General features: G+C 40.6%; 4 protein-coding genes across 6 annotated transcripts; 1 reads left to right on the top strand and 3 right to left on the bottom strand.

The window, feature by feature from the left end:
- Positions 1-14464: 14464 nt before the first annotated feature.
- ephb2a (eph receptor B2a) lies at positions 14465-72332 on the bottom strand. Of its 2 annotated transcripts, XM_041946163.1 has the most exons (16): positions 72257-72332; positions 51857-51921; positions 42800-43484; positions 34634-34789; positions 33488-33823; positions 33178-33302; positions 32791-32953; positions 32537-32645; positions 26770-26834; positions 26460-26582; positions 20469-20716; positions 17872-18087; positions 16698-16847; positions 15888-16081; positions 15624-15779; positions 14465-14573 (listed from the first exon to the last, which is right to left on the bottom strand). In XM_041946163.1, exons 1-16 carry the CDS (start codon positions 72327-72329, stop codon positions 14465-14467), a joined length of 2973 nt encoding a protein of 990 aa, XP_041802097.1. In that variant the 5' UTR covers positions 72330-72332. The 2 variants fall into 2 exon arrangements, with proteins under 2 accessions (XP_041802097.1, XP_041802096.1); XM_041946162.1 differs by lacking the exon at positions 72257-72332 and having other exon boundaries at positions 32537-32629; positions 32766-32946; positions 33165-33302; positions 51857-51913.
- Positions 72333-81545: 9213 nt separating this feature from the next.
- On the top strand, positions 81546-87419 carry lactbl1a (lactamase, beta-like 1a). Its single transcript, XM_041946645.1, has 6 exons — positions 81546-81651; positions 83496-83599; positions 83692-83849; positions 84288-84508; positions 86171-86276; positions 86441-87419. The coding sequence occupies exons 1-6, from the start codon at positions 81546-81548 to the stop codon at positions 87417-87419; spliced, it is 1674 nt and encodes a 557-aa protein (XP_041802579.1).
- A 6051-nt stretch (positions 87420-93470) lies between these two features.
- Positions 93471-99715, bottom strand: trappc6b (trafficking protein particle complex subunit 6B). The gene is made up of 6 exons (XM_041946604.1): positions 99449-99715; positions 99279-99346; positions 97878-97995; positions 97177-97260; positions 95072-95165; positions 93471-93619 (listed from the first exon to the last, which is right to left on the bottom strand). Exons 1-6 carry the CDS (start codon positions 99527-99529, stop codon positions 93588-93590), a joined length of 477 nt encoding a protein of 158 aa, XP_041802538.1. The 5' UTR covers positions 99530-99715; the 3' UTR covers positions 93471-93587.
- A 1226-nt stretch (positions 99716-100941) lies between these two features.
- On the bottom strand, positions 100942-127292 carry foxp3b (forkhead box P3b). Of its 2 annotated transcripts, none has more exons than XM_041945892.1 (12): positions 127242-127292; positions 113921-114069; positions 112759-112849; positions 112236-112413; positions 110595-110687; positions 109026-109113; positions 105663-105737; positions 105364-105517; positions 103526-103602; positions 102853-102954; positions 101729-101850; positions 100942-101221 (listed from the first exon to the last, which is right to left on the bottom strand). In XM_041945892.1, exons 2-12 carry the CDS (start codon positions 114065-114067, stop codon positions 101164-101166), a joined length of 1185 nt encoding a protein of 394 aa, XP_041801826.1. In that variant the 5' UTR covers positions 114068-114069; positions 127242-127292; the 3' UTR covers positions 100942-101163. The 2 variants fall into 2 exon arrangements, with proteins under 2 accessions (XP_041801826.1, XP_041801827.1); XM_041945893.1 differs by having other exon boundaries at positions 105364-105469.
- Positions 127293-130023: the final 2731 nt, after the last annotated feature.

Genomic DNA, 130023 nt, shown 5'->3' with positions numbered 1-130023 from the left:
GTAGCAAGCGTTGTATTCCAGGCGATCATGTAACAAGCAGCCTGGATCAAATGGCAGCCTGCTGGCTTTGAGGGAAGAGAGGGGAGGAGCAAAAGAGAGAGCATGCAAGAGATGGGGGGGGGGGGGGGGGGGGGGGGGGGATGTGAAAGGGGAGAGGATTAACACAGACGAAAGTAGAGGCTAACGAACCACAGGCGGGGGGGTTGTGGAGTAAGCCACGAGACATGTGTTTGTGTGCATGTGTGTGTATCTACGTGGACTAGCAGGGACAGCCCTCCATGCCTCATTAGTCAACTACTGAGGTAAACCAACTGCCCCCGTCATCAGTTGGATTATCTGAACCACAGTCCTCACTGACTAAAATCCTGTCAGTGTGGTTTGATGTAAATTCTCCTTCTTCGTACAGACAGACCCAATGTTAAGATGAGGATGCCATCATCATGTGCAACTCACATGTGATGCTGTGAAATATATGAAGCCAACAGCAGCATCCCACATAGTCTCCTGGATTCACAGCTGTTTCCCCCTTCCTACCTCCTTTAGTCCCTTTTTCCCTTTCTCAGACAGACATAGTGGCTCAGTCTGTCACCATGGCATTGGTTTGAAACATTTACCAGGAGCAGTGCAATCAGTGTAGAATCAATGTATTACTAATCCTAAATCCCTCAATCTTCTGTTTGCCGGTGACATCAAGTCAGCAAAAAAGGAAATATTAAAATCTCACTAAAAAGCTGTGCTCTGAGCAAAAGATGACAGCAGAAATTAATGCAACCCCAACAGACAAACAAAAATGCTCCTGTTCTTATCTCTACCATTGTAGAAAGGAAAGTAGGTCACATCAAGTGCCATATTAGGAAGAGGCAAGGAAGCACAGCATAGTCATGATGGATCAAGCTGACCAAAACTGAAGTCAGTCCAATAATAATGTCATTTAATAGCTTAGCTCAAGCAAGCTCAAAGCTTTTGTTTCATCCAATCCCACCCCTTACCTAAAGGGAAACTTAGATTTTGCAGTGTAGTTCCTCCCAGTCTCCATGTTGTACTAGAAGTAGTTGCTCCATAAAATTTGAGAAACAGTAGGAACTAATTTAAATCAGTTATTGAAGCAAGCAGTTATTAGATGACAGTTTTCCTGCAGAAGCCACAAAGGAGCCAGAAGTTCTGGTTTTATCCAGAGCAGTTCCTCTTCACGTGTCTCAGTAAGCCAACTTCTCAGTTCTTGATTGCTAGTATTGTTGTATGTTAGCAACAAAGTTATTTCAATGTAAAGCTCATTCTGACATTTTTCTATGGTATGTGAATAGTGGTTCAAGGGAAATTTAATGCTTAAGGCTTCATAGTAATATTCACTGTGTTACTAAAAGACAGAAAAAAGAGAATTTCTTCTAATGTGGTGTTCTTAATCATTCACTCCTCATGTTGCTAGACACGATTAAGTAATTTGTTGAACAGTATTTTTCAGTTGCTTCAGGATTTCATAGGCTTTGTGAAGGATTGTTGATAAAATGCCTGATTTCATGGCACATTTTCAGATTCAGTTTTTTTTTAGGTGTCAACTAGAGTAGGTTTACATGCTTTAATGCTTAGAAACATATTATTTTTCTCATACTGTCCATTGCTGCAGCACTGCATTTCAGCTTACTGCAATTTAATTCAGTCACAGTCTCAGCTGGTACAGACCAAACTTTTTATCTACAGAGACCAAACAATCCCCTCATGAGCAAGCACTTGGCAACAGTGGTGAGGAAAAACTTCCTTCGAACAGGCAGAAACTTGTAAGCTTTATCACATTTGTATGAGTCGTTCCTCTGGTACTTGTGGTCAGTGCTGTGAGTGGGGCTACAATTGTTGCCAACTGGTGTGGCAACATTCAGTACCAGCCAACCAATCCTAATAAGCGCTGTACCTATCAAGGGTAGTTCTGCATAACTTCCAACTTTTAGACACATTTCTCCATGTCCCATGTAACCCAGGTAGTGGAGTGTCAATCAGCCTTCTGGATCCTACCCAGGACCAGTGATAAGTGTTGCACATGCTCAATCCCTGTGTTGCTGAAGGTCACCATGTCATCAAGGTAAGATGAACACTAGTGTTCAGAATGCCATGTATGATCAGCACAACTTCTCCAGTGGGACCTACCAGTATCCCTTACACAGATCAAGGCAGCTCCAATCTTTTCCTGTAAGTCATCGATTCTTGGCATGGGGTAGGCATCTGAGATGAAATTGAGCTTGAGCCATCCTTATAAAAGACGATGATCATGGGACTGCCACACTCTGGATTAGAAAGCTCAATCACTCCAAGCTTCCACATCTCCTCTAGTTCTTGCTGCAGCTTTCCACCAACTGTTGTGGTTGGTCATCCATCCTTTAGTTGCATGACCAGGGGCACCTACTCCCCTTGGTCTGATGCACGATGTTCCAGCAGGTTCCAGGGATCGGCAACCTTTACCACTCAAAGAGCCATTTGGACTCGTTTCCCACAGTAGAGAAAACACTGGGAGCCACAAAACCCATTTGACATTTAGAGTGAAATAACACTGAATTTAGCAGTTTTTTTTAATGTTTTGTTTTTGTTTATACATAGCATAAAGGCAAAAACAAACTATAGTGTGTTGCATTTATGAAATCAATGAAAGAATGCAGAGAAAACAAAATTACATTTCTGCATGGAACAAAAACATTTTGAACTCTGAGTATTTTACTTGAAAGTAACCTTCAACCCAACGTCTTTTTTTCAGTGTCTATTTGAGTCCTTATTGTATTTATGAAAAAACGCAGAACTTAAATTATCTACTGCCAGCAAACCAAAAATGCTGCCAAAATGAATGAACTAAAATAAAATACATTTTAATTAAATGCTCATTACTTATTTTCAAAAGACACAGAGGGATGAAAGAGCCCATGAAAGAGCTCCAGAGCCGCAGGTTGCCGACCCCTGATCTATCCCATTCATATCATCATATCACCTTCTCCTGCCAATTGCCTCACTTGCCAGTTGACTCTCAGTGAAGCATGTTTATGTGATGTGTACATATCCTTTGAATAATATATAAATAAAAGTGCTGAATTTATATGCCCTTTTGTGTCTTGATTTATATAATGCAGAGATGCTATTGACTTTCAATCTAATTCTGACCACCTAACTGTTGTCACTTAATGTAAAATTCTACCAAGGAGTCGTAAATTGAGAGTCTTTTAAGAAAATTCTCAGAGCAACTCTGAGAAAGAAAGAGACTGAAACTTAGTGAGGAGGTGTATTTGACCCCATTGGGCAGGGCGCATACTTTTCAAAGGTGTGACTGATTGATAAAAATACATGACGCTCTTTGTGATAATGGACAGTGAAATTGATAGGACTAATAACACAATTTAGACTCCATTCAGACATGGTGTAATTATGAATACTATTTTGTGTCATGAACAGCTCTATTGCATAAATTATAAGCCATCCTTTAAAAATAGCATAAAAAGTGTTTGAAAACACAGGCCTATGCAGTAACATATGAACATGCTGATAGTTGTCATATTTATTTGCTTGCATTTTTACCATGCTGGCAATTTTATTATGAGATCTGCTTGATAGGCCAGCTTATGTAAGTTGCTGTGAATCAAACCTGCTAAAAAACAGGTTCAGCTTATTTGCAAATTCCCAGTCTCCAGACTCTGGGCCCTGCAGTTGTCATTGCTGTGGCCTGAGATGGTTTTCAGGCCCTTCCAAACCTCTCTGGCGTTGTTCCCCTGCAGATGCTCTTCCAGCTTCCTCCTGTAGCTCTCCTTGTCTTTCCTGATCTCCCTTTTTAGCTCCCTCTGCACCCTCTTCAACTCAGTTCTATCCCCAGACTTAAAAACCCTTTTCTTCTCGTTCAGTAGTGTTTTCAGTTCAGGGGACACCCAGGGTTTGTTGTTAGGGAAACACCGCACCTTTATGGTCCGCACAGTGTTGTCCACACAAAAGTTAATGTAATCTGTGATGCATGTTGGACTGCACAACACCTTCCAGTTGGTGGTGTCAAAACAGTCCCTCACTGGACTCCTCTGACCATGACTTCACATACCTAATGGTTGGTTGTTGTTCAAAGGTATGTAAGTAGGTTGCTGAGGGTGTTGTAGGGTGTTGAAGAGTGTCCTTTGCGTTTGCACACAGTAAATCCAGTGATTTATTGTCTCTGGTGTGGCATTTGACATACTGGGTGAAGGTGGGGAGAGCTGAAGACAGGGAAGCGTGCTGGATTACACCATCTCTTGTTCACAAACATCGCTATGCCTCCACCCTTCCTCTTACCGCACTCTGTCGCTCGCCTGTCCACTCTCAGCAGATGAAAGATGCTCAGTCTACCCCAGAATGTCCCATGGATTTAGCCTCACTGTGGGTATTATCTGTGTCGGGCACAGCCTGAAGTCGCCCTGGTGCTGTGGGGATAAAAAAAAAAATGTAACTGTGAATTGTGTGAAAACATGCGGCAGAAAATCGAATACATAATGCATGCATTGTTATGCACTACACATGTGCTTGGACAGTAATTAATTCTATGGGCTTCATAAAAGTTGTTACACAGTAACAAGAGCTGATAGAACGGAGAAATCTTACTCAACAGTCTTACTCAATATATTACAGTGAACTAACGGCCAAAAATAAATCCTGAAAACAGTCGGTATCCTTTGTGTCCAGATGAAACTGCTGCTTTGATAAGGCTATAGCTTCTGAAGCAGTACTTCTAACTTCAGGGTTTTGCCTTGGCAGACTTCCCTCTTGTGTCCAAACTTTGCATCACAGTGTGACCACAATGTGTGTGTAGTGTTGACTGGAAAATTAGTGACATGTTATCTACAGATGTTTTTGAATTGCACTGCTGTAAAAACGATATATGGTGTAGAATGGAACATGCCATCTTGTGTTGTTGTGTATTAAAGAAGGTATCAAAGATTGATCACTGTTGGTACGTCTTTAGAGAACTCATTGAAACCAGTTCATGTCAAAGAATTAAATGATTCGTATTCTGCATGTCATCATTGTTTTTTTTTTTATTAAAGACAGTTGCTACAAAACTGAATTTGTTGTGTTTCTTTCTTTACTCTTCATTTTCTTGTTTTTTACAAAATAAACCAACAGTATTACAAATAATTCAAATTGATACATCGTTCACAGGTATACTGTCAACTTTACATTTATACAGAAAAACATAAAATAGAAAAACAAAAGTCCAAGTGAGATCACAGTGGTAAGGACTGAGAAGAGAGGCATGTTTGGCTGTGGGTTACTCAGCTAGAATCTAGCATTAACCCCTGTGTCCAATGTGATTTGGACCAAAAAAGTTCCAAGAAATATCTTTAAACCTCCGGTCTACACAGAGTAGAAATGCTTTCAGGGTCAGGCCCTGGTCAGGCAAAACATAAAATTGCACGGTAAAGGGAACAGGTTTTACAAACAGCTGAAATACTGCAGTTCTAATTTTTGGTTACATTTTTCAGGGAATTTGATTATTGGCAAAGGGTTAATGTAGCTTTAAAAATAACCCTGTAAAACAACTGCTCTGTACTGTACATGGGGTTGTCAAAGCAGGCAATTTGATTTCAGTTTAGTTATTCGGTAAAGCATTACATTACCCTCCAAATTAATGTGTTTTTTTAATCTACCACTGGGGGTGCCATAATTGTAAATTTTCAAATTATAGAACAGTTCAACATGTTGACAACATAGCTTAATTTCCTTCTTTCAGAGAGTGGGATGAGAAGATGGACATCAGTTGGTCAGATATAATACACACCGACTACCTCTAAACATCATTTATCAACATGGTGTATCCTGTTTGTTGAATCTTGATGCAGACGAAAATTTAAACATTTCAGGGTTAATTGCTGAAACTATTTCTTGGTGAACAACAGCCAGACGCGCTTTGTGTAGCTGTCAGCAGTCGTATTGTCACATTGGGGTTGCCAGGTTCAGTAATAGAAACCAGATAATGCAGAACAAACTATGTAATGTGGACAACATATGTACCACCACTGACATATCTGTCACAGTTAATTTATTGGTTGGGCTTTCTGTTGTACCATCATGCCTAGACCAAAACCATGCACTAATCGACTATGTCTGGAAACCTGGACTCTACTCGAGAAACTGTGCAGATTAACTGGACTATTGGTTAACTACTCATCAAGAAACTGTTTCAGCACGTTGCTCCCTCTTCGTTTTCTGTTTGTGTGAACAAATGAGATACAGTGTGTTGAACTTTAGAGGTGTTGGTGTGTTTTTGGACATTTTGACAGAAAACAGCGCCAAACTAGATGTTTCCCCGTCTGGTCTTTTTCAGTTTGATATAGGCACAGCTTATGAATTTCACCAAAATATTCCCATTTCATTAAATGTTTCATTACGGGTTTTAATCGTGTTCCTGTGTGTGTTTTGGAGTCTGTGTGAGTGGATCTGTTCAGCGTGATGATGTGTGCCCCTGGTCAAAGCCTGATATAGCCAAAGGTAAGTTATTGTGGAGTCACACTCTGCTGAAATATGTTTATAAAAGTTGTTATGATTTGTGATTTGAATATGACCAAACTACTGTGTCTTCTTCTGTGTAATATATGACTCGTCCTGTGTGGGTCCTGCAAAGATTTGAATTTGCTGATTTAAGTTTCTAATGAGTTTTGTCTTGTGGATAAAAGGCTAACTGACTCCAGCTCTGTGCTTAACACACAGACATATGATTGATATCCATCTAAACATCTCCTTCCAGTAGAGAAAACAAAAAAGCAAATTTTCCATGATTTTCCTTTAGAGCCACTATGTGCAGAATGTGAACATTTCCAACTTGTCTACAGGACAAGGAAACCTACAGCCCAAACCAGGCATATTTCAGCTTATGCAAGTACTGAGAAGCTGTCACAGTGTAGTTCAAACATGGGACAGCACATGGACAGAGCACAGTGCACACACACCGAAACAACTGCAAAAAACCCTCCCTGAAGATTCTCTTTAAATTACATAGATCATATTCAAGTGAGGTCATTTCTATTCACAGTGTTTGTAAATGACCACATGTAGAGATGAAACACCCAGTGCTAATAACAGTGCTGTAGTTCAGCTCTAAGATCACACAGTCCAGTAAATAAAAATAAATAAATAAATAAAATTTACAGCAGGTTGATGGAATATAACACTGTTCTGGATGAATGTGTCAGTGTCAGATTCCGTAGGTATTTCTGTTGTCATAGAGTTGCTCTGCACAGAATAATCGTTTAGTGTGAAAATTTGATATTGCAATGTCTTCCACATAAAATAAACTTTAAACAAAAAAAACTTTAAACATTCACATTACTTTCTTGATTGTTACAAAATAAATATGTCATTTTGGAATTAAATCTTCAATGTGTGTGATGTTATTGCAGCCCAGTTAAGCCCATGCTGATGATAGACATTCATCCAGGCTGAAATGAGGATCACGTACGACAAACAGGGAGGGAAGGGCCCCACTCACACATCGATTGATTGACATTTTTCTTTCTTCATCTCTTCGTCTCACAATAAGAGAAGGTTTAGGGTCAAGCTTTAGGGTGCAATCGTTCGCAGCTGGACCTCGTCAGTTTGTCTAAGAAGACGTTTCGCCTCTCATCCGAGCAGGCTTCATCAGTTCATGCTCAACCAGACTAGATAGAACAGCTCTAGTCCAATGCAATGGTGTTAGGTTCAAGTATTTATCCTCTGAGTGAGGCCAACCCCCAAAACCAAGGATGGTATCACTCTATTGTGAGGCAAACGATCCCCCATTAAGGTGGGGTAGGGTGCAACCCTTGGGTGTCAACGACAGTTGTTTGCCTCGTTACTGTCCCATTGTTGTCATTGGGGGGCTCCTTGAGCCATGTGTGAATGGCTTTGTTGTTTATTTTCAGAGGCTAAATCTTTGAATCTCTTTGGGAGAGATGAAAGGACAGCATTGTATGTGGGAGATAGGTAGTGTCTCAGACCTCCCCCTCTGTTCAGAGATGGTTTTTCAACCTTGACATTTAGGGTCAAGGCTGTTTCTAATATTTTTTTCTAATATTTTTTTCGGTCATGACCACTAAGCTATCATGGTTACATGATTACTCACATTTGTAAGACAGGCTTTGAATAATTAAACAACAAAAGAATTGGAGGTACTCTGCTTTTCTCTCAAAGGGAGCAATTTAAAGAACTACTTTTCCCAACAAAAACACATCAAACAAAGCCAGTTTGAATAGTAGCAGCTATTACAGAGCGAACGTGCTGCCTGGGTCCAACATGTCAAAACACTGAAATGTGCATACTGTGCATATGTACAGTACAGTGTCTTTGTGCATCTTTAAAATATATAGGAATAATGCTACACATACTGTAGTATGACAAAATAGTGCAGACTGGTATTGAAAAATCTAACTGAACAACATTTATTAAATATCAAAGATGAAAGGAGGATGTCAAAAAAAATGTTGGAAGCAATAGAAAATGAGAGATGTGGAAGCACCTTTTTTTAGACTTGCAGTCATTAAAAATTGCTAACAAGTTGTGTGACTCCAGGAAGTTTGACATGGAGCACAGGGCACAGCCACATTGTGCTGTTTGTGTAATGTGCTATTGAGAATAGCTAGATACTAGTATACAGTCTATTAAAATAGATGATATGTTCTAACATAAATATGTGCCAGTAAATATTGTACAACTAAAGCAGTTCAGTGCATTTCTTCAAACTCCAGCTTATGATCTCACTGTGCACCTGTATGTAGTAATCAGACGAGGGAGGTAAAAGTGCAGGGCTGGAATACCCAGCTGCTAATCCAGCCTTGTGAGTGTGAGATTCACATGAACAATAACACACATTCGAACCTGCACTGCATTTCAAGCAAGAGTTTGTTTTTTGTTGTGGTACCTCAGAAACTGTGATTTTAGCAAGAAGCTCATACGGAGGAGTTAACCCCCCATAAATGGAATGAAGGGATGTATTACCTTTAGATGTTGAAATCGCATTGTGATTTCAAAACGTCACCTGCCAGTTGGGAGGACATTTGATGGATTTGGAGGTGCTTTTGGGTGTTATCACAAACTCAGTTGTCCTTCACAGAACTTGAGGACATTCTGACCATTTACAAACAAGATTAAGTTCAATGGGTTTTGAGGTAAGGACTCAGTATAATAACAATGAGTGGGTAAACCTGTGTTTTGTGCTAGTACAATAGAAGGAATTAGATTTAACATGCTAAATTACCCAATACCAAAAAGAATCACTCAGACATCACATGACCCAAGGTGAGAATTCACTTTTCTGTACTTTTGAAGTATAAATTATTGTCATCACCGCATAACATTTATAAAAAGCACACTTTAAAAAAAAATCGAAATCACTTTTATCACATTTTTAAAAAACAACAAAATAGAGGTCTGAGAATGTACTGTTTCAGTATTCTCTAAAAATCATGTTCCCTTTCGAATCTCCACCCTGAGGGGTTTCTGAAACCACCTGTTGGTACAACAATCAGCATCTGACCTCAGCTAGATCATTTAAAACCATAAAGGGATTGTGCACATGGAGAGATAATCAGGACAGAGTCGAAGGGTCCATATTTCATGTTGTCAATGTGGAGGACAGAGCCCACATCCTCTACAGAAAACCTGAGAGGATTAACACTCATTTTGAAAGAGGTAATGATGCCTTCTTTATTGCAAAGACTCACAAGAAGAATGACAATATTACCTGTTTCCAAATGAATAATTCGGCGTGTGTTGAAGTTCTAATGGCCGTGTTAATTATGACTCTTGTCTGTCAGAAGCAAAGGCAGAAGTAGCTAAACACTGTTATGGTGCTAAAACCCTAACCCAAACCAAAACCATACCACAATCTTTCCCTAATCCTAACCAAGAAGTTACAGCTGCCCAAACTTAGTCATACTTTAACCATAGAAATTGACAGTCATATGAATTTTGTTACAGCAATTTGTAATGGTTTTAGAGCTACTGACGGGGAAAGTTGTCCTGCCAATCATGGCATCAGATTCTAAAACACTCATTTCGGTTTTTTGGAAGGCAATTACAAATGACATTTTTGTCGTTCAGTTTCTAGTAATATTGAGGCTCTTCCCTAAAGTTCTACGGAGGACTTTTTGCAATTTTGTAATTTCTTTACACATAAACTCTACCCCCATGCCATTGGGCCCCTTCACTGGGCTTGGGCTTCATCCATTAATATATATACAGCAGAAGTCAACACAAACAGTACATTTCACTGACATCATTTGTCATTTGCTCTTAACATGGCCTGTCAGTGAACAAAAAAGTGTGAAGCTAAAAATATGTACAGTATGCACATACATACACACACACACACACACATGCGACATATATACACAGTATATATATTTGTGTATGTGTGTGTATGCGTGTGTGTGTGTGCTGCTGAGTATCACAAATTTGCAGTGAGTGATTCGACAGAGAGATATCTGTCCTCCTATTCTTGTGTTTAATCAGCATCAGCTGACAACATACACATCAGACACAAGGGCGTTAGGTGGCATGCAGATCTTGTATTTCTGAGATATTTTATCTGAGGGGAATGAAAAACAACTTGTGTCAAGTTCTAAAGCACAGGTACAATTGAGTGGGGAGTCAGCTTTGGAATTTGGGGTACTATTGCTTATTTCTTAAAATCAGGTAGTAAATAAACTAATAAAGATTTTGAATCACTCAAACAAAGATTGCATATCAGTGGTGGAGTGGTAACTACACTCTGTTAATGACCATCCAGCTTTCTGTTGGTGCGCATGCCAAAATAAGGCAGAGTATATTGTTATGAACAAGATGATGACTGTAATACTTATTTCTCTTGAACAACTGATAACTCACAGCCCATAAAACATGAAGCACAGTATTTTTACCTTCGTGCAGCACTAACAAAGCTTTGATTGCATCAGATTGTTTCCTCAACCAAACCCTGACCCAGACTTTAAAGTAACCCAACACTGCTTCATAGTAAATGGGACAGTGAAATCACAATGAATGAGGGACAGTACATTTATATCAGGTCCATTTCATGTGACAGAAGTGTATTACAGAGTCATGTCATTTAATGGTATTTTTAGGTAAACAGCTCACATAAGGTTCATTAAGGAGGACATTTTTAAAGTCTGTGGGTTGACAGTTGCTAGGTGGTTCTTTCATTCGTCACAGGTGTCCATTCATTCAGTCATTTTAAAGACACCCTTTAAATCTTCACTTCATTCCAGTCTAGGAGCCAATAAATACAATGGGCAAAAGCCAACACAACCTCCATTGAGGAATAGTAATACAGTGCTAACAGGAGCCAAACTGAGTGCAGCTGGAGAGCCAATGTGCTAAAACTTGACCAGTGCTCGCAACATTAGCTTGCATTTTCGTTGGTAGAGTGCAAAGATTGTTATCTAATATTAACCTCAAAACCCAAATCAGGTGCTTTCAGAGTAACCGCTTACTCCTGCTGCCTCCAACAGCAGCCTTGTCACCATAAACACAGGCCAGAGGACAGAGTACAGTGCTGCAGCTACGTTTGCACATGAATACTTGCCGTTGCCACTTTCATACACCTTTTTGACATAATGTGCTTTTGTTGTGTTGTGTATTATTTGGCCACCACCATTAATCTTTGTGTGTTTAAATTATTTTCTGACATTATAACATTTTATATTTTTAGTTTGTCTTCTTTGTGTCACTCCCCAACGGCAGATTCATGAGTTGTGTGCAACAGACAGTCTGACAAGCACACTCACTCATTGGCCAGGTATGTGCAAATGTGAATGTAGTCCAATAAACCGTGGATCTGATGGTGAATTCATTTAGTGAAAGCTATGATCATTAATATTTCAGTTCAGGTTGATTTGGCGGGATCTGTGGTTACTACTGGTAAGGGCAAGTAAGTTTTAAAACAGATCCGAGAGTTCTAGTACAAATTGCATGTCCATCCGCTCCTGACAGCAGCAAACTAATGGAGTCAAAGCGGTCTCAATATTAATGAATGCACAAAGAAGGATTCCCAAATGTATTTTGCATTCAAATACAAATGACTCTTTCCACAAAACAGAATTGGAAACCGAATATTGTGAATATTGTGAATATTGTGTGTAATATCTCTCATCTGACTGGCTGTAGATAATTTACTGTTGAAAAAAATGAACTTGTGAATTGAGCTACATCAGGGAAGTCTCAAAAAACTAAGGTTGTACTGAATGTAATTTTTCAGTTAGATCTTCTGGTGAGGAATGAAGCTTCAGCTGCCTGTTGATATATTTAATGCATAGACTGTATAAAATAATGCACATAGTCTTTGCAACAATAGGTTTCTGAAGAGTCATTGTGAAGCTCAGTGACAGTGGCTCCAGCTGTCACCATCTTGGTTGTGCCTCACTCTGCCTGATTTTTGGACTAGCCAGGTTTGGCAAAGAGGTGGAGTGTGAGTTGAGGCGGGGTGAATGAAGCCTGAAGCCTAGCAGCTAGCTGTCACTCAAAATGGCCATGCCCATAATTATGCATAACTTTAAGCCTGTACCATCCTTTATTTCTGATGTAAAGTTGGGCATTTTAACACGGAAATCTGTGGGAACTGACTTGCTTTTGGGGCCAGCCTCAAGTGGACATTTGAGGAACTGCAGTTTTTGGCACTTGCAGTTTGGCTTCATTACAGCTCTGCAGATTGCTGCTTGATTTTATCAGCCACCTCCCACCCCACCCCTATTTGCCAAACTGCCAGAATACTGTACATTAGCCGTAAGCTAGTGAGCAACGGTAGGCAGCAAGGATGTGTGTTTGTTTGTGTTTTGTTTTTTTTTTTCAGTTCAGCCTCTGACTAAACTCGCACGTACCAGACTCCAGACCAGTTTTTTCAGTTATGTCCTTCCAGTCTCTTTTCTTTTCCCTATCTTGTCTCTGTAGGTTCATGAAGTAAAGTACATTTCCCTTCAGGTAAGCTGTCAACAAAGAGCAACTAATTACAATTCAGGTCAGCACCTCCATAGCTCACTGCTGCAAGCAGGTTGAAGTGAAGATAACTACTTTTTAATCCTAGAAGTTTAAAAAATAAACTCTGAGCTTTCCTCCAGATCAGAGTAGAATCTGGTTCTCTCCTCCAGATTTCTGAGCAACTGTCTGTTGGCGTCTCTCCCTCCGCTCTGCCCAGTCCTTGACACACAACGCTCTGCAAAGCCATGCGACATGCATTCAAATGTTGATTTAGAATTTGAATGTCATCATGAATGAAGCTTTGACGCTTCAAACTATTTGGAACAGCCCTTCAAAAAACACACCACACACAAATGCAATAAAGCATCACAATCAGTTTGTAAAAGCAGTCTCAGCAGGTTGCATAGCAGGTTGCATAACAACATCCAATGTTTCTGGTAGAAATTGCAAATACTTAAATACATGTAATTGTGGATTTCTACGTTTATTTAGAAGATGAAATGTGTTTGTGCATTAGAAATACATTTGTGAATTTTTTATATGTGGATTTTGTAAACACTTACAAAAAACAATAAATATTTTTGTGTTTACTGAAAAATATTCATTTGGGAAGAGTCATTTATATATAAATCCCGAAATACACTTATGAATCCTGTGTGCATTCATTAAAACTGAGGTTGATCTGACTCCATACAAACTCACCTTCAGCAGTGCAACAGAGAAATGCAAAAGAAGAACAGCTGGTGGATCTGTTTACAGTGCAGCCAAACAAACCTTGTGCATGGACACACTTTTTGAAGCCTGTGTGGACCAGTAACACTGAAAACTAATATATAGAGCATATACATTTAATGTCTATTGCTGTACAACTGCCTGCCATTAATAGTAGCAAAAATGGGGTTTGTAACAATGAAAATGTTGCTGAGAACTGAAACAACCGTGGCACCAGCATTGTGCCCTGTTGCCTCTTACTCAAAATTTTTAAGACCAACATCACTGTGTTAGAGGTAGCAGTGAGAGCCTGCTATCAGGAAGCACCTAAAGGTGAAACAAAAAGTACTTCCACCATTAAGCTAATAAATAAGCTTGCATTTTGCAGTAGACATGTAGTTGAATTCTACTGTGCTGTTTTCCTTTTCATTTTCAACAGTGAGTCTAGTACAAAAAAATAAAGTGCAAGTCCAATTTTGGAAACAGATTTCTTACTGAATGTTTTAACTTGTTGATAAGTGAGGATCCAAATATGGTGTGTTGTCATTTAATATAACAAATAAAAAAAAACAGGGTGTCCCGCTAAATATGTGGACATACAGTGGCTTTCAGAAAAGTACCCAAAATCTGTGCTGTGCTGCAGAATGCTGGAACCTTGTAAATGTGAGGGTGAGGCTGAGGTTTGATTGCAGTCACAGTCTGTGTGTATGTCATCACTCTTCCTCAGAGGTTCCAAGAGAATGCAGGGTTGGGGGCTACTTGCTCACTTGGCACACAGACTCCATTTCATACAGTAAACAGAGCCTGTGTGCTCCTAGTATCACACTTCCACTGAAGTGATCTGGTTCATCTGGGCCCTCATGGACTGGACGCTGTTGAGGATCTTTTTCTGGTGCCCGGCCAGCGTCACTCCCACTCTGAGGATGTCCCTGAAGAAAAACCATTTGTCAGTTCTATCGCAGTGTACTACCACTAGACTAAGATTTGAAATCCTTTTAGACATATTGTTTCCTGGATGAGGAAGTCCAAGTCTGAACGACAGTCTGTGTGTTTTACATGTTGTTAGTTACAAAGAAGCAGTGAGTGGAGATGGAGTTTGGAGTCTGAAAGGAAAACATTCAGACTCTACTCAGAGTCACACTGTCAAAAGTCATCTGCATGTTTTGAGAAAAAAAACTTAATCTATGTTTTGACAGTTAAGATGTCAGTATTGTACCTCAGTCAAAGGTAAGACAGTAAAGGGCAGTACTCTTTGTTGTAAAGATGTAAAAACAACCTCTTCTTAATTATCAATCTCCAATCTCCAATTCATTTAAACATGATTTTAAGAAGCTTTAGCGCACTTTTTTCAAGTATCTGCTCACAGTTTAGTTACAGAAGGTGAAATAAAAAATATATTTTCCAAGTTCTGATACTGTATTACTTTTTGTTGGTATATGACAACTGCATGTCAAAAAAGAATATTTGTGGATATTTTCATATTAATATCCATCTCTTTTCTCTTCCCATCCATCAGATAAAACTACTCTTGACAATTAGCTTGTGAGTCTTAGTAGTTAATTTCTCCCTCATTGTCTAAATGATTTAACAATGGGGGTAAGGAAGGTGTGAGTGGAGGTCCGCAGTCCTCAATGCCTCCATATTACTCCCTATCCACAACAACAGGGCCATGTTTTGAGCAATCCAATCAAATCTAAAGGATTTGAATCTGTCGAACATTAAATTTTGGAACACATCACATTACTGAAGATAAAGATGCCTTTGCTGATATTTCACTGGGCCTAGTCCAAAGTCACTCCATAATTTGAAGATAGATAGTAGATATTTGTTTTATATTACAAACAAAACGTCAACTCTGCCTGATTTTTAACTATTCAGTCAACTAACTAACAATGATCAGGATGATCAGTATGACCACATCTCTCTTTGTGTTATCGTTCTTCATAACAGCGTGGGTATAGCAAAAGTAGTTAACATACTCCATGGTCATTTGAGAAACCACATCAAAGCTGGTGAAGCCTTCGTTGGCAAAGTTCTCCTTGTACTGGCCCATCTTAATGGCATCCAGCCACTCATCCACTGTGCTGAAAGAGGAGAAGTCTGGAGTGCTGCGATCAAGCAGAGGTAAGTGAACACTGGTGGACAGAGAGAAGACAAAAGAAGAACATAACAGCCTGTGAGTTCATTTCTGAGGGGTGGAAATCATTCACAGAGTGAAGTGATGGAGGTCTTTTCTTCCATACCTTGATGACAGTGGTGTCATGGCCTTGAGGGTGTTGGGGTTGCGGATCATCTTGTCTAGGGTGCTGACAATCTGGCTGAACTTGGGCCGGTTGTTGCGGTCTTTCTGCCAGCAGTCCAGCATCAGCTGATGCAGTGCACTAGGACAATCCATAGGTGGTGGCAACCTGTAGTCCTGCTCTATGGCATTGATAACCTGCAAGAATTTGATTTAGAGTCTCAGAACACTGAACTACACTAAACAGATAAAACACACAACAAAAACAACAATTCAAAGGAAACCAATGTTTGATTGTTGGCATTTGAGATAAACAACATTATAGCTTGCCCCAAATGGTGACTTTAATATCAGACAAAGCTGCTATTTTGGCAAATATGCTTGTTATCTTCAGCAAGATTGGGAAGATTGAGATAGGACAGGAAAAACTAGACTTGTTGGAAGGTGTTATTTCAGGCAAATCAGACAAAAAAAAGCATTTTTAAATAAGTCTGAGGATGATACAATACAATTTATTATTGATAATATTATTGATAATATGCTCATACTTTAACTTTTTAAAACAACATTTTTATTTTGTTGTATCTAATATTTTATTAATGAAAATAAATTGATGAGATGAAATGAACATTTTATAAATAAGTATAAATAGAATCACATACAATTCTACACAGGGGCTAAAAAATGTTTGAATTTTGAATTAGGCTCCAAGAGCAACTCATTAAAACATAAGGTTATAACCTACTGTGACAGCTCCAATATGTCAAAATAATAAAAATATAAATTCCTGCCTTTTCTATAGGGCTTTACTCACATCTTGATTGCTCATGTCCCAGTAGGGCCTTTCTCCATATGACATCACCTCCCACATGACTATGCCATAGCTCCAGCAATCACTGGAGGAAGTGAACTTCCTGTACTGAATGGCCTCGGGGGCAGTCCACCGGATGGGAATCTTTCCTCCCTGGAAAAAACAAGCATTGGGGTCAGCAGTGGCACCAAGGACAAGACAGAAAGACAGGTATGATTAAACTGCTGATACTTTTTTCAGAAACCTTTTGATCTATTGAACAAAAAGCCAAATTAGTCAGAAACCCAGTGACAGTTCATTCAAACCTTAGTATCTGAGAGTTGGCACTGAAACTGCAGCTCAGAGAAAAGGAATTTTCCTAGTGAATCATCATTACTGAATTAACTCTTGATATTTTGGATCACTGGCACAGTAAATATGAGCATAAGTGGCAAAATTGGTGAATATTTATATATACAGGTCTCTACTAATTTAAACTCTTAAAGAAAGCTTGCATTGCTGTAATTAATGATCAGCTTTAATTTTTGGCTGACAAGGGCTGACAAGGGCAAACGCAATGCAAAAGCCCAAAACGTTTCCATTGGCAGAAATGTGCTGCACCTTCAGAAATGATGCCAATTCGAAAACACATACGGAAATCCAACACAAATACAACAATGGAAACATGCTGCAAATAAAAGAAACATGCCGCAGAATGCCAAAACAAATACATTAAAAGCAACCATACTGCAAATACAGAAACGATGCAAACTCCCAAAAAAATGCAAGAGACAAACACTGCATTTCCAGACAACACAACGGAAGCGCTCCAGGCCTCTAGGGGGGAGCTCTGAGTGGAGGTCTGTCTGGAGGCTGAAACAGACAGTCAGTGAGAAATACACATTCACTGAGACTTACCACATCAGAGTTTTTCTAAATATATATATATATATATATATATATATATATATATATATATATATATATATATATATATATATATAAATTTATTTGTATTTATATTATTTATGTATTTATATATGCCACCCCATATGTTTCTCTAGATCTGCCCCTGCTCTCAGCAGCTTTGTGAAAAGCTCTTAAAAGGAAATTCTTCTACAGGAAATTTCAGAACTTTCAAGTGGTAAAATAAGAGACTTTGTGAATATGGCCCCTGTAGTCTATGATGAAGACTCACCAGAGCGCTGGTATAGGTGGGGTCTGAAGTATCGTCCTCAAGGAAGCGTGACAGGCCGAAGTCAGACACTTTGCACACCAGGTTGCTGTTGACCAGGATGTTCCTAGCTGCCAAGTCTCGATGGACGTAGTTCATGTCACACAGGTACTTCATTCCTGCTGCTATGCCACGCAGCATTCCCACCAGCTGGATCACTGTGAACTGCCCGTCATTTTGCTTTAAGGACCCCCCCCCCCACCAAAGGAAATTAGTGTTTGCTTTTTGAGATCAATGAATGATGAACACTGTGCTGAATAACAGGATTGTTGAGATCAACTACATATATCCTTTGGATCAGATCTCCACAAAGGTTCTTGTCTAATCTGTAGTCTGCATCATTGCTCATCAATTAATTTGACAGGATTCGACAGCTACTCTGTAATGGATAGTTCCATTGAAATCGACCCTTACATTTTAATTTCACAAACTTTATTTGTTTTCAAAGAGTACAACGTTTCAGTTGTACGAGTAATGGGTAGACCAGGGGTCAGCAACCCGCGGCTCTGCCTATTATTTTGCATATATTCATATTTTTTCATTGTTCAGTGGAATAGTCCTTTTATTATTCAGGTTGACTTGACAGCTGACTTCATGCCAGTAAAAGGATGATGGCACACAGAGGCATTTTTGGTTTGCTGCCGGCGGATAACTTAAGTACAGCATTTTTTTCATAAATACAATAGACATTTGACATTTATTTTACGTGACGTCTTTTTTTTCAGGATTCAAAATGTTTTTGTTGCAAGCAGAAATGTCAAGAAATTTGTTTTCTCTGCAGTCGTTCATTGATTTCACAAATGCAACACATTATAGTTTGTTTATACATAGCATAAAGGCAAAGAAAATGCTACATTAAATTAAAATTCATTTTAAATGTCAAAGGGGTTTTGTGGCTCCTCGTGTTTTCTTTACTGTGGCTCTTTGAGTGGTAAAGGTTGCCGACCCCTGGGGTAGACTGTCAGGAAATTTATGAAGTAGATTTATGCAACCATTTCCAATTTGGATCTCAATGACCCATTTGCCTGGACCACAATTATGTCACTCTCTACTCTGACAAAATGTACTGTATAAAAATTTTAACACTAGATTGGCATGTAATTTGCTGATTTAATCTGCAGTCTTACTCTAAAGTGAGTGTTCAGAGTTTGCTATTAAACATTGTCAACTGAGATGTGAATAAATCTTCATTGACTAAAGAAATGCGTGAGTAAGGAGTGGCAGATGGGAATGGTTGCAGGTTGATGGCTGTGGTGTGGGGAAGGCTTTGGGTAGGATCAGCCATGGTTTTTGGGCTCAGCAGACCCCTAAAAGTCATTGCACATGTCTTTAAAGTCTGAGCAGATTGATTTTATTGAAGGGATCTGTAACTTGATTGGCAGTTGACATGGTGGAGGGAGTGAAATAAAATTAAATAAATTTGTAGACACATGGTGAGAACCCTTCAGGGTACAAGATTGACCAAGGTCAGGGGAGGTTGCTTGGCAATATATAAGTGATATGCCAAAAGCACAAATTCAATTTGAACCAAAACCTGAAAGTCAAATTTTTTACAGGTTTACAGCAATACCATGAAGTTACTGAAGAGATGCTAGAATAGTAAAATGAGTAACTGGCAACCGAGTGCTGTGCAAGGAGATGTCAAGAAGTTACTGAAGACAGGCCAGGATATCTGAAAGAATAACCGGCAATCCGGTGCCCATGATGGAAACAGAGAGAGGTTGCTGGAATGAGAAGTATGACTGGTAACCCAGTGCCTCTAATGCAAACAGTGGCAGTAACGGATGGAAGTCACTGTAGTGAGGTCAAAATACATTAATTGAGTTAGCCGAAAGATTATTTGACAATTCTGTGTCTCACAGAAACAATGAAAATGGAGGATGGAAAAATCAGAACCTGGCATTCCAGGTTTTACCAGAAATAGGGTTGTTGGGGTGAATGAGGGATAGTGCAAACATGGACACCTGTTGCTGTCCTTTGTGTAGAGTGAGAATCTCAAGGCTTACAAGAGAATTTATAGCGAGGATCTGTTGGGAGAAAGTACTGCAGACTGCATTAAGAAGTCTGATACCTAACCAGTGCAGGGATAACTGTGCTGAATGCAGTGTGTTATGTAGTTGAGTGAGTGGAAATTCAGGAGGAATTACTTGTATTTGATTATATGTTAATGTAGGCTCTCTTCCTTGAGTGGATCCTCTGAGATTGTAACTGAATGGTAGCAGATCCCTCTCTGATGTTACCCATGGCTCACAGAGGTTGTGGCTTTGAAGTTTTTGCCATTGATTGCTGAAGTTGTAGAGTATTGGTGAAGTGAGAATCTACTGGACCCAGGCTGAAAAGATTCTCATAAAACTGGACTGGGGGATAGCAGTTACACCACGGGACTGTCGGTGAAAGAAGGCAAGTTGAACTGTCCCTGGTGTAATATAGCCCTAAGGCCCATTAGCTGGGCTTCACTCATATTCAAAACTCACTTTTTAGGCTCTGCTTTGGAATGAATGAGCAGATCATGATCAGTGGCTGGGTGGCAACTATGTCACTAATAAGTGTATCTCATTTACCCTGAGGAAGGAGTCGAGGGATCCATTCTCCATAAACTCTGTGATGATCATCACAGGGCTGCTCTTGGTCACTACCCCCTCCAGATGGATGATGTTGGGGTGGTCAAACTGGCCCATGATGGATGCCTCACTCAGGAAGTCTCGTCTCTGGCGTTCAGTGTAGCCTACCTTCAGTGTCTTAATAGCCACCAGGGTCTCTCTCTTCCCTGGCTGCCGGAGGTTTCCACTACACACCTCTCCAAACTCTCCTGTTAGGAAGACAAGAGCAGTCAGTGGAAGGTAACTGACATTAAAAAAAACACACTCAAATCACATCTTAACCTAACTCAACCATTGTTCACTTTTTAGACTTCTATTGTTTACTTACCTTTCATATATTGCTTTTTTCACTGATCCTTCTTACTTTGCGGCAGTTAAATTGCAAATTGCCACACTATGGGGTTGATAAAGGATTATAATAGGTGAGAAATGAGAAATTTCATTGTTTTAGAAAATTCTATCCTCATTTAGAATTTGATGCCAGCAACACGGCAAATAAGTTTGGACCAGGTCATGTTTACCACTCTGTTGCATCATCTTTTCTTTTAACAACACTTTGTAAGTGTTTGGGAAATTGGGAGACCAATTGCTGTCATTTTGAAAGTGAAATGTTTTCCCATTCTTGCTTGATGTACGATTTCATCTGGTCAACAGTTTGGGTCTCTGTAGTCGGTTGTGGCATCACTGCATGGGCTCTGTCTGTGAGCACAGTTTGTTGAAACATTACCATGTAAAACTGTATATAAAACAGAAATGCTGCCTTCTCTGTCATGCCCTCCACCTCTGGCACCATCTAGTGGCAGTACCTCTCCCTCCCTTCTTTCCCTGGCAGTGTGAGCATGACTGGCACGCTGGTGGAGGGCAGGTGCAGCTCATCCCAATCAGAGGATTGTTTCCAGCCGCGGCGGGGAGTGGTCACCTCATTGAAGCATTCTCCAGCCTGTATAAAGATTCCTGCAGACCACTACTCGACGCCAGTCCATAAACAACCTCCAGTCAGTGCACCCTGGCTCTGTTGGTAACTTTGACTCGCATTCCGAAAATCCTGTTTGTTAACCCTGCTTTCTCTCTGCCTAGTTCCGACCCTCTCTGCCGCCTGAAGATCCCTCCTGCCACACTCATCTGCCTCTGGTTGACCTGCCTGGAAACTGCCTTCACCCACCTTCTATTACAAGCCAGCAACAGCCACACTGCCACGCCACCCAGCCCTGGGTGTACTCCCTCTCATTCCCCGTATCTGTCTGTCAGTAAGCTCTGATCTCTTGTTGATTGTTTCAGTTCAGCCTTTATAGGATCCTTAGTTTATTAGCCTTGTTAACCTGTTCAGTTCTCCATTCTAGTTTTGTGTTCTGGTAGTTTTTTCGCCAAGTTGCTAGTGAGCACAGGTAGCTTTGTTTTGTAGTTTTGACCACCACTCCCTGTGTTACATTTGTGATTGTAAATAAATATTTTCATTTGGACGCAACGGTCTGCTGTGTCTTTGTCCGCGTTTGGGCCTCTGAACCTGATCCGTGACAGTACGGACTGGCCATGATGAGCTCAGCGGACAATTGGACCAGCGCTGATGGCGCGTCCACTAATGAGGTGGTTCAGAATATTATGGATAGTCATGGAGCCTTACTAGGTCAGCACGATGATTTGATTAAAAACCTCATCACGACTACTAACACACTGATAAATCAAGTCTCACAATTAACAGGTAAATTGTCCACCTTAACGCCCTCAGCTTCTCCATTTAATCCCCCCGCTACCGCTAGTAGCTCTGGCGTAGCAGCTGCCGATGCCCCACAGGCCTCAGTTCAGCTACTCCGTGAACCCTTTGTTCCAGTCCCTGAACGTTACGCAGGAGATTTAGGCTCCTGCCAGGCCTTTTTAACACAGGTCTCTCTGGTTTTTGAGCTTCAGCCTTTATCGTATGCCACCGAAAAAGCAAAAATAGCTTATTTAATTGGGCTACTGAAAGGATCTGCAAGAGATTGGGGCACTGCTGTGTGGGAAAGACAAGGTGACGTTTGTGCTTCCTATCCTCAGTTCATCTCAGAGATGAAGAAGGTTTTTGACCACCCAATTCGCGGACGTGAGGCAGGGAATCGTCTGACCTCTCTGAAACAGGGAGCACGGAGTGTGGCGGAGTATTCCGTGGAGTTCCGGACCCTGGCGGCGGAGAGTGGGTGGAACGACAAAGCCCTCCAAGGAACGTTCTACAGAGGGTTAACAGAAAGTTTAAAAGATGAACTCGCCACACGTGATGAGGTAAAGGATCTGGATGAACTGATCTCCCTAGCTATTCGTCTGGATAATCGTCTGAGGGAGAGACGACGGGAGCGCATCCAGCGAACAGATCCAGTCCCAGTTCGGCATCCCAGTCCCACCTCTTTGCATCCCCAGGTCCTGCAACCACCCGAGTCCACCCCTGAACCCATGGAGATCGGCAGAGCACGGCTTACGCAGCAGGAGAGAGACCAGAGGAGAGCAACAAATTCCTGTCTCTACTGCGGAGCAGCGGGACATTACATCTCTTCCTGCCCCAAGAAGACAGCAAAAGACCCGGCTTTTTAGACTGCAAGCTTGCCAGACAACTTCAGATACCCTCTGTTCCCCTGGAGACACCTCTGGAGGCACGGTCTCTGAACGGTTTGTCCCTAGCCATGGTTCGGAGGAAGACGGTTCCAGTTAATCTTTTAATGGCAGGTAATCACCAAGAGACACTTTCTTTTCATTTGCTTGAAAATACACATCCTCTAGTAGTTGTGGGTTATCCTTGGCTAGTTAAGCACAACCCCTCTATTGACTGGTGCAAAGCAGAGGTTAAATCCTGGAGTCCATTTTGTCATGCTAACTGCCTCCGTTCTGCACTAACTCCAGCCTCTGAAAACCCAAAACCTCCTCCCCAGCCAATTGACCTGACTAATGTTCCGAAGGTTTATCATGATCTTGCTGCTGTGTTCAGCAAAGAGGATGCCTTATCCTTGCCCCCCCATCGACCTTATGATTGTGCAATAGAATTATTACCAGGAGCTACTCTGCCAAGTAGTAGACTGTATAATCTGTCAAAACCTGAACAGGCCGCCATGGAAACCTACATCAAAGACTCTCTAGCAGCAGGAATTGTCCGTCCATCCTCATCACCTGTTGGAGCCGGTTTCTTTTTTGTAGACAAGAAGGATAAGACTCTTCGGCCATGTATTGACTTCCGGGGACTGAACGACATAGCGGTAAAGAACACTTATCCACTTCCTCTCATAAACTCTGCTTTCACATCTTTGCACGGTGCCACCATCTTTTCCAAATTGGACCTAAGAAATGCCTACCACCTCATTCGGATCAAAGAGGGAGATGAGTGGAAAACTGCTTTTAATACCCCACTTGGACATTTTGAATATCTGGTCATGCCGTTTGGACTCACGAATGCCCCTGCTGTTTTTCAGAGCCTAATCAACGATGTACTCCGAGACATGATAAACCGCTTCGTGTTTGTGTACTTGGATGATATCCTGATCTATTCCAGGAATCAAGAGGAGCATGTTCAACATGTCCATCTGGTTTTGGAACGCCTACTTAAGAACCGCCTTTTTGTGAAGGCTGAGAAATGTGAGTTTCATGCATCCACTGTGTCTTTCCTAGGATTCATCATTTCTCAGGGGCAAATCAAGATGGATCCTGCTAAGCTGTCAGCCGTCTCTGAATGGCCTCAGCCCGAGACACGGAAACAGCTGCAGCGGTTCTTGGGCTTCGCTAACTTTTATCGCCGGTTCATCAGAGACTACAGTAAGGTCGCAGCTCCCCTCACAGCCTTGACTTCCACATCCTGTCCCTTTCTATGGACCCCTGAAGCTAACCAGGCCTTTCTCTCCCTTAAGGGGCGGTTCACCACGGCCCCCATCCTGATTCAGCCAGATCCCCATCTTCAGTTTGTGGTTGAGGTAGACGCTTCTGACACAGGAGTAGGAGCAGTACTCTCGCAGAAATCCCCCAAAGACAATAAGCTTCATCCCTGCGCTTTCTTTTCCCGCCGCCTATCACCGGCTGAACGAAATTATGATGTGGGAAACCGAGAATTATTAGCTGTGAAACTAGCTTTAGAGGAATGGCGTCACTGGCTTGAGGGGGCAGAGCAACCATTCATTGTATGGACAGATCATAAAAATCTAGAATATGTTCGCTCTGCCAAGAGACTGAATTCTAGACAGGCCCGGTGGACTTTGTTGTTTGGAAGGTTCAGATTCACACTAACATACCGCCCGGGTTCACGTAATATTAAACCTGATGCTCTTTCTCGCCAGTTCTCTAGTGGCGAACTCTCCAGAGACCCAGAACCCATCCTGCCCCCAACCTGTCTGGTTGCCTCCCTAACATGGGAGATAGAGAACAAGGTTCGCCAAGCCCAAGACCAACACCCTGATCCTGGTAATGGTCCTAATAATGCTCTGTTTGTTCCAGATTCTGTCCGTTCCCAGGTCCTCCAATGGGCCCATGCCTCCCGTCTCACCTGCCATCCAGGTGCCTCCCGGACCCTGGATGTTCTGAAACAAAGATTCTGGTGCCCCACGTTGGAGCAAGACACTCGGGAGTTCGTAGCTGCATGCCCCACCTGTGCCCGGAACAAAACCTCTAGCCAACCTAGTGCTGGTTTTTTGTAGCCCTTGCCAGTTCCCTCACGGCCCTGGTCCCACATCGCTGTGGATTTCATCACTGGACTCCCAGCCTCTAAAGGTAAAACCACCATCTTAACCATTGTGGATCGTTTCTCTAAGGCTGCCCACTTCGTTGCCCTGCCGAAGCTCCCATCAGCCAAAGAGACTGCAGACCTGTTGATCCATCATGTGTTCAGGCTGCATGGAATTCCCTCAGATGTTGTCTCTGACAGAGGACCTCAGTTCACCTCTCAGGTGTGGAAATCCTTCTGTTCAGCTATGGGAGCTACTGTGAGTCTAACATCTGGTTTTCATCCCCAGTCTAATGGTCAAACTGAGCGCGCTAACCAGTCTCTTGAAACTTTCCTCAGGTGCCTAGTCTCTGAAAACCCCTCAGTCTGGAGTGACCAATTATCCTGGGTGGAATATGCACATAACTCGTTGGTTAATTCTTCTTCTGGTCTATCCCCCTTCCAATGTTCCCTGGGTTATCAACCCCCACTGTTTCCCTCACAGGAGCAAGACATCTCTGTCCCCTCTGTGGAAGCCTTCATCAGGCAAAGCAAAAGAACCTGGGCTAAGGCTCGAGCAGCACTACTTCGCTCCAACCAGAGGATGGAGCACCAGGCCAACCGTCGCCGTGCCCCTGCTCCTGTTTACTCTGTGGGACAAGAGGTTTGGTTAAAGACTAAAGATCTTCCTCTTAAGGTTGAATCTAGGAAGCTGGCTCCTCGATTTGTGGGTCCTTTTTCTATAGAAAAGATTGTGAACCCTAGTGCGGTTCGGTTGAAACTCCCTTCCACCATGAAAATTCACCCGACCTTTCATGTCTCACAGGTCAAGCCTGTTAAGAACTCTGCTCTTGTGATTGTAAATAAATATTTTCATTTGGACGCAACGGTCTGCTGTGTCTTTGTCCGCGTTTGGGCCTCTGAACCTGATCCGTGACATTCTCCTCTGGTCCTGAGCTCATTTAAGATGGACTGAGGCGAAGAAGAGGTGGTAAACATGACCTGGTCTGAACTTTTTTGAAATGTGTTGCTGGTATCAAATTCTAAATGAGAATTTATTTTTCAAAAACAATGACATTTCTCAATCGAGATCGAGATGTTGTCTTTGTGCTACTTTCAATTAAATATGAGGTTTCAGTGTTTTGCAAATTATCACACTGGACATGGAGTTGTACTAAGCATTGGATATTTTCAGAGCTCTTATGAAGTGATCCAATATTTCTAGTAATGGGCAACTTTGTGAAATCCTCACTGTCTTTCTCGGATTACTGGAATAATTTCCTTCATCATGCAATGTTGTCCTTTACCTGCACCAATAACTTGTTCAATCTTGACACAAGAAATGTCAATCTCCTTGGCAAACTCTCTGACTGCTTCATTAGGGTCTTCATATGTGAAGGGGTCAATGTAGATCTTCATTCCTGGTGACACTTCAACAAAGAGATAACAGAGGCAGCAACAGCTTTACACACAAAAAATAATAATAATAATAAACAGAGCAAATAGATCCCACATTGTTTACATACTCAGCCAAACCAAACTAAGCTAAATGAAACATCACTGTTATTGGCTGTCGGTCTTCCAACAACATACTTAGTGCAGTAAAATGTTACTTACTGTGACCACTGGTGTAATGGTGGAGTTTGTCTGTATAGTCTGATTCTGGTCTGTCTGAGCTTCTCCTGCTGGGGATAAACACACAGAGGTTTGCACGTCAACATATCCATCTTCATGAAATGAGCAATTCCATGCGCTGATGAAGCTCTGGAAAAATGCCTTGTGTATATATATATATATAGTCTGTGTTTCCCTTTCTCCTGTGCCAGTTCGTCTTGTCTCGTGAAGTCTGAGCCTACGCCAGCCCATGCCACATTCGGTGAGTCTGGAGAATGCCGACCTTTCATTGTTAACTGTGAAATGCATTACAAACACTTGCCATCAGCCTTTCCTACAGAACAGTCCAAAGTGGCATTTATTTCTCATCTCACTGGGAGGGCAAGAGTGGTCCCGTGATTCATCGATTTGTGGATCCCTCGATGAATTCAAACAGGCTCTGAGGAGGGCTTTTGATCCTCTCTGGTCCGACCGAAAGAAAGCACATGAGTTGAGTAATATCAAACAAGCTATGGACTGTTTGTTCCGCTTTTGCACCTTAGCGACAGACAGCGGATGGAATGCCACGGCCCTTAATGATGTCTTTCTTAAGGGACTCTCTGACCAGATTCAAGGCTTGTTAGTGCCCCTTGATCTGCCATCGGACCTTGACTCTTTGCCAGTTGTAATAGCTAGGGTTATCAATCGTGTACAGGAGCATCAACAAACTTTATCGGCTGGTCACCGCTGGGGTCACACTGCAGCTACTACTCCCAGTCGGCGGAGTTCCTCGCGCTTCCCATCACCGGTTCCATGGAGGTAGGTGTCCTCCGAGGAGGAAGAGGAGCCCATGCAACTGGGACGTGCCAAATTGTTCACAGAGGAGTGCTGTTGCCGGCTGCAGGAAGGCAGGTGTTTCTCCAAGGTCATCTCCTCGCAGCGTGTCCAGCAAAAGAGCAGGCTTGCCAGTAGACAGGAGGGTACTCGTGAGCCGTTTCTCCTCCGCTGAATTCTCTACCCGAGCATTAACACAGTTTCTCATAAGGTACTCATTGATTCAGGGGCTGATGAGAGTCTCATGGACTGGGAGTTTGCCATGAAACTTAAATTGAAAGCAGAACAATTAGCCCAGCCAATAGAGGCCAGTGCTCTTGATGGGAGATTGCTATTCAAGGTGACTCACAAGACTGAACCACTGACAGGAATCATCGATGACCACCATGTATCACAAGCGCTCAAGCACAAGGTTCTGGACTCAAATGCACGACTCAAACACCTGGGTAAGAAAAAGGGCTCAAGGCCGGTTTTAATAATAAAAAGACTCTCAAAGTACAAAAGGGAACAAAAGGTATGTAATAGTCAAAAATACAACAAAAGACGCTAAGGACAATTCTCTATTCTCAAAATACTCAGAAACAAAGGACTCTCTAGGGTAATCAAGGTTTTCAAGGTAACAAAGCTGGACTGACAAGGATCACATTGTTCATAAGAGAATCTGGCACAGGACAAAGGGAGACTATATATACATGAGGTAACAAGGAACAGGTGGAAACAATCAGGGCGGGGCAGACAATCAGACAGGCGGGAAGGACACCAGGAAGTCAATGGTCTGAAACGAGAGGAGAGCAAGATTTCACAATAAAGCAGCACGTGCACAACAAAACATGACGCCAGTGAAACAAACAACTCCACAGACACGACGGGACATAGCACCATGAACTCATGTGTTTTCATTTGTATAGCTCTACCCAGTACTCTCTTATTCTGGGGTTTCCTTGGTTAAAGGAACATAACCCACACATTGACTGGAGTACTGGGAGGGTTTTGAGCTGGGCTGAGAGTTGTACAGACAAGTGTTTAATGTCATGTCATGATTTGAATGTGAAGACTGTATTTAATGCTGCCTCTATTAATTTTGACACAGACACTGAGACTCCTGACCTGACTTTAGTCCTGAGGTGTTACCATGATCTGGGTGAGTTTTAGCAAAAGTAAGGCTACTTCTCTTCCTCCTCACAGATCATATGATTGTCCCATTGACTTGATCACAGGGGCCCCAGTTCCCAAGGGTAGATTGTATTCTATCTCTGAGAAGAATCCCTGAGAAGAAGGCCATGACTGAATATATTGAGTCCTCTTTAAAGGCTGGCCTTATTTGTCCCTCTTCATCTCCAGCTGGGGCAGGGTTCTTTTTTGTGGGGAAAAAAGATGGGTCTCTCCGGCTATGCATCGGCCACTAGATAAGATTCATCAGAGCCTCTGGAAAGATGCAAATGGATCCGGCTAAAGTTAGCGCTGTGACTCAATGGCCTACGCCTGACAGCCGCAAAAAGGCTCAGCAATTCTTGGGATTTGCTAACTTTTACAGACGGTTTATCAGAGACTTCAGCGCCATAGCCGCACCCCTCCATGCACTCACATCTCCACTGACTCCTTTCCTGTGGTCCTCTCAAGCTGAGGAGGCCTTCCAGCACCAGCATGGTTCACTACCGCTCCCATCCTCACAGTTCCTGATCCCACCTGGCAGTTTGTGGTGGACATGGACGCCTCCAATAACGGGGTGGGAGCGGCTCTCTCCTAGCGCTCTGAAAAGGACAACAAGCTTCACCCATGTGCCTTCCTGTCTCGGAAGCTTTCGTCGGCTGAGAGAAACTACGATGTTTGGAACCATGACTTGTTGACTGTCAAAATAGCTCTGGAGGAGTGGAGACATTGGTTAGAGGGTGCCCAGCACCCTTTCATCGTATGGACTGATCATAAGAATCTTGAACATATTTGCAAGGCTAATGGACTGAACTCACGTCAAGACAGGGGGACATTGTTTTTTTAATCATTTTGACTTTGTGTTGTCAGGGAACCTGAGCCCATCCTACCAACCATATAGTAGGAGCGGTGAGTTGGCAAATAGAATCTGAGGTGAAGCAAGCTAATGGTGAGAATCCAACACCTAGTGGTTGTCTGACGAATTGCTTGCTTGTCCATGTTGATATGCATCCACAGGTGATCCATTGGGCTCACACCTCACTGCTCACCTGCCACCCGGGAGTCAAAAGAACCATGCATGCCATTTCCCAGAGGTTTTGGTGGCACCCCATGGAGGTTTGGGAGTACTGGAGTATGTGTGTTACATCTGCGCCCGCAACAAGAGCTCCTCCAGAGCTCAGATGGAGTTGCTGCAGCCACTCACTGGGCTGAGATCTCCCTCGACTTTGTCACAGGGCTCCCGGTCTCTGAAGGTAACACCAATGTCCTCACAGTGGTTGACCAATTTTTTGAGATGACTCATTTTATTGCTTTGCCCAAGCTGCTTTCTGCAAAAGAAACAGTTGAAATTATGATGACTCATGTGTTTCGTATCCATGGATTTCCTAAGGATATTGTTTCAGACCGGGGGCCCCAGTTCATCTCCAGATTCTGGAAGGAGTGTTGCAATCGGAGCCACTGTCAGCCTCACCTCTGGGTCTCACCCGGAATCAAACGGCCAGACAGAACATTTAAACCAGGAGTTAGAGACATGCCTTCTATGCCTGGTGTCGCAGAACCCAGCTTCCTGGAGCAAGAATCTGGTGCACAACTCCCTCCCCACCTCGGCCACCGGCATGTCACCGTTCCAGCGTGTCTTCGGCTACCAGCCCCCTGTCTTCTCAGAGACAGAAAAGGAGATCACTGTCCCAACGGCTAACGCCATAGTCCAACGTTACCACTGCATCTGGGCAGCTGCCCGCAAGGTCCTCCTGCGCAGTATGGTCTGCATGAAGAAGGCTGCAGATCGGAGGTGCCGACCTGCTCCGACGTATGAGCCTGGCCAGAAGGTCTGGCTCTCTACACGGGACTTGCCTCTCCCTGTTGTCTCTAGGAAACTGGCTTCACAGTTTGTGGGTCCATATCCGGAGCCCCTAGATGGTTGACGGTGGTCCTGTCTACTCCGTCAAGGCCCTTCTGGCAGCGCGCAACAGGGGCTGGGGCAGGCAATTCCTGGTGGACAGGGAGGGCTAGGGTCCGGAGGACAGATCCTGGGTCCCTGCAAGCTTCATTGTGGACCCTGACCTCATAGTGGACTACAATTGTCACCCTCAGCTGCCTGGTCCATCAGGAGCCGTCCCTAGAGGGCGGGGGGTACTGTCATGTCCAAGAAATCATGTTAGGTTGCGTTTAGTTTCTTGTCCTGTGTCTATGTTGTCTTGTGGCTTCCTGTTTTATTGTGAAACCTAACTCTCCTCTCGTTTCAGACCCTTGACTTCCTGGTGTCCTTCCCGCCTGTCTGATTGTCTATCCCGCCCTGATTGTTTCCGCCTGTTCCTTGTTACCTAGTGTGTTCCCCTTTGTCCTGTGCCAGTTTGTCTTGTCACGTGAAGTATGAACCTACTTCAGTCCATGCCACATTTGTGAATTCAGGTTTGGTATTCTTTTGATACTTTGCCTTGTTTTTTGCCATAGTCTTGCCTTGTGCTATTTTGATACTTTGCCTTACCTTTTTCCTTTGTCATAGTTGTCTTCCTCGAAAGAGTGATTTTTGGTTGCAGTTTTTCCTGCTTGAGAGCGATTCTTGTTTATTAGGGTAGTTAGATTTTCCTCTGTCAGAGTGATTTTCCTTTGATACTTCGTCATTAAAGATTGTTTGTTTGTACTTTGTCTCCGGAGTCGTGCATTTGGGTTCAAGTCCTAGTTTGGCTGTGACAGTTGGGACTGCTTGGTCTTTTGGTTGAACACTATTGTGATTTTGACTGTTCACAAGTGAAAGGAGATATGCAATTGGGGTGTGTTAGTAAGTTTGTTGAAGGATAACTATCGTTTTTTACAACCTGGACTTTATTTCTAGCATTAAATATGACCATTTAGACACCCAGACAACTTTGGTGGCATTTGGAGTCGTTTTGAAGAAATTAGCCCCAGAGGAGCGGCGCGTATATCCGTATAATGCGAGTAATCGGGGCACCCGTGCGTAGCCTCTATAAACGCATAATCTGCGGTGAAACTCGTTCATATTCCAATATTTTGTTATGATATGCTGGTGCTATTCCCCTCTGAGCCTGTGGTGGCATGTTATCAACATCCAGCGTCTCTAGACAACTACCTCTGACGCGGATGACGTCATTTTCGAGCGCCGCACGCTGCGAGCAACCAGCCACAACACGGCTAACTCTGCGCGGTCGTCTAGTTTAGCTACAGTTTGCGACTGTTATTTTTCACAAAATGGATGAATATTTTACCGTTTTGAGCCAGAGTACACGGAGTACAGAGTAAATGGTCGTATTTAATGCTACAAATAAAGTCCAGGTTGTAAAAAACGAAAGTTATCCTTTAATACTGTTACCAGAACAGCATAGTACAATTCAATTTACAATGTGATTTGCACTAAAGAGCATTGTATGCTATTTCCATGGTTTTGTAAGAGATGTGCACAAGAATGGATCCTGATGTGGTGAGGATTTGGATCATTCCCAGCTCCCTTTCAAGGTGTGGCTACAGTGCATGTTCTATGTGTCTTAATTGGCCTGAATGATGACCCACAAGAAACATGAGTGAAAGTAATTGGTGCCTAAAACCTACAATGTTCAATAATGAATTTTCTTAAGAGCAAAGCAGCACATGTTAAATGTGTGGTCAGGGGTTTTGTCACCTTGGAAGGCTCTTTTAGCTCATTGTTTTGGTTTTCAAGGCAAAATTAGTGTGTGGTTTAGTTTATTGATCTAAAAACTAGTAATGGATATGAGATAGCATACAGGGGTATTCCTCTAACACACATTATTATTATTAAATTGTTTCTTGGCCTGTAACACTACTGGCTCACCTGCGGCAGACAATTATGAAGACAGTGATTGCAATGATGGCGACTACCCCTGCAGCAGCTGAACCAATGATGAGAGGAAGCTTCTCCTGGATCCTGGAGTTATATTCCTCTACAGTTCAAAAGACAGAAAACCAAAAAATCTGACAAATTATCAATTTGGACTTGACCCATGGCAGGATTTACTTTTAAGAAGCCCCCGAGGGGAACATGTGCACACATTTTTCTTAACCAGTAAATCCAATTGTCATTCCTACCCTCAGTCATGGTTTGGAAGTACATTTTGCCACTAAAGCGACCAAATCCAGCGACAGTCCGAGCCCGAACTTGAAAGACGTAGATAGTTCCAGGTTTCAAGCCTCGTATGACTGCAGTGTTGGTCTGACTCCTCGTTAGAGATGAGTTCCATTCTGCTTGGTTCTGAAACGTGTGCATCAGAAATCATAACTAATAATCACAAAAGTAATCAGACAAATATTGTCTGGGGTGATTCCTGGTGATTCCTGAAACATTTAAAACTATAAGTCACTAGAACAGTAATATTGTCACTGTCCAATCAGGACTCATGATGTCTACACTAGCCAATGTGGGAAAGACTAGTTTAGTTATTAGTGATTGACTCTTCATCTACAGCACTGATGTACCTTCTCATAGAACTGTAGTTCATAGTCCAGAATAACTCCATTGGGCTGATCAGGCTGGGACCAGGACAGAGTGATGCTGTCAGGGCTTCTGCTGATCTGGTGGATGATGGACACTGCTGATGGTGCTGAGAACAAAAGAAGAGGAAGCAAATTTAGAGGCTGCAGAAAATACTGACAGACAGGTCACTGAAACCGAAACAACAACTGAAAATGTAACTGAAACTATTAGACCTACCTATGATCACTCATCAAATCATTGAGAAGTCATTAAACTGAACTTATGTGATATAAAACACTGAGTAAGCCTCACCAGCCTGGTTGGTTGTGATGTTGACAGATGCATACTGTGGTGAATAAGGACTCTGGTCAGACACTCCATTGACAGCTTGTATTTCAAAGGTGTACTGGGTGTGAGCCAGGAGGTCACTGATGTGGACGCGGGTGTCGGTCAGTCCCAGCTGACGTGGGACAAACTGCACATTGTCTCCACAGCGCGTGCAGCCGCCCCGCCCACTGCCACAGCTCTTACATATGATGTTATAGACAACATCTTCTCGGCCACCGCCCTCCTGTGGTGGGCTCCACTCCAACCTCAGAGAGGTCTCATTCACAATGGAGATGACGTTTTGTGGAGCAGATGGAACAGCTGGAGAGAAGACAATTATAGTAGTGCTGTACTTCGAAAAATGCTTTTGTAATTGTATGTTAGGCTTGCAGCAATTATTATTCTTCATTTGCCGCTACATGCTGTTACTACAGCTACCTGCTTCCTCTGGGTTTATTTTCCCCCCAGGTCTTTTAACTAATCACGCAAATATGGTACAGTACATAAAAGACAATCAAAGGCACTCCAGCATCTCATTGCTGTTATGGTTCAGACCAGAGCTCACATGTCAAGCAAGCAGTCAAACAAATACTGTTTCCCCTCACATTTTCTTCTGATGAAATTTCTGCAGGTGGTGCTCTCACAATATTTGTTTGTTCAGTACAGCAGATCAGAGATGATAACATAAACTACCTCAATTTTGGGGCCACTGTGTATCAGTGGTTTGCCTCCTACCTTGAAGACAGGAAAGATTTTGTACAAAAACATGCATGTCTTACTGTTAACTATGCTGATGTTTTATTACTGGTTACCAGTATTTTGTTTTTTACTGTATGATTTTATTGATGCGCTTATATGATGTTACGTGACCTTGAGTACAATGAAAAGTGCCATTAACTAAATCTGTTTTCAGTCTGCATGATATCATGTGTAGAACTGCAGCATACAGTTTAATTTCTGCATCCCTTACCTTAAGAATAAGCAATAGTAACTGCATTGACATGAATGTACACAGTCTAATGTTTATGTAATGTTTGTGCATTTCACAGGAGGAGAGATGTTCAAAGCAAATTATTGTGTTTGCAGTTGGTACACTGATATTCACGAATGTGCTTTCATAACTCGTCATACTTGTACAGGGCATCTGTGGAGGGTCGGAGTCAGTGCGGTAGTAACTGTTGCGACAGACACAGTTAGTTGCTCCCTCGCTGGTGGTTCTGCTGTTAATAGGGCACTGCAGACATTTGTGGTCTCCTTGTGCAGCCTTGAAGAATCCTGATATACAAGCTGTAAGGGAGATAAACAACAGTCCAGGAGGTACACGTTACACAAAGAAAACAGGAACGACAGAAAAAAAAGAAAGAAAACAGAGAGCGTAGGAACAAAATGCTGCAGTACGACAGAAAATGTTCTTATAAAATCTATCCACAGTACCATTTTTATCTTTATGTTGGCTATTGACTGTATCAAAATCAGAACCATCAGTATTAGTTTTAGTCAGAGCCTTAAATACAATGGCTGAGCTCCTTCATCTATCATTTTCCCCACCAAGCACATATTTAGTCATGAGAGCCCAGATGTCTCCATGTCAGTGAAGTGACATGTACTGGGATTCTTCCAGTTCTGCTATCCACAGGCTCATAAAGCATGTTAGAACATGTGGAACAGAGGAGACTGTCTGGGATTACACAGAACAAAAAAAACTGAGTGTATATTGATAAAGGTATTGGTTAAAAAAATATGAATTCACACTTTATATATATTATATAATTCAAGTGTATCATATCTTCAGTGAAGGTGTGACACACCAACCAACCAACACCAACTTCAAAATAGCAAATTTTAACTATAAAGAAAAGTTTAACATTTTGAAAACCTAAACAGCAGTGCATCTGGTTGTGTATATTTTAGGTATATTAACATGCAAATTTTGTTGACATGCTCAATGACAATAAAAGGATTCTTGATTGTTCTTGATAATACTTCAATGTATAAACAGAAAGTGAACTATATTCAATAACAATTAAGCAAAAGTATGTATGAAGCCCTGTACAACAGCTTATACAGATACAGGATTACTACACAAATGTTGCCTGATCATGCTTTTTTTATATAGCATGGGAACACCTAGGTAGATAAAGATAAAGGTGTAAGAGCCAAACTGGGATGTAAGAGCACTGTCCTGAGTCAGACAAGCCATCACTTAACCCAACACAACTGGCATCAACAGATATACAGTAAAAGATGAGAAAGGAGTTCTTTTAGGGCTTCATGGTATCTCTACATGACAGAAAGCTCAAATCTGAATACAGTAGTTGTGACACATGTCAATGTAGTTTCAGTTGTAATAACATAATTGATCATCCAATAACAAGGAGAGTGAGATGGCTGCAAACAAATGGAGATAGATCATGAAAAAACCACCAAAACAGACAAACAAACAAACAAACAAAAACAATAAATAAAAGCCCTTAAGGAAAGCAGAAAGGGACCATATAATCTGACATACAATTCAACCATTCAGCACAGTTGATAAGTCAAGTGGAAAGTCTTCAAATGGTAAAACCAACACATAGGAGCTTCTGGTCACATGAAATTAACTAAATTAATTTAAGCTAGTTTAATTAGCTCAGGAGCCTGAAACCTGCTTGTGGCTTTCATTTTGGCCCATTGAGGTTCTTTTTATTTAGCACAAAAGGGCTTGAAACCTTTTGCTCATCTTGTAATATATACTGACAGGCCGTCAGGCACGAGGGTTTTGGACTCAAAAGAAGGACTCAGAAAGGGCTGGTTTAATTACAAAAATCTCTTCAGCAACTTACAAGGAGAACAAAAAGCGCTTGGTCATCAAAATACTATAAAAAGACACCAAGGAAAAAGGTAGAGGCGGACTATATATACGAGGTAACAAGGAACAGGTGGAAACAATCAGGGCGGGGCAGACAATCTGACAGGCGGGAAGGACACCAGGAAGTCAAGGGTCTGAAAAGAGTCTTGTTTTTGAATATGGTAAATAGACTGTATTTCTATAGTGCTTTTCTAGTCTGACGACCACCCAAAGCACATTTACAACACAATGGTAGCTTGGCCACCTACTCATTACGGGCATTAACATACTCACATACCAATGTACAGCATCGGGATCAATTTGGGGTTCAGTATTTTGCCCAAGGACATTTTGTCATGTAGGCTGCCAAGGCCAGGGATCGAACGACTGGCCTTCTGATTAGTGGATGACTGCTCTACCTCCTGAGCTACAGTCCTTGCAAAATGATATGATATAGAATGATACACAATATATATACAGTATAATACTGTCAGACAGAGTTGAATTCAATCATTCTTTCAACCTTACATCTACTAGGGGGAACTTAAAGGTAAAACTGGGTATTAACGGATTGATGTCAGCAGTGAACCTACCATGTAACAGTAGTTTGGTGTTTGGATTGTTTGGTTAAATGATTTATTCCATTTCCTTCTATATGGACAGATATTTATGCAAAATGGACATACTGGACAACAATTGCAAAAGTTCGACTGACTTAGCTGTAAAATTCAGCAAGAGGTACCAGCAAGATACTGTTGGTTTACAGGAGTCTCTTTTGTCAGAGCAGTTCTATAGCAAGGAACATAAAGATGTGTTTCTTTTTCTACATTTTACTGGGGCAGGACAGTAAGTCAGAGGTTAAGTCACTTATCACCAGTGAATACAACTGCAAAAGTTTTAAGGAAGAGTTCAACATTGTGGGAACTATGCATACTCAGAGTGAATCAAATATCAACCTCATGTCAGTTGGAGTTATGATGCGATTAGCTTATCTTATGTTTGCATAAAGACTGGAAATGGGGGAAACCACTAACGAGTAGTTTTTCGTTTTGCCCTTTGTACAGACAGTGTCAGTGCCAGAAGACAGTAACTGGCCAGGCATTTGTTCTTTGTGGGCAGGCCCTGACAGTTGTTTTTTTTTTCTGGCTCTTTAGGTCAATATTACCAGTGAAATAATATGCTTATTACTGTGTGTTTTAATGATAAAACTTGAAATTTGGTTCAGTCAATATAAATTAATTCTGACCTGGTGCAGCCTATTATGCCAAAAGTATTTTTCAAGTGAATAGTATTCTTATACTGTAATTCAACAACTGTAATTAAACCTCTTACCTACGTCTAGCTTATTCCTGATCCAGGGGTTTTAGCCAATTATAGACCTACGTCTAACCTCCCCTGTCTCTCTACAATCCTTGAGAAAGCAATCACAATCAGTTGGACGACTTTCAACATAACAATAGTTTATTAGGTTTTCAGTTAGGATTTAGATTGCATCATAGCACAGAGACAGCCCTGGTCAAACTTACAAATGACCTTCTGCTGCATTCGATAGCACTGACCATCGCATCCTATTACAGAGACCGGAGCACTTATTAGCATTAAAGGAACTGCACTGAGCTGGTTTAAGTCCTACTTATCAGATGCATTCCACTTCATACATGATAATGATGATTCGCCAAAGTTAACCACAGAATCCCACAAGGTTTCATGCTTGGACTAATAGTATTATCTCCATACCTTTCTTTAGGCAATATTATCAGGAAACACCTCTTAAATTTTCATTGCTATGCAGATGATACCTAGTTATATTTATCAATTAAGCCAGATGAAACCAATCAGTAAACCAAACTTCATGCATGTCTTGAGGACACAAAGACCTGGATGACCTGCAGCCTTCTGCTACTAAATTTGGAGGAAAAAAATGGGTTATAGTACTTGGTCCTAAACATCTTAGAAACTCACCATCTATTGAGATAGCCAGTCTGGATAACATTGCCCTGGCCCCCTACACCACCAGAAGAAATCTTGGAGTTATTTTTAATAGGGATATGTCCTTTAACTCCCATGCAAAACAAATTTCAAGGACATAACATTGCAACTTGGCAATGGCTAGGCTACTCCAATAAGTTGCTTAAGACTCTGATCCAGAATGCTGCAGCACGTGTTCTGACAAAAAGAAACATCTTTTGGCAGCGTAGTTCCCTAGTTCAGGACAGGCAGGACAGAAAAAGTGTGAGACAAAGGAATCATGACACGAGGCATTGACAGTGAACTGAGTGGTTAATTATGGAATTATGCCAGCATTCCTCTCTCGCCTTATTTGCAGCAACAATGTTAATTTTTACTATACTGTTAGGAAGCTTGTGATACAGGCATAAAATGAAACACCAAACACCACTTTTTATGTGAACGAGCACAGAGTCTGAAGTAGAATTAGCTCTGTAAGCTATGGATCATGCTTCCCCAGGAGGTGAACATGCACTTATTTGTGGATGCTTGGGTCACTGCGAAAACTTTTCACCCCCACCCATATTCTGCCAAATAGTAATAAAAAATAACTAGACAGAGGTTGAGCCACTATTTTGTGCATTTTTGTCATGCACCTTGATCTGGCAGTGTCTGTGTAGATACCCAGTTAAAGCTAGCTAACATTAATGTTAGCTAGCTAGCAAACTCTTGCTTTAGCTTACCAAGAAGAAAAGTGGCCACCCCGGCCATTCATTTCAACCCTTGAGACGTCTTCAGCTGACTCCAACAAGTAAACGCTGAACCGGTTTTCACTTTGGTCTTAATCCTCCTTTTTTCGCCCTTTTGAGGACTTGAGATTGAGAGGTTCTGGCATGAAGCAGGGCCCTTTTCCACACAAACTGACAACTACTAAGATGCTTGATCACTGACGACACCAAGATTTCATGTGATATCAATGTCGTTATTTTATTGGCTCTCATGCCGTATTAGTGTTATGTCTCGAGGTGTTTGTTTCATTGGCGTCATGTTTTGTCGTGCACTTCCTGTTTTATTGTGAAACCTACCTCTCCTCTTGTTTCAGACCATTGACTTTCTGGTGTCCTTCCTGCTTGTCTGAGGGTACATCCCATTTCTCAAAATTGCATCCACGTTTCCCTCACTTGCGTCTTTTCCTTGCGTCATAGTCCCTCCCACCGGGCATGCATGGACGGATGCAAGGAAACCACGCAAGGAGAGAAGAAACGAGGAAACATGTTTTAAGAGAACTGAGACGTCCTTTTCTCTAAAGTGTCATGTGAAGCAACGTCTGATGACGCGACACCCCACCTCCCACCCCCCTCAATATATTTATATTTTATACTTACATGTACATTATTTAAAAAAAGTCTCCAGCACTAGCAAATAAGTATGAAACACTTTTATTAACGCAAATGAGAATTAATGAGTCCATTCTTGGCTGGACGCCTCTTTCCATTGAACAGGTGGTCATTTTCTGACCTGAACTTTATCAGCCTCGCTGTGTCTTCTTTCCCTGTTCAATGAGACACATTTCAGAACTGTCAGTGAAGGGAAACCGACAAGCCAGATAACATGCAGAACAAGTGACGACGGGCCGATGTGTTAGCGTTAGTTAGTGAGATTTATAACATAACAAAACAGGTTATAGATAAAATACTGCTTAGTGGAGACAAAACTGGAGACAGATTTTTAATGTATGACGCTGAATGCAGAAATCAGCTGCTATGGGACTTTTATCAATCAGTACAAAATAATAGTGGTAAGCCAAACTCTGCCTCCAGCTACGTCTCTCTCTCAGGTCTGGGATAACCTGTCACTTCTCCACATTTGACATGATTTTGCTGAAAAACTGTAAAGAAATAAGTTTTCCTGCCTGCCGGCCTGCGCATAGTGAGAACGGTGACAGACGAGAGTAGGCTCATTTTAAATCAATAAAATATGCTTTAATCACTATTTTGTGTCACTTCATTGAATGCTTTAGTGGTAAGCCGTGTTCTAAGAGGGATAATGTATAGTGAGCAGGTTCCTATGGTCCCTGCTCACTATACATTACTATTATAAGCTTACTTCATTGAAACATGACAGATCCTCATGTTCTTGTATTATTGCTCTTTGGAGAACGTAGCGTTCAGTTAGGTACGCTGAATTACAGCCATTCATTGCAGGATAGTTACACTAGCCCACTTTCTCTGCCACCTCCTTCAAACGTGACAGCTGTGGGGGCGGAGTCTTCATACCGTTCAGTTGAAAGACTTACAGGAAGGATGCACTCATGTGTCCTCGCTCATGGCTCCTCCGACATCCCTCCTCGATCCGAAGAGATTCAAGCTTTGGGACGGCCGGCAAAATGGGGGACCAGAAGTACTTCCAGATCGAGCAAGGATCAAGGAGCGAGGACACAACAATATTGAGAAATGAGATGCACCCTGATTGTCTGTCCCGCCCTGATTATTTCCACCTGTTCCTTGTATGTATATATTGTCTGCATTTCCCTTGTCCCAGATTCTCTTGTGAACCATGTGATCCTTGTCAGTCCAGCCTTGTTACCTTGAAAACCTTGATTAACCTAGAGAGTCTTTTGTTTCTGAGTTTTTTGAGAAGAGAGAATTTATCCTTAGTGTCTTTTGTTTGTACTGACTATTAAGCACCTTTTGTTCATTTGTTGTATTTTGAGAGTCTTTTGTTATCAAAACAGGCCTTCAGCCGTTTTTCCTACCCTGGTGTATGAGTGCATTTGAGTCCAGAACCTTGTGCCTGAGCGCTTGTGATAATTAGAAGCTGGAACCAAACATCATACATCTTACACAAACATAAAAAACATTCATTTTGGGCCCATCAAAAGTTTTTAAATTATTAATTCACGATTGTCATATCTTTTTTTATGAAAAAGCAATACTTTAATTCCACACATTTCTAAAAGCTCTGTGGAGTTATGATTTTTTTTCATAAAAATATTATCAAAACCTTTAATGAGTCCTTACTCAGTCCATGAAATAGTAGCACCAAAATCCATTTCAAAGGCAATGAGTATCTCATCAGTGGGAATCCATAGGGGTCCTTCAATTGTCTTTAATTTGGAAATCAAATACTGGGAACTAAAACAAAATAAAAGTGCATATATAGAGCCCTGTATTGCAAATGTGGATAGGGGAATTTTGGTTGCAATACTCAGGAAGGTCCAGGAGGTTGTGTAGCAGCAGCTGTCAGACAACAACAGCAACACTCACTCTTCCACCACCGCCAGAAATGTACCTCAAAGCTCGGCAGAGAATACCACACTTGCAGGTGATTTGAGGCTAGTAAAGACTGGACAACTGGCTCTCAATGACCGTATTGTGCTCTAGGTTTAATACCAAATACAAACTAGAACTCACTGTTTATTAAATGCATGACACAGATTACTAATTAGTAAGGAGTAAAACTATGCCATCTAAAACATCATTGTCCTTTGGCATTTATCTTAAAACAGCATAAACCGTGTGAGTTTAAATTCTGAATAGAGGTAACTTACACTACTACAACTGCAGTATAAGTTAGAAGTATAAGTTAGCTATAAGTTTCTCTGAAATGTCCATATTTTTGCTTAGTAGGTCAGACATACTGTATTAATAGACTAAGTACCCTGTGCCTAGTAGTTAAAGAAAAACAATGTAAGTTCTTTGTTCTTTTGCAAGATCCAGAATCCCTACATATGTCTATTTGTGTGTACTAGACTGGTACACTGTTAATACAAAAGATTACATCTTAACAACACAGTAATTACATTGTGGGCTGTAATCTAATCTATTTTCTATTTTTTTCTCTCTTGCTGATTAAAACAGCATAGCTAAACCACTCATTATTTGGTCTTAAAAGTCCACTTGCTGTCACAGTGACAGATGGCAAACACAACTTCATTAGAATTAAATTTGTTATTTTTTGTATCTAGCATTTCAGTGTCAGATCGATGCAACTCTCCTCCACCCCTTTATCTCCATTCTTTCATCCAGCACCCCCGGGTCCTGCCAGAAGTCTTGCTCCTTATTACATCCATCCAGATCTTCAGCCATTGCTGTTCACCCCTTTACCACCACCACCAGTGACAAAACTCTGTCTACCCCTTAATATGACAACAATGAAATAGAGACATCATGATGGGGTATAATTGCTCTCATATTTCTTCAGTTTTATTATTGTGAACAATGTCAATCAATTTGATTACTGTTTAAGCTTCTTTCTCAATTAAGTTTCTCATGACTTAACTGACTTTGGTGATCCCTAATGTTTCACAGGGTTTTGTGGACTTGGTTTTGAGTTAAATGCCTTTACAAATAACAGTTTCAGATATTACCTATTAAACTAGATTAAAAGTCTGGGAGTCAAGACAGCCATTTGACTAAATGAAATATTCTGCTTCTGACATAAGAAGGTAAACAGCATACCCAAAAAGGCACAAAGCAGGTCATTGAGCAACAACTGTACAGCAGCACTGGCAAGCTCCTTACCTCTGCAGACTGTACCATTCTCCAGGGCCTCGTACCCAGCTTTACACATGCAGCGCCCGATGGGCACCATCCACTCCCCATCCCCGTTACAGTAGAGCTTGATGGGTACGTCCACCTCCTCCCCATTGGGAACACACACCCCTCTAGCTGCCACCAAAGAGGTGCTCTCTGCTCCAGACAAAGTCTCAGGAAAGATGGCACCATTCTGGATCACACGGGGACATTTCCTATAGTAGACTCTAACAGCGATGAGTGACATGCAGGCACCATAATCCTGGAAAGCAAGGTAGAAGCCATTGCGTGAAACAGGTCCAAAACTCCGGACTTCACTGTTGATCTTCATGATGCGGCCACCAAGATCAACCTGAGAGAAGCTCTCATCAGCAGCTATGGTGTCCACTTTCACCCAGGGGTTCTCCATCCAGGGTGGTGACGATTTAGTGGCCGTGTCCGAGTCAGACTCATAGTAGTACAAGTTGAAGGTTTCTTTGCAGGAGCCAGGGACATTAGGTATGGAACTGCAGTCACGCACTGAGAACTTCATCTGAACATGGATGCGCTGAGCACCACGGCGGCGGATGTATTTGGTGCGTACCCAGTTGTTCTGGCTGCTGTCAAAGACATTGCACACCTGGTATGTCCGGATGGTGTTCATGTTTTCATCATAGCCACTAACTTCTTCCCACTAGAAAACAGACAACAAACAAAAATATAGATTCAGTGACACATAACAAATGTACAAAAACTATAAATAATTTGACATAAAGAGTTATTCTTAAGGGCAACAGGTCCTTCAACCAAAAAATAGGTTATTTGTCACTGCCTTCAAAAATTACCAACATGAGCATTATGAGCTGTCGTTAAAAATACGCCACCTGAATATCTTGTTTTTGCTGACCTCCAGTGGTTTAACTTCCCACCTTCACCCAGAGTGTGTTAGTACACTGTGACATCGCTGTTGGGTGTTATTGCAGGTTCACCCTAATAACACGCCTGAACACACCCAGACATGAAACACATTTGTAACTTTCAGCCAGAGAGTTGAACATCACTTGGTTACTTGGTTATGAATAAAAACGATTGCAGTATTGGTTAAAATAAGGAGACAGCAGGTATGTTTGTATGCCAAAGCACCCACCAATACCTCCTCCCAAAAGGTGTACTCATACAGTACATGTAGCAAATTTTAGACATGATGCAACTGCAAACAAAGTCAATAGAAAGGCACAAATTGTTTGCAAAAAATTGTCATATGCCCTCCACCTCTGGCTCCACCTAGTGGAGCATTCGTTACCCTGTTCCTGCTTATTCTGATGGGCTGGAGACACACCTGTTCCTGCTGATGAGAATGGCTTTTCATCATTCACTCTTCAGTCTACTATTTAAGAAGCCAGCTGACCACGACTCAACGGCGGATCGTAAAAGTTCTTTAGTCAGTCTGTCTGTCTTTGGTTTGCACGTTTGATTAACTGGCTGATGATGATGAAACTCCGTTCTAACCCTGGTTTGTTTGTGCTCTAGATACCCACTGCCTTGTCTCAACTGCCATTCCTCAACCTGTTCTGCTGCATCTACTGGCTCCATTCTACCATCATCCACTTTCACCCTCTGCCATCCAGGAATCTTCCTGCCCTCCATCCAACCCATCATCTCCAGCTCTCGTTACTTGTCCCTTATGTTAGTGTTTAGATTGTTAGCTCGTCCATACAATAAACCTAGGTAAGGTATTTTCTGTTAATGGTTAAAGGATTTCCGTTACTATATGATAAAGTATTTTCATATAGTTCGCCCCTTGTAGTTTCTCCACCGGTCCGTTAGAGAACTGTGTTGGTTTTTAGTTGGTACTATTTTCGGTTTGTTGTCGTCTACCCTCCCGTTCACTAGAGGACGCTAGTAGTTAGTGTACAATTTGTTTTTTCCCATGCCCTGTCTGCATTGCGCTTTTCGTTGTAAATAAACTTTATATCTTTTGCCCAACCTGTGTCTGCAGTTGAAAATGTTCAATTAAAGGTCCAGCGTGTAAGATTTAGGTAGATCGATGGGCAGAATATTGCAGAAACGGAAAATAATATTTGTGAGTCTGTGTTCATTAGTGTATTGTCATGTGAAAATAAGAACTGTTTTTCGGTACCTAGAAAGAGATTTTTATAACTACAGAGAGCACAGTGTCTCGTCCATGGAATCTGCTTTGTTGCAGCGCCTTGTTTCTACAGTAGCCCAGAAGGGACAAACAAAACAAGAAAGCACATTTTGCTTTTTAGTGGGCACTGTAGGGGAGGGTGAGGGGTTTTTCAATTGGTTGCAACCTCACACTACATACCACTAAATCCTACACACTGGACCTTTAAAACATCCCCATGTGAGACTTATTTAGCGGTTACAATGAGTGTACTCTCCAAGGTACTGGAACAGTTCTTTAAAGAGATGCTACACCAGCAGGAAGAAAATTGTACATAATTTTTTTTTAGCTGGTCATGGATGGAATGAACTAGACTGAATGGCATTGTTGTTGTTATAAAGGAGCTAAAGACCAGCTTGGAATTCACCCAAGATATGTTTGAAGAGATTAAAAAGGGATACAAGGAGATTGAAAAAAAGATACAATCATTTGAAAACAACATAAGAAATTGATGAAATGTTTTTCCCGAGCTGGACAACATTAAAAAATCAGTGCAGGGGACAAGCATTTTAATTGTTGGGCTTGCAGACAAGAAGGAAGACAACTGGAGTGAATCAGAGAAGACAGTTTTTGACAAATGCTGGGGCTAGATGAGGCCAAGAAATTATAGGGCACAAACATCTACTGTATATAAATGAAGACTTCTCAACAACTGAGGTAGAAAGAGCCAAAGTTAAAAGCTGCCTGAGAAAGAAGTAAGAAAAACAACCCTGAAGTATGATAAGTTGGTCATCAGGGGTGGCATGCTTCATCTCAAAGCGGCTCATGGTTAATTTTAACTAACATGCATGAGCTGTGTTCACAGGCAGTATCAGTGACAAGTGCTGTGACAAGAAAGACTAGACAACTCCACGTCTGGAATTACAGACATTTAATGCTTACTCATTTGTAGAGATGTAATGATATATCAAATCTTCAATATCAATATCGCAATAGAAATGTGGCTCGAAGCGCTCGTGGGACTATCTACCATGATGTTACGTGGTCATTTACTGTCTCTTTGTTGAAAATTGCATTGTTTTTGTTTGAACAGCAGAGAGCTGATGTGTGGCAGCATTTCAGTTTTTCTTTTTCAAGAACTGACAGTGGCGAAAAGGAAACTAACAAACGCAAGACAATTTTCAACTACTGCCGGACGACAGTCAACTACACTGTTGCAAACACATCCAACATTAGAAGCCATTTGGCACATCGCTACCTAGAAAAGCTCAAATCACAACAACAACAACATACTGTGGGAAAAAGCTTTAGCCAGGCCAAAAGAGCTTGAAAGAAGCAACCCTAACAGTTCAAGAGCTGAAGAAATAACAAGGTGCATCTGTGAATATAGCCAAAGACTTAAAGCTGTTTTCTGTGGTCGGCAACAATGGATTTCAGAGGTTAGTAAATACAATCATCAAGGCCATGCTTTAGTCACACAGCTCTGTACCAAGAGACAAATGCCAGAGTGATACAAAGCCTCGAAGAAGCAGAGTACATCTAATTAACTGCTGTTTTGGAGTGGGAGCTTGTCATGAAGAATATCAACAATCATCACGGTATTGCTGTCATTATAGACAATGCACAAGATATGGATGTAGTGGTGAGAGAGGCTGGGCTGTTCCCACACAAAGTGTTTTGCACACACTTTGAACCTTCCTCCCCAAGTTTGTTTTGAATGTAGGCTGCGCCAGCCATCTGCTTGGTCAAGTGAGAAGTGACAGATGACCTATTAGCATACCTCCGGCACTGAGTAAGACTTAATTTTTTATCAAATCTTAAATTATTTTAGCAGAAATGGACAAATTGCACAAGCACAACACGCTTACAGGCCAAGACACTCTACTAGCAGTGCATTAGTACTCATGACTGATCAATAGTTAACACAAACAAGTTGAGGCTGTGCTCTTGGAGGCTGTGCTCCAAGTTAATGGTTAAACATCAGCAGTGTTAATGAAATTAAGAGAAGCAGCTGAGAAAAAATTAAGAAAAACTGGGCTCACTGTAAACTGTAATATATACAAAAAGCTATAACTGTCTATAACAAAGCAATACATCTGGCAAGAAATTCTTACTTTTCCAAGATTATTACAGAGAATGCTGGGAATATTAGTCTGCAGTATTGACCAGCTACTCAACATCGCCACCACAGGTCCACAGTTCTCTGCATCAAACTTTCTTCATTATGAAATAACCTAAATTACAGCAAACATTGCAGACGATGGAAACACAGATGACCTCAGCAAACCCTGTAAAAAAAAATTAAACCATGGGAAAATTCACCTGTATTCCATTAACTGCTCTGCAAGACTTAGTCTAACTCCTCCACTTCATGTGTTGACCCTGCACCTACAGCACTTTAAAAGCAGGTCTTTCAGTTTTTCAAGGTGTACTGAAGATCCTAAATACAACTCTGCAAACAGGCATATGCCTTCAAAGCAATCTTCCATCCATCAGTAAGATACTGGAAAAGATTGTTTAAGTGCAAATTTACTAATTTCTTAAAGAAAATAATAACCTGAAGGAATTTCAGTGAGGCTTTAGACCATACCACAATGCTGAAACAGCTCTTTCTAAAATAATTAGCAGCCTCAGACTAAATTCTGTCGAAAATAAGATGTCAACTCTTGTCCTGTTAGACCTAAGTGCAGTGTTTCATATGTTTAACAATGTATCTTAATCAGTGGTCTTGAACAGCTGGTTGTTTTTTTTCTAACTGTTTGTTAAACTGCTTTAGGATATACATAAAATGGGGAAAGTTTTATTATGATTAGTTTTGGGGTTGCACAAGGCAGCTGTCTTGGTCCATTACTGTTCAAGATGCCACTCAGTGACATTATTAGAGAGTACAATAGTTCCATAGTTATAGCAGATGACACACAAGTGTACATCTCTGCTGAACCAAATGATACTGCAGATATAGACTCAATCACTGTCTTTTGGCAAAAAATAAATGGATGAGTAATAATTTCTTGAAGATAAATGAGGACAAAATTGAAATCCTAGTCTACCCAAAAACTGCAGGTGACAAAAACGTAATTTTTCCACCTTAGAAATAGCTAATGTACCACCATTTATAAATCTAAAATATGCTGGAAAACTGATTCATGCCTTTATTTCATGACAATTTCCCTCCCAAAAAAGGGGGAAAAAAAGAAAACAAAACACAGAGAGACTTCAGCTTGTTCAAAACTCTGCAGTTCAGCTATTAACCAGAGCCAAGATGTGCGAGCACATTAGTCCAGTTTTCGGTGCTCTGCAGTGGCTTCCTGTAACATTTAAAAAGCTACATTGCTAAATCCGTTGTTTATTAGTTGCCTTCAAGAACACTGTGACCATGTACTGCCGGTGTACTGGAGGTTTCCAGCAATAGTCTAAAGAAAATTGGAGATGCAGCCTTTCTCAATTACGCCCCAAAAGCTCTAAAAAACACTACCTATAGATATCAGGGAAGCCAGCTTGCGAAATGTTTTTAAAAGAAGGCTAAAAACTTATCTCCTCACTTTAGCTTTTAACTAGCATGACTTTCCTGATACAGGAATGAAACTTTTGCGCTTTCCTCACACTTATGTACTGCTGTACAGCCACTGCTGTCACTGTCTCGGGGGCATCATGAAAACAACCATAATACATTTTGCATTAATATTTGGGGTATGTGTGTTTTTGTGTATGCAGATGGGAAGGATGAGAGTCTGCTCCCCCCATCTCTGCTGCATGCCTGCATCACACATTTATAATCAACTGATGCTTTTTATATTGCTACCATTTATTACTTGCAAACTCATATGTTCATGTGATATCGTTCACCAAAAATATGAGCAAGTTCAAGCACTGCTCCTCTGGTGGTGCTAAGTCCACAAACATTGTATGATGAGAACTGTTCTTTATACAGCTTCTTTTGTTTGGAATATGCTCCCAACCACACAGACCACAAATAGATTTTCTTCCTTTAAGATTTTTCTTTCAAAAAGTCACTAAAACAAAAATTGATGAATCTCGCATAGATATTATGCAAATGCATCATGGCACCTGTCAACAAAATGTAAGTAGAAGCAGAGTATCACACTTTCCAAGAGAAATGGACAAACTGTATATACATTTTTTTGGTTGAAGTAAAAGGTGGGTCAGTGTCCCGAAGTCAGTTGGTGTGGACGCACTTGCAGTGATGAAAAGGCCAATCTGGAGCATAATTATAGCTACAAACATGCTAAACTGGATGAGTTGCAAAGACAAATGTGCTTGGATAAAGTTAATGATCTTTGGCGAAGTTTGGGTGGCCAATAAGCAGCTTTCACAAGACCACATTCTGACAAAGACGATGTTATGTAAGTTTTATGGTAAGCGAGCTGATAGCTAAGAGGCTAAAACCTTGTTCAGAAAGAGAATTTGTCATGGAGAGCCTTACTGCTATTGTGGAGCTACTAGCACCGCACAAAGTAAAATTGTTCCAAAGTGTAAGTTTGTCTGAAATATTTCATAGAGATGAAGGGAAACCTGACGTGGACACTCAGTGATAGCAAGTGTCTGTGTGATCAGACCTTCATGGTGAACATTACCAAGAACCTCTCAGAGCTGAACCTCAAGCTCCAGCAGCTTCTCAGCTCTCTGCTTTCAGATGTGAAATCATTTGCATCCAAATTAAAGCTGTGGCAACTGGAAAGAGGAAACACTGCATGTTCCTGCTTTCCAAGAACAGAAGCCTGCTATGACATCTGAGTATGCTGAGTGTGCAAAACTCTTCTAGGTACGTGGCGAGAGGTGTCAGTATATGAAAAGTAAACAAAAGTAATTGTGTTTTGCTGTTTAATGTGGAACCAGCTGATGTTCCTGACAATCTCATGAACATGAAATCATTGAGCTGCAAAGCAAAGCCCTGCGACTGAGTAACAAAACTCTTGCTAAGACTCGGCTACATTCAAAACTGACTGACCCAAACCTGGAAAAAGTAGCATCATAATCATCATCATCATCACTCTGACCTTAGACACCTCACCAAAGAAAAGCAGTTCCAGCCATTGCGGAGAATAGTGTCAAGAGAATAGGAAGCCTCACAACCACTTTGTGGAAGCTAATGGGAATCCAAATAAAGAACAACATGAAGGTAACATTTGTGCTTAGCCCAGAGCTTAATGAGTCTAACTTATAGAGAGATGAAAGGAAAAAAAGAGACACTGAAGGGAAATAGCAGAGAAAGAAAGAAGAGTTGTTTTAAAAACACACACACAGCCACACTCCACACACATAACTGTACAAATGACAGCTGACAAGTGTACAGACATACATGTATGTACGTTAGCTGTACAGTTGGTACACTGGCGGTTTAGGTGATCTACCGTGGCAGCACAAATACTTTCATTAGCCCTTCATTTCATTTACATTCCCATTGAGAGTAGCAAAGGACTTTGAAAATGGTGAATAAAAAACATGCATTCACCAGAATGTAGGTAATAAAGGTAATTTTGACAAAATCTCATGGGGGAGGACCCCCTGCTTAGTTTGTGGCCCCTGGGCACGGGGCCACTGGCAAGGTGCCCTTATTTTCCACACTGAAGGTAGTAACCCTAGTTTGAACAAGCATCCAGTGCTGCCATTTTACGGGTGAGGACAGTCTCCCTGGAGTCCAGTGTATATTTGAGATGCTTTGAGTCAACTTACAATAAGTTGCTTTACATTTTGCTTCTACTGTATAATGTGCAATACATATGGATCATGCACACATAAACCAATATGTCTGGTTGGTTGCCCCTTGTCATCAATTCAGATTTGAGTTGTCAGCAGTTCCACGAAAGTGGCATTTCGGGTACAAAATTTTCATTATGCTAAAATTAGGGGTGCACGATCGGGCCGATAATTGTCGGACAGATAACAGATAGGAAAATACGACGTCATTCCGATAAGTCCAATATCATGACGAATAGCCCCGATAACATATATTATCAGAAACATGAACTTAAAAAGGCCAAAAGAACGACTTGCAAACAAGGGAACAGGGGAATTTACATTATACCTTGAATGAAGCATGCGGCACAGCGTGCTTACGAAAACAGAGTTCAGAGAAATAGCACAAGCTTTAATAAAACCTGATCAGCCACCTGAAACATAACCATCGCTACTACGGAGTCTGGAAAGCGTATGAGGATGCCAAGCAAGTCAGCCGCAAAGAAGCCACCAGGACTTTGAAAAATCCAAGAAATTTGCAAAAGATGACCCACGGGCTAAGGTTATTGAAGATTTAATCATGGACATGATGGCTTACTATGGAGTGCACTTTTTCAGTTTGTTTACATAGACAATTGTAACTTGTGTCAATTTTCTATGTATATTTATTTTCTTAAACTTTAATGCACTTTTTCAGTTTGTAATCCTGATGCATGTATTTGCATCAGTTCAAGGGGCCTTTATTTTTTATATCAGTAAGTAATGCACCTCATTCAAATTGATGTGAGATATCAAAGAGGTTTGTTTGATAGCTTTATGAAATATGTGAGAGGCTTGTCAATAGCTTTTCATTGGAAAAAAAATATCTCTTCATTTAAAGAGTCAAAACTGTTTTTGGTTTTGTTTATAGTGTTGATGTTATGATCTTAGGTATATGTTATAACAGTTATCGTGCATCCCTAGTTAAAATGATTTTGCATTGACACCCAAAGAGGTAAAATGATCAAATACTTCACAACAAAGCAAAGGTTTAAGACAAGTCCAGTTTTTTTCAATGTCCTTTCATTTGAGGTATTTCCACTAAACTAGATTGATGTGTATGGGTTTCAGCTGTCAGTCAAAAGATGTTTATATATTTTTTTGTAAATTCACAGAGGATAAAGTCACGTTGTTGCAAAACATTTTCACGTGTATACTGGCTGCATGTTTTTCACACTGGTATCTTGGTTTGTTCCACTCACCCCCTGTGATGGGTTGATGGTCCAGCCCAGTTCTGCTGTTGCTGTTGTTGAATCCATTAGTACTTCTGCAAAAGACAAAAATGAGAAAGTCAGAGTTATTATTAAATTAAGATAAACACCTTGTCTTTAGCGTCATTTCCCGCCACCACATAATTGGCACTGTCAGCAGGATTGAAGAGGGGTCGAGAGAATTTTGTGCTGCGTCACTGCATCGAGTGACAATCGCTCATTTTATAGCATGATTGTACTTTGTGTTGAGATACAGCCCAGTCATCTGATCCTTTCAAGTTAAAGAACTGGAGAAGAGAGAGAAAGACGTAGTGTGTCAGTAAATGTTGTTGTTGAATCAAGAAATCACTTAAATAGAATCTGTTAGACAAAGTGAAGTAGGCTACAAAATCTCAAGAAGAAACGCATCATGCCACGATCCAAAGAAATTCAAGAAGAAATGAGAAAAAAAGTGGCTGAAATCTATCAGTCTGGAAAAGGTTACAAAGCCATTTCCAAGGCTCTGGGGCTCCAGCGAACCACTGTCAGAGCCATTATCCACAAATGGAGAAAACTGGGAACAGTGGCAAACCTTCCCAGGAGTGGTCGACCAACTAAGATTACTCCAAGAGTGCGATGACAACTCATCCAGGAGGTCACAAAAGAACCGAGAAAAACATCCAAAGAACTGCAGGCCTCTCTGGCTTCAGTTAAGGTCAGTGTTCACGACTCCACTATAACAAAGACACTGGCAAAAAATGGCATCCATGGGAGAATTCCCAGGCGAAAACCACTGCTGTCACAAAAGAACACAAAGGCTCGTCTCACATTTACCAAAAAGCATCTTGATGATCCTCAAGACTTTTGGAGAAACATTCTGTGGACTGATGAGTCAAAAATTGAACTTTTTGGAAGGTGTGCAGCCTGTTACATCTGGCATAAAAATGGCACAGCATTTGATAAAAAGAACATGATGCCAACAGTAAAGCATGGTGGTGGCAGTGTGATGGTCTGGGGCTGCTTTGCTGCCTCGGGACCAGGACAACTAGCTGTGATTGACGGAAAAATGAATTCTGCTGTTTACCAGAAGATCCTGAAGGAGAACGTCCGGCCATCAGTTTGTGCCCTCAAACTCAAGTGCTATTCGATCATGCAGGACAACGATCCTAAACACACGAGCAAGTCCACCTCTGAATGGCTAAAAAAACAAAATTAAGGTTTTTGGAGTGGCCAAGTCAAAGTCCGGATTTAAATCCAATTGAGATGCTGTGGTGTGACCTTAAAGGATAACTTTCGTTTTTTTACAACCTGGACCTTATTTGTAGCAGTAAATACGACCATTTACTCACCCAGACAACTTTGGTGGCATTTGGAGTCGCTTTGAAGAAATTAGCCCCAGAGGAGCGGCACGTATATCCGTATAATGCGAGTACTCAGGGCATCCATGCGCAGCCTCTATATAACGCATAGTCTGCGGCGAAAGTCGTTCATATTCCAATATTTTGTTATGATATGCTGGTGCTATTCCCCTCTGAGCCAGCGGTCGGCTAGTTTAGCTGTAGTTTGGCACAGCTATGGTTCGTTATTGCGCATTTGTAGCCGACCGCCGCAGAGTCAGCCGTGTTGTGGCTGGCTGCTCGCAGCGCGCAGCGTTTGGTAGTGACATCATCCACATCAGAGGTAGTTGTCTAGAGACGCCGGATATTGATAACATGCCACCACGGTATGTATGAGGATATGGAGCTTTGAATAAAAGACTACAAACCAAATAATAAAAGCAAGAAACGGCAGAAGAAAAGAGCAAAAAGAACCAGAACTAGAATTAATAAATTTGTTCAAAAGCAAAGGTCAACTTTATAGAAAAAAACATAAGAGAATCAGAAACAGCTGGATCAAACAAAAAAGCACACAGGGAGATAGAGTTAATGATCTCAACATACAGCCGCCAGATGGATATACTGATCATGATCAATTTCCAAATTTAATGAAGAGTACCCAAGGTCATTGCATAACATGGCAACCACTCGACCTTGCAGGGTGGATCTCCAGGCTGCCTGGCATCCATGAGGGGGCCGATAGTGAATATGGGCATTCGAACAGTGGGCAGACTATTAGCTTCGGGATACATTAAGGCCATATGGGCTCAAATCCTTGGAGTGTCCAATATGGGGAGTATTTCGAGCTGAATATCCCACCTAACTAGACCCAAAAACCCTACATCAACCAACAGCTGAAAAGGTGCAAACAAGAAACCAAGGAAGCCAGCTGCTCCTCCTCATGCACCTTCTGTTGTCAATGTGTATTTGCAACAAGTGAAGCCACCCTGAAGCCCTTATTATCTTGAACATTCTGTTCATTCATTTTCTTTTTGTCTGCTCTGACTATGTGGCTACTTGGGACTTGGGGAAGATGGGGGCTCTTTTTCCTGTTACGTCTGTGCTCCCCTAGACCGGGCGCAACAGCAATATATTTTTGCCTTCACATATTTAGGCAAACAGTTTAGCTATACACGACTTCCTCAATGTTTCAAACATAGCCCTCATGTGTTCTCAAACTGTTCAGGTTCTTAAAGAGGACCTCGAAGACATAGCTATCAAAAGCACATTATTGCAGTTTGTTTATGATTTGTGCACCACCTCTTAACGACTGTTAAAGCTTACAATACTGTAAGCCACAGGTAGAATACCTGGGGTGAATGGTTCTCACAGAGTAACTGCAATGTCACCCTCACAAGTGGAAGGTGTGGGCAAAGCTCTGTGCCCACGAACTGTTGGACAGATGATGACATTCCTTGGAATGACAGGATATAGTCCTGAGCGGACTGAAGATTATGCTGAAAAAACTGCTTCCACAGAGAAATCATGAAAGAAATTGGAGGTCATCGGTTTAAAGCTTCTTTGCATTGTACAAATGAAGCTATGCTTGTTTTTAAAACAATCAAGCCAGAAATGCAAAAAGTACCAGCTCTGGTGACACCAGATTACGACAAACCATTTTTGCTGTACGTGTCAAATCGATAAAATGTAATGTAGTCCAAGGATGGCCACCTTGCTATCAAGGACCAGAAGCTCCATCCACAATTACAATGGGATATCCTATCACCATTTATATGCATCACAAGATCACTGAGCTGATAAAGCAAGGAAAATTTGTGGTGACTCAATGAGATGTTTGCAATACACACCGCTTCTGACTTATTCTGACATAAGTATTAAAAAATGTGCGAAGTTAAATCCAGGAAATTGCTGGAAGCCATTCCTTTGTAAAAAGCACATGGCTGCCTGCCTGGAGTTTGCCAAAATGCACCTGAAGGACTCTCAGACCATGAGAAACAAAATCCTCTGGTCTGATGAGACAAAGATTGAACTCTTTAGCATGAATGCCAGGCGTCATGTTTGGAGGAAACTAGGCACCGCTCATCACCAGGTCAATATCATCCTACAGTGAAGCCTGGTGGTGGCAGCATCATGCTGTGGGGATGTTTCAGCAGCAGGCAGTGGGAGACTAGTCAGGATAGAGGGAAAGATGAATGCAGCAATGTACAGAGACATCCTGGATGAAAACCTGCTCCACAGCGCTCTTGACCTCAGAGTGGGGTGACAGTTCATCTTTCAGCAGGACAACAAAGAAAGAAGATCCATACATGGTCGTGCGAGCGACACCAATGACAGTCCAACTGGAAGGAAGCACAACGTGGTATCATCTGAGCCACTGCACAAAAGTTCAAGAAAGAGACAAGGGCCGTATTAAGTTGGAAGAGAATGAAAACCAGAATGAAGGCATGTAGTGATGGTAATGAGCATTCTGATGTGGGTGACAGGAAACCTGGGACAGGAGAAGTCAGAGTCGAAAAACCTGGTGAGGATGCCAAAGGTCCTGAATGTAAGCATCCAAGAAGTGACTCAGCCCAAACTAGGTGGAGATGTGAAGTAATCTTACCCATCCCAACTGAATTAGGACCAGGTCAAAAGCAATGTGAAGTATCAACAGACAAAAATTGATTGTGTGGCCTTAAAACATGACAACAGGGGATGAGACCAGTGTCTAGTAACTGTAACAATTGGAAACCAAATTAACATCAATCCGAATGAGATACCAATGGAGCCTAGAGTACACTTATACTGCACAGGTGCAGATAAGAAATGCAGATGTTTCCCTACATCAGGCAAACTGTCGACCCTCTTTTTGAGTACAAGTGCAAGTGTTACTATTCAACTTAACTTCAACTACTCCAACCATATCGCTGACGACAAGAACTAGTGAAGTGTTAAGTAGTCCAACACCAGTATTGACTACCACAGCTCCTGCGCATTTAATTATACCCCCAAAGAAAACTATTCTGAGTTTGACACCTGTGCATGCTCTGAGCATAATTAGTGAAGCAACTGAATTACTACCTACTAACCCTAATAACAACAGTTTTAGATAAAAAAAAAAAAAGATGAAGAGATCATAAACAAGGATGATGATTATGATGTTTATTATCATGAACAGGGGGGACTAGATATGTTGGTGAAAAATGTAGATGCATGAAAGAGCTAAACCTATGTAGCTAAGTGAACAAACCAATGCAGATAAGCGATGGGAAACTGCCAACCAAAATGGGCATGGTATACTGTCAAAGAAATGACTTCTAGTGAATGTATAATGCAGACACTCAAATAAAATTGCCCACAGTTGTTTTAAAGAAACATACATTTGAAGAAAGCACTAAGATACAGCAACGTGAGTGTAGAGAAGGTAGATTTGTCCCTCGACAGGACTTGGCAGCACTTTTTAGGCTTCCTGTGTGTGGAATCCAACGTAGACTTTCGTATGGATCTCAAAAGAATCGTGATTTTCTGCACAGTTATCCTGAGTTTCAATTTCATTTCACATGTGCAGCATGAAGGAATTTTACATCCCAAAATGAGCCACAGACAAACTACAAAGTAGATCATCTGGCAGCTTATGAGTGTTTTGCTAGTGGAGGTTTTTCAACAGATCAGAAATGAGTTTCTGTACGTAACACCGCAGTCAACTGCAAAGTAACTTGGGTAATTTCTTGGATTCCCCATGCCAGTATGACTCCTATATTCATACGGACACCAGTGTGGTATGAAAACCCAGTGGCATTAAATCAAAGCTGTGAAAATGTTACTATGACCATTCCCACTCTCCATTTACTCAGTGAACAAACATATGCCATTACAGATAGTTATTGGATTTGTGGAGATAATATCTTGCTAAATTTTTTGCCATCTCAATGGATTGTACAAATGAGACTGCATGTGTTTGTGTTATATAATGGAGTGAGTGACATAATTAAAGTTGAAGAAACTCAGATGAATTGAAAGAAAAGACAATATGTACTAGATGAGAATATTTACATCAATAGCATTGCCCAGCCAATGGGAATTCTAGACAAGTTTAAAACACAACATGACGTTAGGGTTGAATTAGAATCCATACTTGGATTACTGTCAATAAAAAATGGATCAGCTACATCTACAACAATCAGCAGAGATTCATAAATTATACCAGTGAAGTTCTAAAAATATTGGGTGAACAATTGCATGAAACAAGTAGGATGGCCTGGCAGAATAGACAAGCATTAGATTGGATTTTGGCTGATAAGGGAGGAGTATGCCAAATGTTTGGAGAACATTGCTGCACCTTTATCCCAAACAATACTGCACCTGAGGGAACGTTTTCAGTTGCAATGAAGAAAACTGCACAATTTGAGATAAGATAAGATAAGATAAAACTTTATTTATCCCCAGCCAGGGAAATTTGGGCATTACAGCAGCATGTAATAGCAGTTGGAAGAAAAATAGCAACAGAGATAGAGAATTTAAAAAAAAATGAAATACAAAATTAAAAAGTAGACTATATATATGTACATATTAAACAAGCAAAATGAAATATTTGACTCTATAAAAGAAAAAAATGTAGAAAAAATATGTAAAAAAAATATGTAATTGCCCAATAACTGTGGAAAAAACAATGTATGCTGCCTTGATATTAAAAATAATAAATAGTGTTAATATTATTGCACAAAGGAATAAAATATACAAAACAGTAAAAAATCAGTAATATTACACAAAATTTAAAGTGCTGATTCTGAGTGCATGTTGGCATAAATGACGAGAAAAAAATTGAGACAAGAGCTTAAAGAGAATACGTGAAGAAACAACTGGTCATGGGATGGCTCGAACAAATTTTGGGGAAATGGGGAGCAGTGTTAGTAAAGGCAGGGATCAGTGCAATAATAGTTCTGATTATAGTTTTTCTATTGGCATGTTGCATCGTACCCATGCTGAGGAGGCGGTGCCTGAGGATGATGGACAAAAAGACAGGTCACAAGGCTGGTTTCCAAATGGCTCAGATGATGAACATGCTGTCACCAGAGCAAGTGGCTTAACTTCACCTCACTCAAATGGAAGACAGACATCCAGATCTGTTTCCACTCCCTGCTTACGTAACTGACTAGTGTGAACTGGTGGAAACAGAAGGAGCAGAGAGCGACGAGGTGACACAATTGGAGCCACACACACGCACAAAGTAAATACACACACACAATCAGGGCGCCCTTTCACACACACTCCAAGATACTTTGCAAATTAAGTGTGTGCCTATTGCTTCGTCTTCAAATCTTATGTTACTTAAACTAGCGAGGCCAACCAACCAACAAGGCCAAGAGAGTTTGTCTATAGAGATATAAATTCAATCTAGTGTGTATTCCCATATTCGTGCCCTCAAGAGATTGTGAATGAACTTTAGAGTTCATGTAACAGAACATGCTTCGCATTTCCAGTGAATTACTTCATGTATGTATTATCTAGACAAGACTTAGCATGAGTCTTACACCTCCAAATGCATCCCCCCATCCCGTAACACAGATTCCAACCTCAGGTTCCGCATTAGCAGTGCATATTGCATTAACAAATTCTACCTCATTATCAAATCTGACTTAGCATTAAAGCAGTGGATCCCAAGCTTTTTATTATCTGAGATCATTTTAATCTTAAACACCATTTTGACTCTCCTTAAAAAGGGAGAGCAATAAGTGTCCCTCACAGATGGCTTTAAAATAATACGACAGTATGCCTTTTCTGAAGCTTTGTCAACATTGTGATTGCCTTTAAAGTACTTCATATACGAACGAACAGTACAATTGTACTGCCAGAGTTTCTCTCACCATATTATAATGACATTTCACCACTTTTATCAAACATTAAGCCTCTGGGAAACAGAGCAGAGGCACTGCACAGTAAAGAGGATTTATTTACTAGAGTAATCATTAACACTGTCCAGTAGCGAAGTTGATCTTGAGCTGAGATAGGTCACAATCTGACACCTCAGCAGGTGAAGACTGATTGATCACATTGTATGGTAGCTTTTCAGTAATCAATCAAAGCTGCACTTTCAAGAAAAACAAATACTTTCTGACATTTTTCAAGTTGATTAAGAATAGAGACACATGGCTCAATTTGTCATATAAGATAACAATAAGGTAAGGAAATAATAATATGCCTTGGTTTGCTGTCTGATAAGCCTTCAAACTCATGGATTTACTACTCAAACTAAACTTCCTGGATCAAATTGTTACTGTTTTACCAGATTCTCAAACAACACGTCTACACAAATGTAGCGCCTTGCATTTCTTGAGCAGTGCTAATTTTTACTCTGAGCACCTGCTAAACACCTCAACACCCCAACAGCCCCTCTTCCTGCATACAGCCATCTGCCTGCTCTATCACTACATCCATAAGCCTCTGAGTGAGGTCCATAATCTCTGTGCCACATCTCCACCACAGAGAAGAAACCATGTCAGGTGACGCCATGCTGCTAGGACTATTTATCCAACTCACGTTCAATTATTTACATCATCATGAGAGTCTGCTGCTGAGCAAAGCATCTTCATTCAGTGGCTTTGAGCAAAGTCAGAGGTAATCATGCAACGTTAGTGAAAGTCAAAACTCACTGCCTGCCTCCATGCTCTCTAATAGATAGTAATAACATTTCATTCTGGTGCTTTTATTGTTTGCCTCTATGATTCACTCCAGTTTACACAGGTGTAATTCTAGTTATTATATACTATTACTGTAATGAGCAGCACAAAGGTTCACCCTGTAGAGCTGAAACTATGAGTCAATAAATCAATGCAGCGATCAGCAGAGAATTAGTCTGTAACTATTTTGATAATGGATGAATCACTTAGTTTCTTTTTCAAGTGCAGGTCTCTTTGGTAAAGGAGGCAAGACGGGAGGGAGCCCCAGGTCAAAAGTTGCGTCGAGGGGTCGCTTCAGTGATTTGACAGCCGACTGAGTCATGGCTGCAGCACGAAGTGACTGCAGCCATTCATCACACAAAAACGCCAAACATCCTGCAGTTCCTGCATCTTCAGTTAGAGGAACAACAACCATTGAAGATAATGGTTGTTGCAGCCTTTTACATAAGTGTGTACATAACATTTCCATATTCTCATCATTTTTCATACTGTACAAAACTTAGTAAAGGTTACTCTCCAGTCATTTAACCTCTATATCACAAATTTTTATTTTTTGGGTGAAAATATTTCTGTGCAATTTTTCAGAGCTAAATTCATGTCCACGCTTCGATTATAACTTAATATCATTAATGTCAGTCTTGTACTGGTTTCATACCTGTCAACACTGGGGTTTGAAAATACAGGAAAAGCAACAAGGATTGAGTTAACTAGTTCCTACATTAAGTGACGACAGTCAGGTGGTATACTTGGCAGTTTTGTTGCTTTCCCCTTCATGTGTTACACTAAAATCTGTGTGGAATACTTTACAAACAGCATGACTTTGACTGATGCTGCTCTTCAGTAAGTGCGAGTGAGCCTCCTCCCATTTGGTGACATACTTTTAGCCTTTCTGGCGGCACTCCATCCCTTTCATGTTCATTCTTCTTCTTCTTGTTTTATTGGCGGGTGAGATTTCAGTGAATGACTTCTCGTCACTAGATGTTACAGCTAATGTTCTACATTCTGCCACCTGCTGTTCTGGAGGGGAATGTAGCCTTAAAAAAAACAGGAAAACATTGAATTGAGAGGACAACAAGAGAGAGGGGTAAAACAGAGGATCTCTGGAAAAATGGGAGGGTTGACAGGTCTGACTGGTTTGCAGAGTCAGGCTGAAATGCAAGCATCCACTGTTGCATCCAAATGGCCCATTTTTCCGGCTGCTCGCTTCCTGTTAGTATCAGCAGCAATTAATGAGGAGCTGACAAGAAGTGGTGAGCCAGGTGTCAGAGCCGCCGCTGAACAGGAAGAAAGAAGCTATGAGTACTGACCCACAACCAGTTCCCACAGACTCAGCCAAGAAGGAAGCAGGAAGGACAGAGGAGACTGAAGATCGCAAAGCATCTCTTTGCTACAGCAGTGAGCGATTATGGTGTTCTACTCTTTCATCAGTATTCAATTGGGTGTTTTGCTATAACTTCTGTAAAAGTGCTCCCTGTTTTTCTAAATTTGTAGTTATTTTAGGGCAGTCAAATTAGGATAAATCACACACAGTGGAATCTTTTCTAGTTTTCACTCACAGCAACAGTCTTTATTAGTGGGTGTCAAACTTGCTGATAAAATACCTGAACTTTATTATTGATACCAAAACACTACTTTCGATAACTTACTTTGAGAAACGTGATTATGTTTTCTTTAGAACCCCTTTTTGTCTGATAAAAAAAGGTGAAGTTCTCAAATTTTATAGTAAATGTCTAAACACAAGCAGTCATAGGATGAATATTTCAACAGAGCTATATGTTAACTTGGGAAGGGCAAAGGACATTATTGTTGCACCATCCAAACCAAACCAGTTTGCAGGAAACTGTTCCAGAGAAAAATGTGTCTTACTTGATGCTAAGGACACTGAAGTACATGTACAAAACATTAATAAGTGCAATTTTGGTTTCACAATGAGGACTCTGATACCCAGCCAACTTGAAGAAAACAATAATATAATTATCTTCAAGGTGACTAATTGACAATGTTTGGACCTGTGAAAGACTATTTGTATTATATTGTACAATATTGCCACAGGAGCAATCTTTATATACTGTACATTGTGTTACTGTATGTACTGTATACATTTGTGTATTGCAATATTCAAGCATGTGTATACTGACCGAACTATTCATTGAACAATATTAACTATAGACACTGCAGTTCCTTTTTTTTTTGCACAAAAATACAGATTCTTCTTGCATTTGCTGCAAATCGCTCTTAGCCAACAGAGGCTTACTTGAGATAAAGCAGACCAGTGAATTCACAACCTTTCTCCCTGTATGCAGATGAATTTTGCCAACCAGACAGCAGGTATTCAGAGCAGCAAACATAAAATCTGTCATGATCAAAATGATCATTGATGGCGGAGCTTAGAAGACACAGTTTAATATATTTGTTAATAATGAAGAGCACTGCTGCAGTTGTGCATCTAAAATGCATGTGGGCTAGCATGGGCCGGAGCTGCTGATAGGAGGCAGAGCAAGGAAATGGGGACAGTGTGGACTGGTGAGGGCGGGGGTGCATTAGTACTGTATATGTTGCCCTCCTTTCATGACCAGACATTCATCATTCTCCTCAGTCTCTGCAGGTTGAGCACAACTGACTGGACACAATATGCTGCTGAAAATCACTTGACATTAAGGAGCTATAGAATATCAACACTCACAGCATCCTGTTCAAGATGGGACAGTGATTGTTACTGGGCTGTATAAGCTTACTGAATTATTCTTATTTCAGCTTGGAATTTATATTACAGTAAAACCTGTGTGGGACATGACGTCTGCTCTCATCATGCACTGCAAAGCTCACTCTGTGTCTTTTTCTGTCCAATAATGGCTCCCTCCCCTTGCCACTGTCTCTCTGCCTCGCTGTCTCTCTCTATGTATATATATGAGACAGAGAGAGAGAGAGAGTTAGAGAGAGCTCTTGTTCTGCCTTTCGCTGCATGATTCAATGAAAAGTAGGACAAAGAGGAGGAGAGAGGGCCAAGTCACACATATAATCCTTGTAGGCTGTGCCACGCTCTGTACGCCATGCTGGATTAAACCCACAGGAATACATTGAGATTCACTTTGTTTTATGTCACATTGCTGCCCGCCGTGCTACTTTCAGCACCAGCTTTCATACACTAACACTTTCCTGTGTTTATCAGACATTATTTAACTTGAACCTAAATGTAAACCTCCTTTTTAATGTTAGAGTGATGATGTTATAGTATATTTTAAATATGATTGAGATCATATTGACATACTGTCTGCTATTACAAGCTCACTGGTTAGTGTGACATCATCTCTATGTACAACACACACCAGGGCTGTATGCAAGGCCACTCAAGTGGAGTGCATGAAAACTTCAAGTCAAATACGGTTTGCTGCTATCTGTTCTTGCACTAACTATTTATTTGTCCTGGAGCATTTCATATGTCTCTGTACTCGTCAACAGTTTTGTACCCCTGTATTTTGAAAATAACATGAAATAGTAGACTAACACCTCAGTTACATCTGAACACAACACACACGTAGCAGTTAAGTTGATGTCAGGTCAATATATGCTGGTGACTGTGAAGGAAACATTTTGCAGAATGTTTCCAGGAGCAAGAGACAAACAACCCAAGTGACTGTGTCAGTTTGTGGGGTTTAAAATGGCCAATCATCATACAGCTCGAAACATGCAAAACTGGATGAGCTGCAAGGACAAATGCACTTGGATACAGTTAACTCTCTTCGGAGGAGTTTGGGTGCGCTGCTGAGCTGGTAGCACCAGACAAAGTGAAATTGTTCCACAGTGTCAGTTTGTCTCAAAGAATGAATGAAGATGAAAGGGAAATCTGATGTGGAACTCAGTTATAACATAACGAGTCATGTTAGGAAGGCATGACTTCCTGGCCAATACGGAGAGGAGGAATGATTATCTTATCCTTCACTTTAAAGCATGAGAGTTCATTCTGAACTCTATGTACAAATGAAGACTCTGTGATACATTTGAAAGCTCTGGAAAAAGAACAGGTACATGACCCTGGAGTTGTGATTGTTTTGTCAAAATACACAACACAAATTTCCGAACACCAAGAATAAAATGAAGCGTAACTTTTGAGCCAACACGGACAAGACATCTGAAAAGCACAGCTACTGAGCTCGCAAACATCCACTGATGATGACAGTGTGATAAAGCTAAATCAACCTTGACTTTTTGTCAAATGGAGTCAGTATTTCTGCTGACTCAGATTTTACCTGAGCACATCAGCATTCCTTGAAAATAAACATCACTCCTGTAAGAAGGAGGACTTTGGAAGTAAACATTGAAAGAGATGAACTCTGTGTGAATCTCTTTTGAAGATAAAACCTGCCTTTGTCATAGTTTCTTTCATATGTTTTTCTTCCACTGTAAATGAATAATTTCTTCCTTGTCACTATCATGAAAAATGAAAGCAGCAGTGCAGTCTACACGGCTTTGACTGTGCGTACGACACTTTGCTGAAAGGACTAGAAGCGTTTTTCCAACTCATGCAGTGATCTTAATTTAAATGTAACTGTGAAAGTCTTGTAAAAAATCAAATCACAGTGGGGATACAGTATACTGATACTGCATTTCCTCGGATGTCTACTGCTGTCAGCTGCTGATCACTGGTTCATTTTTCTCTTGTCATGTCATCGGACTGCTGGATAACAGAGTCAGTGCAGAGACTGCTTAAGCAGCTGTCACATGGACTAAATCTACTGATCTCTTGGGGAAAGACAACATGCTTCACTAGATTTATGCTTTACTAAAAGTTGTGCTTCAGTGGATTCACAGTCTCAGTGTCATGTTGGGGAGAATGCACTGAAATACTTTTAATAATAATTTAAGAAAGTTTTGCCGTTGGGAAATTGTATTGCCCGTCAGAAGCAGGAAATTCAATTACTGTGAATTTATCAGCATGTTTAACAAAAAATGTTGTGGAGGAAAAAATCGAACTCTGAAAATTAAAAGGGTTGATCCTCTGTAAGCAAAAATGTGCTCTGCAAATTTAGCAGAGAAGATTCATTTAAGACAATGACGCCTCTTTTTTATGCTGACTCTGTACTCCAGCACGTTCAGTATAACATGAAACACTGGGCTTTGTGCAACAACCACATGTATGAACACATCCACTCTTAAGGAGAATGTACAAGTAATTTAAGAAACTTGTCACATTTATCAATGACATTAACAGGCCTCTATCTGAATGGACTTAAAATATGTTCCAGAAATATTGGAGAAAAATAATATATATATATATATATATATATATATATATATATATATATATATATATATATATATATATATATATATATGTGTGTGTGTGTGTCAAACAAATGTCATTTTAATGAACATTTTTGCTTGCCAGTTTTTATTTACATTTCATTCATTAGGATGTGTTCGTCGAACTAAGTGATGGTGAAAAACAGTAAAAAGGTGGAGCTGAGAGATAATGCATATTGAGACAGTCTGGAGGATATTGCAGCTTGAATTTGAGAGGATGTCTAACCATCACAGCTACCTGAGTTGAATCATGTTCATGTCCAAATAATAAAATAATAGTGGGTATGTGGTTATCACCTCTGGAGCTGAACTGAAAGCTAGGTGTTAGACTGTAGACAAGATAAAACTCAAACATAAAGCTACTTACAGCTGAAATGAATGTTACTGGAGACCTTTAATAAAGCTGCTCCACAGTGGACACAGTCTGCTGTGGCTCTCTGTCATGCTAAAACTCATTCAGTTTGGTGACGTGACCAGAGTAGTAGAGATGGCGGCGCACGAGTGGCAGCTTGTTACAGCAGCTCCAACCGCTTTTCTTTTTTTTCTTTGTTTTAGTGTTTTAATCAAACCTGTTCTTCGACAGGTCCAGATCAGCTCTGTGGGGTCGTTCTTCACATCTTCAACATGATCCTCATTTTGGACAGAGTTCCAGCCCTGTGGAAAACGTCCTGTGTGGTTCCATTTCCAGTTCCAAAGACTGTGCATCCCAGGGAGCCCAACCACTTCAGGACAGTGGCTCTAATTTGCCACCTGATGAAGACCCTGGAGAGGATTATACTGGACCCCCTAGAGTTCGCATAAGACGCTATCATCTACCTGCTGCACAGATCTCTTTCCCACCTGTAGAGCTCTAGGAGCGCAGTGAGGGTCATGCTTTTTGACTTCTCCAGTGCTTTCAACACAATCCATCACTGCTGAGGGGCAAGCTGGAGGGAGCTGGAGTAGACTGTCACCTGGCTGCATGGACCATCGACTACCTCACCAGACCAGTATGAGTGGCTTCAGGACTGTGTGTCTGATGTGATAAGCTGCAGCACGGGGGCTCTGCAGGGTACTGTGCTCTCTCCTTTTACCTTCAGCCTCTACACATCTGACGTCAGACACAACACTGACAGCTACCAAATCCAGATGTTCTCAGATGATACAGCCGTTGTTGGATGTGTATCACAGGGGAACAATCTGGAATACAGGGAAGTCATCACTAACTTTGTCGACTGGTGTGGACTAAACCACCTGCACATCAACGCCGGTAAGATCAAGGAGATGGTGACAGACTTCTGCAGGAAAGTGTCACAAATCACACTGGTGAGCATCCAGGGTTTGGACATTTAGAGGGTGGGGGAGTACAAATACCTGGGTGTGCACTTCAACAACAAACTGGACTGGAAAACCAATACAGATGCCCTGGACAGGACCAAAGGGCCAAAGTTGTCTCCATCTGCTGACAATTCTGAGGTCCCTTAGAGTATGTTGGACACTGTTAAAAACATTCTATGACTCTGTGGTTGCATCTGCAATCTTCTACACGGTGGTCTGCTGGGGCTGTGGAAGCTCTGAGAGGGACAGAAAGAGACTAAACAAACTGGTCAGGAGGGCTGGCTCTGTCCTGGACTGCCCTCTGGACACCACTGAGGATGACACTGTGGTGTCCCTCAGCAGCTCCTTCAGTAACTGATTGCTGCATCCACTCTGTAAAAAGAAACCGTACTGTAGGTCCTTCACAACAACAGCCGTCAGCTTATTCAACTCCAGCATTGTATAATGTAGCGCTGTGTTCACACACATACTGTTTTTCTTTGCACTACTGGAAACATCCTTCATCTCATACATGCTACAACCTGTGCGATATTCCATTTTTTTCCCCTTAAATACGACACCTATGCATATATATATATATTTATCTCCATGGTACATGTACATATAAATTCAACTTATTTTGTATTTTCCATTGTCTTTACTATTGCTATTTTTGTTGATGCTGCCTGTAACAACAAATTTCCCCGGCTTCTGATTAATGAAGTTGATCTTATCTTATCTTATAGGCCAGTGAAGAACTGGATCATGGGCTGTTCCAATGGTCAGTGTTATCTATCATTGCTCCCAGAGGCTAAAGAACATGCTGCTCCAACACTGAATATTGATTAGTTTACATGACTGACTCCCACTGAGAAGTGTCATCAAAGGGCACTGTGGCCAGGCTGGCCTATTTCCAAACACAAACACAAAGTGTTGCCTCTAAGGAATGAGGACAAATGCTAGGATAAATAAATTCAAATAACAGTTTTCAGGTCTGACTTAAATTTGAATTCTTCTCCCTTTTTGTGTTAGGAAATATGAATTATATTGATATTATAGTTATTGTGCACATTTTTCTGATTTTCAAAAGAATATACAATTTTTTTGGACATACATACTAAGTGGGTATGACTAAGTGAGATGCGCTGTCAACTTTCATAGCTAGGCTGTTGACTGGAGAACATCATACTGTATGTACTGTAACAGAACAAAAAAATCCAAAACAAATTAAAAACATCTAATGAATGTAATTCGACAGTTACGAAAACAGGACAGAACAGAAATGTAAAACTAAATTTAGCATTCCATTTCGAACCATGCAGGATAAGACAGAATTCGTTTTATGTTTATCGAGTGAATTCAAAGAGAAATAATGTTTCAGTCAAACACCTCACCGGCCATGAGAACCGACAAACAAAGAAAAACAGTTCAGGTCCTTTGTTGTTAACTCAACAGAGTTGTATTACACAATGTATTACATGGCTGACCTTAGGTTGTCTTAGCAAACACAATCTACAAAGAAGAATATGACTATAAAAACTTATTATTATTATGGTATTTTTTTTTACCATCATTAGCAACTTAAGCAGTCTGTCCTTTACAAGAGTATTCCTGTGATCTCAGCATGCTGTATGTTACTCCTAGATAAGTGACTATTGCAGTTCAATAGGTGGTTAAAAGTGACATGCTCAGAACTGCATGTTGGGCTGTTGAAATTAAAGCAATATAACATACGATTGCAGTGCCAGCCAACATCAATATTACACCCATCAAATCAACGTACTAAGATCATCAGTTGGTCCCAGCAACTTCAACCTGCTGACAAACACTAATATCAGGGGTGCTGCCCCTGCAGAAAAATTAGTAAACAAAAACTTGAAATATCTTCATTTTGGTCAGTGTAAGTCTGACTTTAATTCATCAGTCAAAACAAACACTCAGGAATTCTAAAGATTTGCTTGCAAAAATAAATTAGAATTTCCCTTGGACTGTTGTAAAGGCTCATTATGTTGTGCATAATTAAGAAGCATTTGCCAATATTGGTGGAACGATCCAAACACTAAAAAAATGATAATAAGATAAGAAAGAATAAACTGTGTAATGTAATAAGTTCAATAAAAAATACTCGGACCGTCTTCACAATGAAAAGAGGCATGAATTATTCAGCAGCCAATATTTCTCTTGGAGGACATGAGTGGTACCTCTCAGCACCATGTACTGTATCTAATCACAAGTCTTCCTGTTGTGAAAGAAATTATCATGAAACTACGGCACTGTTTCCGTGTGAGTGTCTTGAGGCAAACAGAGTGTGAATGGCAGCAACAGCATAGGCATGTACAAGACATTGCAATTATGTGCAATACAGTTGTATTGCCATCTGAGTGGCCGTGAAGAGGTATGATACTCTGTTAGATAAGCGCTTGGGTAACATCTGTGCTCCATCGCTTCAAATGTAACCTGCCAGGTAAAACACAAAGTGTATGTGAATGAAAGGAGAGTGGAAGCAGAGCAGAGAAAGGGGTCTATTAACACCATTACTGACTGGACAGAATGGCCTGTGACGTGGCTGAAACTGTCTTACATAAAGCAGTGAAGGGAAGATGGCAGCAGAGCCAAGGGAGGTCGAACCCTTCTCACTGTTTCCATGGATTAGATGTTTACGTCAGCAGATGGAGGGATTCTTGTCTGCTGACTTATCTTCATTATGCTCTTCAATCCACTGAAATAATGACAGCTGCATACTTTTCAGGTTGTATGTATTAAAAAGATATATTCTTTATTGTTTATTATGACTTGGATCTTGTTTTGTGCATCACTCCTATTCATAATAGCTGGAAACATAGTGACAGCACAAAAACAAATTAAACATGAATCAGATAGGCTGGAAAAAAGCTCCATGTTTGCCAAATTTAAAAATTAAGGTTTACAGTCAAAATATGACCCAAACTGTCTGTTGTAAACATCCATCACAGTTTAAAGACCTACTTCCTGCTTCAACGTTGACATACTGTCCTTACTGTGGTACTTATTCTGCTTGTATGCATGTTGACTGATCAGAGCAGGGTCAATGTACATTAGGTATGACAGACAAATTGCACATGTAAAAATGACCTATGTGAATTACACGGTCTTAAGAAAATGCAATTTGGCATTTCCCTTCCATAAGGTTAGGACAGATTAAAGAAAGAAATTTCAATAGCAGCAGACACCAAGATATCCTGAATTTTAGTCCCAAGTGTGTGGTCAAGCACCAAAAACACTGCATCCTACATTTCACATCATGGCCTGATAAACACCACGATTATTCACCGGAGCAGTTTGTAACACCAGAGTTCTATTAAAATTTGCAAGTCCCAAGTTAAGTCTAATGAAAACACAAAATCACCAGGGTTAGAGTCTCTGTTTTCAACTGTTTTCACAGGCAGACTCGATGATTGGTGCATGACTCCTTTAAATTTGACTTCCTGAATTTACATTCAGTGTGTTTGAATTCAGCTTCAGAGATTTAAATATAGTATTAATAATACTCAAATTCAGTCGTGTGTGACCCACAGACAAAGGTTCAGTGGAATATCATCCATCACCATTATTGTTACGTCTAACAACTGCAGTACTGAGAGGACACTGATCATGTCCAACGTGCCCACTCTAACTGCAGTAACGGCATCACAGTCAGAAAAGGCTGGTTTACAAACCAAAGGGGACAAGAGCATGGACTCTAAGGGGCCTGTGTGACTTGTGGTTTTTGCATATTTATCCAGTCTTCACACTCTGTCTTATAGAGGGGCCCTGTGTCAAAATCAAGTTTGAATTCCTTTAATATTCCACTTGATATTATGCTAGCATGGTGAATATCCTTATTTAAACAAATGTGTATTTCACCAGTTATTGCATACTAACTTACTGCAAGTAGCAGTATAGCAGTAGTAGTAATAGTAGTAGTATCCCAGTATAGGAAACATGGTTGGCTTCTGGAACTCTGGACATAATTCAGCCTATCCTCACCAGAAACCAGGTTATTATAATATATATATTATAATAAAATAATACTAAATAATAATACTATATTTACATTTATTATAAGGTGTCAACCTCTAGTACGCGTAGTAAAAGTCTGCATATGAAGGAGATGGAGCGGGTGCATGCGTCGAGCAAACACAGGACTTTCACCCAGGAGGCGCTGTTCATGTTCCCTGTGATATGAAAGTCAACGTTGACTAATTTAATGTACATAACGTACATTAGTTACACCACGTATGTAACACGAACATACTTCATATGACTTTTTCTGGTATGCCTATCAGTGGTACTGTCTTTTTGGGAATGGTCAAATGTGCTGTGTTGGGAGTCATTGAGAGACTCTTGCCCTGGGGACCCCTAGCAGGTTAACCTGATATATAGATATTGTGTGACTGATGTGCGTGTGTTATAATTTTATCCTTCAACTACACTTACAGAAAAGATAGAAGGAAAATTTTCTGATCCAAACAAACATGACAAAATATTCTAAGCCAAAGACTTTTATTTACTTGGATGGCCACTATGTTGAAAGACAGATAGACAGACAGACAGATAGATAGATAGATAGATAGATAGATAGATAGATAGATAGATAGATAGATAGCTGGAACAGGCTTCCAATAGAAGAGCGCCATCATGTTCCACAGAGGCATGATAACATGTTGAATGTATGTATGTCAGTGAACAATGTTGTGAACTAAGTCACATTGGCACACTACTGATTTAATGAGCGGCAGGTGCTTCGGTACAGATACAGTACTGTGTGTGGTCTTCACTCTGCTCTGCTGTCACTTTGTGATGTGAAATGAGAATAAAGGGAAAGATATAATCCAGATACACAGCCTTTTTACAAGCACCAATTGCTGATTGATCTATTTTTTCATCTGCCAAGGGCCAGTATTGGACTATTGTGACAGTAATAGTTTTAAAGAAGTATAAAGCCAAAGCTTCTTTCAGTCAGCTGGTGATTTGAGAAGTATCTTCAATTATGCAAGCACTTCATATGCATTCAAGTGTATTATCTCACCCAGCACATCGTTAGCTTCTTTCCCTTTTTGTAAGCTTTAAGGCTATTAATATCACTGTATCATATAGCCTATGATCTTGCTCCAGCTCCTCGTTACATGATGTTCCCACTAGTGAAATTTTCAAACCCAAGACTCCACATTTTTCACGGCTGCACAATGCCAATAAATGCAAATATGCAGGCTGATACAACCTGACACACACCAGGCCAGTAAGGTCGAAAGGGTTAAAACAAACTTTGTAATTTTGTAATATATTTCACATAATGTGGATACAAATATAATAATAAAGAAACTGAGGTTATGCATTGGTTTAAGCATTGCATTTAAGTGCTCCTTTATAATTTGGCTATTATTTACATACATGTATTTGCATATGTAATGCAATATACACACATGTTGCAGAGGTATAGAATGTACATGCTGATCAGCGCGATGATCTGAAATACTGACAGTTAAAGTCTATCATATTCCCGGCGGCCTGTGAGAATGTCAAACATGAAAAAAGCCAGAGAAGATTATAATCCAGCCTGCCACCGAGTCAAACACGTTGGCAGCCTTAGTCCTTCACTGTACAGACAGTTCTACATAGAAACACTACTTTTCCATTTTCCACAGGAGTGCTGAGTTAAACGAACCACACGACCATTCAAACGCGATGAGAACACGCACAGACAGTTTTTTCATTAATGATGGAGCTCTATGTCGCTGTCGCTGTCTGCGCGCTGCGCCGTCCCCGCACAACCAGTCCCAGACAAGAGCCAAACACGTGCTTACCTTCAACAGCCCAGACCGCTGGTAGCATCCACAGGAAATATAACATATCCATAATCATTGTCATTCCAGGCATTTGACTGTAAGCCGTCCAGCAGCAGGCCACTGACTGTGGATTCATTCAGAGCTGCAGCGCATCCTCCTCCTCCTCCTCCTGTTCCTCCTCCTCCTCCTCATCATCATCAGCAGCAGCAGAGAGGAGCTGCAGCTCAGGGCAGTTTGGGCGAAACCAAAAGGATAGGGGCGGGAAAACAGTGGAAAAACCACAGGAGACCAGCATCCCGCTGCACCCAGTGCACCTCCTGACGCAAGGTTTACTGTGGAAACTGGTACCACTCGTCCTGGGGTAGAAAATGAAAGAGCTTTTATTAATGAAGTGTTTGTTCAGGAGGAGTTTTCAGTCAGTCAGTCAGCTGATCCGAGCAGTTATTATTATTTACTTGTATATTTACAGTGGTGGAAAGTAACGAAGTACATTTACTCTTACTGTACTTACTGAGGTAAAATTTTGAGGTAATTGTACATGTGTACATTGTAGCATTTCTGTCTCCTGCTTGCCTGTTCTATTACTACTCCACAGCAGTTCAGAGGAAATTATTTTCCACTAAGTTCAAAGGAAGTTATTTTCTACTTTTTTTGCTACATTTATTTTACTGCTATAGTTACTAGTTACTTTTCAGATTCTTATTTTTTGAAACATATATAAATCTATAAAACACAATAAATTGTTAAAGGGTAAATTCCAGTGGTTTTGGTGGAGTGTCTAGTGCAGCCCATTTCAGAGTAGTAAGAGATTCATTTAAATAACTGCTTTTATTCCTTCCTTTTCATTTACTCATCTAATTCTCTTCAAATTACACATTCTATTTTTTGGACTTCCACTTTTTTTAATTAGGTGCTGGTAAAAATAAGGTCCCGTACAACATCTCACAAGGAACATTTGAAGATTTGTAGAAGATTTCAACTCGTTGATATTTTTTTACATGTTTCAAACCTTCGCAGACAGGTGAAGATTACATTTGCAACAGACCACCACCTCCCTGAGGGTCTGGGAGCCAAAACACAGGCAACTGCATACTCATGCTCGTCATACTGCAATCAGGGAATTTCAAATTAAAAATAAATAAATGCATATCAAATATGTCATCTTTTATTGCTGATTGTTCACTCAGTTGTCATGGTAACAGGTGGTCATACTTGGTGGGTGATGGTAACCTCTGTCTCTGATCTCTGATCTGAATGTCCTCCATATTTTTATTGGTGCTTTTGACATTAAGAACTCAATAAGAGTTTTGTGCCTTGGCTGCACTGCTGTCATGTCCACAGAGATCCTACATCTGATTCTACATGATCTGTCTGATTCATTTCATGACATAAGGCTGGAGTGGATGAGAGAGAGAGAGCAAGAGAGAGAGAGAAAGAGAGAGAGAGAGAGAGAAAGAGAGAGAGAGAGAGCAAGAGAGAGAGAGAGAGAGAGAACTCAGTGAGGAAATAGAGCAGAAGAATATGGGCCTGACATAAAGGAATCCAGCCTGCCTCCAGATGACTGAGGGCTGCAAAACAACAGATTAGAGCCGCCCAGGGCTTGTTCCCATGGAAACCTTTGCACAGAGAGAGGGTGATGAGAATGCAGCAGATTGTAGGTCAGACGCTCCATCAGCGATCTAATCAGACATAATCTGTCTTGACTTGTGGGTCATAGATTGAGCAGTAAAGCTGGTGCCTCTCTGTGGCTGCTCTCACCATCGGGGTTCCAGTCCCAGCTAGCAGGGCAGTGTCTCTGTAATCAGTGGCCGGCTGCACAGTGGGCCAGGTGTTAACACCGGATAATTATATAGGCCAGAGGAAATCAGAGCGGCTATCAAAAAACTTTCAAGTCCTCTAACAGCCTTTGATGGCCATTCTTAATTATTGAACACCTGCATATATCACACTAATGTAATGGCTGGAACTGCCTCTCTTTGGCGAGGCGTCTGATGTCAGATGGTACTGATGCTACTTGCAGCTGGGTTTCCAGGTTTGGGTCAGTCAAGAGTCAGTTTTGAAAATAACTGATCACAGCAGTATATTGTCCCAAACAGAGATGCAGTCTTCAGTGTATGTCCTCAGGACACACAGTTTCTACAACCTAAGCAGTGGGGGAATGTTGTTGCTTTGCTGCTCGGTGATTTCATGTTGTCGGTTGTCAGGCACATAAGCTTGTAGCGTAACAAATATGTTCTGTTCCTTTTGTTAACTTTTTATGTCCTCAAACCTCTCACCAAATGCCTGAAGGAGTTTTTGCACTTGCTCGAACAAATCCTCACCTTTGGCAGTGCCATGCATGGCTTGCAAATGCAGCACTTTCTCCCTTGGATCAAACTTGGCAGTGATCCCACACACAAAAATGGTTACTTGGGTGGTTTTTGTTATGTCTCTTGTTTCATTGTAGCCCTGAAAGAAAACTGGAAATTTCTTGCATCCTTCAGTGTTTTTCAATATCATGTGTCGTATCAGTGATCTGCTCTGCAATGGTTCTTCAAGACAAACTCAAACCCAAACACCACTGAGGGGCGATATTCAAGCACTTTTGTCTTTGCAACTCATCCACTTGAGTATGTTTTGAGCTGTAATGATGCATTAGATTACCCTTCTTCAGCCCTGCAAGTGCATCCCCACACCAGGGACACTGCCTTGTCTTTTGCTTCAACAAAAACACAATAGTTCACCCTCTCTCAGAAGACACAACATTCCAGATCTACTTTTCCTTTCTTTGCTTGACAGTTGTCATGATGCATGTCATCATTGACACCGCTATATGCATATTGTGTTCACCCTGACCGTGACCCACCATCGACATGTTAGAGCAATGTTGGTCAAAATCATGCTCTTTGTAGAATATGCCGATTTTAATGTGTCACATGGAGAGAAAAGCAACAAATAACTTCTCTCAAAGTCAAATCAAATGCAATTCATTATTTTTTTCTCGCCATCAGACTCCCCTACCTGATTTTAGTTTCATACCTTGTCCCCTTTTTCCCTAATAGAGAGTTTGCAGGTCTGTCAATGATCAGAATCGGAGTCAGCTTAATTGGCCATGTCTGCATGCATGAATGTATGTAAGGAACTAGACTCCAGTTTAAACATTGCATTCAATGTGCTTTCAAAGTGCTTTCAAAGACACAACTCAACACAAGATACAACTCAATGAGGACAAAAGAAAAACATCAACAAAAGACTAAACAATAAATGTATATAAAAATGTAAAATAAACAGAATAATATGGTAATAAACAACATAGGCAATGAAATTTACAACGTGCAGGTGTTCATGTGACAGTGACAGTGAGTGATGCATGTATCTGTTAAAACTCAGGGGTGGAGAACCTTTGTCCTATCAAGGGCCATTTCAATTTTCATAATATCTTTTGAATAAATTATTGAACACATAAATCACACTAACCTCTGTGATAGCAGGATCTGCTGGTCAGATGGAAGTGATGTTGATGATGATGATGATGATGATGATGATGATACTTGCAGGTGTTTTTTCAGGTTTGACTCAGCCAGTCTTGAGGGGAACCAACTCTTTGCACGAGTCAGTTTTGAAAAGAGCTGCTCACAGTATTAGGATGTGGCTTTGCAGCTCAATGTTTTCATACTGTAGGTTGTCAACTGGTTCCACATTAAACAGCAAAACAAATATGTTCAGTTCCTTTTGTTTACTTTTCATATCCTGAAACCTCTTGCCAAGTACCTAGAGGGGTTTCGCACACACACCAGCATATTCAGATGTCATAGCAGGTTTGTGTTCTTGCAGAGTAGGAAAATGTGCAGTGTTACCCCTTTCCAACGGCTGGCCACAGCTTTAATTTTACTTCAGATGATTTTCACATTCGAAAGCAGACACTTGTTATCACTAGCCTTGTTTACATCAAGGTGTCTTTATGCACATGTTGAAATTGAATTGCTCCAAACCACTTTATTGAAGCACACACACATTTTTTCCCTTTTCTGCATCATTTCAAATCTTTGCTCAAAGTTTGCTTGGCAATAGATGGATACACAGCGACTGCGTTTGTTTTAACATCAGAACTGCAGGTTTCACATCAGACTCAGGGTGTTTTGATCTGGTCATTTAAAGGACCCAAAACTCAGACGGGGGGAGAACAGGAGACCAGTGAAAGTTAATAGTTTTAATGAATCTTCAAAGAATGTGCGAACAGATTCATCTAGACAAATCACAGGACAAGCAGCTAGGTGTGACAGGTTTAAGCTGAGAGGCAGGGATTCTCATAGAGGGGGGAAGTTTCAGTTTAATATCTATGGGGTTGACAATGGATTTAACAGTGAAAGGGCCGAAGAACCAGGGAGACAGTTTCTTAGAGTCAGTTTTGAGGGGTCTATTTTTGGAATAGTGCCAAACTTTCTGATCTGTTTTATATTCGGAGGCCTCCCTGTGGTGGGGGGCCCCCGAACATTTATTCTCCTCCGCCGACCAGACTAATGCAGCAAGAGCCTTCTCCATATTCTCCGACAACAGCAGAGGTGGAGCTGAACGGATGGGACAGGGTGTCTGCCTCCATCCTAGGCCACCAGAAATGTCCCTTGAGTACCTTCGATTGGCACTGTGGTAAAAATGAAAATAAGATGTTAATAACTTTGAAATAACTGTGATCTCTCTCGCAAGGTATATCTCCTAAACTTGAGTTTGGCAATGATGGAAACATAGGTTACTAAAACCATCAAGGTTTTAGAAGAGGCACATAGAAAATTAATAATGGTAAACTGTAACAAACCTTTGAGTCATCACACCCACAGCTAAAATCTGCAGCGGCAGTTTGGGCGCATCCACATATAAAACAGTCATGTAAAACTCCAGTGTAAAACTATCAAACTATCAAATTTGAGATTGTTCCCGTTATAATGACTGTGCTGGCAGCAACAGTGACAAAAGAATGTGCATCACTTCAGGTAAGATGTCCATGTTTTGTGAACACTCAAGTCTACTGAGCACGGGGTAGCTTGGTATTCATTTTGAATCTTGGTAGACATCTTGCTTGTGTCCAGTTCCATCAGGACTTTCTGACTGAATCTGACTACCTTTGGATATTTCAAGTGAAGTGCATAGATGATTCTGAAGAGAATGGCAAAAGCCTCTGGTGCTGAGGACAACTTGTTCAGGACTTCCACTCCCTTGATGGTGTAGCTTTTCAAGACCACAGCCCATAGTGTATATGTAAGAATACTACAAATCTGACAAAGCCTTACTGAAGATAGTAAATAAAGTGGATTCTGACTTAGTTAAAATATGTATCTTACCAAAGCTGAAACGTTTAATGGAAGGCAGCTCCACAGGTTTCATCGCAGAAGAAGCAATCAACTGGAAAATATGAAAACAAGTGATTATCAATGCCAGCTTGTAATTCTGAGTACTATAACACTATTTCCCTAGACTTTCTCTCAGGATGCATTGGCATCAGTCAGCAAGCTTTCCTCAAGTTAGTTTCACCTACACCAAGACCAAGTTACACCCTCACAGCTTCACCACCAAGCACAAATTGAAAATATTTGAACAGAAGCAGATTCCACCTCCTCTGGTTTCCCCTGAAAAAAGCTCTGCTGCACCGTCTTGGTGAAGGTGAAAGATGTAACTCTGTGCCCAGTCTGTCCTCACTGAGCCAGGTTTCAATAAAGCAGAGAGAGAGAGCAGACATTGGCCAGATGTAAAGATGGAAGCGCTGTACGAAATTCCCACTGTCTCAGAATCAGAAGATTTTTTAATAATTGTTGTCTTAATTGTTGTCTGCTGCAAGTGGTAGTTAGCATGGCCTAATACATATTTAATAAAAACTAAAGATGTCTCTCCTGATTCATCTCACTTGAGATATCCCACGTTATCTCCTGATCATACACACAGAATTTCGTTTACATTACAAATGGCTTCATTTTGAGTGATCAAATCTCAAAATGCTGCATATAATGTGATGATGAATGAGTGTGTGATCGGTCTCACTCTTTAACTCTGAAGTGATTTTGCTCACCTTTGTGAAGTGTAAAACATGATTGTTGCTGCTTGTCGCTTTAAATTTGGCCGATGAACTGCTTCCTTCTGGTGATTATCCCTCCAGGCCAGAACCTGGGATTGCTGCTTGCTATAGTTGAATTTCATTTTCATCAAATTTCCAAAATAACTTCTTGTAAACAAAATAAATTGTTTAGGAAATGATGAACTATTACCATAATGTTAAATGGATTTATTTTAAGTTTATAGTTCCCTCTAGTGGTAGGAGCGGTAACTGCACACATATACATCATGTTGAAGCAGGAAGTAGGTGGAACACATGAACTGTGACAATATGATGCTGTATGGTCTTCTCCAGCCTTTGGAATTTGCTCAGGTGTCACAACATGACCAATTATGGAACAATCATATATGGTAGAGGAGGGGGTAAAATTAAATAAGCAACTGAATAGAATTCATGGTTAACCAGTCAAGGCGGATGGCCGCCCACCCAGAGCCTGGTTCTGCTTGAGGTTTCTGCCTGTTAAAAGGAAGTTTTTCCTCGCCACTGTTGCCAAATGCTTGCTCCTGTGGGGAATTGTTGGCTCTGTTTAGATAAAGAGCATGGTGTATACCTGCTCTACATGGAAAGCGTCCTGAGGCAACTTCTGTTGTGATTTGGCGCAATATAAATAAAAGTAAAATTGAAATGGAATTAAAATTATTCAAGGAGGGTTGAATTAAGGGCAACTGGACTTGGTTGTAAGAATTTGAAAACTTTTCGCTTCTCATCGATGGGGCTTTTTCAGTTCTAACTGGCTGTTGGGGAGTTGTTATTATGGTCATTGAAACCACTCATCATCACCCATGGAAAAATGCATGGAATTGCAATGATTCTTGTCTCAGGAAGTATGACATCATCATCAAGTTCGATAGGTATAAACTCAAAAAAACAACTGTGAAAGGAGCAGGATCAATCATAAAAATGGAAAGAAAGAAACAGACTTTCTGACACAGCCTCTCTCATATTTAAGTTGTAAATTTGCACTTCAGAAACAGATTACTTACAAGCAACACATTGCTTGGTTTAGTGTCCTCATCATCTTCCCATGCTGGCAGTTTCATCAGTCGAGCAACAGGCCGAAGATATGTCTGTCCTTTGTTCTTCTCCTTAACCACTCTGATGTGACCATCCACTCCCGGACAGGTCCTGACCACCCTGCCCATGGACAACTGGGCCTGAGTTAGCTAAGTTATTAAACCACCATCACAGCTTGCCCAGTGGTTAAGTTGTCAGTATCCCTCTACTTCTTTGTTGTTCCTGGTCTGCAAGAATCTGAATGTTGCCATTGCTGTCTTCCAAGTAGATCAATGGATGCATAGATTACTCGGAGGAGTGATGCATCACAATGACTCATAAGCACTAGGTTTGGTATGGCTGGTCCGCAGCATCAGAGAAGATGTATCCGAGGTGCTTCGTGTTGAGGATGCCCTCTACTTCTCTCTGCAGTCTGCAAAACTGTCTCTGTGACTGTTCGAGAGTGCGGAGATCTTCACCGATTTCATTTCTTCAAAGCATCAGTATCTATACTGTCCAATATGTCAAGATTCATGCAGCTTGTTGTCATGCATTTAAAGATTATTCCCCACCCACTTGATGGCTTTTTTTGCTGCATGTATGCCAGTACCATTTCTATTAGTGTTTTTAAATTGGTGAACTTTATGTATATTATTTACCAGACATTTACAAGTTATGTAGAACTTTTTACGTATCACTTGAATATGGTATTTGTAAGTTATAACTTTGTAAGTGTCATTTACATGGTACGAGGAGTGGATAGGAACTGCCAAATCAGCAGGCTAGACTGTCAGAACATCTATCCAGACTCTTCAAGTCAAAAGGAGTCAACACCCTAAGAGGTCTGGTAGTATACCCTCCACATGACCCACCCACTGAGGAAAGCTTGAGTGATGTATGACATCATCACACTGCATCAGGGAAACAGCAAGGACCCTGGACACGAGACTGTGTGAACACCAGGAAACACTGTATGAGGCCCACCATCCTGTGTTTATCCGGCACACAACATGTTTTCATCTGGTCTGACTCAGCAGGGCTTCTCTTCCACATCAATGTGAGAAAGAAAATATAAATACAGAGATAACTGAAACGATAATTCATGATTTTACTTCTGCACTGCCACCTGAGTGAAATACTTATGAATGTATTACATATAATGACACCACAGCAAGTTCTTTTACGACATGAAGGCCATGGAAAGTTGAAAGCTTCTGGGTGAAAGCTAATAAGTGGACCTTGGGTTTTGAATTTCTGGACCATAGAAATGTTCCTTGAGCTGAAAAGAGATTTTGAAATCAATTAGAGTTGCAGTGCTGATGCATGATTCTTCAACAGTATTTTGCTGCTGTTCCGACTATAATTACCCACATTAATTATTCTTAAGCAGTCAAAATGTGTGCTTTTGAGAAATGGTTTCTTTAAAGAACCCATGTTGGCTCTACATCCTTTCAAATTCTCTTTAATATTTAACAGAAAAAATCGTTCAGTCTTTGTCTTCACACTACCATCAGACCTGTGCTCATGCATACATGGTAAACATCATTCATTTCCACAAGATACTTAACCCTACCCTCTGATATGGTGATGAAGAGCATCCAGCAGTGGATGAATGATGCGTTTGTGGAATTAACCCCAGAGGATGTGAGATGATTTGATTGCTGAGGATGAGTGCTTAGCAGTTTTCCATTCTACAGTGCTCCTTATATTTAGCTCCACAGCTGAATCTCCCAGCAGATTATGATGTCACGGTGGAGTGGGAATAGAATCAGCCCTTCCTACAGAGCCAGGGATCACAGCCGGGATTAAGTGCATCTAGGTAGTGGTCTGTAGCTTGTGAATGCTCAGGAGCAGTAGAGCTGAGTTCATGCTGTCCTGCTGGCTTTCCCCTCTGGACCTTGCAGAAAATGAAATTGTGGATTTTTGCTTTCAGAAGAACAATGACACAAAGATAATGAGTGACACCTAAGTCTTGTTTTCCCTACTTTGGTAAGTTCAATTATTTGTCCTGCTGCTGTTTGTGAGAGCCATTTTCATGAAAATTGTTACCTTTTCTGCCAAACCAAACATTTTACAAGTCAACAGAAAAAGAAACATGTCTCTGTCAAATGTGATGAAAAACTGGAGGGAAAACTGGCTAATGTTGAGGTACATTCATTCTTTAACACATTTACTAACATTAGTATGTTTGTTGTAGTCTGTATTTGCAGCCCATACCAACCAGGAAGCAAGATGAAGGTGAAATGGACCATGCTGGGCATGGTTGTCTTCTTTCTGCTCTCTGTGGTCATGACCTGCTGCTTCATATGGCAGTACAGGATGCCAAAGCTGAAGACAGGTAAGGTTCATCAAGCCAACATAGAGGTATACCCTCAGAACACCCACAAATAGGCTTTTACAGACATTCAGTATGACTTTCCAGCCTGGAACTACTTTTGGACGTTGTCTTTTTTAGCCTCTTTGGTGTAATTGCTCATTTGCAGGAGCTGCAGCGGGATTAGACAAAGATGGAAATAGTAGCAGCAGGATTACCAGCCACGTTAACGCAGACTTTAACTCCTGCTGAGACAGGAGGATGAAGAGCTGAGCAGTACTGGATGATCCTGGATAAAATGACAAGGGGCACTGTCTTTATTTGCCCATGCTTTGTATCTGACATAAATCTGAATTTGGCACAGGGACAGGTCAGTGTTCAGGGTGTACTGTCTGACTGTGTCAAATGCATTGTGCCTGGAGGAATCAGTGAGTCACATAATAAAGCAAATTAAACCTTGAAGCCCTGGTAAAATTAAAGCAGGCTGACATATTTACAGCACTTACTAGTGGACTGCACAACATGATTGTTTTATGGCTAGTGTATGCATTGATGCTGGATTTCTGTAACAAAAAATGTGTTCCTCACTATTCACAATCATTACTCAGTAGATAAGATGTTAACACTTAATTCCAAAGCATCTGTATATAATTCAGTACAGATATATTACAAATCTGCAGAATTCTGTCTTACTATAAGACTGTATTAGATACTATGCTGTATTAGTAATATATTAGAACATGTCTGGCAGTGTTAGATGTGTGTCTCCACAATTAACCAGTGCATCCAACTGGACAGGCATTTTTCCTCACTTTTAGGGCCATGCTAGTCATTTATTGTTAGGTTCAGTAAAATATTATCCATCAAAGAAATAATTCATGGAAAAATGCCTTTTTTTTAGTATTTAGAGATTCTGTGAAGATGAGTCTTGGCCTTGGTAGTTTAGTGTCTGCATGTATTTCAAACTTGCAATTTTTTACATTGTGAACTGGAGATGTGGCGCAGTATGCCAAACTGTCTAATAGTCACTGTTCTTAGACTGTGCCATGAGTCGTGGGGTGACCACTTGATTGGCAAATGTGGAGAGCATTTACATTTTCATGAACTGGATTATATGAAGAAAGGGTAACTAAACAAGGGTGTTCTAATTAAAGATGCCGCTGCACAAGTGGCAGAATGACAACAAGAATGAGAAGATCAGAAATGTAACTGGGGGCCAGGTCAGGCAGCGTCTGATCAACAGGATTTTGTAGTTTATTCTGAAGTTTTACAATAAGTCAGTGGAGGGAAGCAAGAACAGGGATAATGTGGGACTGGCGGCAAGTTCTAGTTAGTTTGAGTGCAGGGGGCACTCCTGATGCCTCTTACTATTGCATTATCCCCTTTGCTGATGTTACACTGCAGATTTTTCCTCTGCGATGTTAAATGTTAAAGTCTCGACAGTCAAGATTCAGGTGAGCAAGATGCATTCATACAACAGAAAAAAAACATGTCAAATACTAAATTCTTGTTCATGTTATGAATTCAATGAAATTCAGCTTAGCTCTTTTTGTTAGTATTTTCTCCAATATTGTTAAAAGTTGCTAAAACTAAATTTGACTCACATGTTGGGACATGAATTTTGTTCTGCTTTTCAGGTCTCTGTGGGTATGAGTCAAAAAAAGTTGAGTTTATCCATCAACCACGCAAGTTGTGAAATAATACACATTTCAACAACTCCAAGGCTGTCTAATTTATAGTGGGCGCTGTATTTTGTTATCCAGAAACTGACTTTTGTTCAGGTAAAACAGAGCTCAAACCTGGCAAACTTGTGTGTTGTGTTTACATGTTTCGTACATAATGAGACTGCCTTTTCACCTTTTCCACAGAAATGGATGTGGAAAAAGCAGCAATACAAGAGATGTGCCCTCTTTTCCCTGAGCCTGTGCCCCTCAAACATCCCATCACATCGCTGAGGGCAGCCTTACAAAAGGTGAATTTCTTTCAACTAATTTTTCGAATTAATATTAAAGTATGGATTCTGGATATGGCTATCGTTATTCTGACTGCAATTTCTCTGAGCAGATAGATGTACTCCTGAGTCTGAGCGTTCGCGCCACCAACTTGCCAGCCATATCAGCCATTGTGGTTTTAAATGACTCTATTCTGTGGAATGGAAACTTTGGGAAGAAGAACATAAGCGACCCCTCCTCATCTGCACCCAATGAGTACACAGTGTACAGGTGAGATTTACAGTCATGTGGTGTGGTGAACAGGTGTGGAAGAGATAAAATATGACAGAAATATGACGAAAGGGAAGTAGTGGTGATTTTCTACATGCCATATATTTAATTATTAATATTACCAGTCCTAAAAGCTGCTCAGCCAGTCCATAATGTTAGCAGCTCAACCTGCAGTCAAATTCTTCTATTGGATACTGCATTTGATCTGAGGATTACTGTTGGAATTAGGGGTAGGGGTTAGGATTAGACCTTCATTGTATGAGGAAAGCTACACATAGGACCTGTTATCAATTAGACTGAACCACTCACTAAATTAAGTGCTTAAATCTGATCTGTGTACCAGCAGTAGGAATACCATTTATTATTAAACCAAGATACATTTATTTAACGAAACGGAATAAGCATGTGTTGCATTCACTTGAATTACTTTGATTGTAGAATTGCAAGCCTGTCTAAGATCTTCCCCACACTGATGCTTTACAAGCTGTGGGAGGACGGTCTGATAGACTCTCTGGACGACCCTTTGGAGAAGTACACTGACAACTTCACCATCAAGAACCCACTGGGGAAAAGTGATGAGCCAACATTCTCGTCAGCGAGGACCTTCGGCAGTCGCTCTCCGGCACTCACCCTGCGCAGGATGGCTAGCCAGCTTTCTGGTAACACCAAAATCTGTTCTAATGTCATGATGGCCATCTTTGATAAAGTATTTCTTAGTCACTTTGGTACATTTCTCAGATCAGAATTCAAAATTTCAAAATCACATGTTCAACCTCCACATGATCGTCACCTACACATAAAAAATTGCAATTTCTTCTTTCTCCTCTTTCTTTTGAACAAATCTTTTGCAAATGCTTTGGCACACTCATGCAAATGATTATGTACAATTGCTTATGTTGATCAAAATGTATTAAACTGGTTCTCTGTTGAATAGTCTTATCCCCCAAAACATCTAGGCAGTAGTTCATTGAATCAGTCATTACATGCATAATAGTTGAACTAATTATAATCTCTCAAGCAGATTTTCTATACATGAAACATCAATTCAGTGTGATCATTTGACCAAGAGCTTTGGGCAAAACATCAAAAATCTTGTGTACAGCTGGACCAGAAGTTCCTAATGGGTCGGATTGTCTGTTTTAAAAAGTGTCAGGTGCAGCCGCCCCAATTCCTCTGTCAGTAAGGGGGTTTCAGACACTGTTAATAAAAGAATGTGGTTAAGGTTAAAGAACAAAACATTACTGCAGGTCTATGATTGGATGTAGACAGCAGATTGTCTCATGAAAGTCCAGTGCACTACATCCTCATCCACCATCTGGACTTCTTCACCCTGAGTTTCTGCATTTGCACTGAACGCTGCATTGGACATAACATTTGAGGTGCAGAAACAACCAACATAACCAAAAATTCCTTAGATTCTGGACTGTGACACATTTGTACCACCCACTACAGCAACTTAGCTAACCTGGCCTCACAAGAACACAGAGAGGAGCTATAATTACACTGAGCTGTGTCCAGAGATGGAGCTAATCACCTCTGTGCTCTCAGAATGAAACGGAAGGATTAACAGAGTGGGAAGTCCTGTGGAGGATTGTCTATCTGCACACAGATTCAAACCATAACACATGATTAAGGTTGAATGCTTTTATATCGGTCTTGGAAACTTTAATGTCTGTACTAAATGTTATGGCTATTTATCCAAGTTGAGACATTTCACACCAAATTGACTGACTGAGTGACTGACCAACACTGCCAGCCGTAGAGCCGCTGCTAGCGTAGCCAAGAAGTCCTCATGTGGATTTACCCCACCTATTTTTTTGTAAAAGACACCGAGCTGATTTAAATTCAGACCTGTGTAACAAAAATGTGTTTGACATATGTAACCAACTGATAACAGCTGCTTCGTGGCCGATCCTGTCCAGTAAATGAGCCATATCAGTGACAGTGAAATACTCCCAAAAACTATACCACAGATCATATATAGAGTAGCCACCGATCTCTTCAGGTGTTTCCATAGAGCAGCCACTTTTGGAATGGTGGCACAAGCTCCTTATCACTCTGTCTATTGAGGTAAAGTCTTTTGGCTTTTTTAAAAGTGTGTAAATGCATGGATTCCATGCACTGTTCTGATGCATATTAACAGAATAATGGTAATGTTAAGAGGTGGGTAAAATCTTATGCAGATATCTGTTAAATGTTTTCATGTATGATTACTAAGCATAATTCTGTCTGTATAGCAGCCAGTGCATTTATGGATTCATGAGCAGCCCACAGACTTATTCACCAGTTGTACTCATTGAGGTTTTCTTCTATTTTGATAGGGTTACCCAGAAGATTAAGGTCAACTAACCTCCTTTGGAGTGGAGATACAGAAGCAGCTCTGGATTTGTTACAGGATGATGTCCTTGTGGCAGATCCAGGCACAAAGTAAGACTCTATTTCTTTCCTGTGGTGCTTTATTTTTTGACAATCTGTGCATTTCTATGGTCTGAAATGAAAATGGAGTTGATGCATATTTATAGAAGCTTTGATATTTTGCATCCTAAGGGAGCTTGCAAACATATGTTGCATTATTGTCTCCTTTCATTCAGATGCCACTACAGCAATGTTGCTTTTTCCTTATTGGCCAACATCTTGGCCAAGAAGGTAACTGGCTCAGACTTTGAGACATGGGTGTCTGACAATATCCTGGAGCGGCTCAGCATGGAGGACACTGGTTTCAACTTCACTCCAGCCATCCAGAGGCAGATGGCTGTGGGTGTGTACAGCAATGGCCAGGCAGCTCCCCTTTACAACCTCGGCTGGTACCGTCCTGCTGGCCAGATGTATTCCACAGCAGCTGACATGGCCAAGCTCATGATGGCTTTGCTGGGCAGTTACGGCAGGACTCTGCTCCGCGAGGACACCCTAAACACCATGCTGACCCCAGTCTTCCGATGCCACAGCAGCTACTTTGCCAACTCCACAGGCACACCATGGGAAATCAATGAGCAGTTTGGCTATGATGTAGTGAGGAAGGATGGGGACCTGGACGGTTACGCAGCCACCCTCTCCCTAGTGCCACGGCTCAAGCTGGGACTAGTGGTCCTGATGGCCGGGGTTCGGCCTGCAGACCAGGACCTTGTAAGCCAGGCCTACAGCTATCTCATCCCGGCAGTGGAGAGCGCTTTCAGGGATGCTCGACAAACTCTCAGACCACCACCAAGCCCAGTTCCATACGTGGGCTTTTTCACTTACAGGAATATGACTTTCTATGAGATTAAGGTGGACTCAGACAGCGTGTTGGTCATGCAGCAGTTTGGACCACAGGTGGACACAAATTTTCCATCCAACTACCGAACTATTCGGCTGGATTACCTGCAGGACAGGGTGTTCAGGGTGGTGTTTGAGAGCCCATACCCTTGCAAATTAAAGGTTAACAGTGCCTCAGTGTCCCTGGAGGCACAGGACAGGCAGCTCTTCAACTTTTACCCCTTCAACAAGAAAGGTGTGTCACCAGGGTTTGATTCCCCAGGACTCAACACCTACAAGGTGACCAGGATAGCTGGTAAACCATACTTTACTTCATAAAGGCAGGAATTCAACTTGTCACCATAACTGCCATTTTTGCAAGAAAATTACAGTTTTTGACTGTTAGGTCAGTTGTCATGTGTGATTAGTGTCATGTGATGCTCTCTTGCTAAGGTTAGGCTATTCTTCTCCTCCCTCTTCTTCTTCTTCCTCTTACTATTATTATTACTATTATTATTATTGTTACATACCAATTCTATTATTCAGTTTGTCCAAATCTCCATAGGAATCTATGAAACAGATCTACTGTAACTGTTCACTGTATAAATGTTTGCTGAGTCTTGTTTGTTTAATGGACAATGTGGTAGCAATCATCCTCAACCTTTAAGTGCCTACAGTGTGACCTAGAAAGAGAAAAATCACAATTGAGTTGTCAAGTTTTTCCAGATTCAAATCCACGGGGAACCATGTAAACATGTTGTCTATTCACAATAAAGAGTAAAGTTACAATATGTTAAATAAAATTCAGATTATATAATTATGTATGTGTTTATTAAGCATTAAGTGGTAGACATACAGTTAACACTGAGGTGACCAGACATAAACCTCACAATATGTGACTTGCACAACACAGAGCAACCAGAGTCGTCTTGTCCTAACATGGCTTGGTATGACGATCAGCTAAGACGTTGGTGGGGGGGCTGGCAGTTGTTTTCAGAGAAACAGCACTGATAAGCCCATTGTACACTAGCTGCTACACTCAGCAGCTGACAGCAGACACAGTTGCTGGTGAACATAGTGGAGTATTTAGCAAACAAAGAGTCAGTGGGGACCAAAACAGTGCTAAAAAGAAGACTTCAATTCATGAGGTGAATGAAAACATGACTCCAAATGAATGGTCATGCTGTCTTTGTGTCTACTGGATGTTCATAGGCAACTGTTTGCTAACACATTGACCATAACAACTTTATCAGGTGATAATATGTAAAAAAGCTATACTGTAGCTTTAAAAGTACTAACATGTACATTTAAGAAGTGCACCTTTAATGGCGTCATAAACATTGCCCGTTGTCTATCATAAACTACACTTTATGGGTAGCCAAACCCTCTAAATGTAGATACAATGAAGCAGTGCTGTGTACAAAGCTACAGAGCAGGGCTGGGAGACCTTCAGAGAGGAGCAAGACAAAATTCATTCCACATCACAGAAAGCAACAGGATAAAGACCACGATCCCGCTGTTCAGTGCTGTGACTGTCATGCTAAGAACACCTGAAACCAGAGAGCACCAGCTTTATATCACTCAAGTCTTCTTACGACTCTTATGACTTTTCAATGGGTGTTTGACTATATCTTCTTGTAACAGGAAGGAATGCATGAGGCAATGACTCTCAATTTATTCTAAACAAGCTTCTCAGGCACCACTTTATTTTTACTGTACATAAAAAATATTGCTGATTACTTATTATTTTTCCACCTGTACGCATTGTGAAAAACTGTTCTCATGTAAAAGGTTAAGGCACATGTTTATAGTGGCTCTGAATAACAACACTGGAAGGCAGAGTTAAATACCATTTTCTAATAAGGCACGGCAGAGACCTAAGGGAGCAAGTTTCTGGTGCTCATTAAGTTTATTATCAGACAGTTTGCAGTCCGTACTGGGGAACTTTGGTGCACAGATTCCTGGTTTTCGATGCAGCTTCTTGTTCTTATACTGTAACATAGGTTCCCCTTAGGGACACCAAAAGTCACTCATTTTGAAGGGTTAATATCTCTTTAAATGGTTAATAAGACATGTGCTACTGTTTCATAGAGGAGCATCAACTTTTGGGTTGCCAGGCTGTGAAAAATCCTTGACCATTAAACTTGCTTTATTCTTTTAAGCACTTGAAAACCCCTCAAATGCAGCAATTTATCCCCCTACTCTCTGGCAAAGTGGCACATAATATATGGGCTAAAACGCAATTTAACATGTGTATAATACACAGATATAGAATATTTGCATGGTACTTACTATACTTACGCAAAGTGTAGAGAAACTCTGACAGCTTTGATGGGGTGATTGAGGCATACGGCAATGTACTGTATGTAGGTCATAAGTCAGTAAGTCATATAAGTCAATAAGGCACTGGAGGCTCTGCTCAGCTGAGCAAAGCTGTAGCTGGTGGAGGCCAAAGCAGTGGCTGTGTGTTGTCACCCCGCTGTGCCTGCAGAGTTCAGATCACTTGGCTGAGGAAAGATGCTGGAGCCTCTCTGTGTGAAGTCGATTTTTAAAGAGAATTCATGTCTTGTCTGATTTCAACATACAAAGTCAAATTCTGTGAAAAAACGCTGTAACAACCCCGTATTCCACAATGTCGTCTCGGCCCAGGGACAATCAGACAATATACCTTTAATCAGAGCAGGGCAGGGGATTTATCAACAAACAATATCAGAGAAGTACTAGTTTAAAGGGTAATTCCCAACCTTTATGGTCCAGGAAGAGAAGCTTAACAAAACCACTGCATTCAAAATCAAACACTGAAAATAGTGACTATATGGTCTGCTAATTCCTCAAACCTTTATTTGATCATTCCTTTCACACTGTTCACAAAGCTCATACAAAGTTCACTGCAGGTTTGGACACTTTCATGTCCTAAACTGCTATTCCTCTATGTGGCCAGCAGGAAAATCACATCAAATCTAGATTTTGCTTCGAGATAAGATCATTTCCACATCAAACTAATGTTTTACAATAACTACTTACACACGGCTTTCTGCTTAAGTCAACATTTGTCAGATTTATAAATGAGGCCCCAAGTTCAAACAAACAACTTTAATAAAAACAAATCCATCTATAATGTTGCAAAAACAGTTTGGATATTGTCATGCTTCAACAGGATTGCTGACCATTCTCAGTGCTACAGTAAGGGTCGTTACCCTGTGGGGAGGGTTAGGGTGATCACAGGCAAAGGGCTGTCACTCATCTGTTAGTCACATCACATTTTGGCATGAGAGGATAATATTCTCCAAGTGAACTCCCTCTGCCTTTAATAGGCGGCACATTTTCTCATCCACCGAGTTGGATTGTTAAACAGTGAAATGTAGAGAAATGTAGTTGTTAACTATCTAAAAAACACTAAAGCAAACAACATCTATTTCGAGGGATACTCCACCATCCGATCTGACACACACAAAGTGTGAAGGTTAAAGAGGCTTGTTTGTTAACACCAGCTGGGCCACAAACATCCCCATATGACTCGACCTGCAAGCTCAGACAGATCAGAATAATTCTGGTGCCTGTGTCTGGGCCACACTATGCACTTGCAGATGATCACATAGCCCCCAGCTATAACAAGTCTGCTGATGACCAGTCTTCTTACTTGGAGGTTTTATAACATCTTGTCTAATCTTCAACAATATGTAGCATGCCTGATGAGAATGAACAAAATTCTGGATCAATGCTTTGGTCATTTGGATGGCACTTATGTGTCAATGTCACGTCCTCCTCTATGACCGTCATATCATTAGGGACACATGGAAATGAAACAGAGTGACTCTCAAAAAATAAGAGCCAAACAAGGAGAAAGGGCGCATGGTCACCACCACCAACAGATTTTAAGAACAAAGTTGAGGCAGGCAGCAGAAACCAGTCCCTCAGTGTGATGACCCCTCAGTCTCTCAAACAATCTAATACAATCAATCCACACAAGGCTCCTGGTCCAGACGGACTCAAAGTCTAGAGTTCTAGAGGTATGCACAGTCCTACTGGGCCATATTTTCACCCAACTGTTGCAAATATTCTTCAGTTCATACTTTGTTCACCTGGCTTGTTAGGCAACAACCATCATCCCTGTACCAAAAACACCAAACTCAGATTTCCTAATGACTTCAGACCATCACTTACAAATATCAAATATATATTTAAGGAAGACAGTGAGGGAGATGTCAGATGAGGCTGCTAGGTCTAGTCAGTGGATATGGATCAGGAGAAATAATAGTAGTTGGGGGGTGAAATAGGGACAGTGGGGGGGGGGGGGGGGGGGGGGGGGGGGGGGCAGAGGACATGCATGCCTAACCTGGCGGGAGAAGAGGTTAAAGTCTGAACAAGACACCTCTCCTCTGCTCTGCTTTCCCCACCCCATCTTCTCACTCTGCCAATAGGAAGAGAACCAGGAAGAGGAAGTTTAGATAAGGTGGGGGTGTGGCCAGCTAGAGTCTCTCTTTGGGACCATGCGGCCTGTTCAGGTGAGTTTGCGTTGTAAGATACAGAGTTGGCTTGTTTTTTGATCTTTTTGGTTGTATTCCTGTTTTGTTTGCTTCTTGAAGGAAATGTTAGGGTTTGTTTTCCTGCTTTGTTTGCTTTTTGAAGGAAATGGTAGGGTTTGTTGCTTCTTGAAGGAAATGTTAGAAGAGGCTGTTAAATCTAGTCTGTGGTTTAGGCCTCCACCTTCAGCACCCTCTAAATTTTCCACCCCCTACCCGAACAAGGGTCTGTATCCAATCCCTACTTTCATCTTTTGACTCTACCTCTTTATTTTCTACCCCCTACCCGAACCAGGGTTTGTATTCCCACCCTGCTTTTTTGGTGCAGTTGGTGAGAGGCAGGGGTAGATGATGGTAGTGTGGCAATTACATTATACAATTACATGTGGCATCTAGGCCTGTGGTAGCATTGTAGCAGATAACAATAGCTAAAGCGGTGGTAGTATGATACTATCTTAGCAGTTAGTTAGCAGTTAACATTAACAGTATAGGTGAATCTAGCTTTATTGTCTTCTTCTGTTCCTCCTAGCAGGTAGCGGTTAGCACTTAACATTAGCTAAATGGTAGCATCGGAACTGTATTGTCTTCTTCTGTTCTTCTTAGCGGTTAGCATTAGCAATAGTTAAATGGTAGCATCGGTACTGGCCACTACCTGGAGCATCTCTGGGTCAGTTGAATGTGGCGGTGCTGTTTAGATTGTGTAGGAGCAGTGTGAACTGGCACTAGGGGGGGTGACTCTGGGACGCCGGAGTTCACTGCCTAACCTCCTGGAGGTGTAGTGGGACTAAGTAGGCGAAACACTGTTGAAGGGAGGTTTCCACCTGATGACCCCCAGAGACGTGTTAGGAATCACTGCTCTTTGGCAGGTATAGAGGCAGATTAGAGCTCCAAGGTTCTTCACTGAGAATGAATCCTCTTTTTGAGCACAAGTATCTTGTGTTTAAATTAACTATAAAGAACTCCAATTTCCAAACAGCAGAGTTTATGCAATTTGCCTACCAAGCTAATCCTGGTGCTGAGGACTTAAACTGCCGGTGTCCTCAATGTGAGCAGCAGTCTGGTCCTTTGGGTCAGAGGATTCCAGACACAACAAGGTGTCCTCAAGGTGCCTGCATCATTGTCTGAATATGGTCCTGAATGTGGGTGTTCCTTAGGGATGTGTACTATGTCCAATGTTGTTCTCAATATCCCTTGTCCCTCACCTCCCTTATCAAGTATGCCAATGATATGTCCCTGGTTGCCTGCCCACAGGAAATGAACTGCCAGTATGTCAACAGCCTTGCCTCCTGGTATGAAGGCAGCTTCTTCCAAGACCAAGACCAAGGAGCTGTGTCTTGGAGACAATAGGAGAGCAGGTAGTGCAGGCCCTACAAGCCAATCAGTAAGAAGGACCAGTAAGTGGAGCAAATCATTGATTTCAAAAATCTGGGAACAGTGCTAGACCATAAACTCACCTTCCAAGACAATGCTGACTTTATCTACAAGAAAGCAATTGCCTCAATTTTCTGAGAAAACTGAGAAGCTTTAACAGCAGCCAGCACACCATGTCCCTGGTCTTCAAATCACTAACTGAGAGCATTCTCACATTTAACATCATCTTATGGTCTGGGCACCTCTCAGTAAAACAAAAGAACTAACTGACACAAGTTATCAACCAGGTCAGCGATGTCACTGGAGACAACTCCAACTCCAGGACTTATTTTCTCAATCCATAGGCAACGGGCAATCCAGATCTACAGTGACCCCCAACCCATTCTCTCCACATCAGGCTGCAGACCAAAATTCCCAGTGGCCATGAAGAACGGTTACATCCATCAGCTGTGAGTCTCAGTAAAACTTTTGCCAATCATCACTGCAATCCCCAAAGTGTAGAGACAAGTATATTTTACTGATGAAGATAGCTTGCATTTCCCTTTAATGACAAAAACTTAAGTATATATGAAGGCAAAAGAGAGTGCAGAATGAATGTGGCTTCTGCTAGTCACTACATTTTCTGGATCATGACCTGGAATTTACCTGGAGAGATATGAAAGACAGAGAGAGAAGAAAACATGTGTTAGTTCACACTTAATTCTTTTTTTTTTTTTTTAAAAAGCCAAACTCATACTTCCTTCTACTTAAATATGTTTCTCATTGTTCTTCCACCCCAAAGTCCCTCTCTAAATAGAGCAGTCAAATACAACAGCACAAACTCCAGCCTAAATAATGACAACAGAGTAAAGCACCAGCTACCTGACACAGGCTCAAACATTTTATGTAACATTTGCTATAATGTCTCACAAAAGCAGTGCAGGACTGTTTTACTGCAGTAAGTGTGTCAGGTTCATTCGGTTCATGTCTGTGGGAGAGTATAAACCTTCAGGTCTACTTGTGATCTTATGTTATACTAGAATCAGTAACAACACTACTGCCATTCATTAGGGAATGCAATCGATAGGCCTGTCAGGCCTCAAGGATATACAGTATACAATGAGTTTTAGTGAGTAACCTTGAATATAAAGGTAGCTTTTGTATATTTACAAATGAAATAGATTTGAAGTCAAAAAATAATTCCACAGAACCTTTAAAACTGTGTTCAGCTGTATGGAAGCAAAACTACGAAGCCCAGAGGGTGTCATGGAGGAGAAACACTAATACTAACACTAATTTGTGCTCCCAATTTATTAATTTGTGCACATTTGTGACCTCTTGTTTCTGGCATAACATACCCAAATTCAAGCTCAGTCTCTCACGCCCAAACACACTGCTTAATGAAAAATATGAAAAATATGCAGTAGCTATACAGGGCTAAAACTTGTTTTTTCCCCTCAACTATAGCCTCCAGGCTCTGTCCAAAACACTGAAAAAATGTATGAGAAAAATTTTAACTTGAGGTCCACTTGATATCTTTTCTCCTGGAGCTTTCAACTGCAAAAGGAGTTACGCTGTGTTTCCACTGCACTTTTCTTGATTTTGTTTTCCACTGCAGCTGAAAGCCCAATGTTGGCGAGATTCTTAGCTGATCCTAATAGTGATGTCTGGTGCAACTGCTGTGACATCACCTTCCACATGACACAAACACACGATGCGGTCGCAATTTGCGGTCAGGATGCGGGATGTGACATTCCTGTGAAGAATCTGTCTGACCAATCAGGAGCCAGCAGTGTTTTCACTCCACTGTTTGATATGGGCTCAGTAAACTTTGACCGAGGTGACACCACAGGTACCTGGTACCAGGTACTAAACTTTTGACAATGGAAAAACAAAAAAGAGTGAGTCAAAATCAAGCTTTACCATACAGTGGAAACACGTTATTTGTCTCAGGAAACTCAATTCACCAATGATGACACAGAGCTGTGGTTGAAAGCTCTTGAAAAAAAGCAAGTAGAAAAGTTTCTTTTTTTTTGGGCAAACTACTGTATTCAGGATCAAGACAAAATTCTCTGAGAATGTCTCTGATTGGATGATGGACTTGATTGCTTGTCTTACACGCAGGCATGATGGACACCTCAGCAGTCACAATACTCTTCACTCCGAGGCTGGACAATGCTCCTCTCACCAGACCACAGGTGAAAGCCAGATACTGCAGAGAGACAAACAGTCATCTGTGTCATTTGATGAGTAAAGATGTCCTAACACAGTCCACAGGATCAGGAATCGAGTCTAAATCTATAGAAATCTATGGAAATTCTGATAAATGTGTGTTTGCTCTGGGTACAGCAGCTATCAAAAAGCTGGACAGCACTGTGACTGAATAATCTGTAGAGCACAAACTACAGCAGCCAGTGGAATCAACTGATCAGGTGAAGCGTAAATTAGTTTTTTAAACTGCCTCTGAACATGTTTTCTTCATGCTGGAGGAGAGGAGCCAGTCCAAACCTTCCTGACACAACTACTGCACACTGACACTGATCCAGGACACGTGGACCGGCACCAACTGGAAACTCTACACACGTCACTTTGATTGATTAAAAAAGTGTACGTCAGGCTGAAATAGGCCAATAATTCAACATCATGCATAGGACATTATTTTATTAGTGTATTTTGTAATGTGTAGGTATGTAGATCTTTTAATATGAGTAGTATGTCCCTTGTTGTGGTGGTTTTCCCTCTTCTGGACATAATGCACAAGAATAGATATCTGAATGGTTGAAACTGTGTGAATTTGGGTTTTCTGCCAAACAAATGCTTTTTAAATGTCTAATCCTACCCTTGTCCAACTCTGAGAATGAATTACATTACATTTAACAATTAACCTGAATTATGGGGCGGATTCCTCTATACCTCGTTTACATTTCTATTTGGAGCCAACAGATACGTCTCTCTTTTTTAACTCTTTTCTTCTAACTCAAGATATGTTCTCTTACATGTTAATAGAGTGAAAAGAGGTAGAATCATGTTTTGAGCGGTGTCCCCTTTATTTTTGTAATACTGTGATATCATATCCTCACCATAATTTTTTTTAAAAATTGTGATATAAACTTCAGGTCATATCGCTTATCCCCACTGGACACTATGCACAATAGTACAGAAAGCACCAAAGGTGAGCTGTGATGCAGTCTTTATGTTCTTTCAGAACCACATGAAGGCCCACTGTAGACCAGGGCTATTCAATTTCTGGCCCTGGGGCTGGGTCTGACCTCCAAGGTCATTTGTGCTGGCACTTATTGCTTTAAGCATTTTTTTAATCAATAACAAAAAACAAAACAAAGATGAACCTGTGTCACAATTATCCATTTGTCCCAGGCAATCATAGGTTAATAATAGTAATCGATGTCTTAAAATTCTTTTAATTAAGTACATCTGTTAAGTAAGAGGTGTGTTAATCAAATCTGTATTGAGGGTTGATTTTTCAACAGGTTGCAAGTTGCTGTCTCGACATTCACTTAATTATGCTGTATTATGCAGTTAATGTATTTGTTGATGTGGTATGGCACCTGGACCAATTATTGGTGTGTATGATGTTATTTCAATATGGAAATAACTTGTCTTGATAAAACTTATATGCTACTATAATTCTATTCAACGGCATACTATGCACTCATGTTTTGCTGTTGTTGGTACTGTTGTGTCCACTGCAGTGGATGCTGTCGAATAGTTAAATGAGTGTGATATGGCTCACTAAATATGGTGCATGTTGCCACGTGAATGCAGAAATGCTTTGGGGCGGTGTATCTTGATACAACATTATGCACTGACTTAGAAAATACAATATATGCACTCCTGTTTTGTTTGTTGTACTTTACTGTATGTGTAGATGTTAATGTCATTACTACTATTTCAAGGCATATTTTCCAGGCTCCCCGCTTGGGATCCTTCTCATGAACTGGCCCCCATTCCAAACTAAATGAACAGCCCTACTGTAGGCTGAAGGTGTTCACTGTGGAACTCTATAATGTTGGAGAAAAATTTGAAATTAATAAAATAAAAATGTAAAAAAAAAATAAAGAGTGACTGGACAACAATACTCAAGACTGAAAGAGTTGGTTTGGGGGGTAAAAAGTGTGATTAGGACATCAGGACAAAAGGAAAGACAGCCTCATAGAACAGATCACGACTGAGTCATGCAGTCTAACGCAATCAAGGCAGAGCACCTTTGGGGCTTGTTCCAGATACTGTTTTCCAGCTGACAGCTGACACAGTAATCGAAACTTGTTATCCTGGAGAACATAGATGCCCTGAAACACATGACAACACCATCAGCACTGACAGACACAATAACACTCATGTTATATATACATATATAAACACATGCATACACACACACACACACACACACACACACACACACACACACACACACACACACACACACATACACACACAAAGATACAACCCAGTTTCCAAAAACAAACTGAAACAGAATGTGACGATTGGTAAAACAACATATCAAATTGAAACTGAGAAATTTCATTGGTTTTGAAAATTATATCTTCATTTAGAATTTGATGCCAGCAACACATTTCAAATGTTCGGACCAGGTCATGTTTACCACCTCTTCTTTAACACCACTCTGTAAACGTTTGGGAACTGAGGAGACCAACAGCTGTCATTTTGAACGTGGAATGTTTTCCATTCTCCCATTCATCCTTTGTCATATTGTATGTTCCATAATACACCAAACATTTACATTCACACTCTGTTTCTGTTTACGTTTTACCCAGCATCCCAACTTTTTGGAGATAGGGTTGTACAAAGTGTATTCCATAGGCACTGAGCACTTGCTGCTGTTGATGTTATGTTCATGATAACCTGCTGTCTGAATGACAGTAACTGACAGAGAGCTCTGTGTTACCTGGTGATTGGTTCGAAGGTTGTCTATTTGCTTCTTGAACACACAAGTCCAGAAGTCTTTACAGATGAACTTCATGATGTCCAGCTCATCCTTGAACCGTGCTGTGTCTTTTGTCAGTCTGGATAAAAGGAGAAGCTGTTCAAATGAAGGCCACAAGCTTGGCACAAGCTTTGTACAACTGTCATTACTTTATGATCTGTGGCTACATACATATACTGTAAACATCATAAATAAAAATCCTAAAATTAATAATTCAACAGCAGTTTGATTGATATTACTTGGAGTGATTTATGAGAATTAAAACAATTTGAGATATGTTCTCAAAATAAAACCAACACCCGTTTCATTGTCATTCCTTGGAGTGCACCATCTTACCTTCTATCTAATTTTATTCTTTTTTTATTTTGTTTATCTAGTACCGTAGTTTCAAAGCACATGTGTACATATTTTTAACATAGTGTTTTCTTACTTACCTCAGGTCAGCTTAATGCATGTTCTGTGTGTTTTGCGATATGTGAATTACTGCAACACTGCAATTTCCCCCAGGGGGATCAATAAAGCACTCTATCTGTCTAAAAACATGATTTATGAAAATGAAAACAATTTGCAATATCTTCTCAAAACAAACGAACACTCGTTCCAACCAGTTGTCGTTATTCCTGTGCACAAAAACATGATTTAGGATAATAAATAAAAAGTATAGATATGTTTGTGCGCATGAATCCTCTTTTAAAAGACTAATTTCCTGCTGGTCACTGCAGTTTCATACAAAAGCTCCTCATACAGGAAGAACTGGGGCATTTGATGGGGACTTTTTTCAGTAGCAGATTCATCCAAATGTGCTCCTCTAGTGGTCAAAACAAAGTACAGTGTGTGTGTTTTCATGGTAATGAATGAACATGTCACCCAGTGCAACAGTGACTCACTGATCAGTTTTTGATAGTTATTGGACAACAAGGAAGCTCTATAGCACAGAGAAAGAGGACATTTGTTAGTAGATACATTCAGTGCTGTTTTGGCTCTGCACATGAGATTGTCTTGACAATTCAAACATTTTGAATATTGCCAGACTAATCCTGAGACATTTTAGCAATAATAATGTAAAGAATGGCTTAATATTTTGACATTACTTAGGTTGCATTGTGCCTATTGTATTACAAATATGTTGAAATTGTAACTGTCTAACTACCCTATTTTCCCTTTAAAACGCGAAAATAAGTGAAAGAAATCAATCAAACTGTATGAAATGATGAAGATCTGTATCTGCTCACTCAATGAATGTCCAAAGCTTGACGAGTGAGACAGTGTCTCCTCTACCCCTGACCAGTCCATCTCTTATGTGCTGTACAGAATGACTCCAGTCTGTGACAGTTAGCATGTTAGCAGCAGTTAGCTTGTTACCTCTCAATCAGCCCTTGGCCGACTCTGAAGCCCATATTCTCCAGTTTGGTGATATTTCTTCCATTCTCCTTATGACAAAGAAATGGTGAGCGAACACAGTTAACAATAACCGACTGTTCAGGATACTAAGCTGCCGAAGAGAAAACTCGGGCTGATTATCAGTTTCTTACCGTCTCTCCGTTTTCGTCTGACTTGTAAATGTACTGTATCACTTCGTTATGTAAAAACTGGAAAGGAGTTTCGTCTGCCATTCTTCCTCCTCTGAAGCCTGTGGGTCTAACAGCAGCAAACAGCTACGGTCTGTCAGCAGCTGCTTCACTGTGTCTTTCACACTGTGACCGACATCGGTGCTTTAACACACAGAGGGCTGAAACACAAACGCAGATCCGTGTACCAGATCCTCAACAGACACCACAGCCAAGCCAAAGCGCTGCGCTGCTTCCGCGTTGATGTTGTGCACCAGCAGGTGGCAAAGAGCACATTACTGCCACCAGGTGGCCCGGAGATCCAACTGCGGCGTAAAATCCAAAAACACTCCAACACTCACGTTGTATTCATAGTTAATAGCTGACAAATATTTACGTCAAATGTAAACACTTTTAAGTAAATGATTAAATACAAATGCATGATAACACACATGAAATAAATTAACCAAAATTAAATCCAAAATACTGGGTCCAAGTTTTGACTCGATCCCACATGCACATTCTGCTGCTCTAAATACTCACTAGAGCACCAAATATGGATTAATCCATCATCCATCCATCCATCCATTATCTATACACCGCTGAATCCTTTGCAGGGTCACGGGGGGGCTGGAGCCTATCCCAGCCATCTCTTGGGCAAAGGCAGGGGACACCCTGGGCAGGTCACCAGTCTACCACAGGGCTACATATACAGACATACCACCATGCACACACTCATTCACACCTACGGACAATTTAGAGTTATCAATTAACCTCAGCATGTTTTTGGACTGTGGGAGGAAGCCGGAGAACCCGGTGAAAACCCACGCTGCACAGGGAGAACATGCAAACTCCACACAGAAAGATCCCAGGGATTGAACCAGGGACCTTCTAGCTGTGAGGCGACGCTGCTAACCACCGAGCCACCGTGCAGCCCGGATTAATCCATCACTGAAAGTAATCCCCAACAAATTAACTATTTGTTTTTGTTTAATATTGTTTTGATAAATACTACAGTGACCAGCTATTTTTGGAAATTACTTTTTAAAGATGTTGCCTCTTTAGTTTGAACCAGTGGACTTTGGTCTGAGTGTCACAGCCAGGTAAGAGAAGTCAGGAAGGGCCTGGGTCTTTTCATGGGATTTGCTGACAATAAGAAAAGCATAGGATATCATCAGACTGATACTTGACATTTTGGTATGATGCTTTCATGTGTCACTCAGTAAACCACATTCCTAACGCCACCAGTGCTGTGTTTCACTATCACTAATCATACAACACTGCATGGCAATGTAACAGTTGCCTTTGAAATTTTCACATGGGTTATTGTCGTGTTGGAAAGGGGAGTTGCTGACCAAGAATTTGTTGCTGCCAAGATCACAGCCGTAAACGTGTAGGAGGACGTTTTCTGTTCAGTGTATAGAGGAATGATGGGAGATGAGTTCATGAATTGGTAAAATCAGGCTGAAGACAAAACACCCATAAAAGTTGGCTTCATTTATTTTGCAACACTTATTTTGGAATTAGAAATCAATGGTAACAAGTCTGTTGTTAGATATGTGTACAAAACATCTTTCTGTAACAAATGATACAACCGTGACTAACAAGTCATATAAAAATAAAGCAAAATACAAGGAGGCATTTAATGATTCTTCACTTTGTGTAGCACGACATGTGGATGTTACTCCTGCTGCTGGTGTTCAGGGATCCTCTGGGGAGTAATGAGAGTAAGACTTGAGCCACTTCACAGGACAGTCCCTGAAAACATTCACAGTTAGTGTCATACATACATACACACACACACACAAACACATACAGACTGCACTGGCAAACTGTACTCACATTTTAGCATCTCTTTTTATTTATCAACTATGGCAGGCATGTCAAACTGATTCCATGAAGGGCCGTGTGGCTGCAGGTTTTTGTTCCAACCAAGGAGGAGCACACCAGGCCAACCAATCAACATCAAGGGATCATTAGTTATCAGCTGAAGAATGAGATCAGCTGATTAATTGATTCCAGCCTGGTGTGCTCCTCCTTGGTTGGAACGAAAACCTGCAGCCACACGGCCCTTCATGGAATCAGTTTCACATGCCTGAACTATGGGCAGACATTTGATGCTGAATTAGAATGTGCTGAATGCCTACTTCCTTTCCTACATTTTCACACAAATCTGCCCAGAAACAGCACCTGACTCCGCACTGAATCCTGGATAGAGAGTAGAGAGCAGGTTCCATGATTATTGTTCTTGTCTGATGTTTGTACCTGTGATATTTCTGCCCTTTCCTCCTCTGGTACTCTGTTTCATCCACTGTCCACACAGCCCCCTTTCCTCCCTCCACTCGCACAAAACACTTGTGTAGGCTGAGGTTGTGCCGCACTGCATTCTGGTTAGAACAGGAAAATCAAATACAGAAACAAGGAAAAATGTGTTCTGTCAGATGGAAGCTACATGTTTTTGTTTTGGGTATAAACACATTACTAAAAAAGACTGTAGCCCTGTGGTACTAGACTTAACAGTGCTGCATGCAGCAAAATAAAGACCACATTTCCCATAATTCTCAGAACATCCTTGGTGCTCATCTACTGAACATCAGTGATGTCAGTGAGGTGCCTGCACAGAGAGGATACTGGTTATTTATTACACCATTTATATAATTAGCGTTTTGTGAGTAACATAAAGGGACCACAGTTACCATTTCATTATGCAGCCCTGTGCTATAGAATATTAAATAAGTGAACCATGTATCATAGAGGTAACTGCTTACTGCCAGGTTCAAATGTTCAAATCACATGAGACATTTTGGAACTACTAGTTTCAACAACTAAATAGCAAAGCTGTGCTTAACTGACCCAAACTTAACCACACAACTAGGTCAACAAGTCATTCAACCCTCTTGAAGTGTCAAGAGTACAACAACCATCCATCCCATATGATGTGATGGCAGTGCTGCCCTAATCCTTCTGTTGTGACAGCTTGATAATTAACCTAAACTGCCATTTAGTTTCTTTTCATTCATTCAGTCTGTCATCATGTTTATGTAAGATGATTTCTGTTTTAGAAGGGAGAGTAGTTTGTTTCGCTCTAATCAATAAATAATGTATAAGGTATCAGAGATCAAAGGAATATCCAGATTTAACAGTTTCTGTAAATTGATTTAGCAACAACCTATCCATGTAGATGGATAGATAGATAGATAGATAGATAGATAGATAGATAGATAGATAGATAGATAGATAGATAGATAGATAGATAGATAGATAGATAGATAGATAGATAGATAGATAGTACATGATTCAGTAAGTAACATTTGCCATAATGCTCCAACAGAGTAATGCATATGATTTCATCAGGCACCAGAGTGAATGTCTAATCTGAGAGGTCAAACCTTCCAGGTTGCAGTGTTGTGTCTGAAGTAGAAGAACATGGTAGTAAACCAGTTGTAAATCTCATTCAGAGTGCGCTGTTTGTCTGGAGACTCCAGAATAGACTGCAGTCAGACACAGTGAGAAAAATACAGGGACATTGTTGTAAAAAAAAACAAACATCAAGTCATCCAATGTATCAACAAATGGGCCACTGTCGTCACAGGTAGTAGCAGACAAACCAGGCTACATTAAATTGAGCTATTTTTCACTGAGGCATCATTTGTCTAGTTTGTGCCTTAATGACTGATTCTGTTTCAGATGTAATCATCACTATAAACCTGGACATAGCCTCACATCATTGGTTTGCTGCAGTCCAAAACACACTTACACGCATGCACCTGTATTTGAACTCTAAGATTTAATTACACATGTGTTTAGATTAAGGAACTTTTTTTTACTTTTAGCAGCATTGACAAATGCTCAAAACAAAACAATCCTCTTGACTTTTAATCCAGGTCTGGATAATCTAATTTCAGCACTGTTTAGACAAACATGGCTAATCCAGTCTGTACCTGAAAATATTTAAAGATGTTGCAAAGTGTACTCTAGTGAGTAATTATCAAAACACATCAATCATAAAAACTTCAGGAATAACTGAACATTTTATAATTGCCTTTTTGGAATGAAACTCACCCATCTTATCAAGTAGGCGTAGGTGTACGGAGGCCTGATGTTGTTGTATTTGTAACATTCAATACTGGTGACCAAATCTGTCCAACAACAATGATGATATGTCGTTAATTCATGTCATCAATGCATTTGATAAGGATTGCGTGCTTATTCATCTGAGGTGTCGAGCTGCCTATCTGTAAATACCAAAGTGATTTGAGAAACGCTAGCGACAAATTCAACACGAGCACAAAACTTTTTTTTGAGAGCATGCAAGGACTGAATGGTGAAAGCCATCAAACTGTAATAATAAGAAACAAATATATACTATACAATGTTCAGGCATATCTTGAAACGCAAAATTTGTATAAAAATGACATTAAGGACAACCTATTCTAATTTAAATGAGATTACAGATTATTCTAAAATGGATCATATGAACAGGATAAATACTGTCTTACATACAAAAGTCCTTAATACCCAATAATATTAATCCAGTTAATGTCCTAGTTTAATTTTGTAATTTTGACTCTATAAAAAGGGCAAATTTTTATACAGGTTTGGAGAAAATTGTTGTTTTATGAATGTTAAGTGTGCCAATTCTCAATTATCTGAATAGAATAAAGTCATTTAATGGAGTTCTTACAAACACAGTGTCAAAAGTTAAACTTTTTTTTTCAGATTTTATTTAAAATATCATATTTCGTACTGTTCAGTCTTAAATTAAAGCCCATTTGACTATTCTTTTGCATGCTTAGGACTGTATCTCACCCTGTCCTGCTTTGCTGTCATTGTCTGGGGCTGTCAATGGAGATATCAACTGTCATTGACTGGTCACATCTATCCAATAGCACAGTGACGCCTTCATTGTGAGTCTAGCCTAAAACCAATTCAGCTCTGTCCAGGGGGTGGAGCTGGGCTCTGCGTGTAGCCGCAGAAAGGACAATGTTGTCAGCACTCCTTTCCATCACAGACAATGTCTCCCCCCCTCTACATGGTGTTCTGGTCAGTCAGAGGAGGACATTCAGCCAGAGACTCAGAGTAACCAAGTACTCCACAGAACGCCATGGGAGGTCCTTCCTTCCAGCAGCCATTCAACGCTATAACTCCTCCCTTTCTGCTGAAGTAGAACTCTTACCTCGTATTACTATCATCAGCATTATTTTTACTATATTGTGCATTTTTTATCTTTAAAATAAAAAAATATTTTTACTCATGGCACATACACATTTGCATTTGCACATGTTTACTATTACTAGTTGTATTATGGTTCTATCACCTTTATAGTAGTTTTTAACTTAGCAATTTTTTTATCTGTATCTTTTTTTCTTTACTTTTTTTAAGTAGTTCATCCTTCTCTCTAACTGTGTGTTGAGCAAGTTGTAGAGCAACAAAGCAACTTCTCCGCAGGGATCACTAAAGTTTTTAGTTTGAATCTGACGCAGTCATCTCGATGCTGTCTTTTTGAATAAGATTCTCTCTCAGTCTTAGTTCTTTCATGATGCTGTAATGCGTGCCCCTCCACCTCCCCATCACCGGCCAATCCTCACAGATCTTCATCACCTCTCATAATAAACAATTATGTGCACTTCATTCACTTGTCTCTCCTGATTGAAATAGTCTCATGTCCTCTATGATTTTGTTTTTCATTTATCTAAAATACTATAATAGTGAAAAATATGAAACACTATTAACTAGAATAGCCAGATGTGGCTGGGTCTGTTGAATCCTGTTAGCAGGTGCCCTCATACATTCCAGAGTGTGACAAATAAATAAATTAATAAAAATTGTGAGAGCAGATAACAATTTTGTTCCTGCTCTAGTACTTTGTCTTTAATAGAAAACCACAGAAACGTTGTTACCTGACAGTAGGTGGGCAGAACTGGCAGCTCTGTAGCCTTGCTGGGACAGCTCTTCCAGATGTGTAGTGCTCCACTGTTGCACTCCATCTCCATCTGTTACCAGAGGCTGGGGAAGGAACACAGGAAGGCTGTACGACCACTCAGAAGCTGCCTTCTACACACAATGATTAGAGGTGGACATGAACAGACACTTTTCTTTAATCCTTCAAACTACACTGAACGTATTCAGTACACATTTAAGTCAGGCAAATAATGCTGAAACAAACAGTGAGAGCCACGAATGATTACAACCAACATACCAAATCGCTGTATTTGTGTCCGGAGAGGTGCAGATGCAGTTGCATCGCAATGAGTTTCTGTTTTTCCAAGATGAGCTGAAAAAAGAGAATACCGCATGGTTAAATTTCAATTAAATTGAGCTTAAGTGATTTCATGATTCAATACCTGCAGAGAGTTTGTTAGTCATTAGTTAAAGTAAATAGCTTCTTTTTTGCATTTGCAAAATACCTTTTTAGAATTCAAAGACAATGCTTCCCAGATTTTCTTCGGTGTCAGACAGAATGTAAATGTTTTCGGTTATTTTTGGTTCAGATTGATCTCATTTTTGTTTGTTCAGTACAGAGCTGGAGTACGCTATGGTTAGCATAGCGTGGCATAAAGACAGGAAGCAGGGGAAAACAGCTATCCAGGCTCTGTCAAAAGTTTAAAAATACATCTACCAACACCTCTGCAAAAAAGCATTCCTTGATTGTGAAGTCACTGATGTCTGCATGTGGCATTTCTAATGTGTGCCATCATTATTGACCCTGACCTAAGTTTTGAACACCACATTAGAAACGCGACTACAGTTTCCTTCTCTAGTTTAAGGAATATAGACTGTTTCTCTCCCAGGCCAACAGGGAAAAGTTAACACACGCTTTTATCTCCATTACGACTGTAACGCTCTTGTCTGGTGTGTGTGAGAAGCTGTCGGTCAGTTACAGCTCGTACAGAACGCAGCAGCAGGTGTTCTGATGAAAACCAGACAGAGCCCACATTACTCCAGTATTAGAGTCTTGACATTAGTAACCTGCCTTCACAGAATTCATTTTTAAATTCTTTTACTGGCTTTTAAAGGATAACTATCGTTTTTTACAACCTGGACTTTATTTGTAGCATTAAACACGACCATTTACTCACCCAGACAACTTTGGTGGCATTTGGAGTCGTTTTGAAAAATTAGCCCCAGAGGAGCGGCGCGTATATCCGTATAATGCGAGTAATTGGGGCACCCGTGCGTAGCCTCTATAAACGCATAATCTGCGGCAAAACTCGTTCATATTCCAATATTTTGTTATGATATGCTGGCGCTATTCCCCTCTGAGCCCGTGGTGGCATGTTATCAACCTCCAGGGTCTCTAGACAACTACCTCTGACGTGGATGACGTCACTTTCGAGCACCGCGCGCTGCGAGCAGCCAGCCACAACACGGCTAACTCTGCGGCGGTCGGCTAGTTTAGCTGTAGTTCGCGACTGTTATTTTTCACAAAATGGATGAATATTTTTCCGACTCTGAGGTGGTGGACGATGACTTTGTTTACGATGAACGTCCTTATCGTTTTCAGCCAGAGTACACGGACGAGGAGCTCGTTGAAAGGAGGACGCGGAGGCAGAGAGAGGAACAGCTGGCCAAACAACAACAAACGGCTGCGCGTCCACGAGTAGACGGTAACTGGTGGTGTTCTTGTGGACAATGTTCATCGATGACAACAGAGGAGGATGTATCAATAAACGTCTGTATCACAACACTGGAGGATTTCCGCGCAATGATAAACCGGGCTGTGGTGGAGACGTTTTTTCGTGTCCCTAAAGTGAACTGGAAGACCCAGCCAAAGCCTGCAGGACCAAATGGGCAACTTTCGATTGAGTAAGTAGCTTACACACATATATAGATTGTTTATTTGCCTTGGTTTTGTTTGCCAGAAGTTTATCATTGCGCGGAAATCCTCCAGTGTTGTGACACAGACATTTATTGACACATTCAGACGCGTATCTCCTGGCCGCAAGTCCCACTCTGAGCAACAGAGGCATTCCTCCTCTGTTGTCATCGATGAACATTGTCCACAAGAACACCACCAGTTACCGTCTACTAGCCGTTTGTTGTTGTTTGGCCAGCTGTTCCTCTCTCTGCCTCCTCGTCCGTGTACTCTGGCTCAAAACGGTAAGGACGTTCATCCATTTTGTGAAAAATAACAGCCGCAAACTACAGCTAAACTAGCCGACCGCCGCAGAGTTAGCCGTGTTGTGGCTGGTTGCGCGTGGCTGGAGCGCGTGGCGCTCGAAAGTGACGTCATCCACGTCAGAAGTAGTTGTCTAGAGACACTGGATGTTGATAACATGCCACCACGGGCTCAGAGAGGAATAGCGCCAGCATGTCATAACACAATATTGGAATATGAACGAGTTTCGCCACAGATTATGCGTTTATAGAGGCTACGCACGGGTGCCCCAATTACTCGCATTATACCGCTCCTCTGGGGCTAATTTCTTCAAAACGACTCCAAATGCCACCAAAGTTGTCTGGGTGTCTAAATGGTCGTATTTAATGCTACAAATAAAGTCCAGGTTGTAAAAAACGAAAGTTATCCTTTAAATGACTGGATGGCTTTGCCCCGTCCTGTCTGTCCAACATGATGAAGGCGTATCAATGAGTCTGCTCGGTCTCTTAGATCCTCTGACTCAAACCTCTCAATTGTTCCTGAGGTCAGAACTAAAATGCACAGAGAAGCAGCCTTTGTTAATTATGCCTCAAAACTCTGGAACAGCCTCCCTGAAGGTCTTAGGGGTTCTAAATCTGACACATTCAAACAAAATCTTAAGACATCTTTATAACAACTTTCTCCTGAAGTATCTTTTCTATTACCTGATGGCTGTTTTATCTGGTCTTATCCTGATTTAATTCTGCTCTGTTTTATTTGTCAAACACATTATTATTATTTGCTTTCATGCTCGGCACTTTCTGTTATATTTCATGCATGAATTGTGCTATATAAATAAAATATATTATTATGATTATGATTATTATGGTTATTATGGTTATTATGATGATGATGATGATGATTATTATTATTATTATTATTATTATTATTATTATTACTAGTATTATTATTATTATTACTACTAATAATAATAATAATAATATTGTTGAGCTCGCGCAAATTATGCTGTTTTAAACTGTATGAATTGTACAAACATGTATAAACAAACAACTATTGCTACACATGTGGTAAACAGTAGAAATACAGTATTCATGTTCTACAGACATCTACCAGGAATGTTGCTTTTGACTGGCCAACACAGCTCATTGCCAGAGAACACTGAACTGCAGGTCAGCAGCAGCTGAGGCAGGTTCAACAGGTTTTTTGCCAGCTGACACTGTGTTTGCACCCCAACTACATCAGCAGGTTGGCCACATTAACATGAATGAGAGGGCAAGGCTAAAGTGAGCCTCAGCACTGCTTTATTTGATTGTTGATTATGATTTCTTACTTAAAAGGCAGATACACAGATGTTGAAGGCCATGATCGAGAGCAGGGGAGGTAGCTTACACCTTGTTAAACCATTTTTTCACGAGGGCTCTCATGGTGTAGATGTACTCTTTTCTAGGTTTCTTTAGTTCCCACCTGACTTTCCATGCACTGAACAATATCTTGCTGGACCTTCCACTGGGCAATGCTCCTCTCACCATGACTGTGTTCAGAATGCAGATGCCTAGAACACAAAAAAGGACAACGTTAATACTTTAGTGTTTTTAATGAAACACACTTGTTTGCCCAAATTCACCCCATCAACCCAAATTAAGATGAGAAGGACTTTCATTGTGTCTACTACAGAGACAGGTCCGGTGGTCTTTCTTTTCCACCATCGATTTGTGTGTTTCTTCACCTTAACCAGAACTCTAACTGGTTAACCCTGACTAGTCATCTGTGGGATACCTAACCATAACCTGATGTCAAATTAAGTCTTAACATGTTTCACGTCACTCCCATCTGGTCACAGATATACGACAAGTGGATCAAAAAAGGTATGTTTCAGTGCCATAGTGAGGTAACACAGATTATTTATCTATTTCTAATTTAATCTCTCTGTCTAATTGTTCTAATTTATGCTGCTCTCTCACAAAAGCTTACAGAACCTACATTAGTCAGCACAGTAATCACTAATCACAACATCTTCATTTCCAGAGCTACTGCCAAGAAAACCCTTCAGCATTAGAGAAACGATTATGCTACTGTGATAGGACGCTTATATGGACAAAACTTTTTCATCATTGTGCCTGTATTTATTCATGATAACAGCGAGACAACAGCACAAGAAGAACACAATATTACCAGTTATCACTTACATCCGGCATGCTGTAAATAAAACATCTAAAACACTATTACATGCCACAAACGTATACAGTTTCCATAATTGTATAGTTTTATACTATAAACTTTATAAAGAAAAACATTATTAGAAGTTAGAAAAACAATGCTTTTTTGACAGCAAACATTGTAAGAGACGAATGAACTGAGGAATACCAGGGAGTTTAGTGCTTAACTGAATTGGACAGGGTGTAATATAGCTCTGGGCCACTAAAGACTTTAAGGAACCTCAGCCAAAAGTTGAAGCAAGTCAAAGCTGACATCTAGTTACCATTCTTGTACAGTACATTCAAGAATCAGTTTGGTTTTTTTTCATGGTAGAGAACTTAGATTAGACTTAGAGATTACATTCAACATAAATTTGGCAACCCCACTAGAGCAACAAAACTTCTGAGATGCTTTATGTACTCACTGGGCCTTCACACTGACTGATTTTTAAAAAATCTACACCTTTTCCATTAAGCCAAGCCTACCACAGATTCTGGGAGCAGTGGAAAGCGCTGTTTCCGCTACGTTAAAATTTCCAAACTGCCTCCAAACAACACAACATCTAAAATGTTCTGATATCCTCACAGTGTCCTAAGTGCATGGTGCTGCCAGGATTGAGCACTGCACTTAATATTGTTGATTATCTAATATGGCTTGATAATATGGACAAGCACATATCCTAAAATTGAACATTGAACAGGCCAATAATAAAGGTTATCATTACATGACATTATTAAACCAGTTTTAAAGTGGTTCAACAGGTAACCTGTACCTCCTGAAGGTTGAAAATAACCATTTCAAGACGCCCCAGCAGGAGATATTCGGCAGTCTACTTACTTTAAAAAACTAGGAAAATCTTCAGACACAGCATCGCAGCCAGGCCAGCGGCAGAGGCCACTCACAAACAAAGCACTGGTCGCCTCAGGGATGCTGGAGAGAACAGAAAGGTCTCAGTGATACAACTTGCCAGTGATGTAAGTGAAAGTACTTTCAGACTTAAAGTGTGGTACAAGAGAAACCTTCTTGAGAAAGAGCTGGACAAAAGGCTGAAAGAAATTTGTGCAGTGACAAAAAGCTCCTTGTTGTAGTGGACGTTGGCTGTTAGCAAATACAAGCTTTGTATGGGCTGTATTGATGATTTTTTAAGCAGGTAGATCTACCTAAATCAAATTCACAAACTGAATGTTACACTTGTTATGCTTGTCCTCTTCTTGTCCTGTTTGCATTCTGTCTCCAACCAACAGTCAACGATTATCAGTTATGGTAACACTGTGTGCATCAAGTTCATTGTTGAGATCTGAACAACATACGTAACAATGCTAATATTAGATCAGTTGGGGCAAGTCAGTCGATCAGACAGGTGGGAAACAAACCTCCATAAAATGATTACCCAAACTCTCGGTTGTAAATATCCTTCACAGTTACATCGCTTCCAGCTTCAGCTTTGACCTACTGTGCTTAGTTGTCTGCACCCAGGTTTCCTGTGCAATGACGGCTTATTGGTGACATTTCAGCTCTCTTGTGCAGTTTTATCTGCAAATAAAATGGCCTAGATAATCTGGAAGAAATGTTTACTTACTTTGTATCATCATCATGTATCTACATCTGACTACCTATGTTTTCCCACACTGGAACAACTTTTAGTTATGTCTTCACATCTCTAGAACTCTGTAATTACTTTGGTGAGTAGAGTGTTACCATAACTGACGACAACAAAACATAATCACACCACAGAGGTAGCAGATCAAAAAATGGTAATATGTGTCATTTTTGTGATAATCATCTGTAATTATTTTGGGAGTCATTAATGAACAATGGAAGAACCCATATGGGTAGTTTTGTGACAAGTGACCTATGTCAGAGACAATGTAGCTTTAGGGACAGGGTGAGGACCATGTATATGGGAGGGACTCTCTGTTGAGAGCTTCCTGGCACCTTATATGTGTTTCGAGGTCTTGGAATAGCTTTGCATTGCCAGGAGGAGCAGGAGAATATATATATCATATAACACAACATGACTCATCTATCGTTGCATCCATTCATCTTCACTTGGGGCAGTGACATTACACCATTTTCCAGGAGAGTACAGTTGCTGGCACTTGCCAAAGACCCATCTCAACCTTTAGGTCACCAAACCCCAAACTCTTTGCATCTCTGCTGCACCTCGAGAGTCTGCCCATGAAAATCACAAACTGAATCTGTTACAAGGTGCAACTGTGGTTAGGCCCAACACCCACAGAGAAAGCGTTTGACCTTTAGATGAGGTCGCAGTCATAGATCTCACTCTGGTTATCCAAGGACTGAATGGCCCATTCACATGCTCCAGCAGCAGTCCCTACCAGACACTGTTCCACAGCCACAAAAGAATCTGCTTTCATTTAACCTAGCCAAATAAGGGAACCTGTTTTTCATCGCAGCATATATTAAACTGACCCATTAGCATATTTTTCCCATTCAGGGCAAATGTGAGAAAGTCACCTATTATGATGCCTGGCCTCAGTGGAGCCCTGCTTTGGACCATCTCTTCTCGATGGGAAGAAGTAGTGATGGCTTTGCCTGGGAGAGGAGCCCATGTGTGGTGATGAGGACTGGGAAAGGTGGCCTGCATCCACCTCTTCCTTGCAAATGGAGACAGCTGTAATATTTTCTTGATGTGCTAGGGGAAGAAAGCATTCATGTAGGCCTTTGATCAGTTGTAAACACATGCAAAATATGCTGCCACTGCCGATACTCTCCTGCAAAGACAGGTAGAGAATGGTCTCAAAAACTGTTTTCAGTTAATTATTTCGGTTAAGAGAACAGGAAGAACATCAGACACCAATGCAAGTATGGCTGTGTGTCTGAAGCCCGGTTGTATATTTTACATCATTAACGTTAATGTTTGCGCACACTGGAAAAAATACAGAATGAAGCATGCGTAAAAATGCCAACACACATAAACTGATTGTCATGCACAATGATGACGTTGCTGACTTGCAGCTGAGGACACTGAAGTGCATACCGTGTAGTCTTCGGGAAGCTGCTAGAGAAACTTGACGCAGCACTGACGGTCTCTGCTGCTTCTCCCTAATGCCCTCCATACTGCTCCAACACTGAGAGGAGAAAACATCAACGTTAACAAAGGCATGTGGATAATATCGGTGTCACTCGGCATCATGCAAGAACATTTTTGGATTTTATCCTTAACTTCTCTTACTTTTTTCTGTGAAGTTTGTTTGTACCAGTGTTCCAAATTGATTCACCAAATTCTTAAATTTTGCAAATTCTGCTTGATGAATATGACCTGTTCATGAGGAGGTTCGCATTTGTGAGATTTCATCATTACCATAATCAATGCCCCTAAAATTGCCATATTAGGCTGCTCATAGTTTCATTCACAAACTTTTTCCTAAATGTTACTGAAGAATAAGAAGAAATACTGCTGTGGAAATCAGAGGACAACAACATCATAGATTTAGTAGGATAGTGGTGTCAGAGGAACCGAAACAATAAAAAAAAACATTAACTGTAAGGTCATTAGGGCACTGGGACAGACATAAAGAGGCAACATTCTCTTAGATGTTAAATAAGTCAAGCAAAGTGGTCTATGAGAGGTGTTCATGTGACATGCACAGAGATATCAGGCTGTCGGTAATGACACTGGACAGAGACCTGCATAAAGACCCTGAACAGCCAGCTGATGGAGTGAGAGAACGTCCCTAACCACCACAGTGACTTGCCATGTCAAAATATGCTCACAAAATCATGAAATCTAAAAGAACCCTTTCTCCTTAGTCAACACAGTATAAATTTTGCATTGCATTTGTTTTGGTTCTGGTCAGTTTTTAATGAATTTCTGTACAATAGTTAAACTAGATTAACTCAGATGAAGGTCAAACAAGGGTGTTTTCCCCCTTAGAGAGACTGACAGGCTATCTGTGCATGACTTGTACGACAAGTCTGAACCATTTGTGAATTTCCATACTTTTGAGAAAAGAGTTTGCAATTATGAACAGCAGGAAAACTACATAGAAAAAAAAAATTCAAAACTGTGTTTGAACATCTTTGTTCTTGAACTATGAAATGGAACTTGAATTTTGGTTTGCTTGTGGTTTGCTCAATAACTTTGTTTAAGTTTGTTCCAGTCAGTTCCAGCTGCTTCTGTGTTGTCATTTGTTGCATACCTGACTTCCTGAGGCAGGTGGTGACACCATGTCCCTGGCCTGAGCAGGAGGAGGAGTAGGAGGGCATGGCTCTTTGATCTTTGTGTCACAATTTGGTTGAGCTTTGTACAGTCCACCCCTCACACTCTCATCAGAAGTCTCCGGCATCTCTGCAGTTACAGAAGAGATGTTGTTATTTCACTATAGAGACTTTAATGTTGTGTCCCAAAATGTTCTCTTAATTTATTTTTCTGGAAGAAGAAAAACACTCAAATTCCAAACATGTGCACTGCTTAAAGGGTCAGAATTAGGCAAGCAAACAGTCAAACTGGTCAACAGAAAATTTCAAGCACAAGGGTTGTTGTTATTATTGGCTTGTATCTCCTCCTTTAAGCCTTTATAAAGGGAGCCTTGTTAGAAAGTGGTATCCTGCAGTTTGCAGGCAGCTGCTGATCTAGTAGTTAATATTTAGAGAGCTAGTGTTTTAGAAGTTTAATTTTGCATTTTTACAGCTAAAATAAATGAATGAGAAAAATGGTTTGAATTTTTTTACCATACGCCTGATAGTTAGACAAAACAGCTATGAAGAAGCAGCTACAATAAGAAAGAACATGAAAGCATCCTCACAGTAAGAATCCCTGAATTCATCAGGTCGGGAAGAGAATACTCTACCACTGTAGATGGTATTCTGTAATGTTCAGTTTCTACTCCTAATACTACGTGTTTTGTAGTTTCATAATTGATGTGAATATTTTATTGATTGGTGTGTCTTTTGCTTTTACGGTAGGCCATCTGACCATGTGACTCAGACTGATTCTGACTGACAGCTGTTTCTTATTCAGTCGAGTGCTCCAATTGATCTGTACTTCAGTCGTGAAAAGAAGAGTACATTTACTTAAGTATTATACATAAGTACAACTTAGAGGTGTTTGTACTGTATTTGAGTTTCCATTTAATGCACATTATATCTCTATGTATTCTGCTACGTTACCTGGTGCACCTCTGCATTTATCTGACATAAACTATTACTAGTTGTTTTGCAGATTACTATTTTACATACATAAGTTCAGAGCCATGCAGGTGTCGTGGGGAAAAATGGTTGCGTAATGTGCTTTAATTCAAAAATTGTGCTCTCAAATAATAAATTGCGTGGATGAATTACTAATTCGTGCTCTTGCATAACTTTTATTTATTGCTCTCAATGTACTGATTTGTGCTCTCGAACTACTAATTTGTATAAAATAAACAAAATAACACAGCATGAAACATATTGTTGACATTTTTAGGCGATGTCAAAGTTGCAGTTTTGATTAACAGGAAATCTGAAGTATATCCATGTATCTCTTTCCAAAATTAAATTAAAACTGCATCCATCAAAGTCGCTTGTTTTGGTCTGACAGGCTAAATCTGCTGTTAACACTCTTTGTCGAGTTAGTGTTGCAGTAGGAGCTGAAGTTGTGTCCTCAGCAGTCAGCTAGGTAGGAGAATCCAGCAGCCTGTTAGCAGCAGGCCAGCAGCTGTGTTTTGGCACTGACATGTCAACAAATGCTGAATTCATTCCTACACATAAATGTTGTTAGAAAATCACGTTCATTATGTTTTTCCCTCAACATTCTGTCTTTTTCTACAGTTGTGATTTGACATTGGGTGTAATCTTACTTTACCGCTCTTATAAACACATAGCTCTAGCTTTCTCAGCATCAAGAATAAATCAGAATGCAATATCAGAGTTGTGCAGTTATCTGAAAATAATGCATTCTCTTCAGCCAATCAGCATCCAGCATTCACTGCAGCCATGTACACAGTCTTTAGCGGTTCAAAACATTTCCTGTACCAGACTTTGTACTTGGTGTTCTTCACAGGTGCATTGACACAAACCCACACACACACACACACACACACACACACACAAACCCACACACACACACACACACACACACACACACACACACACACACACACACAAACCCACACACACACACACACACACACACACACACACACACACACACACCCACACACACACACACACACACACACACACACACACACACACACACACACACAGAATGATCACCACAACAGTCTACAGAATGAGTGGGAGATGAAGCTGCTCTACTTTTGTTCAGCATGGTGATATGTCACTTGAAACCTCTGGGACTTGTGTTTGTCAGAGATGCCTGGATGGTATCTTTCCTGGAGTTGTGTTTCATTATTTGATAGTCAGTTTTATCAGTTGCACAAGGAAAATTCTCCAACAATGTCAGATACTCCATACTCTGAGTATCAGGCATCCTCACACATTTCAGTTCATGTCCGTTACATTGTATTCCAATGGTGAGTATTCACGGTGGAAAAGAAATATCAAAACATTTATAGAAACTTCTCAAACAACCTCTCAATTATCCATCAACATGCTCAGTTTGTTCCAGACACTCATTGCACTCAAGTTCCAATGGAGGGAGTTTCTTCAGCTGCATTTTGCTGAAAGAATGACTGTTTGGAACAAGCTATTTTGACACAGATGGAAGAGGTATACACATCCTTTATTTTAGTAAAAGTAACATTACCACATTGTAAAATGTCCATTACAACTAAAGGACCTGCATTCAAAAATTCACCATGATGATATTGAATAAAATCTAACTATAAATATTTATTAGTGTCATAGGCAAGTTAAGTTACTGTCCACCACTGTCTTTTCATTCTCAAAAGAGTAAATATGTCACTGTTAAGGTAGCCAGTTGAGTTTTTGAGAACTAGCATACCTGTGGAGAAATGATTTTATGAGTAAGTTGCCATTTTATTTGTATCTAATGCATGTGTGCAACGCCGCACATGTGCATGGCTGCGGCAAAGCAGCATATTCCTGCTGGTAGCTTCTCACTAATCCAATGATGACAGTCAGCAAAAAGAACATGTCAAAAAACATGTCAATGCAATTAATGTGCAATGTATTCAACAGTTTATGGTTTTAGCAGGAGTTAGGTGTGTAAGATTAGCTGGGTACAGTTTTCTTGGGACTTATCCTCACAATGAGACTGCTGTGTTTGGTACCATCATGACTGACCAATACCTCTGCTCACAAGTCCTCCAAACTAAACAACAAAATGCATCATTTGTTAATCATGTTCAGAACAACAAATGTAAGCTTTTCTGATCTAATGCCTATACCTGTACAACGGTTACAAATTCCTGTCAAAAAATACATTTGTTTTATGCGCTATGGTTACGGTTTGGTCAGGTTTGGGCAGCACTGTTGAATAAGAGGGCTGTGACACTCTTGGCTGCGAACAAGCCTGCGCTGCCAAACTGTCAAAAGAGACAGGCAGCAGAAGCGAGTATATAAGCAGCAATCGTTGGTCAAAATGAATGCACTGATTAGTACGTGTTGTTAACCGCACTTACATTCAGTACAGCAGTTTTTCTGGGGAGGGGCGGAGAGACATCATTAATCAGTTAAGTACAATTCAGGTACTTCTGCTTTATTGGAGGATTTCCATTTAAGATAAGATCACCAGGGTGAAACTCACAAGCTACCCAGCAGTATAGATGATAAAAAATACCTCCAACTTTACCAGCTGCAACATTACAGTCATGTACAGTATGTATTCATACATCAGTAATTCTAATAATACATTATTGTGAAATGGGCCATTCTGCATAATGAGTACTTTTACTCTTTGCACTGTAAGTATCTTTTGATGCTAATGCTTTTGTACTTCAGTCAGATTTTGAATGCAGGACTTTTACTTGTAACAGAGTATTTCCACACTGTGGTGTTGGTACTTTGACTTCACTAAAAGATCTGAGTACTTCTTCCACCACTGACTCACAGCATGTATGCAGTAATATTTTCTCGTCTTCTGTGGTCAGAATGAGTCACATCCTAATATTAAGACGTTGACGTCAACATGCACAACAAGTGAATATCAGTGAGTGTCAGCAGCTGCTCAGGTTGAGACGAGAAAGTTTGGCCAATAAGTGCAAAATCAACAAGGCAGCCAGCTGCATTCAACAAAACATTTTATTCTCTGATATATCCAGGGAGAGGGCAGAAACTCATTCAACCTCCTACAGGGAGGGAAAGATGGCAGAAAGACATACAAGAGTTCAAAATAGCCATTACATCCTTCCACCACGACAGCAGGAAGTAAAGGAGACGTGGACAGCTGACTGTGACGCTCAGTAAACTTCAGTGGACGATCACTCCAAACATCTCCAGACACACACACAACAATCACAGAGTCAGCTGATCCATACAATGACAGCAACACCAGCAGTAACGCTACAGGCGCTTGAATGATTTGATGACAGCAGTCCACTGCCAGAAGCAGACCACGTCACAGACCAGAGGAGACCGGGTCCTGAGTCGAGTCCGGCCTGTCGCTGCTGGAGAGAACTGGGAGAGGTAAAGAAAGATGAAACGGTGTTCAGGTTAATCCAAACATTTTCATGAGGTTGACATACAGAAGAGAGAGTTCACACCTGCAGTCAGTATTTAGACATCGGGATGATCTCTGTTATTCAGTCTCTGTACTCCTGTACAGAATCTCAAATGAAATAATAACTGTGGACGTAAACCTAAATCAAACGGTCACATTTAGTACTTGGTTGCAGATTCTCTGAATTTGATGATCAAATAATAAAAACATAAAAGTCTGCATTTTAAACTCCTGTCTGCTCGCCCAACACCTAAACTTCTGCTTCCTCTGATTACGAGGGTTCAGACGCTGATGTTCCTCTCCATCAGGAATCAGGGGTTAGTCCCTGACAACATTTCAGCAGTTCCCTCTACTCGTGCAGCACCGTGCGGACGCTCTGCTGATAAATGACCTCCCTGACAACCAAAGTAACAACCAGAAACAATCCTGCTGCATGTTGTGGAGGTTTGCTGTAATTTAGGAGGCAGGTCAGCTTGGTGCTTTGAGTGACCACACTCTGATTATGTTGTTTCTGACAGTTACATACCGTGTTGCTTTTTGGATCTTTGTAGATAACTGGCCTGTGAGGTCAGTCGGTCTCTCATGGTTTCACATGTCAGAAAACATATGAAGTAATTATCTGTGTGCAGTTATACTTTCTTCCTGCTGTGATCTTATCGCTGATCCACCGCCTAATGTTCACAAACCATGAATGAACCGAGACGCAACCTTGCTAGATACAAGCTAGCCGTGTTAGCTGGTTCAGCTAGCTACCATTCACTGTCATCAGGTGTACTGATACAGTCACAACTTTAACAGCAAATCTAATAAAGAGAAACTTTGTATGCCAAATGACAATAACTGCCATTAACTGGAGGTCAGCGGAGAACAACTGGCATCTGGTTTTGGTAGCTAGTCCAATGTAAAATTGAGCCATTTCTCTCTTTTCTTTTTATTTTGTATCTTTTTATTGTCTATTTGTTCTTTTTTTTTTCTACGTCTCCTTTTTATTCTTGCTGTTGCAACAAGTGAACCTCCCTGGAGTGGGATCAATAAAGTCTTATTTTATCTTATATTAGTGAAGTGTTGCTCCTGCTAGCTAACTGCAGTTAGAATCTAACTAACTGTTATCATATGATAAACACAAACTAAAGCTGCCAAATAAAATACCACCATTAGCTAGATTCATGAGAGGTCAGCTAAAGCCTTCAAATGTCAGAAGAATGCAGGTATTTCATCAACTTACCAGCGAGCATGCTCAGGAAACACTGAAGATGAAGGGTTTGATGGCTGGAACTATTCAGGGTTTGGAACTCACACATCAGTCGCTCTACGACACATGTAACCTCCGCATTCGCCCATTCAGACTGAAGTCTATGGAACTATTGCAACCCTGTTATTCAGTGGTGCTGGTTTCGGAACAACAAATACTTGGTTTGGTGTAGGGAAAGATAATGGTTTGGGTTAAAATACAGCAAGTAATTAGCTTCATCATATTTGTGACGATCTTGCAAAAACCAGATGTCAATAGGCAAAAACACCAAATCTGTGTGGAATGATAGGAGACTGTAACCTTCCTCAAATGAATACAAGAAACAGAAATGCCATATTTTCATTGTGTTTAAAGAGTTTTCACTGTTTGTGGCTTGACTGGCACTCATTTAATGGTATCACATCATCTCCTTGCATCCTTTTCTTCGACCATGGTTTAATGGCACACCACGGGAGAATTAGTGCCACCAAGGAACCAACTTCTAATAACCACATAACAGTAGTGAATGGATACACAAATTATTTGGCATTTTCTTTTGTCAGTGTGCTTAAAAGTCAAATTAAAATCTGTGCTACGTTTAGATGGAACTCTGGCTTCTGTCAGTAAGAAACAGGAAAGAGAAAGCTGTCTCCCATGTTAAAGTCCAGTGTTTTGTTCACTCACCCATCAAACCTACCTCCTCCATGCCTTCCAATGCCCATAACACAACACAGAAAAATGTTAGAAAAAGATTTAGTGTGTCCCAATACATAGTATGTCAATAGCAGCTCAAAAATGTCAGGATGTCCTGCATCCAGTCGTATTTTGCAGTATGTGAGCCATCACGTTTTTCTGGTTATGCTAACCCACAATCTTCTGTGCTGTGAAGAAACATTACACTGACCGAGCAGCTGAGAGCAGATTTCGTACAAAGTCTTGGCACCCATTCCCAATCGCATACCTTTTCTGTGACTGTGACAAAGGTACGAGCAAACTTGCACAATGTTATGCCAAAATTGCTTGCCCCAGTTTTATCCACGCCACTTTTTAGGGGCAGCTGTAGTATGTACTGAGAGTAAAAAGAAAAAGTATGTGATTTGGAACACAACCCTTGTGTCTCCATGCCACATCTGGTACATCATTACTTGACTTCCCCCTTTACTAGTGTCAGAATTAAAACGACCACTGGAGGGCGCACTCCTTTGAATGTCAACAAATTTCATTTTGGGGCAGAGGTGCTGCACAGAAGTGCTGGGTGAATGAATTAAGTGTTGTTGATAAAAAAAATAGATCCAGCATGTAATTTTTCCTAAAGTGACCAGTTGTTGTTTTTACATTTCTCTTATTGCACAGTTGAATCAGTTAGAACGTGTTCATCAGTGAGCTTTAGACATGTTGGCAAGTGTATTTCTGAACTCTGGATAAAGCCAGGCTAGCTGTTTCCCCCTGCTTTCAGTCTTTATGATAAACCAGGCTAATCTCATCCTTACGCTAGCTCTGTGCTTAAGACACATACAGTATGTGAGATCCATCAGAACATCTCACTCTCTGACAGAAAGAGAAGAGGCATATTTCCTAAAATGTTGAACTGTTCTTTTAAGTAAAGGATCTGAATTCTTCTTCACCATTGACTGTTACATGGACATCTAATTGGGAAACCTTAGCACTGAGTGTAGCAATGAATGAAATATATATATTATTTTTTAAGGGGTTGCTGCAGTCTTACCTTCATTCTGCGTTTTTGGTAGTTGATCAGTTAGCTAACTATTTTTGTCTAAATTAGTAATTCTCGATTTCTAGTGAGAAAGACAGTCCTAGTGTGCAACCAGCCACTGGATACCTTCAAATTTCCAAGACATGAACTGCTCACATGTCTTTGGCTTCATCTTGTCCATATTTTAATGCAGCCATGATGGTTTATCATGTTAAGACACATGGCAGGTAAGCCCTCAGACCCTCATATGTCAGAGTGGGACCCTTTCTTGCAGCTTCCTCACTGTCACAACAGAGATTGTGCGCTCTCACAGAAACAGGAATTCAGTAGGAAATGAGAACACTCAACATGTTTCTCACTGTCATCTCTCTTTCTGGCTTCCTTCTCGACTCTATCTACTCTAGAAGAAGCCCATCAAAGTCTGTGTCTGTTTTTTCAAAGTGAGGATAGCTTTAGTCATGCCAGTACGCACTCCAGGTGATTTTTGTGATGGTTGATATTTGGTTTTCTTTGAGTCAACATGTGCCGTATCTGTCTGTGTAAATGGGTTTGACGAAGTGTTTCCTGTGTAGATATTGTAATCAGCCACATTACAGTGTGGAGAGTTGCAGAAGCCTCATACTGTTACTACGATCAATGTGTAGGTTTATTACTCACTTACTCCCATATCTCAAATCACACATCCCAATCACACTAACTCTTTGAAACTGTTCGGTAATTTTAGGTCAAACATCTGAAAACAAGAGTCTCACATTTATTTTATGTCAGCTCACCAAAGAAAATGATTAGTAATTCCATTGAAACGGTAACAAAAAACGAAATACTGAATCTTTTTTCTTTTAAGTGTTACCTTTTGATTTTGTTTGTTAAAGAAGATGAAGCATGAAGACTTACATCAGAGTCTACGAGGCACGGCTGCAGGCTGGTAAAAAGTGTGGAGGCAAATGTGTGCAAGTACCAAAGCTGAATGTGGCTTCTTTGAAGTTGTGCTGAACACAAATGTGCACATGAAGATTTAACACTAATTCTAATTGTACTTCAGAATATTACACTGAATTAACATGAAATGTTTTAGACCTAAATTGAATTGCATTTTGATTAATTTATTAAAATGACATATATCAGTTTTTGAAATTCAACAAAACTTAATGATCTTAACTATCAGAGTAATGAACTCCTTGCTTTGGGACAACAGGTTTCTGTATGGTTTCATCATTCTTCGCAGCCCTCAGACCAAGAGGCATCACCGTAGATAAAAAGATTTAAGATAGCAAGAGGAAAAGGAAGTGAGCCTACACAGAATGTTACCGTCATGACACCTTTCTCTAAGAGATCATGAGATAGAGCTGATTTCTCATGACAGTATTAGATCATTCTTTGGGACAGTCATACCTTTAGAGAGACATGACTATCTGAACATCGCCATTGGTGATCTGCAGAAAATGAGATAATTGTGTTGTAATCTTTAGTTAATGGAGCTAAAAATCAATCTCTGACAACCAGTTTCTCATCAGCTTCTGTAGTGTTTGCATGTCCAACTTTGTGCTGACTGGACTATATCTTCAAACCTCAGTAGATTCTCCTCTGCTGTTTATATAAACTTCATCTGTGATGTTCAGAGCATCTTAACTCAAGGTCCACCAGCCTTTTCCTGAGCTTTCAACTACATCTCACCACCTTCGCAGAAACAGAGACCAGAGATTACAGAGCCTAGTACACTGACCATGAGATATGTTTTATGAAGAAGTATTTTTGTATGTTTTTCATATGAAATATGACATAACAACCCCAAACAAACAAACAAACTAAATTGGACAGAGCATGAAAACGGTGGACTGTATGCTCTGCTGTGCTGCTGTTAACCCCCTTAAAGCAAATTTGTGATTTGTGATATTGAGCTATATAAATAAAACTGGCTGACTTTGACTCTGACTTTGACAAGTGAAAGATCTGCTGAACATTAAAGACGTCAGTCAACTTCAAATGAAGTGCTTCAAAAAGCATGTGAATCTCCCCACACACACACTCCCACCCGCACACACACACACAAACACACCTTTCTAGCGGAATCGGGGGCTGCATAAACAGGTGTTCAGACCGAAAGACAGTCACGCATTAAAACAGCGCAAAAGAAGAGGCTGCGTTGGTGAGGACGAGTTGATTTGGGTGCAGTGAGACGTAAAATTCTCCACTGATTTTCTCTTACAGGCCTTAAGTTAGTCTGAACACAGCCTAACTTTCCAACAATCACACCCACCTCACAGTGACTGGCCTGCGTGGAGGTGTGAAAGCAGGGGAGATGAACTTCTTTCACAAGCCCTCCGACTGCTTGTCACTTTTCATGCGATCAACAGGCAGTGTGAACATCTTCTGCGCTGCCCTCACTGTGACAATAAGCTTGTCGACCAGGCGTTTAAGAGTGGCCATTCCAAACGACAATAAACATTTTTACTTTGAGGCTTAGTGACACAGCACGCCAGCCTGGAGGCATATTTATGATCACACCTAGTAGGTCTCAACCTAACTCCTAACATTTCTTGACACTCAGATTGCATACTGCTCTGTTGTGGAGAAATGGATACTACTACACAGCTCATTTCTGCAACTAATGCAACCAATAACTCTTTCATCAATGTCTTAAAAACATTGATCTACTCTTGGTGTCTGTAGTAATATCCTTTTATGTTGTACATTTTTATGTTTTATGTGTATGTCACTGAATTAGCTACAGCTGATGCTCCTGTCTGGTTGTTTTATTCATAAACAGTTTTTCTGAGAATATTTATTTACATAAAGATATAAGATATTAAATTACATTCACTTGATAGAATATTTATATTGCCACTATTTGTTCATAAACCAAAGTATTGGACAAAGTAAATGTTGACCTGATGATGGCACTAGATGAAAAGTCAGAGGACCATTAAACTTATTATTATTCCTCCTGAGAAGAACATGAATGTGTGAACCACATTTCATCACAATCCATCCAATAGTTGTTTCAGTGTGGACCAAAGTGGTGGACCAGCACACTGACGATGCCATCACTGGAGAGTCATGCAGCTACTGTGGCTGAGAATCTTGTTGTTTTTTTTTTATTGCTACAGATAACTGTGACATCACTTCTCTGATTTCCACCTCTTATATGTACATCAGTCATGTTGTATGTGTTAAATGGTTTAGAGTGAACGGCAATGAGGCGTAATTGCAGTCTAGTGGCTGCAAACGGTACTGAGACACATCTGAGTCTTAAAACCTTAGTGAAAGCCTCTGTGGTGTGTGAGGCTCCTATCAGATATTAGATAGTATTCCATTTCTGACCTCAAAATTTTAATGGAAGTAAATGTACACTCTTACAGTGCTCATATTGCTTTGCTAGTTTATCTTCCCTTTTACTCTTGTTGGCATAGAACTTGTGATTTCACATAAGAGGAGTGAATAATACTGAACTGGTGATGTAACACAATGAGAAAGGAAAGCAGAAAGTCACTTTTGCAATTGTCATTTAGGAAATGCTTTAATTGTTCTGTTTCACCGATGTACTGCAGCTGGGTGAATGTCTCACAAAGGCAAAGGTGCAGCCCCATTTCCTGATTTCTGCAGAGAAGATGGCTGCAGCGTTTAGAGAAGCTTCCTGAGGTGTTACACAACATGCACAGGAGTACCCGCTCCCATGTCTGGTCGTTATTCCACTGAACACCTTGAACTGTCATTATCTTTCCAACAAGCTCAACAATAGCACATCTCATACAGGCTAAGAGCTGCCACTAGAAATTTGTTATTTATATGACTGATGTCCCGGACCAACACAGTCTCACAGAAGTTTGTTCAATAGTGAAGAAATTCAATCTGTAGGATTCGTATACATGAGCACAAATGTTCCCCTTTTTTTTGGGGGGGGGGGGGTACTCTATCTTTCATGCCTGCACCACATTGACTGTTGTTCTTCCTGCTTTCAAGTTAGCAATAATAAATACGAAATGTCCAGTTGGACTTTCAAAATAAAGCTTGCTGAGAAAAAAATTCAGGTCACGATCTCACTTTGTGTGCTCCGTTATCTCCTTTGTTTAAATGAAGTGACTTTGTGCCATGGCTAACGTGGCCAAAAAACTGCTGGTGCTAACCTTACTAACAGGACACATAAATGTACAGTCACTCCTCCACTGTGATTTAGGAACAGAGGCGTCGAATGTGCCGCGGACATCACTGCTACATAATCCAGTTTGCACCCAACCTGACCATCTCCCTGTGTGGACTTTCTCACTCTGGATATAATGTTCCTCTTTTTTAGTGTGAAAGTTGTGCTGAGTGTCATGAAACCGGTACATGACTCTAATCGATAAACTCTTTTGACTATTTCACAAACATCAAGATCAAAGCTTCTCTGCTCTGGATTGTTGTGAATATGATACTAAACGATGATGGGGACATATGAGTCACCATTACAAATGGAATTTGGGTGTGTTTGTGTGCTCTTTCACTGTGGAAAGTGTGCTTAATCTGACATTTTCCCTTAGCCAGATGCTACCTGAAAACTGACTGAGTGGTCAGTTGGCAAAATGAAACTCGCAAAAACATTCAGTGTCGGAGAATGCGGTGTACATGTAAAACAGAAAGGAAAAGAAAAACAAAACCTTTCCCAAGACATGACATCAACCAGCAACACTACTGTGGGCAATGAATCGTGAGGCATCTACAGGGTCCAAGGGGACACTATGTTAAAGGCGAAAGAAAGTAAGTTGTCAAAGCATTTTTTTAGATGTAAATGTACAACTATGATATGGTAAAATACTCAAGATTTCACCTTTGTTTTTAGTATGTAGGTGAAGGCTTATATTTGACAGGAAAAGAAGAATCATCATCAAGTCCATATTTTTGGTAAATATTTTGTGTGTTTTTGTTTTTCTTGTTTCATTTCAGATATTTTTATAGATTTTCTTGCAACTCCGGACCTCCAGAGGCTCCAGGTTCAGAACCGCTCTCATATTCATTATCAGCATCATTCATTATGTCTTTCAAATCTGAGACATAAGAGACAAAACAGATTCATATTTGATGGTGCTGGTCTGCTGTATACTCCAACAGTCAGATGTGATGTTGTTAATGTATTTAAATATATTAAATATAAACATATTTTGCATATATGTGTGTGTGTGATATATTAGTTCATCTTCATAGAATTCACTTTCACTTTTGCTGATAAGTATATTTTGAATTAAACAGAATAAATCCATGTTTTTGGTGAGTGCTCTCATATAATCCTTTTACCTCACTGCATTTGCTCCAATGTGACGGACAACAAACAATCAGCCATAAACCTTTCTGAATGATTAATGTTTGTCTGGAAGATTCTCAAACGTTACTTTGCAGAAGGATAAAAGGAGTGTGCAACTTCAATTTCACTGTACAGAGCGCCGATCGAATTTATGATCTCACTTTAGAAGAGCTTTATGTGATCATTTTGGGGAAAGGTGTGGAAAGAAAAAGATTTTCAAAATCCCTGCTCCTGAAATTCAATCAAAACCTTCACAAAAAAACATCTGCTGCAATGTTTATGACACGATTTAGCAAAAGCCCTCCAACACCACTAGATAATGCACAAGATAGCGGTTTAAGAGCATAATTTTGAATGTTATCAAGAAGAGATTTTGGTTCCTTCAGCCAAACAAGGCCTGTTGTGTTTCTGACGCTAAACGCTTTTGTGCAAGACACCACTTTTTGTGGATTTCATTAATATATTTGTTGATTTGAAATATTTGGACATGTGTCGACTGCGCACAGACCACATTCACAAGGTCTGCACTCACTGACAGTTCTTGCTCTCCCAGAACACATACTGTAATCCTGCACATATTCTGTTTTCTATGTTAATTTCCCTTGTATCGCTCTCGCTGTAAGGATCTGAGTAAAATGATTTGAAGTTTTAGTGTAAAACACTAAGATTTGTCTTACCGTATGACCTCCGTGCAGAACCTCCTACTTGCCTTCGTCTTCCTTTTCTCGGGTTCTTCAAGGGAGAAATGAATCAGAGGGGGAGTTATTCCACAGGAAATATGGTTTTTCGGCAACTAAAACTCTAACAATGTGTGACAGACAGACCTCAATCTGAAGACTGCATGATTGTGTGATTTAGGTTGGAAAGACACACAAAAAGTAACACACAGCACACTACAAAAAGAGCAGGGGTGCTTCACAATAACATGATGTGATTTTTGAAAAATTTGCATTTATGTTTTTTCTATTTAAATCTAAATGTCAAACTACTTATCACCTCACTGTCTTGTCTAGAATTTGTTTAAGGTACTTGAATCACTGTATACACCACTCACCTGACAGTCTCAGAGGAAGAGTGCGCATTAAAGTACGAGATATCTCAGTATTTATACCCACAAGAGACTGGAAAGTTAAAGCCCAAGTCCTCAGCAAATCAAAACACAACAAGGAACTGCAGCAAAATCTTTGACTCTTTCCAAATGTCGCTCTGACAAACTGAAAAAATATGTTTGCTGGAAAGTAAGCTGTTTTAGCAAAATGACAAACAAGTCGTCTTTATACAAAAGTTCATACAGCCCCAGAAAAATAACGGCTTTTTCCACCTTAGCACACACTTAACCTGCTTTGTTCGAAACCTCCTTTTGTCAGCAATATGCCGAGCTTTCAGTAAACACGTTGACTAGTTAACAAAAGTTATTTTATTGGGTCAGCGTACCTGCATCAGGCGTACATGAGCCTCAACACATTTCTCTTTCCAGACCAATGACATTAAAAACTGCATTTTTACACACTGTTATTGTTGGTCTTTCTGATTAAATGGAAATTCTTTGAAGCATTAAACAAAATATGTAGTTAATGAAAATGTGTTCTCTGCTGCTTTTCAAGTAACAAAGATGTGTCTCTCTTTTTTTGAATGAACTATTTGGATCAATTAAGCCTCATGTTCATCTATTTTTCCTGCCTTTCAGTCACCAGTCACAGTCCCATGTTCACATCTGGAATGTGACCGCTCACCAAAATCACAAACGTGTTTCTGAACTTACTTCTCGTACAAACTATTCGATTTAAATTTCTGCTGGAACTGTCATCTCTACCCCGGTACAGTAGAGGCGAGTGGAAATTGCTTGTGCTGCTGAAGACATCCTCAGACTCAAGATATTCCACAGACCTCATTGTGAATAGTTTTCTCTTAACAAGAAAAAAGTGTGGTCATGTTAACTAAAACCCTTTCAGATTAGAAAAAGTAGTCAGCAAGGTGAGAAAGTGGCATTTGAAAGCATTTAGATTTTGGCTTTAGATTTTCCATTTAGATTGAGAATTAGCATATACATTTACATTGAACAATGACATTCAGGTGACCGAAGATAAAATAATCCTTCAGAAAGGTGCTGCAGGAGCACAAGGACGTCATAAGTTTAGATAAAGAGAGAGAGCAAAAACAAATTCATTAGAAGTTCATAAAATAAAACTAAAAATAGAAATAAAAATAGAAATTAGAAAAGAGCATGTAAGATTAAAATTACAAGGCAAGCAGCTCACATACACACAGTACCCTCGGTCAGTGTCTTACTTAGACAGATTGTGAGGAACTGTCTCAAGTATAATAAATACTTACTTTATCTACATGCTTTACATTTCCATAGCCTTACACATTACATTTACTAATGTTTTACAAGAGCAAAATCGGTATATGTTGAGTATGTTTTGTTTTTTTTTTCGGACACATGGTTGCTCTCTGCATGCTCTCCATGCTTCCTTTTTTGATTTCTTCACATATATGCATTAATCCTGGTGGGTGCAACTGCCTCCTGAGCACAGAGTACTTGTGATTTGTGTCTCCAACCCTCTTCTGTGAATCTGTGGTGTGCACGGGACCATCACACCAACCTAGGACCACAGGCCTTTCTCATATCAGACATTTGGACTAGCCATAGCAGGAAAAGCTGTTAAAGGTAAAAGTTGTTACTAATGATATTAACATTCACTCTGTTCTATTCAAGTGTCCCTTTAAACCATGACAGTGTGACAGTGAGCCAACATGCACAACAGCAGGACCCTGAAACTGAAGCACCTAAATGGAATTCAGCCATCATTTATTTAATTATTTACACCTGTTGCGAAAGTCTTCTATAAAAAGGTCTTTTCCTGTGTTTTTCCATGATGAATAAATGCTTCAAGCAAGTTAAGTGTACTTTCAATTACTGCTGGCTTTTTGCCAAAACACAGTGTCTCCTTGGTGGGCTTTTTCTGCCTTCTATTAATTTCTATCCATTTCTTTTTTCTGTACGTTTTTCAGTGTTTTTTTTTTTTTAACTTTTTAGGTGCTTGATTTATATTTCTAAGTATTTAATACTTACCCATATACCAATATAAGTGATACAGATGTATGCTGGAAACAGTGCATCATTTTTGCATGTGCCGCTGATGCTGCAGCTCAGAAATACACAAACTTTCAGGTGGAGTATGGACAGTGCTGTATCTTACTTTGTGAATAGGGTTCTCATGTGAATATCTACAGTGTGAGAAAAACTTTGATGACTGTACTTTCTGATCCCACAACATGTCTGAGCGCTTGATGATGAGGTGACAATTCTGTTTTGATTCTTGCTGACGAGGGTATGGGAGACTTGCATGTGCACTGTAAACGATGTTCCCTCTCACAGCGCATGATTCAGAGTGAAAATCATATTCATATATCCAAAGGTGTTGGATGTGAGGGCTTACTCAGCTCATTCAGTCC

This window comes from Chelmon rostratus, chromosome 10 (assembly GCF_017976325.1).
Source record: "Chelmon rostratus isolate fCheRos1 chromosome 10, fCheRos1.pri, whole genome shotgun sequence".
Classification (NCBI taxonomy): Eukaryota; Metazoa; Chordata; class Actinopteri; order Chaetodontiformes; family Chaetodontidae; genus Chelmon; species Chelmon rostratus.
This window is presented reverse-complemented; position numbering and strand designations above follow the sequence as displayed.

Bases quoted from the DNA above. Each gene is read 5' to 3' on its own strand.
- ephb2a (XM_041946163.1), bottom strand. From the start codon at position 72,329: ATGCCTGGAATGACAATGATTATGGATATGTTATATTTCCTGTGGATG. The intron at 32,646-32,790 runs GTAGGAATGACA...TTTGAACTGTAG, and splicing joins CTTCCAAACCATGACTGAGG to AGGAATATAACTCCAGGATC. The intron at 16,082-16,697 runs GTGAGTAAAGCC...AAATTCTTGCAG, and splicing joins GGGACATGAGCAATCAAGAT to GTTATCAATGCCATAGAGCA.
- lactbl1a (XM_041946645.1), top strand. From the start codon at position 81,546: ATGAAGGTGAAATGGACCATGCTGGGCATGGTTGTCTTCTTTCTGCTC. The intron at 83,850-84,287 runs GTGAGATTTACA...CTTTGATTGTAG, and splicing joins AATGAGTACACAGTGTACAG to AATTGCAAGCCTGTCTAAGA. The intron at 84,509-86,170 runs GTAACACCAAAA...CTATTTTGATAG, and splicing joins GATGGCTAGCCAGCTTTCTG to GGTTACCCAGAAGATTAAGG.
- trappc6b (XM_041946604.1), bottom strand. From the start codon at position 99,529: ATGGCAGACGAAACTCCTTTCCAGTTTTTACATAACGAAGTGATACAG. The intron at 99,347-99,448 runs GTAAGAAACTGA...CTTTGTCATAAG, and splicing joins CAGACGAAAACGGAGAGACG to GAGAATGGAAGAAATATCAC. The intron at 97,996-99,278 runs GTAACAAGCTAA...CCTTTTATCCAG, and splicing joins GGCCAAGGGCTGATTGAGAG to ACTGACAAAAGACACAGCAC.
- foxp3b (XM_041945892.1), bottom strand. From the start codon at position 114,067: ATGCCGGAGACTTCTGATGAGAGTGTGAGGGGTGGACTGTACAAAGCT. The intron at 103,603-105,363 runs GTAACAACGTTT...GTTGTTGGACAG, and splicing joins TTCTGCCCACCTACTGTCAG to ATTTGGTCACCAGTATTGAA. The intron at 101,222-101,728 runs GTACAAACATCA...GAATGTTTTCAG, and splicing joins AAAGGGCAGAAATATCACAG to GGACTGTCCTGTGAAGTGGC.